The sequence below is a fragment of the Pogona vitticeps genome, chromosome 4 (genome assembly GCF_051106095.1).
Source record: "Pogona vitticeps strain Pit_001003342236 chromosome 4, PviZW2.1, whole genome shotgun sequence".
NCBI classification, from domain to species: Eukaryota; Metazoa; Chordata; class Lepidosauria; order Squamata; family Agamidae; genus Pogona; species Pogona vitticeps.
The window spans coordinates 157,703,967-157,811,957 of NC_135786.1; the positions used below are offsets into that span (position 1 = coordinate 157,703,967).

At 42.9% G+C, this 107,991-nt stretch overlaps 6 protein-coding genes and 2 long non-coding RNA genes across 10 annotated transcripts; 6 read left to right on the forward strand and 2 right to left on the reverse strand.

Moving 5' to 3' along the window:
- The first annotated feature begins 323 nt into the window (after positions 1 to 323).
- On the forward strand, positions 324 to 12,946 carry NQO2 (N-ribosyldihydronicotinamide:quinone dehydrogenase 2). Its single transcript, XM_020789791.3, has 7 exons — positions 324 to 419; positions 3,791 to 3,865; positions 5,435 to 5,599; positions 7,295 to 7,425; positions 8,382 to 8,495; positions 8,647 to 8,748; positions 12,622 to 12,946. The coding sequence occupies exons 2-7, from the start codon at positions 3,859 to 3,861 to the stop codon at positions 12,793 to 12,795; spliced, it is 693 nt and encodes a 230-aa protein (XP_020645450.3). The 5' UTR covers positions 324 to 419; positions 3,791 to 3,858; the 3' UTR covers positions 12,796 to 12,946.
- A 7,683-nt stretch (positions 12,947 to 20,629) lies between these two features.
- On the forward strand, positions 20,630 to 43,022 carry RIPK1 (receptor interacting serine/threonine kinase 1). 2 transcript variants are annotated; one of them, XM_020789834.3, is made up of 12 exons: positions 20,630 to 20,787; positions 23,957 to 24,156; positions 24,502 to 24,655; positions 26,353 to 26,490; positions 27,702 to 27,930; positions 28,278 to 28,427; positions 31,641 to 31,717; positions 31,841 to 31,931; positions 35,150 to 35,746; positions 38,261 to 38,329; positions 40,069 to 40,206; positions 40,936 to 43,022. In XM_020789834.3, the coding sequence occupies exons 2-12, from the start codon at positions 24,005 to 24,007 to the stop codon at positions 41,238 to 41,240; spliced, it is 2,100 nt and encodes a 699-aa protein (XP_020645493.3). In that variant the 5' UTR covers positions 20,630 to 20,787; positions 23,957 to 24,004; the 3' UTR covers positions 41,241 to 43,022. The 2 variants fall into 2 exon arrangements, with proteins under 2 accessions (XP_020645493.3, XP_072854668.2); XM_072998567.2 differs by lacking the exons at positions 20,630 to 20,787; positions 23,957 to 24,156; positions 24,502 to 24,655 and adding an exon at positions 25,670 to 25,782.
- Positions 43,023 to 46,559: 3,537 nt separating this feature from the next.
- On the forward strand, positions 46,560 to 65,940 carry BPHL (biphenyl hydrolase like). Its single transcript, XM_020789838.3, has 7 exons — positions 46,560 to 46,762; positions 49,843 to 49,946; positions 55,478 to 55,644; positions 57,472 to 57,625; positions 59,865 to 59,996; positions 63,781 to 63,904; positions 65,577 to 65,940. Exons 1-7 carry the CDS (start codon positions 46,656 to 46,658, stop codon positions 65,662 to 65,664), a joined length of 876 nt encoding a protein of 291 aa, XP_020645497.2. The 5' UTR covers positions 46,560 to 46,655; the 3' UTR covers positions 65,665 to 65,940.
- Positions 65,912 to 75,496, reverse strand: LOC110077097 (tubulin beta-1 chain). Its single transcript, XM_020789837.3, has 4 exons — positions 75,233 to 75,496; positions 74,048 to 74,156; positions 69,464 to 69,574; positions 65,912 to 68,311 (listed from the first exon to the last, which is right to left on the reverse strand). Exons 1-4 carry the CDS (start codon positions 75,287 to 75,289, stop codon positions 67,251 to 67,253), a joined length of 1,338 nt encoding a protein of 445 aa, XP_020645496.2. The 5' UTR covers positions 75,290 to 75,496; the 3' UTR covers positions 65,912 to 67,250.
- LOC144589201 (uncharacterized) lies at positions 74,594 to 80,579 on the forward strand. Of its 2 annotated transcripts, none has more exons than XR_013545168.1 (2): positions 74,594 to 74,669; positions 76,401 to 80,579. It is a non-coding gene; the product is annotated as an uncharacterized LOC144589201 (long non-coding RNA). The 2 variants fall into 2 exon arrangements; XR_013545167.1 differs by lacking the exon at positions 74,594 to 74,669 and adding an exon at positions 75,580 to 75,642.
- LOC110077085 (tubulin beta-2 chain) lies at positions 80,226 to 87,282 on the reverse strand. Its single transcript, XM_072998570.2, has 4 exons — positions 87,143 to 87,282; positions 85,042 to 85,155; positions 84,560 to 84,665; positions 80,226 to 81,507 (listed from the first exon to the last, which is right to left on the reverse strand). The coding sequence occupies exons 1-4, from the start codon at positions 87,197 to 87,199 to the stop codon at positions 80,447 to 80,449; spliced, it is 1,338 nt and encodes a 445-aa protein (XP_072854671.1). The 5' UTR covers positions 87,200 to 87,282; the 3' UTR covers positions 80,226 to 80,446.
- LOC144589200 (uncharacterized) lies at positions 84,533 to 85,810 on the forward strand. Its single transcript, XR_013545166.1, has 2 exons — positions 84,533 to 84,665; positions 85,042 to 85,810. It is a non-coding gene; the product is annotated as an uncharacterized LOC144589200 (long non-coding RNA).
- A 13,692-nt stretch (positions 87,283 to 100,974) lies between the features above and the next one.
- Positions 100,975 to 103,623, forward strand: PSMG4 (proteasome assembly chaperone 4). Its single transcript, XM_020789842.3, has 3 exons — positions 100,975 to 101,272; positions 102,659 to 102,734; positions 103,398 to 103,623. Exons 1-3 carry the CDS (start codon positions 101,054 to 101,056, stop codon positions 103,517 to 103,519), a joined length of 417 nt encoding a protein of 138 aa, XP_020645501.3. The 5' UTR covers positions 100,975 to 101,053; the 3' UTR covers positions 103,520 to 103,623.
- The last annotated feature ends 4,368 nt before the right edge of the window (positions 103,624 to 107,991 follow it).

Below are 107,991 nucleotides of genomic sequence, written 5' to 3' on the forward strand. Positions count from 1 at the left end.
GACTTTCAATGAGGGATCCACCTACATATTTCCCGGAGAAGAGAAGAAACACATCTGTTTGGAAACAGTCGAAATGAGGCTACCAGCTCGCCTTGGTTGCTCTACTGTACCTCTATTAAATAGAGTCTATTTTAATGGAAAGAGATCCTTTTCACTCGCAGATTTCCCCTCGACTACAGAGAAAACCCACGAGACGCGACCTGGAGCGCCTGCATCCATGACCGGTGCCTGGGGTGGCCGCGGGAGGGCTGGAAAGGGGGAAGGCCCGCCCTCGCGCTGCTATTGGTCCGATTTCCTCGAAGCTCCGTCGAGGGGGCGGAGTTATAAAAAGCCCAACTTTCCCTGTCCAGAGATCGACACCCGCGCCGGGTCCCTTCAGCTGCTCCCTCAGCAGGAGGTCTCTCTTGTCCATCGTTAAGGTAACAGAAGCTCTCGCGCCGCCGCCTTGAGAAAACCGGGGCTATGGTTGGGATTTTGCAAATTATCTTGATTTTCAGGCATTAAAAAAAAAACCAGAGCGAGAGCGCCGTGGAATACGGTAGCACAATCCTGTTTCACGGCCCGATCCGCACGTTTATCTCAGAAGCGGTCATCATCATCTTAGAAATGCAGAGCTGGAAGAGACCCTATGGATCATCGAGCCCAGCCCTTGTCAAGGAGGGACGGTGGGGAGTCGAACATACGGTCTCGTTCTCTGCAACCAGATGCCTCGAACCAATGAGCTATCCAGCAATTCCACGTCTCTGCCTTCAGCAGAAATAATGAGCAATAATTAAGCTTTAAAAAAAAGAAATAAATAAAAAATAACTGATAGTAGGTGGTGCTTATTAAGGGAACGGTGCTGTAAATCGATGCAGCTGGGAGTAGGTGTCAGTAGGGTTTATTTCTGAGTAAGTAAGCGACTGCAAACTACTGTAGTGGCTGCGATCCTATGCACGTTTCCTCAAAGTAATCTGCCCAATGGGGAACTCAGTGGTGCTTGTTTCTGAGTAGACCTCTGTACTGGATTGTGCTGGTTAGCAGGCCAGTCTTCACAAAACAGCTAATTCTGAGTCTGGTGAACTACCATGAAGTCACTGAAATAAAGGAGGCTGGAGACTGCAGGGTATAAAGAAGGGAAATGTCTGCCCCCCTTCTTTGTGAACTTTGAAAAGTTGCTGTCTGCTTGGCAGTTTTGAGCTGGCCCTGTCATCAGTCTCATCGGGGTGGCTGCATCATGAGAGAGCAGCCCAATTCAGTTATTGTTTACTGGTGGTAGTGGGGGGACTTTTGGAAATTAGACCAACACAACTGGTCTGGCTTTACCTGTCCTGCACCTTTATTTGGGGGAAGTACCATTTGCTGTTTTGCCTCTGATGTCAAATGTTTTAGGTGGGTTCTGAGCAAATGTAAAGCTCTACATGTCAATAATAGGTTGTTTTGCCTTAAGGCATTGTAATAACTGAAGATAAGATAATAAATAGGCTTGAATCAGGTTGTCCACAGAGCTTGTACTAGTAGCTGAATCTTCTCCTGGAAAAAAACAACTCATTTCACTCCCTTCCAACAGCAGGTTAAAGAAATTTTCCCATATGTTGGCTTCGGAAGAGCTATCAAATGTGTAGTAGAACTTGGAAGAATTTGGAAGTAACTAGTTAAATAAGTTGGTACTTTTTTTACAGACAGTATGTTATAATGGCAGCTTAACCAGGGATGACATCACTCCTTTTGTGATGTAATTACCTTTATAGATAGTTGCAGGAATATGTCAGTACTAAATGATGGAGCAGGAATATCATATTTTTCAAGGGCTTGTCTTGTGCTATTTGTCAAGGTCTTTTGTGAGTCTTGATATAAAGATGAGGTAGACTGGAGGAGAGTGTTTGGTACCATAGGTCAATAGTTTGTGCCTTCAGATTTTTATGAGATATTTAAAACAATTTTAGTTAATTTTAGTAACTTCAAAAGTAACTAGTTACTGCCGAGAAATATAAATTATAGTTAATGCAGCAGTTAACTCGTAGAAAGGCAACTATAACTAATTACTTTTAGAATTACATTTTCAAGGCAACTTTCTCAGAATTACATTAATGAATCATTAACTTGTTTGGCAACAGAGGTTAAAATTTTACCTCCTGCAAGTTCACTGGAGATCACTGTGATACTTCCTGCAAGGCACATATATAATTTTAACATGTAATTTGAAGCTTGGTATATAATTTTAGGGGATGATGAATTATATGCTTCTAAGCAATTATTGAGTGAAATCCTTGAAATAAACTCTTTGGGCTCAGGACTATTGCATAATAGTCCTCTACCCAATCTGAAAGTGCCCCTAATACTTGGTTGCCAGCAGAAAGATCACCTGTAGCAATCCTGTGCACAGGTTTTTTTGACAGATAAACTTTTAAAAAATGCCTCCGAAGGCCTGGAAAGAAAAAAACAGAAAAATTGGGGGAAAACAAGTTTTTTTTTGGGGGGGGGAGGGTTTCTGGAAAAAAAATAAAAATATGGAATATGTTCTTTTACAATCATAAATAATATACTGTATCTATGACATGGCATTTAAAGTATATAACATGAAGACTTTAATGAAAGACTTCTGAGATGTTATGCACTTTAGTTCTCTTCGAGATGTAAAATTTCCCAAACTTTCAGTTTTTTTTCTGGAAAAAAAGTATGTTTCCCTTTTTTTTTTCCAGGCAGAAAATGGAATTTTTCAGGAATTTTACATCTCTACTATAGAATGGTATGATAATGGACAGCACAGGAGACTACAGAATGTAACATACTGGGAAAAATCCCCTCTGATTCAGTGGGCCTGCTCTAGTTGTGACTTACTATAGGATTTCAGTCACTGTAGAGCAAAGGAATAAAAAAAATCTAGATTTTTATTTCCCTAAATAATGGGATTTTATATATATAGCCATCCAGCATATAAACTCCCAACCTCTGGCTCCACTGCCAGATATCTAAAACACCAAGCTATCCATCCAGCTATAGCTTGGTGTTTTAGATATCTGGCAGTGGAGCCAGAGGTTGGGAGTTTGATTCCCCACTGTGCCACCCTGAGAGTACAGCCAGCCTGTGTAGCCTTGTGCAAGTTACATAGTCCCAGTGTCAGACAGGATGCTTAACTCCCCCTATGAGTCCTACAGAAATTCCACAGAAATACTGACTTAAAAAAAAAAACTCTTATGCCTCCCTAGCACTCCTGTACCATCATTCAATCTCCTTTTAACAAAAGAGTGGTATTTATAATTTAATATTAAACATGAACTCATCAAGTGCAATATTTTATGGGGTGTTTGGGATCATTGGCGATATACACAAAGGAAATATGTATTGAATACAGGCATTAATAAATGTTTTGCTTCTGTTTTAAGTACGCCAGGTCAGTTGAGAGATCCTAAAGTAGGCATTTCCTTTTATTCTGATGCTGCAATCAGGAGCATCTGGAGCAACAGAACAGGGGCAAGGGATGTAGCATTTCAGCTTCCAGAAACCCCAGGCTTCATGACTGGTAGTGATTCCGGGAGCTGCTCCAGAGTCCCTGGAGGCCTGAAGATTCTCCATTGCTGAGAAAAGGATTTCTCTTTGACACTGGCAGAGCAAGGGAAAAGGTGGATAAGATTTTCAGATCACAATATGGAGCGTTTTACCTTTGTAAATTTACCACTTTATGTGCTCCCTATTATAGGTTGTTTTTCCATTTTTTATTACTTTTAATGTGTCCTGTTTCAGATTTTAAAAATTACTTGAAAAATATGGAAGATGAATGGGAATTGTTTCTTTATTCTTTCTCTCTCAGTAACAAGATCCTTTCTAAAGGGAGGTTGGCCTACTGTATTTGGTTTCTTTGAGAACTTAGCTGGGAAAATGGCAGGTAAGATGTACTTTTCTTCCCCTTGTTGCCAAGACTAACATTATTTCTCAGTTATCAAGGTTTAATCACTGAGGGTCTGGTTCAGATAGGCCCCCAATAAGATCATGGCCAGCTGCACACTGTGTGTAGGCATCCTTCAGTCTCGAGAGACTATGGTATCGTGCTCTGTATGGAGGTCTTGGAACAGTGTCTCGTGTGGCTGAGAAGGCCAATTTGAGAGTGACAATCTCTTCCACATTGAAGACAAATACAATCTGTCCCCTGTCCAGTTCCCTGGTTTTGCTTGTTTCGGGACTGCCTCTTTTTCTCGGCCTGCTGTACAAGTGTCTCTTCAAATTGGGAGAGGCCATGATGCACCGCCTGCCTCCAGGCTGAACGCTCAGACGTCAAGGTTTCCCATCTGTTGAGGTCCATTCCTAAGGCCTTCAGATCCTGTTTGCAGATGCCCTTGTAATGCAGCTGTGGTCTCCCTCGGGGGCGGCTTCCCTGCACTAATTCTCCATACAGGAGATCTTTTGGAATCCGACCATCAGCCATTCTCATGATGTGCCCAAGCCAACGCAGATGGCGCTGTTTCAATAATGTACACATGCTGAAAATTCCAGCTCGTTCTAGGACTACTCTGTTTGGAATTTTGTCGGAGACAACGCATATGGAACGTGTTCAGCTTCCTCTCCTGCTGTGCACAAAGGGTCCAGGACTCGCTGCAGTATAGGAGTGTGCTCAGGACACAGGCTCTATAGACCTGGATTTTGGTATATGCCGTCAACTTCTTATTAAGCCATACTCTCTTTGTGAGTCTAGAGAACATGGTAGCTGCTTTCCCAATGCGTTTATCCAGCTCGACATCTAGGGAGAGAGTGTCAGAGATTGTTGAGCCAAGGTACACAAATTCATGAACAACCTCCAATTCTTGCATGGAGATAGTAATAGAGGGAGGTGAGTCCACGCCCTGGCACATGACTTGTGTTTTCTTCAGGCTGATAGTTAGTCCAAAGTCTTAGCAGGCCTTGCTAAAACGATTTATGAACTGAGATGAGTACATTTATTGCTCTTGATAGAGGGCCAAAATTGTACAGTACATTAGTTAGAGCAGTGCACTGCAGCTGGGGAGACCTTGGGGGGAATGTCAAATCCCTGCTCACTGGGTGACCTTTAAAAAGCTGCTGTCTCTCAGCTTAGAGTTCTTGACTGAAGCTACAGGTTTGCAATAATCTGGAGGAGAGATATTCACAGGAGCGTGTTCAGTTGCAACATATGACACATTTGCAATGCTTTTTTTTCTCTGTTGCATTCCATTGTAGCTGGATGTGTATGCAACTGCTGCTGTGGGCATGTTGGGGGCTGCATGTAACATCACACGATGGCAACTTATGCCCCCTCCCCAGAACCACAGCCATCCAAAACTATGGAGTATCTGAATAATCCAGAGCAGAAACAAACAGACTGGGCTCCATTTTAAACTACAGTTCTGTGATACAATAGAAGTCCCCGTGGATTCAATCTAGTTTTTACTGAAAGTATAGGTGTGGCCCTTGTGAAGATGTTTTGTTTGTTTTTCAATTTCAGGGAAAAAAGTGCTAATTGTCTATGCACACCAAGAGCCTAAGTCTCTGAATGGATCTTTAAAAGCCATTGCAGTGGAAGAACTGAGTAAACAGGGTTGCAATGTTGTCGTTTCTGATCTATATGAAATGCAGTTTGAGCCAAGAACAACTAGGAAGGACATTGTTGGTAAGTATGGAGTATGTTGTTAAGAGCAGAGCATGGAAAGTTACTTTTAAAAAGCAAATTGTTTCTGTAACTCTTTATGGTGTAAAATTGTGATTCCTTTTTGTTACTCATTGCAATGTTAAAATTCATCTGTTTGTTCATTGCATGGCTTGATACTTTTAATTTTAAAGATAAGAGGGAACAGAGTGGCCTAAAAAGCTTTGAAAATTCGACTCTGTATGCTTTCAAAAATTCAATTAAAAGATAACTAGAAATATGCTTAGAAAGTGTTACTCGTTATACACAAGTATATATATTTCTTTTTTGCTATGGTAATTTAAAGGTGAACATATATTATTATAACACATTAACCCATTAGTAATGTCTTAAAAAGGAAGTAGTTTCTAGTCCAAACACAGTCTTGAAAACTGAGTTCTTTCATGCCCCATTCTTTCCTCTAAAGAACTTAAGGAGAGTGGCTGTTAAACCAGATTAGCACCAAAAGGTAAACCAGTACCACATTGATTGAAATTGTGAAAAGTAATAATGTTGAGAAAAAATTAAAAACAAAAAAGGTATTGAAGATAGTAGTAATAAATTTTGAAGCATATCTAAAGAAACACAACCTGCCAAATATCTCACAGAGCTGTCAGCTGAGATAACACTGTCCACAGCTTTATTTGGCTCCATCTGCACTGGAAAAACTGTAACCCCAGAGCTATGGCAAAAAAAGAGAGAGTGGGTCAGCTCAAAAAAAAAAGGAGCAAGATGGATCACTAAGTCAAAACACATGTGGATACGCAAATGGTGTTTGGTATTATAGAATTAAGCCCTATTAAAGAGGTAATCTGTTTGCTGGGAGACACTTAAGAGGAGATGGTGAGGACTTGATGCACCTTCTGAAGCCCCAGGCTTTTGTCCTCTATAAAGAAGTCTGAGACATACAAGACAAGAGGAAGAAGGCAGCATCCTCAATCTCTCCAGTAGCAGGTCCGTTTATACAAGAATAGACCTTATTCAGCTAACAGCATGAGTTACGAATAAGTACAGGCTAGATTAGCTAGACTTTCTTATGTTTCTAAGTGTGTACCTTCTTTGAAAAGATCCAGGATTGATTTTGTAACACGTTGTGATTTGATCCATTTTATCAAGACATTTTTGAGTAACATTTTATGTTTCTGAATTTTGTGTAATCATTGTACCTTTTTCCTGATTGTTTTTCTTTCTTAACAAGATACATAAAATCTTTTCCAGGATTTGGGTGGATTCTTGTGTATAGAGGAAATCTGGGTAGTTACAGCTGTTGTCTGAACCACTCTACAAAGCTATTGGGGGCTTGAAGTAAGAAGATGTGATTGTGGCAGTGAGAAATGAGTGCATGTGGCACAGATGTGTAGCGCTTCCCAAAAGGCACAACCACAGGGAAGGGTTGAGTGCCAGGAAATGGAGGGGAAATGGTCCAGGGGGGCTTGATAGGTGCCTTCCTTGAGTTTCCCCACCTCACAGTGGAAAGAGCTGGGAAGCAGAGACTGTAGGAGGAAAAGGACCAGGGCAACTACAGCTGGTATCATCACAGGAACACGAGCAAGCCAATGAACACATGGTATGACAAGACGGCTACCCCTATATAGATCTCTGTTTAGAAACTGGAAGTACTTGACAAGTTTCCCTGCAATGCTTCTTAAAGGAAGATTGTGTACCTTGTTTCTCCCATAGGTAATCTATACAATCCAGAAGAATTCAATTATGGAGTTGAGGCGTGGGAAGCCTGGAAAAATGGGCATCTATCTGAAGATTTGATTGAGGAGCAGAAGAAAGTGAAAGAAGCTGACTTGTTGATTTTCCAGGTCATTATTTTTTTCAAAAGGGCTCTTGTGAGAGCGTTTATCTTTTATTGTAGATCACAGATGGAGAATGTGTGACCCTCAATACTGTAAGACCACAACTAACTCCCATTATTCCTCACCATTCCCTATGCCCATTGAAGTTGAGAGGAAGTGGGAGCCTGACGCAACATTTGGAGGGCTGTACTTGAGTCTGTGCCATCATTTGATGGGACAATCTAGCAAGGAACTTTCCATCCTACCTGCACAATGGAAGTTGCCCTCAGCCAGCACTGGGACGCCTTTCCTGAGGCAAAAAATGGTTGGTCAGATTGGGCTGTATGAGTTTGACAAAAGAAGTATGTTTCTGTAAGATGGGAATAGAGCTGAGAAAAATGAACCTGAGAATATACAGATAAAAGGGCTTGACTGTTTCACAAGGTACTTATAAACATCTAACGCTGTCCAAGCACCACCTCCAACAGCTTTAGACGAGAATTCTATTCAAAAAATTGTAGCTATAACCGTTGTTGACCTCAGTCTAGGATATTTTATAAAGGGCAAGTGGAGCAGCAGCAGGAGGACACAGGAGGGGCATTTTACCTTGCTTTTTTCGACAGGAGAAAAGCAAACAAAAATCCCCCTTGTTGCCCCCTCCAGTCTCCTCCTCTTTGACAGTGGGCTGGCTGGTAGGGACCAAACAGGGTCACTTCAGCTCCATACGCCATTTGAGTGTGAAGATTGCACCAAATGGCATGCTGGACCTCCTGACGACCCTGTTTAGCCCACTCAATCCTGTCTCAAAATGGGTATGTAGACAAATCCTGGGCCAATCTCTGTACTACTCCTGAAAGCAGATTAGCAAGAAGGTACAATGGTTCCTGAGGCAAACCCTGCAAAGGTAGGTCCAGCTCTTAATGGTACGGAATCGCTCTTAATTCCTTAAAACCAACAGGCTTCTTCCTTTTCTTTTTCTTTAGTTTCCTTTATACTGGTTCAGCATGCCAGCAATCATGAAAGGCTGGATGGACAGAGTTTTTGTCCAAGGATTTGCTCACGATTTCCCAAAATGTTATGATTCTGGTTTGCTCAAGGTATGTGGACAGTAAAATCTTGTTATGTATAATTAATTATAAGAATACTCTTGCTAGCCTGTGAATAATCTTAGATTGCTGTATCAAAATCAAGGTTTTGTTTGAACTAGGATTATAAAATGATGTTTTTTTCTTCTTTGCTTTATTCCAGAACAAACTAGCCTTGCTTTCATTTACTACTGGAGGAGATAAAGGAATGTATTCAGATGGAGGAGTTAGTGGTGATATCCGTTATCTCTTGTGGCCCATGCAGGTAAACCTGAGTATCTGTGCACCATACCTGTCACAGGAGATCCTCTTGGCTTAAAGCTGAGGGCTTGGGCACTTGGTCACCAGGGTGAGAGTTTGATCACCAGGCCTCAGGCCAGGGAGCACTGGTAGTCCTGCCATTAACTTCCTCCTGCCTCCGCCTTCTGGCCCTGTTGGCCTCTTTCTCCAACCTCTGTTGCCACACCCATTTCTCAGTCATCTACGTGTATAGGTAAAGGTAAAGGTTCCCCTTGACATTTTTAGTCCAGTCATGTCTGACCCTAGGGGGCAGTGCTCATCCCGTTTTTGAAGCCATAGAGCCAGCGCTTGTCCGAAGACAAGTTTCCATCGTCACGTGGCCAGGGTGACTAGGGAACGCCGTTTTACCTTCCCACCGTGATAGTACCTATTTATCTACTGGCATTTACATGCTTTCGAACTGCTAGGTTGGTGAGGAGCTGGGACAAAGCGATGGGAGCTCACTCCGTTGCGTGGATTTGATCTTACAACTGCTGGTCTTCTGACCCTGCAACAGAGGCTTCTGCAGTTTAGCCCACAGCGCCACCACGTCCCTATCTACATGTATAAGGCAAGGCCAAAAGTTTATGGGGAGGAGTGGCTTGTGACAGACAACTTTTTTTTGGCAACTTCTCTCCATAATGCCTTGATCCCAAGAAGCCAGAGCTTTATGCATGTAGTCAGTGGAGCAGGAGGCATGCTAGGGAGGAATGGCTGAGAGAAAAGGTCACCAATGCCATCCGCCCCTTGTTTTTGTCGATGTTGGTGGTGTGAATGTGATATCATGGCACTGAAGAGGTGGGGGGGCAAATGAGGCTTCTCTTCCACCATTAGATGAGTCAGGGAGGGGCTTCTGCCAGCGCAGTTGGTTGCTAATCGTGGATTAGTGCTCTCCCAAAGCATTTTGTCACCCAAGTCAAAAGACTAGATTTTGTTCTGTCTGTTCCACATGCTGAAGGTGAGTGGACTGGCAGCTGAACCTTACTAGCAACAAGATAAAGTTCACCACACGTGAAGGCAGCAGGTTTGTTTAGAAGATACAGCCTGAAAAGTTGTGTCTAAACATATGTGCAGCAGCTATATTGAATTCTCCTGTATAGTGCAATATTAATGTGTTGTGCGATAGGGAATTGAATGTGAAGGACGTGAATGAGAGGGATGTGTTTTATGTGTAATGTGCTGTTTCTTATGTTATGGATGCTATGTTCTTGTGTGTTTTATCATGTGTACTGGAGATGGCATTTAATTTCATTGTACGGAAGTACAATGACATAAATTCATTCATATGTATGTATTTATTTGTCCTTTAAGAGAAGGGATAAGCCAGCAGGTTGTGCAGAATCAAGCAGGACACTGTCATTGCTGACCCCCAACACCTGCCAGCTGGGGTAGTTGTCCATGAAGAAGAATGTGGATGGCCATTATGTGGCAGAGGAAATAGCTTGCCTGTTCTGGTTGGAAAAATCTGAGAATGCATTTGTGGCAATTGGCCCTGTCACTCCTGCCACTCACACTCAAGAGCTTATTTGCATGAGCCTATGAGAGAGCTGGAGAGCCGGAGCTGATGGATGTATGAGGCTTGGCTGAAGGAGAAGCAGACAGATAGGGATCAGAGACGAATCAGATAGGAGTAATAGCAGTGAGATAGGGATGAGTTAGGAACTGGTTAGGGGAGATAAAAAGAACTGGCTAGAAAGAGATAGGTTGGTGGTGTGTTTATGAAGCTGTAAACAAAGAGCAACAAAGTAATGAGGGAACTGATAAGCTAAGATCAATGAACTTTGATTACCTGAAAGATTTCTAATATTGTTTGAAATACAGTACTGTTTCACTTCAATAAATATGCTTTGGTTGTTCACAAGACAAGTGTCCAATCATATGTTAATGGCATTGTGGATTCAGATAATCCACTGGTGGCAGCAAAAAGGAAATTTAATTATTTATTCATTCGATTTATACTCCGCCCCCCTAGACAGTGTCTACTCGGGGCGGCTTACAAAATCATAAAATAACATTAAATAACAATAAAAACATCATAATCATAATAAAAACACACTCAGAATCATAAAGCATTTAAACAATAATATAGTATGATCAAGATGGGAAATGAAGAACAGAAAGACAGAATTCAAGAGTTGACAGGCGGGAAGGCCTGCCTAAAGAGCCAAGTTTTTAAATGGCTCTTAAAAACACAGGAATGCACCTGTGGGCCTTTGTGAGGGAATAAACAAGGGACACGGGGTTTGCGACAACATTTATACCCTCCCTACAGTAGCAGAGATACCACTGGTTTGTGGTCCCCCCACGCCAGTCTCAACAACATATATAACTGCTGTTCATGGGGCTCAAGCAGATCACATGGTTGGGATTCATATGCAAAGTAGGCCATCCCCCCCCCCCCCTTATCATGTCAGGAACAGTTGCATAATAATTTCCTGGGAGTAGCCACTCTGGGTAAGGGTTTTGGAGCATGTGACTTCAGACCTTATTGTTAATGTGTCATCAGTTCTGGCTTCCAGTTTGTTTCTAGGGTGCAATTCAAAGTGCTGGTTAGAACTTTTGTATATGGTTTTGACAAGATAAACAAAGAATCCCTCACTTGTTGCATTTATATATGGAGGCTCTGCTCTTGGTCTTGTCACATTCTAAAATGCAGTTATTTGGGATGTGGAAACATTCTTCTCAGTTACGGCACCTAGACTGTGCTCAGTTTGTCCACCTCCCTGAGCTCCTGCCAAACTCTGAAGATTTCTGGGTTGTCCAACCTTCTCTTTGGTTAAGATTCTTTTCTCTTCCCATTGACTGATGGGATTTTAGGCTGCATCTCTTATCGTGGAGCAGAACCTATCTAGGATGTATGTTCCCCTGAACTCAGTGGATGCTTTTTCTAAGCAGGAATGAATGTGATTGCAGTCATCACATCAGGAAGAATGGCCTTGGAACCCACCACTTCATCCAAAGCTCTGTTTGTTCAAAGAGTGGCATAGTTCATAGATGTGGAAGGGGAAAGTGTTGGATTAAGATTCTGCATTTCTGAAGCCTTCCCTAACACATCCCCGGGGTACTCCTGACATTCCCTATTTTAGCCTCTGCTGCTTTCCCCTGCCCCACTGGATAAATTTCTAGAAATGGAGATTTCTTTCTCCTTCCATTGGTTGAGGAGCTATTCCTACACCATTCTACAACCCCAAGCTGGCTGCCTGGGTTGTATGGGATTGTTCTTTTTCTGTGCTCTGCTTGCAAAATATGTTTGCTGGCTTCGTTTTCATTAGATTTTTCATCCTGTGTTTACGGGAGCTGCACAAAGAGATCATTATTAGCCCTAAAAGCAAAGTATAATTACACACAGAGAAAGTATTCCTGAAGAGTATGACAACATACAGTGGACCCTTGACTTACAGACGGCTTGGCTTACAGACTTTTTGAATTACAGACTTCTCTGGCCGCAAAATTTAGGTTTGACTTGCAGACTGAGATTTGACTTACAGACCAGAAAAAAACCAAAATGGAACAAAAACGGCCTGTTACGGGATTAATCGGTTTTCAATGCACTGTAGGTCAATGGAGACTTGACTTACAGACTTTTTGACCTGAGAACCGCCTTCCAATACGGATGAAGTTCTCAAGTCAAGACCCCACTGTAATCCTTCATGGATTGGAAGTTGTAACTTTCATGCCTAAGACTTATCATGTGCATAACTATATGCATTTATGAGAAAACAGGACATGTCATTGGTCCTACAAAAAGCTTGCCACAACTTGCTTCATCTTTATGCTGGTTTTTAATACCAACAGTGATCTATTAGTCAACTATTTCTCTCCCTCCCTCCCTCTCTCTCTGTTTTTCTTTTGAGTCCAGCATGGAATGCTACACTTCTGTGGCTTCAGCATCCTCGCCCCTCAGATCTGCTTTGCACCAGAGTATGCAGCGCAAGAGGAAAGAAGACAGATGTTGACTTCCTGGCAGCAGAGGCTGAAGACAATCTGGGAAGAGGAACCCATCAACTGCACCCCCGAGTGGTACTATAAGTGATGGGCAAGAAGAAATGTCAGAGATTCAGATTCCCCTTCCTCTCCTCCTTTGGTGGGAGGCCTTTTGTTCACTGCCATTATTTCTCTTTCCCTCATCACTAAACACTTTCCCTTTGCTATGTGGAGATAATGAGTAAAAGGGTGTGGAATCAGATGCCTTCTCTGTCTAAGTGCCTGTTGCAAACCCATTTCCCTCACTTCAAGGCTAATCAGGCAGCAGAAAATTGATTACTTGGCAATACTGGAGAAAAATACAGTCTTGGTTTTGCAGCACACAGGACGGCATGGTGCCTCGGTGTCGTTGTCCAAATCGGCAGCTAAGGTGCCAGCTCAGGGACCAGAAGACATTTTAGTCGCTATGTCCTTATTTTGCCTCCACTTTTGGGCTTCATGGTTCCCTGTGAGTTACTGGCACAGAAACAGAGGCCACGCCTGTTGTGTTGTAGAAGCCAGAACTGCTAGTTTTCCTAATTCCTCGTAACTGATTATAGTTCAGCTCAACTTATGTTACTACACTGCATAAATACTTTGTGTGCTGTGGGTATACTGTGGTGCCATGACAGAAAATAGATCACCCTGATCTTCTGTATCAAGACACTTTGGAAAAGTGGGTGCCAGGGACCATGCCATATATTAGTCACTAACTAGTATTTATAGCACTGTCTAGTGGCTGGTTCTGGTAATGCATGTGAATTTTTTTTCTAGACTGTTTTTCTTTTACTATAGTGGTGCCTCACATTACGACATTAATTCATTCCAATGAAATAGCTGTAGAACGTAAACATCGTTATGCGAAAATAAAAACCCCATTGAAATGCATTGAAACCCCTTCAATGCATTCCAATGGGCTGGAAACTCACCGTCAAGCAAAGATCCTCCATACGGCGGCCATTTTCGGTGGCTGTCTTGAGAGGAATCCGTCCCAGAAAACAGCGGGGAGCCATTTTATTTACCCAGCGGTCATTTTGAAACCGCCAATCAGCTATTGGAAAAAGTCGTTTTGCGAAGAATCGGTTCCCGAAGCGGGGAACTGATCATCGCAAAGCGAAAAAAACCCATTCAGACCATCGTTTTGCGATCGCAATTGCGATCACAAAAAGATCATCGTAATGCAGTTTTGTCGTAATGCAGGGCAATCGTAAAGCGAGGCACCACTGTATTTTCAGACCATGAATAAGTGAATCAGTGCAGGTTGATCCTGTGGATAAGGAGGCCCTACTGCACATAGTTTTTTTCCCCCTTCAGTGACCTATACAGTGCTTCCTAAGTTCCAATATTAAACTTGGTTGCCAATGTAGAAAATCCAGAGCTAAAGCATCCCTGATAAGTGACCATCTAACCTCTGCTTAAAAATCTCCAGTCAAGGAATCTGGGGCAGTCAATTCCGTTGCTAAATGGATCTCACTGTAAGGATTTCTTCATAATGTTTTGCCAAAATCTCCTTTTCTATAAGTTGAATCTCCCACTTTTGGCCCTATCTCCTTGAGTTGTAAGAAACAAGCCTGCTCCATCTTCCATAGTACAGCCCTTCAAATATTTTAAGATAGCTATCATGTTGTCTCTCAGGCTAAACATACCAAGTTCCCTCAACCTTTCCTCATAGGGCTTGCTTTTCAAATCTTATATCATTCTGGTTGCCCTTCTGTGGACATGTCCCAGCTTCCCAATATCCTCCTTAAACTGTGGTCCCCAGAACTGGACACAACACTCTAGGTGAGGTCTGACCAAAGCAGAATAGAGTGGTACTATTGCTTCCCTTGATCTGGACATAACACTTATGTCGATACACTTTTTTGGCTGCTGTTGGATTATGTTCAGCTTGTGATCTACTAAGACTCCTAAATCCTTTCCACATGTACCATTTCTAAGCCAGCTTCCAACCAACTTATATTTATGCATCTGATTCTCCTGCCCAAGTGCACTGCTTTATATTTTTGCCCGTTGAAACTCATTTTGTTTGTACTGGCCAAGTTCTCCCTAATCCATTAAGGTTGCTTTGAAAACTGTGTCTCCTGATGGATGAGCTATCCCTCCAAGTTTGGTGTCATTTGCAAATTGAATGAGCCTCCACTCTAAACTCATCCGTGCCATTCATAAAAATAATGAACAACACTGGGACTCGGAGAGAATCCTGTGGCACCCTACTTATCACTCTCCTTGAGAATAATGAGAAGCCGTTAGTTAAAGGCAAATGCCTGCTTCAGAAATGGCAAATACAAATAGTCTGGTTTTCTTTTTCCTTTTTTCATTTCAGTACTTGAAATTGCAAGCTGTATAACATCTTGCGGCTGGTAATAAAATGGAACAGATTGTTATCTTTTTTGGCACATTCCAAATTAATATATTTCTTGCTTTAAGGGCCATAGCAGAACCTGCAACCTGACACGCTTATTAGCATATTCTACGCCATCATGTGCATTCTATATTAAGGGTGCCAGGACATGGTCTGGAGGCAGATGACACTGCAGCCTTTCCAAAGCAAAGCAGATTGGTGCCTGGATATTGAGAGTGCTTCCAAACAAACAAAATGGGCGGGGTAGAAGTCCAATAAAATAAAATAAATAAAATATTTCCATGCAATTTATTAAGAAAATACAGAGCTGGCAACTCATGTATTGGAATCAGCTGACCATATTCCATTGCCAGCAGCTGATAAGGCTGATTTCCTTCAAGCAGAGATTTCCCAGTGTTGTTTAGTTAAGTCATGTCCGACTCTTCATGACCCCATGGACCAGAGCATGCCAGGCCCTCCTGTCTTCCACTGCCTCCCGGAGTTTGGTCAAATTCATGTTGGTAGCTTTCCCAGTGTAGGGCTATGAAAATCAGCACCAAGGTATCCTCAGTGTTGATCTTTTTTTCAGGTAGGGGTGTTTTCCAGCCCTCCATGGATGAATCTGGGATCATCTGCATATCAAACACAACCTCTGTTGACAAACTACAGTACTGTTGTTCCCCATCCATTGGAACCACAGTGCCTGAACTTAACTGTTCTAAGGAGCTGTGGGTGTGGGCAGGAAGAGTGGCAGCTCTGCTGTAAATGAGGACCTTCTGTATTATGTGTTTATTAATTGGAAGAAGAGGTGTCAGTACTACTGTCCATTGATTTATAGTGCATCTGTGCAAAATAGACACTGCACTGGCAGAAATCCAGACTACCAAAGGGGAAGGGCATGGCTTAGTCTTATCGGGCAGCATCTTGTTGGCCATTGGCAGCAGCTGTTCAGATAGAGATTGCAGACCCCATGTCAACAAGGTTTCTGCTTGCATAAGGCAGTACTGAGGCTAAATTATCATTCTGCGTGTGCAGTGACCGAACAGGATTCTGCCCATTGATTACAAGAACGATGCATTTCTCCCCAAAGACACATAACATATTTGCTCATAAGATCTCAGCCATAACTGAGAGCACAGTTTGCTGTCCTCTGAACATGCCGGCCAAAGAGACTGGCGAAACGTTAGGAAGAACCACTTTCAGAACACGGCCAAGAAGCCCGAAAAACCCACAACAACCATAACTGAGATCATTTATTGCAACCTAACTTTGTGCTTTCAGCAAACTGAATGGGCGTTTCTCCAGTCTTTGCATGGAAGTGAGTTCTTTCTGCCACTTGCCATTTTTGTTATTTATCAGTATAAGGCAGGTTTTTATTCTAGGTTCCAGCTTTAGCTGGAATTGTAAACATGCTATGCAGGCCATGCATTGTATGCAGATATAAAAGAGCTGAAACATGTGAGATCCTTATTTTCTCTTGTTTGATTTGTGGTTATGTTTTTAAGGGTCCCCTCCCTGCTTTATATAATTCACTCCATGACTTCTATGTTCTAGCACACATATCCCAGCATGTTATTGCTTTTTAAAGAGAAGATCTGCCCCCTTTTGTCCTCCCAAGTAATTTGAACTTCAGTTTCCAGAATCCCAGTGAGGACAGACAATGTTTAGGCATTCTGGGAGTTGAAGTCCAAAATGTCTGGAGGGCCAACCACTGAGAACCTCCTAGCCAACAAGCCAAACCTACTTTTCTCAGTCTCTGGAGTAAGCTGCACAAAAATATCAATAAATTGTATAACACTTCTAATACTAATATTTTTTTTTAATAGCATGAACTTTACTGGGCACCTGAAACTCTTCCTCAGATGCATTAAGGGTGGCTTTGCATTAGAGATGGGAATGAATATAAAAACGGATCAGTTTTTCTGACGGATATAGCCGATATATCATATATTCATCAATCTGTATTTATAAAATTTTAAATCAGGACGAATATAGCTTGACGAATTTTTCCTCGGCTTTATTCGTCAATCTGTTCATATTCGCCTATATTTATTACCCCTTTTGGGGGCCTCTCTGAGCTTGCTGGTGCCAATTCGAAGTTCTGGCCAATCAGGACAGAAATCCTGGATTGGCATGTCCAGCAGCCAATCGCGCTGCTGAAAGGTGTATCTACTTTTACAGACGCTTCATATAAGCTTTTCCTGTCTGGCCATTCCGCATTTCTGTTCATGCTCTCTGGAGGGAGAACAGTTGCTGCTCGCTGGTTTGCTGGTGCTCTTGCGGTTTTGCTTTTGCAGCAGCAAAGCAAAGACTTATATTTTTCTTTTTCATCATGATTCATCATCAGCTTTACTGGGAATTTGGGGAGGGATTTCCTGTCTGCCTGGGCTGCATTAGTGCTCCAAAGTCCACTTGGGCTTCATTCCAGTTTCCTACTACCTCAGGTAGGCAGAACCTGGAACAAACTATGGGAGTTCTGCTCACCCTGTTGCATGGATTTGATCTTCCACTAGAGAAGCCCAGCAGCCTCGTGGATTAACCACCATTATATTAGTAGCACCCCAACCCGACCTGACCTGACCTGTCCAGGCATGGAAGCGTCAACCAGGATGGTCCCAGCGCTTCCCAAAGCCTGTCCAGGCATTGCCCCATTTGAAAGAGAAGAGAAAGTAAAAAAGGATCAGGTTTGAAGAATGTAAGACAGTATTTTCTGTGCCTTTCTTCTGTGATGTGCCTCAAGAAAAGACGGCTACTTTCCTCTACTAGGAGGCACTGGGGTGGGGGGGAGGGAAGGAGGGCCTTCCAAGGCCATCCAGCACAACCAATTGCCTCTCTTACCAAAACAAGCTGGCCAGAACTGAAGTGACAAAAACTGCTCCGCGGAAATTAAACAATGATAAAGCAACGTAATCTTAGGACTTACCACGAGATGTCACTCTTGTGAAAGGGATGGGAGGAGACATAGCAGCCCAGGCTCTCAGCCAGATGGACATCACAGGAGACAAAGGGGGAGACCAGCGTGCTTTACTGTCTTTGCAATCAGGAATGTCTGCAGGAATTTTTCTGAGGAGGGGACCTTAATTTAAATAATTTGGGAGATAATATGCACCACTGCAGTACAGTACAGCATTCCCCCCCCTCTCCATTTCCCCCTGGCAACAAAAGTGAGTACACCCCTAAGTGACAATGTCCAAATTGGGCCCAAGTAGCCATTTTCCCTCCCTGGTGTCATGATACACGTCAGTGGCACAAATCTCAAGTGTGAAAGGGGAGCAGGCGTTATTGCTCTCACTCTCTCAGACTGGTCATTAGAAGTTCCACATGACACCTCATGGTAATGAACTATCTGAGGATCTGAAAAAATGAAATGTTTCTCTACATAAAGATGGCCTAAGCTATAAGAAGATTGCCCAAACCCTGAAACTGAGCCGCAGCACGGTGGCCAAGTCCATACAGTGGTTTAACAGGACAGGTTCCACTCAGAACAGGCCTTGCCATGGTTGACCCAAGAAGCTGAGTGCCCGTGCTCAGCGTCATATCCAGAGGTTGGCTTTGGGAAACAGACATATGAGTACTACCAGCATTGCTGCAGAGGTTGAAGGGGTAGGTCAGCCTGTCAATGCTCAGACCATATGCTGCACACTGCATCAAATTGGTCTCCAGGGCTGTCATCCCAGAAGGTGTCACAAGCCTCATGTATCCTCTTCTAAAGATGACGCACAAGAAAACCCACATACGGTTTGCTGCAGACAAGCAGACAAAGGACATGGATTTCTGGAACCATGTCCTGTTGTCCGGTGAAACCAAGATAAACTTATTTGATTCAGATGGTGCGAAGTGTGTGTGGCGGCAACCAGGTGAGGAGTACAAAGACAAGTGTGTCGTGCCTACAGTCAAGCATGGTGGTGGGAGTGTCATGGTCTGGGGCTGCAAGAGTGGTGCTGGCACTGGGGAGCTACAGATCATTGAGGGAACCATTAATGCCAACATGTACTGTGATGTACTGAAGCAGAGCTTGATCCCCTCCCTTCAGAGACTTGGGCTGCAGGGCAGTATTCCAACATGACACCAAACACACCTCCAAAATGACCACTGCCTTGCCAAAGAAGCTGAGGGTAAAGGTGATGGACTGGCCAAGCCAGTCCGCAGCCCCAAAAAGGTCGGGGACCGCTGCTCTAAACTTTACAGTACCTTTCCATGTTGTTTTTGTATAGATATTTTTTTGAGAAATGTAGTACATAGTGTGAAGCTTTAAATAATTAAGTAGCTTCACAGTGAACTATAAAAAGACCAGCAGAGGCGGGACCAGAAGAAGGAAAGAAAAAAGAGGGGCTGTGTGCTAAAATGTGGCTTGCATAGTATGAAAAGTGAACTCCCGAAGCAACCTGTAGCCCCTGCGTGAACACTGATTGCGATTTCAAATGTAATAGAGGCTGTGAATCAAATTGCAGCTAAGTCTAGTCACACTTTAAGTTGCAATACACAAAAGATATTTCTGCCCCGGCCCCCTGCAAAAACTCTTTGAGTTTTGTCTTTCTGATGCATGGTCCCTAGCACTGAACACACCCCCTCCAACTCACTCCTTGCTTTGTCCACTCCTGACATTTCTAAGGTCCACCTCTTACGGATACTGTGTGGAAATGTCCATTTTTCTCAACTTGATGGCCTCCAGATATGTTGGCCTACAACCCTCAGGGGCTGGCTAGCTGGGAGTGATGGGAGCTGCGGGCTGTCACATCTGGTGCTACCAAGTCAGGGAGATCCTGCTTGAGATTGTCAAATCTGGAAAAAGAATGATAACCTGCCCCCCCCCCCGCAAATTTCAGAGACAAGCACTGCTTTGCCAGCAATAAAACAAAGAAGAGATTTCTTCAAGGATTCCTTATATCACCAGAAAGGCTGACAGATATGCCCTCCTTCCATCTTTACAGTGCAATTCTATGCCTCTCTACTCTTAGGCAAGCCCCTCTGTTTAGTGCTGCTTACTCTCAGGCAAGATAGTGCCTTCTAGTAGTATTCATGGACTGTTAGCTTTTAATTCTGCAGCACTTCTTGTTTTTCAGTGCTAAACAGACACACACACGGGGGCGGGGGGGGGGGAGACTAAGAAAATGTCAAAACTGGCCTAGAAAACGGAAGAGGTACTTTCTGTGCCGTTTTCCTGCAAAGCGAAAGCATATGCAAAAGAGCTGTCCGAAGAAGCAGATCGCAACCCAGGACGGTTCATAATGAACTTATTAGTCCTAAAGGTACCCCAATACCTTTGGAAAAATGTTTTGTTTTACTGGATGTGCAAAATGCTTCCTCAACAGCGGCGATCGCCCGATTTCCTTAGCTTTGCTCAGTTAATCTTGGGTAACTCCCACGCTGAAGCCTTCTTCTCTGAAAGGGCTCAAACAGACGGATGACACTCTACGTCAGCGTCCCCTTTTGCATGGGATTCTCCCACCCAGGCCCTAACCAGTTCGGATTTCCGCCGGATCGAAGCGCGATGGAAGGCCGGCCCTTTTTCTTTTGAGAAGAGGGAAGGCGGCGGGTGCGCTTTTGTCACCGCGGAGACTCCGCCCCGCCAAACTTCCGCCAAAGAGGAAGAAACTTAGGGATCGGGCGCGCTGCGTGCCCTGGCCCTTCTCGGGAGGAGGAGGAGGAGGAGGAGAGAAGCCGTGCTGGGGGATCCCTCCTTGCACGAAAGAAGCTATTCCAGGTGGCGGAGAAAAGCAGGTAAAATGGGGAGGGCGCCTCGTCCTTCCTCGTCTATCTTGCTGCATCTCTTACGAACCGAGATGGGAGGGCGCGCAAAGGATTCCCCGTCGCCTCTTTTTGCTTTCCCGCGACATCGTGGGAGAGAAAGCCTACCATCGGGCGATCTAGGACGGGTGGTTGCTGCCCCGTAGAGAGGCGGCGATCCCGACGAGAAAATCCTCGTCTTTCTGAACTGTCTACGGTCGACTTCCTCCTTCTGCTTATGGTCGGGACCGAGAAGCAGGAGAGGGAGGCGCCTGCGAAAGCGAAACTGAACGCTTGCGGTGTTCACTTCCAACCCCGACCAGGGGACCAGGAATAGGGCTGAGCCTGTCCCTTCCTCCAGCTGAAAAAGGGGGTGGGGGTGGACTTTAATATAAACACTTTTTCGTACTTGGCTGCATGTTAAGGGGAGCGCCTCCAGGGATGGGCAAAGGGTGGTCCTCCAGATGCTGTCGGGCTGCATCTCTCATCAGTCCTAGCCTAGCTGGAGACTCCCGGGATGTTCAGTCCAAAGACCTCTGGAGGGCTGCTTTTTGCCCAGCCCTGGGGCCCAATGCCCACCGGGGGCCTTCTTTGATCTGAACTTCTTGGAAACGTGGGATTGTGCCCCCTCTCTGTTCCGATCCAGAAGCCTTCAAGATTGACTTTCAGTCTTATTTCAGTACTGGTAGTGAGAGAGTTTCCTCCAATTCACCTGCAGCAACAGGCAAGAGGAGAGGGTGGAGGAAGGGTTGGGTTGCAGAATGACTGCTGTGGAGTGCAGAAGGAACAGCTGGGTGCTTCCACGTGAAATGATGCTCTATTTTGTCTAATGGCGGTGCCAGTGCCTTTAAAGCAGGATTGGACAATTGTGGCTCTCCAGATGTTTTTGAAGGACAGTTCCCATTAACACTTTCACCATTGGCTGTGCTGGTTCATGCTGGCTCTGTTCAGGGGTAGCCCAAAACATCTGGAGGGTCACAGTTGGCCATTCCTTGTTCAAAACAAAGATGGGGAATCTCTTCAGATGTTGCTGGGCTGCACTTCCCAGGAGCCCTGCTGTTGGCTGTACGGAATAGCACTGGTAGAAGTGACCAGAGCTGGCATAGTTAATTTCACTCCCAAGGATTTATCCAAACTGCTGGCAGGAAAACTAGAGGAAATGCCTCCCCTAGCCAAGTGCCACTTTGCAAGCTGGAAAAGGCTGAGAAGTGATGAATGAGGCATGGCTTGCTAATGGTCGCAAGACCAGATAGGCGGGATATAAATAGAATAGATAAATAAATAAATATTCTGTTATTTTGTGTTTTTAAAAAATGTGTTGCATTTTTTAATCTTACATGGGAATGGCAACAACAACAACAACAACAACAACAACAACAACAACAACAACAACAACAACAACAACAACAACAACAACAACAACAACAAAGAAATAGAAACATATCTATACCACTGAAAAACATATGCACTCAAATTTACATAACACTTCCAAAACTCAGTTGAGAAACATCATCACTAGTCTAACAGGCCAGATTTGAAAACAAAGTGGTTTTAGGACTAAATCCATTGGCCACGTAGTCACATATTTGTGTGTTATCTGAGAGGTGCCCTTCCCATAAATAGATGAAAGATGCTGCCAGAGGCCACTGAGTGAATGGAAGGACCCCTACTCAGGGGTGCTGGTTTAGCTTTGCATTCAGGAATCTACACACTTCCCTTTTCAAGCTCAGGCCAAGACCGTCCCCTCCTATGGATCTTTTAACAAGGAAAGATACTTTGTGTTTCTGCTTTTACTTTGCTTTGTTTTTTCAGTCTGATCTTTTCTTGATTGTTCTTTGTCTGTGTATTTGATCTTCTGCATCTACTCACTGAATTATGTATTGCTGAATGATATACACGTTTATGATAATAAAATATTGAATATGATTCCCATCTGCCTCATCCAGCAAGGTCAGTGGTAAGTTCTAGTGTGAAATACCTGCACCGTATTCCATATCATCTCTAGCATGGGCCTGGGAATTGGTGTAGTTTTTGAACTATGTCTGATGATTAGCACAGCTGTGGTTGCTGCTGGGGATCACAGCACAGGCGCCCCACCTTTTGCATGGGCTCTACGTTTCTTTCTCACTGCAAAGACAAGGAGCTTTGTAGAATTATAACTCCAGGAGTTTCTAGAAGGCACAGTTTGCCTATTAAATGCCACTTAGAACCTCATGTTATTTTGTTTTGCTTTGGTAGCATTTCCAGAAACTGAACCACAGATGCCCATGCCTGCATTTTTGGACACCCCTGGGGTGGGGCTTGTCATGATGACCTGTTCGTCCACATTTGTCGCTGCACTACTGCATTTGTTGTTATGTGCTCTCCAGTTGCTTCCAACATATGGTAACTCTATGATCTCCAGCAGTCTTGCTCAACTCTTGTAAAACACCAGCCTGTGGCTTCCTTGATGGAGTCAAATCCATCTTGTATTTCCCCCCCCCCCACACCTTCTTTCAGCTTTTCCCAGCCTTATTGCCTTTTCCAAGCTTTCATTTTCATCTTCTTCAGCATCAGTAGGTGGAGCATAGACTTAGATAAGACATACTAAATAACTCAAACACTGAGATGGTATCTAAAAGATATTATTTGGCTGCAGTCTTGTGCACATGTACTGGGAATGAGCCCTACTGATCACGTTGAATAAATATGCCTAGGATCATACTCTACACCAGGGGTCTCAAACATGCAGCCCGGGGCCATTTGCGGCCTGCCAGACAATAGTTTGTGGCCCCTGCCTTGCCTGCCCCCCGAAGGGCGCACACGTCCTCTGCTGTCAAGAGTCAAAAAAAGCCTAGCCTCGCTCACCAGCTGTCTCCCAGTTCTGCACCCTCCATCCAGAACTGCAGCCTGCCAGCCAGCCCATCTGGCTAAGGAAACTCCTGGGCAGCTTCCTCAGGCTCTTGCTCCGCTTGGCGGAAAATCTGATGCGGCCCAGCCTCACCCAGACTCTGCCTCCAGCGGCCCCCAGGTAAATTGAGTTTGAGACCCCTGCTCTACACGTTGCCTGTGAACTATCTTCAGAGCTTTCATGGAATTGTCATCTACTTTTCTGTTCATCTTTGGCCATTATAGCAGTGGAAAGGTGGACCATAATTCCCTGTTTTCTACATTGATGTTGCAGGTCCATTTCCTCTTCATGAATTGTTGAACTGCTTCATGAGCTGCAAACATGTCGCTGGTTGACATCCAGATGAAGTCAGAGGACCTTTTACAAAAAGAGCAGCTGGATGCTGGCGGATTTGGCATGGTTTCATTATGTTACCACAAGAACCACGGGCTTGTGGTTTTGAAAACAGTGTACACTGGGCCTCAGCGTACAGAGTAAGTTGGGGAGTTGAAACCTGTTTGCAGGGAGGCAAGGGTGGGCTAGAACTGCTCACCATCAAACATCTGGTTGTATCCAGCTGTACTGACTCTTCCTCAGCTTTCCCTGGGGAGCAGAGTAGGCTTTGTGGAGCATGGAGTACTGGCTGATGACAATGAAGAGTGGTGGTGGCACTCAGAAAGAACAGATGGGACAACTGCAGTTGCCTGTCAGGCCTAATGGTTCAGATGAATCAGTTAAACCCTGGAGTCAGTGACCAACATCTTACACACATGGTGTTTTTTCCATTCTTGGCAGTCAAGCCCAATGGTAATTGCACAGGATCTTTTTTTTTTCCCCAGCTGTAACACTTCCCTTCTAGAAGAAGGCAAGATTATGCAAAAGTTAAATCATGATCGCGTGGTCAGGCTACTGGGTGTCATTCTGGAAGATGGCAACTACTCCCTTGTGATGGAATATGTACGCAGAGGAAACCTGATGTCTGTCCTGAAAGCAGTGAGTAAAGGGGATGATGGAAAACTTGTAGAGAAATCAGTGAGTAACTGATAAAATGTAAAGAACTGGAGTGATGGTGGTCTGATATTTGCTTTTGCGGACATGCTTGTGTTGCAGTAAAAAATGTATGAGTGTATTTTTTTTTTCAAATAACGGATTATGATGCACTTGAAAATGCTAAGATGTGCTAATAGCAAACATTAGAGATACTGCAGCATACAAGCAGATAACATCTGGCCTTCCAGAAGCCCCATAATCCCCAACTATTGACCATGCAAGCAGCACTTTTGGGAGTTGATGCCCAAAACATGCAGAGGGTCAAAGGCTCTCCACACCTACACATGACATGCTTCCATGTGGGGAAATCATGCAATGCCCAGTTCTGTAGCTATTATAAATTGTTTAAACTGAGCATCTTTGCATGCATACATGCTTATTTCATCTACTTCCCGCATCCAGATTTGGAACACTGCAATGAGAGGGTGCATATGGAGGTGGAATTGTGCAAACAAAGCTATGTAGAAGTATGCTTATATATGTTTATATACATTTCAGTTTCTGTCTCAGAAATGAAAGGTCGTCCTTCCAAATGAATTGGGTTTCAATTGCCATAATCTTCTATCAGTGGCCCTGATGGCTTGGATTTCTCTGAGTTGGCACCAAATGCACCTGTTAGGACAGAGGCTCCCCTTTCCTTTTGTTTCTCCAAATGGCCAAGGGTCAGTATTGGGCAATTATATGATGCTGGAATCTTAGCAACTGCCTATGGATGCGCCCATCCCATCACAGAGTTTGGGAAAGTTACTTTTTTTCAAGGACATGTCCCAGGATCTTCCCAACTTTAAACTATCACAATAAACCTTCTTTTTCCCTCTCTGTTAATACTGTTCATAGACAAACAGATTAGAGTCCAAGTTTCAGAGTCCAAGTCTATTTCCAAACATCCTGAACGGCAATGCAATTTTACTCTCAGTGAGGATTCTTACTGGTTCCTGAAACAGCAAGAATGGATGCAAGAATCACTATGATTCTCCAGATTGCTCTGACAAACATGATTCCAGAGATTTAATGCAGTGCTGGGCAGAAGTTGGATCTTGATCTATCGGTAGATCTTTGCATGGCGTGTAGTAAGTCGGGAAGGATTATTCTCTTCCAGTTATTTAACCGTCAGTGGCAGTAACAAAATGATCCCCCTTCTCCATTAAACTGTATTTGCTGAACTGAAGAAACCTTGAGGGTAACCAGAAGAGAATTTGTGTATTGGAGGATTATGAGCTTTGTTCATTTCTGATACTAGAACAGAATTCTTTAATTCTGCATACGTACATATCTCTTGCACCTAGCTTTAGTTTGAAAGTCTCAGGGTTCTAGTAAAAGAAAAAGTAAATCCTGGAAGATGAAAGTTTTCCTATTGTTTCAACAGTCCAAAATGGGACTGACTAATTCACTAGCTTTTTATTATTGTCAAAAGGCAAAGGTTAGGCAGCAATGACCCCCCTCCCCGATTTTCTCGATGTGTGCATGTGTGCCGGCATAGTCCCATACATCTTTTTTATTGTAGGGGGCGGGAAACATCTGGAGGAACTCTTATTGCCTACCCAGTTAAAATGGAAGGCTCCTTCCACTGACCTGCTATGCGATTGTGCATTATACCAATTTATTTATAAATGTGTTCTGCTGTTTTTACTTTATTACAGACTGCAATTCCCTTGTCTGTGAAAGGACGCTTCATCCTAGAGATCATTGAAGGGATGCTTTATTTAAATGAACAGGGTTTAGTGCACAAAGACCTCAAACCAGAAAATATCCTTGTAGATGAAGATTTTCACATCAAGGTATCTTTACTAGCCCTGTCAAAAGTGAAACCTAAGAGTCATGCACAACGTTCCCTCTAATTTTTGTTCCCACTGTCCCCCATGAGCCTCACCTCATGTGTGTGCGGGGACAGGGTATAATCTGAAATGGGACATAAACAAATCAGCTGCCGGCTGCCAGTGCGCAGCCCTGATGGAGCTCTGCATGCGCAGCTTAGAGGGAACATTGGTCATGCATGTTTATTAAATCCCCACTTGTCTGTTTGGTTATACAGTGGGAAAGGGAAGGGACTATTTTTTGCTAACTTAAGTTTGCTGGGTAAGAGATCTCTCAGCCTAACCATCCTCACAGTGTGCAAGAGAGAGGTCCATCTTTGGAGGAAAGTCAGAATGTAAATATAATTGATGTCAGATCTCATCTTGATAGAATGCTTCTGGACACTGCTCTTTAAAGAAGGATATTGACACCCTGGAATGTGTTCAGAGGAGCGCAACCAAGACAGTAAATGGTTTGGAAACCAAGCCCTGTTGTGAATGGTGAAGATTGTGGGTTTTGTGTAGCCAGAAGCCAAAACATATATATATATATATATATATATATATATATATATATATATATATATATATATATATATATATATATATATATATATATATATATATATATATATATATATATATATATATATATATATATATATATATATATATATATATATATATATATATATATATATATATATATATATATATATATATATATATATATATATATATATATATATATATATATATATGTAAAACACCATCACATAGAAGATGGTACAAGCTTGTCCTCTGTGGCTCAAGGACATTGGCACCCAAACTAATATTTTCAATTACAAGAAAGGAAGTCTAAACATTAAAAAGAATTGCCTCAGAGAGCCCTTTTGACTGTGGAACAAACTGCCCCGAAGATGGTAGAAACCTCGTTCACTGGAGGTTTTTTAAACAGGTTAGATGGCCATCTGCCAGGAGTGTTTCAGCTGGGGTTCCCCTGTGCCCCCTTCTGACCCTTCAGTTCTGGGATTCTATGAAATAACTAACAAAAGTGTAACTCCTGGACTGCCTCAGTCATCCCTTTGAGGTCGGCCCATGATTGCATGAGGTATGTCCCCTTCTTGTTCTCATGGCTCTCCACTCAGCCTTATCACTGTTCCCACCAGAACTGCTCTCTCCAACCTGTTTTGTAGATAGCAGACCTTGGTGTTGCCTGCTTCAAAACCTGGAGGAAGCTGACTAAAGAGGAGACGAGCCGCCAGAGGAAAATCAAGTGCAACTCCAAAAGTAATGCTGGGACCCTTTTCTACATGGCCCCTGAGCACTTGCGGGATATTAACACTACACCGATTGAAAAATCAGATGTCTACAGCTTCGGCATCGTCTTGTGGTCCATTTTTGCTAACAAAGAACCTTATGAGAGTAAGTGTTCCCAGCCGAGGGCCTCCTCTCGGAATACAGGAAGCTGCCTTCTCTTGAGCTAGATCATTGGTCTGTGTAGCACAATGTTATAAACCGAAACTGGCCTCAGTGGCTTTCCAGGATTTGAGGCAGGATTGTTTCCCAGTTTGACCTAACAATCTGTAACATTCCCTGGTGGTCAGTCTAAATATTAACCAGACTTGATCCTGCTTAGCTTCTAAAATCCAGCAAAATGGAATGCATTGAGGGTGGTAATGTGTTTTTGCTGTATGTGGTTAAATACCTTTTAACCTAGTTCACTGCTTCTCTTTCCCCACCCCCTCTCTTGCACACACTTTCCTCCCCAGACGCTGTAAATGACATGCATGTGTGCTTCTGTATCATTAATGGAGACAGGCCACATAAAACAGAAATTGAAGAAAATTGCCCAGTTGAGATCATTACTTTAATGGAACAAGCCTGGAAACAAGAACCAAAGCAACGGCCATCTTTTGCAGGTACCTGGGATTAAAGAATCTGTCAGCTTTGCTTTCTCTCACATTTCAGTGTTTTCACTCTCAAGTTCTCGCCATCAAATAGATAAAAACCGTTGTAATTTTTCACAAGGTATTTTAATGACGAGCCAAACAATATTCTCACCCCATCTGTAGTGGCACAACATTCATTAGACACAACTGCTCTTAGTATGGAGAAGATTGTATTATCTCTGCCTGCCCTGGAACTGTTAAAGGTGAAGCGCCTGTTAAGGAAACCCCCCCATAAAGAACAAGCTATATATACAGAATTCCAAGCCACACATTGCAAACTAGCTACTCTAAAGCTTGAATGGATAAACTTCTCCATTTTTCTTCCTCCCCCATTCAGTTTTCTAAAATCTACAGTTCTTTCTGGTTAATTTAAGGATATATTTATAATTCTTTGCAGGTTTCTATAAAAAATAAGACCAAAGAAAATGTGCACACATCACTAGCAGGTACTCAAACATTAACTGCTGGAAACAAGTATTTTCAGAGGACATACAGTAAAAGCAAAGCAGAATGCTTGTGTAAAGAAAATGATATGACCTAAATCTTGCCGCTCAGCTACACCTCTATAAATTCAAGTTCCACAAGTGGTTGCAAAATTTGTGCCATGGCAGAAGTCATATCCAGCAAGCAGTTCTGCAGGCGCAGGTGCACAACTAGTTGCACAGCCATTTGTGCAAACAAGCACACAGTGTGGCCTGCCTGGGCATAACTCCCTGCAAGCTTGCACAGATGGCAATGGGCAATGGGATTTCAGCCAGTGGGTTGAGTTTTTGGCTAGATATGAGGCAACTGAGAAGTTTAAAATGTACTAAAAAGGAAATGTAGATTTTTTGAAAAAATAAACAACAGACATCAACCAGAAAAATCTAGGGAACAGCAATAAAGCTAGGCAAATACTTTCTGAAAGAATAAATGAAGTTCTACCACTCTTCTGAAAGATAGAAATGAAGATGCACTTTATGCACTTCCATAAGGAAAGAGTTCCAAAGGATATTGCCACTGCTGATAAGGCTGTAAAGAATAAGGTTGAAAGAACAATTTGCATTGTCCAAGGGGGGGGGCATACTGCTCCGCTTCCCAATCTACCATGGATTGCAACACTATAATTCCCATCAAAATGGGGTGGCAGCTACAGCGCTCTATGATGCCAGAGTGCCCTTCCATAACTTGGAGCCCTGCTGGCGAGAAAGGAAGGTTAAACAGACCATTGTTTATGCCTGTTGACAACAGCAAATTTTTAACAGTGCAGTAGAGGTGGCAACAGCAATTTCTGGAATGAAGAGGAGAGCTGCACAGACTGCCATTTTGAAAAAACGTGTGGGAAGACAATTTGTTACCCAATAGTAATAATAATCATGTGCTGTCAAGTAAGTTCTGGCTTACGGCAACTCTTTTCAGGGTTTTCTAGAAAAAAAGCACTCTGAAGTCATTCAGCATCCCCTTCTTCTGGGCGGGTACCCTGGGACTGTGCATCTTGCCCAAGGCTATACTGGCTCACTCTGTCAAACTCCCCACTGAGGGCTCTACAGCTAGATGCTTAACTCACTGAACTATACAGCCAGCACGTGTTGTCCACTCTGCTCTAAAAGTTGTTGCAGAGAGGAAGTTCTTGTAAAATTAATCTCGTACTACATTTTAAACAAAAAGGTGCATTTTCAGAACCTTCAAAATAGAGTGTATAAACAAGAAGGTGCATTTTCAGAACCTGCAATATGTGTATTTTCCGTGTATAAGACATACCCATGTGTAAGACACATCCCACTTTTCTAACCCAAAAATTAAGAAATCTTAACTTAGCTTTGAATATTGAGCCTCTGGGCTCAGAATGCTTGGACATTATGAGTCCCTGTTGAATCTGAGCACTGCCTACAGGCTCCACCTCCAACGAGATGTGTTCTAATTGGTTTGTTCTGCATTAGCTGACATCAGTTACATAAGGCTCATGATTGAAGGCAGTCTGTTTGCAGAGACAAGGCATGGGCCATTTTGTTCTTTCCTCATCTTACTTACGTGTATAAGACGAACCTCAATTTTTAGTCTAAAGATTTTAGACAAAAGTATAATCTTATACACGGAAAAATATGGTAAGTTTCTTAATCACTGCAATACACACAAATCAATGTTTGGGGTATGCAGCCTATATCCTCATCCACACCTCTTCTTAAATAAAGTTTGTATAACCTGTGATCATAACATCCAAAGGATCCCAACTAAACACTATCAACATTTCTGCTAGAAAGGCAAAAGAATAGAAATATATGTAACAAAATGTACCAAGTAATTATGTTTTTTCAAATCCACTAACTTTTCTCTCCAGTGTTCATAGACTAATTTATTTATTTATTTATTTATTTATTTATTTATTTATTTATTTATTTATTTTATTTTATTTTATTTTATTTTATTTTATTTTATTTTATTTTATTTTATTTTATTTTATTTTATTTTATTTTATTTATACCCCGCCTATCTGGACCAATGGACCACTCTAGGCGGCTTCCAATATAAAATTAAACAATAAAATACAACAGATACATGGCTAATACAAAACAACTAGAATAAACTAACAAATAGGAAAATAAGAAGAAGAAATAAAGTTTTGTGCTAGATGTATTTTAACATGTGCACCTACCATGTTTATCACAGTTACAGCAAGATATTTTGAGCAACACAAACTGAAATTATAAATTACACATAACTACATGTGCACATTTGACAGTGATAATATTATATAGGCTCAGAGGTGACTACTATTACATTTATTACTGACAGTACCAAAGTAGCTATAGATTTCAGTTTTGCCCAGCTCTAAAAGTGAATGCCCTACAAACTAAACATGATGATTTGCGTTTTTGTTGCTTTTAAATCTGTTTTAGTAAGTGATGCTTTTACCTAAAAAATTTTACTATAACATTTCTTCCTAAAAATTTGAATAATTTACTGTTTTTAGCTTTTATTATTGTGTTTCAAGGTTGTAAACCAACAGGTCCTTTTTTAGGAGAAAAATGGGCGATAAACAAACAAACAACTAAATAAATAAAGTACTGTAAGGAGACAGGAGTCTCTTATTCCTGTTCTTAAGCTTGTGTCAGTTCATCATTTGATAGGGTGAACATATCCCAAGCATACCTGATTCTTGTATAGAGCTTTTTCTTCACTAATTAACTAATTCTTCTGCCACAGAAATCAATTTGACATACAAGCCATTCTACCAAGAGAAACTTGAAAAATATGTTGAAGATGATGTAAGAAAGATAAAAGTAAGTTATCAAACATCTGAAGTTCAAAGAACTAAAATATGGCTAAAGAAATGCGGAGTGATGACATCAAAGCCGTGGGAAGTAAGCTCGTCATATGACCTCATCTTATTTCTTGCTTTTTAGGAAGTGTATCCTGCACCATCTGAACTTGTAAAAAGGATGGAATCTCTCCAAGTAGATGCTGTAGCAGAACCACCAAGTAGTGGCCGAACAGGTATTTATTTATAGAGTCTATAGTATTGAACCCTAGTGTATTTTTATATTAGAGAGGAATAGAGGAGGGATACCTTTGGTTCACCAGACATTTTTACTAGGAAGATTCTCAGCCAGTAACCCATTGGCTTTGCTGGGTGGAATTTAGGCGTTTAACTATACACCAGTATGGTCCATCAGGAAATTTGTTGTTGTTTAGTCGTTTAGTCATGTCCGACTCTTTGTGACCCCATGGACCAGAGTACGCCAGGCCCTCCTGTCTTCCACTGCCTCACAGAGTTTGGTCAAATTCATGTTGGTAGTTTCAGTGACATTGTCCAACCATCTTGTCCTCTGTCATCCCCTTCTCCTCTTGCCTTCACAATTTCTTAACATCAGGGTCTTTTCCAGGGAGTCTTCTCTTCTCATGAGATGGCCAAAGTACTGGAGCCTTATACCTGCCAACAAATAGAATGTTTCAGTGAACATAGGATGCTGGTTTTTATTATTGGGTCAGTCCTTGGGTCAATTTTGCCCAGTATTGTCAACTCTGGCTGGAAGAGGCTTTCCAATATTTTAGGCATGATTTTCTGGCTTTAGTTAGAGATAAGAACATAAGAAGAGCCCTGCTAGGTCAGGTCAAGGGCCATCTAGTCCAGATTCCTGTGTCTCACAAGGGCCCCACCAGATGATGCCTCTGGGAGCACACAAGACAACTAGAGACCTGTCTCCTGATACTCCTCCCCTGCATCTGGCATTTGGAGGTACCTTCCTTCTAAGCCTGGAGATTATACATCCCCATCATGGCTTGTAACCTGCGATGGACTTTTCCTCCAGGAATCTGTGTAATCCCCCTTTAAAGGCATCTAGGGCAGATGCCATCACCACATCCTGTGGCAAGGAGTTCCACAGACTAACAACACACTGGGTAAAGAAATCTTTTCTTTTGTCTGTTCTCACTCTCTCAACACTCAATTGGAGTGGATGTCCCCTGGTTCTGGTATTGCATGAGAGAGAAAAGAGCTTCCCTCTATCCACTTTATCTATCCCCTGCATAATTTTATACATCTCAATCATGTCCCCCCTCAGGAGCCTTTTCTCTAGACTAAAGAGCCCCAAATGCTGTAGCCTTTCCTCATGAGGGAAGCACCCCAGCCCAATCATCATTTTAGTCACTCTCTTCTGGACCTTTTCCAGTTCCACTATGTCTTTTTTGAGGTGTGGCAACCAGAACTGTATGCAGCCTTACCAGCGTTTTATAACGTTGGCTGTTTTATTTTCAATCCCCATTTTGATGATACCTAGCATGCAATTTGCCATCTTCACTGCCGCCGCACACTAGGTTAACACTTTCATCAAGCTGCCCACCAGCACACCAAGATCTCTTTCCGGGTCTGTCACGGACAGCTCAGGACCCATCAACTGATAAATGAAGTTTTGATTTTTTGCCCAATCTGCATTACTTTATAGTTTCTTATATTGAAACACATTTGCCATTCTCCCAGTTTGGAGAGATCTTTCTGGAGCTCTTCACCACCCAGAAAATGTTTGTGTCATCTGCAAACTTGGCCACCTCACTGCTTATCCCTGTCTCCAGGTCATTTATGAACAGCTTGAAAAGCACCGGTCCCAGGACAGATCTCTGGGGCACACCGCTTTTCACCTTTCTCCATTGAGAAAATTGCCAATTGACACCTCTTATCCCCTGACTGTGGAGTTTTCTCAGCAGCCTTTGGTGAGGGACTGCGTCAAATGCCTTCTGGAAATCCAGATAGACAATATCCGCTGGTTCACCCACCTCCACATGCCTGTTCACCTTTTCAAAGAATTCTAAAAGGTTTGTGAGGCAAGACTTACCCTTACAGAAGCCATGCCGGTTTTCCCTCAGCAAGGCTAGTTCTCTGTGTTTTAAGATTCTATCTTGGATGAGGCTTTCCACCAGCTTCCTTGGAACAGACATTAGGCTAACAGGCTTGTAACTTCCCGGGTCCCCCCTCCTTCCCTTTTTAAAGAATGGCGTGGCATGTGTTATCCTCCAGGCTTCTGGCAATGTGGCCATTTTAAGGGATAAGTTGTATATTTTAGTTAAGAGATCAGCAACTTAATTCCTCAGTTTCTTAATAACCCTTGGGTGGATGCCATCTGGGACCAGTGACTTATTGATCTTCAATTTATCCATTAGGTCTAAAACATCCTCTCTTTTAACCTGTATCTGATTTAATTCATTAGGAGGGGCTGTTCAGGCAGCAGAATCGGCCCATTGCCTTCTGTCGTGAAGGCAGATGTGAAGAAATCATTTAATTTCTCTGCAATCTCCAAATCCCCATTTGCCTGACCTCACCATCCAGAGGGCCAGCTGCTTCTCTGGCAGGTTTCCTGCTTCTAAGATATTTGAAGAAGCTTTTATTATTCCCCTTTATATTGCTGCCCATACATTCCTAAAAGTCTTTCTTTGCCTTCTGTATCATCTTCGTACGTTTCTTTTGCCAGAGTTTGTGTTCCTTTTTATTTTCCTCATTTCGGAAAGGTTTCCATTTATGGAAGGACTCCTCCTTGCCCTTTAAAGCCTCTCTAACTCCACTGGTTAACCATACTGGCATCCTCTTGGACTTAGTTCAGCCCTTATTTCTTTGAGGTACAGTGGTGTCCTGCATAGTGATGATAATCCGTTCCGGATAAATCGTCACTATCCGGAAACGTCACTATATGGGGCAAAAAACCCCATAGGAACACATTGAAATCCCTTCAATGCGTTCCTATGGGGGATAAACTCACCGCTAAGCGGAAATTCTCCATAGGGTTGCCATTTTCACCACCTCGGTAAGCGAGGAATCAGCGCGAAAACGCTGCGGGTGGCCAGTTTGTTGATGCAGCGGCCATTTTGGAACCGCCGATCAGCTGTTTTAAAACATCACAATGCGAAGATCGGTAAGCGAAACGCTTACCTATCATTGCAATGCAATGTTTTCTCTATTAAAACATCGCTATGCGGATTCGTCGTTAAACGGGGCACTCATTATGCGAGGCACCACTGTATACACTTCCCCTGGGCCTCTACTACCATTGTTTTAAACAGGTTCCAGATTCCTGCTGTTTGCTGGTGATCCATAATCCAAATACTAACCAGCCTGACCCCACTTACCTTACAAAATCAAATGAAGTCAAGTATATTTGGGATGATATGGTGGTTTGAAGAACTTCTGTGGAGCCATCACCCAAAAACACTAATCTGTTTTGCAGATCTTCCCGGTTCCCTACACAGCTCTCAGGAAACCAGTGCGGTGGATGAACACTTCTTTGAGGCTTGCCCACAGAACGAACCTGTAGAGAGCTGTGAACATGCCTTGGAGCCTTCGACAACCGTAGAGAGGAAACTGCAGGAGGAACTGAACTATCACGTGTTTGGCAGCCGGATGGACAGAGCAGAAAGCCACCGTGTGCCATACAGTGCTGCGGTGCAGGATACAGAGCGGAAGCGGAGGGTGTTTACCAAGGTGCCTGACCTTCCACCTTCTGAGAAGTTGTATGTCAGGCCCAGAAACTCTGGATCAGTTGTCAATCCTAGCAGTGGCAGTTCAGGCCCTTATGGTTATCCATGGAAACCTACACATGCTGCAGCAACTCCAGAAACAGTACATGTGTCATTTGATCCAAATGGATTTTATGGGGCAGGGCCTGCAAATCTTAAAACACAAAGTGCAGAAGATCTTTATAGCTCACATTCAGCCACTCCCTTCAACAGTAAGCAACCTGTGCCAGAATCTGGTGTGAATCATCACCCTGAGTCACCCAGTCCTTATCTCAACCCTTACCTCAAGAGCCTAAGTGTTGGACCTGGTAAGTGAGTTGCATGGGGTTCTCCACAAACCCTCTCTTCACAGTTTGGGGGTGGGGGGAGCATACAATCACCTACTACATCAGGGTAGAGCATGATTTGGACTTTGGGTTCTTGCTACAAAAAATCATACACATAGAATTAAATAATTCTGAACTCAGGAATATGTACAGTGGTGCCTCGCAAGATGAATTTAATTTGTTCGGCGGTTAATGTTGTCTTGCGAAAAATTCATCTTGCGAAATGCGGTTTCCTATAGGAATGCATTGAAATCTAATTAATGTGTTCCCATGGGCAAAAAAAGTCAGAACAAAGTCAAATTTGGTTTACAAAGGGTTTATTAAGTGCTCTTTAGAGCCATACATATTATGCAGATGATTTCAGAAAATTCAATCAATAAACTTTAACTTTTTAAACATCATAGAAAAACATTTAAAAATCAGCAAACATGAGGCAGGAACAAAAAACGGAAAACATTCGTCTTGCAAAGCATGGCCATAGGAACATTTGTCTTGTGAGTCATTAACCCCATTGCCAAAACCATTCATCTTGCGAGTTTTTTGTCCTGCAAAGCACCACTGTACTCAGTACTAGGAATATAAATAATACTTGCTATTAATTTTTAGGCTATCTCAATCGGACTAGGAAACCACAGCAAATAATGTTTATCTCCCATGAGATTTCCTTGCCTGCCTCTGAGAATGAGACAAAGGCCTATTCTCCTCACCACAGGTCTCTGTAATTTGCACAAAATGGGCAAAATCCTCTTGCTTAGCTACACAGGTGTAACCCAGTGTTATGGCTTCAGTAGCTACGAAAGTGCTATCCATGAAGCATTTCTGCCAGCACATTGTACAGCAGTGGGAATCATACGACTGACTGCACAACGAAATTGTGTGATTCGCTATTGCTTGGCATAATGCCAGTCACATTTATGCCAGTGTAACTTTCTACCAGACCCAAAGTCTACAGCAAGCACAGCTATCCTATGCTTGCTCTATCAGATTGCTGTATCTATATTGCAATCCTTCTGATGCTTCTAATCCTTAAGCAAAGCATCGGTCATCCTGGCTTTGGGCAGGTCACAAAATAGCGTGAACTGTGCCATTTGATGCAAAAACCAACCAAAAAAACCTTTGGTAATTTTTGCACAAAACATGATCCTTGTAAATGCAACAATGTTATTGAAAGTTCCAGGGAATATCTCACCACCCACCCTGCCCAAGAGGAGAATGTTTCCATTCTTTGCCCTTGCATGCAAGATGAGATAGGTGAGGAACTACATGCCTGGCTGGTGCTAGAACTGAGTGGATCTCACAGTCCTTTCATACAACTACCCACGAGTAGGTTTCTTTGTTTCAGCAGTATAATTTGGGGGAAGGGAGAGATGATTGTGTTGCTGATGCTATTAAATGGCTGGCAATCAAAAATCTTTGCTTGACTGTAGCAAATCATGGTCCAGAAATCTATTAGAACATGCGTGGGCAACAGCATTCCTCCAGTTGTCTTTGGCCTCCCACTCGCTTCAGCCCAAGCCAGCATTTCCAGTGGTGAGAGGTTATGGGAGCTGAAATTTGAAACATCTGGTAGGCCACAGTTGTCCATGCATGTACTACATAATGGTTCCCAACCTTGAGTCCTCAGATGTTCTCGTAGTAAATCTCCCAGAAGCCTTCACCACTAGCTGTTCTGGCCAGGATTTCTGGGAGTTGTAGTCCAAGAACATCTGGGAACCCAAAGTTGGGAAACATTGCTGTACTAGAAGATCTTGATCTAGTCTCTGCCTACCTGTGAGCTGCCTTGCAAATATGAATCAGCTGTTACCTCTTTCACAATTATGATTCAAAACTTGGTGCACAATCCACTGGAAGCATAGAATAGCAAGCTGATTTCTTGGGACGACCCCTGGGAGTAACACTCTTACTACTATCCTAATAACAGTACAGGAGAATGTGAAGCTCATTAGATCTAGTTGATCTAAAACGCCCATCACCTCAAGCCAATATAAGCAGTGTTGAGAGATGATGGGAACTGCAGTGCAACACTAGCGGTAGAGCCATATATTTTCCTTCTTTATCTTAAATACTGTGGCTAGTATCCTCCTGGTGAGTGCCACTTGCACAGTGGTCTGTTCCACAAGTGCTCTGACTTTTTCTAAGGTATGTAAGGAGGTATCCACTGCCTCCTTGCACAAGAATAAAACCCCACTCATTTCAGTCTCCAGTTTTTGCAACAGCACATTGGAAAATGTGCGGAATGCTACACCAGTAGGGCATTATCTATTGCCCTGTGGCAGCCTGCAAATGCACAACAGGGAGCTTAGATTGTTTCCCTAGGACACTTTCTTCCTCACTAGCCTGCTAGATGGACCAGAGTGCCAAGACCGTCACTCAGATCATCCCATCTTTGATTGGTGAATTGCCTTAAATGTTTGTGTAGTCATTACGTTTGAGGTTTCCTGAGCTGTGCCCGTGGCTTTGTCTAACCGTGATTTACAATTTACATACTTTTTAAAGGTGTCGCGGAATCAACCTCTTTTAGGAAGACGAACTTTGCCCGCAGTCCATCATACGGACATAGCACAGGTAAAATAAAATAACTAAAATGGGCAAGATGAACCTTCTCCTGACGGGTGGGTGGTTCCAGGGGTTGTAGTCTAACAAAGTGATGGTTCTGAGATCCAAAAATAGTCCTATGTGAAGCCCCAAAAAGGCTCACAGTGAAGACTTGAGCATACACAGGGGGCAAGGAATGCTGATTACTGTTTTAATCTGAGACCTAATCTTCAGTCAACTTCTTCCACATCGCTTCCCATTTTGTATTGCCAGTCATCTTTATCTGTGAAGATTCTCGGTCATCCAGGCGAGGTTATCTGAACATTGAGTCATGGCAACTGGACTTGTTTCTTATTAGGTTGAAACATTTCACTACTCATCCATGTAGCTTCTTCAGTCTGAGGAGAGTTGGTAGGAGACCTCCAATATCTCCTCCACGTTGGTTTCACTTCCCCCTGGTCGGAATAGGCTAGTTAGAGGGACAAAGGACCTGGAGTGAGGGATAATCCCACTTCTGCATCCCTTCTCCACCCATTGCCCCATGCACTTCAAACCCACAAACACACTAAGGCAGAGACTTGTCCACCCAAAAGACCAGACACCAAAACATAACAAGAGCAATATAGTATATGCAGTCCAATGCAAAGAGGAGTGTTCAGAGCTCTACATTGGAGAAACCAAATAGCAACTAAACAGGGAAATGGCCCAGCACAGGAGGGGCAAGGGCTCAGGACCACAATCAGCAGTGTTCCTTCATTTGAAGGACAAAGGACACTGATTTGATGACCAAAATGGACTCATTTTGGACCCAGAAGATAGGTGGTTTGTGAGAGGGCATCAGGGAGGCCATACATGTGCATACAAAAAATTCCTCACTCAGCAGGGGTGGAGACCTTAGATACAATCTGTCTCCTATTTATCATGCTGCCCTTTCATCCATGATCAGGGCCACATCCACCAGAAAGACCACTATTAACAACTGTTAACAACCATAACAATGGGTGGAGAAGAACTGCAGAAGTGGGATTTTCACTCACCCCCCCTTGTCCATCTAACAAACCCATTCAAACCAGGGGTAGGTGAAATCAATGGAGGATACCGGGGTTGAGTAGCAAAATGTTTCAACCTACAGTATGCCTCGCTTGACGACGTTAATTCGTTCCAGCGAAATTGCTGTAGAGCAAAAACGTCAAACAAAATTTAAAAACCCGTTGAAACGCATTGAAAACCCCTCAGTGCGTTCCAATGGGCTGAAAACTCACCGTCCAGCAAAGATCCTCCATAGGGGCGGCCATTTTCAGGTGCCTGTAAAGCGAAAAATGGCTCCTAAAAACAGCAGGGAGCCATTTCTTCTGCCAGCGGCCATTTTGAAATCCGACAATCAGCTGCTTGCTGATCGTCAATTGGTACCATGAGCACTGGATATACTTAAGAACAGCTTGTCACTGTGATGAGGTGCTTCCTCCCTGAAATTTTGGGATGAGATGTCCCCTGTCTTAGTCCATGAGCCACTCCAGCTATACTTAAGAGATAAAAATGTTTGTGTGAACCTGCCCTTGACACATCAATTCTAGTAGTACAAATCGCTCCTTTCTCAGCTGATATTAAAGTACTTACTAATGCAATATATGAATAATACACCTCCTATGATACTAATATTTCTATTTTAAATGTTAAACAATTTAATTAATATTTTAATTTACATTGCTCTGACTCATTTTGCCAGTACAATTTTATACCCATACTTTTAACAAATGTCTTTTATACAGGAGAACCTGCACTGTATACCATAATTAATAGCTGTGGAATTCAAATAGGCTCCTACAACCACTTGAAAATTAAAGATCAACCAGATATTGCTCCTGCAGATACTCAGAATAATTCTTCAGACTACCAAAAGCTATTCAGTAAGTAGATAATAGAAGTTTTTATTTGTTTCAGGAAGATATATATTAATACATGTGTGGGTTGTTTTTTTAATGTTCAGGACCATAGTGATTTAGGGCTGATTATAACAGAACATAATATTGTATCATCTGTCAAGATACAATAATACATGCAAGAAAGAACAAGAAGGAGCGAAGCCAGATTTCCAGCTGAAGTGCTGGGTGCAAAAGTTCCTACTAGCACTTTGGCTGACAAGCTGTTAACATAGGAAAACAGGAAGCTGCCTTAGATTAAGTCAGACAATTAGTACATCTTGCCAATTCTAATTAGCAGCTGCTCACCAAAGCTTTAGGTAGGCACTCTTTCCTGATCCTATATGGAGATGCCTTCTCTTCCCTGATCTTGCTGAGCTGTCTAAATCCAACCAGATTGGTGTATTCTGGCTGGCAGAGTGGTTTGTGTGATAACAGAAATCTGTGGTGTTATCTAGCCTATGGAGAAATGCAGGGCAAATCTAGCCCCCATTGCACCACAGCATGATTGCCCATATTTAACATGACAGACATAAAGGTGAATATGTACAGCTACATCCTGTAATGGCAGGAGCACAACAACATGGCAAAAGCAGCTTGCTGACACATGATTTTAACACACAGAGGGGTTGGTCTCAATTTCCTTCTTGTCTCCAAGAATAGAGGAAGCCTCTTATGTTAATAAACTCCTCCTGGTCCTCTTTTCCTCCACCACAGACAGCACTGCTCTGGTTTCTGAGATGCACCTGAATGTTGCCAGAGAAAACTTGGGGAAGGACTGGAAGCACTTTGCCCGTAAACTGGGTTTCCATGATGCAGAGTTGGATGAAATTGACCATGACTATGAACGGTATGGACTCAAAGAAAAAGTTTACCAAATGATTCAGAAGTGGCTGATGAGGGAAGGCAGCAAAGGGGCTACTGTGGGTAAGTTGGCCCTAGCCTTCCATGCTTGCCATAAGACAGATCTTCTTAACACCCTTGTGAAAATAAGCCAGGAGTCTGAAATGAGTAACAACTGAGAAATAAAATAGCAGAATTCTCTGTGTTTGGAAGAACATTTTCTACTGGGAACAAATGAACATTTTGCTTTACCGTATGTTGACAGTCATGATGAATGTTTGTATGCTACTGCCAGACCGTTCTCTCAATGCAACCAGGTATGGAATCGATTTTTATCTTTGTTTTGGCTAAGCCAATTAAAGTTTGTATTGCGGCCATACTGCATGCATGCATGCGTGTACAAGCACACATGTATGTGTATGGGAACATGTCAGATTTGTATTAATTTTGTATAATTTTAATAAAAATACATAAAAGGAAACAAGACTTTTCCTTAGGTTTATTGTAAGGAATAACTCATTTATCAGAAACAAAAAATGACTAATGAATGAGCTGTTTTTCTTTCAGATACATACAAAAAAATTGCCGCATTAGAAGAAGAATGCAAAAAGACCAAATAGGAAAACAATCCTGTTTGTTAGGGTTACCACTCTTAGAAATGTCAATGGAAAGCTCACTGAGGGAGGGGGAAGCATGTGGCAAAAGGGGATGGGTGTCATTTCCGGAAACCCTGGACACATCCAGACAGAAGTTGAAATATGACCAAGACGTGCCTAGAGAAAGCCCAGAAGATGCTCAACACAAACAAAAAGCTTACTGTGATGCAAAAGCAGGACACCATGCTTTCAAAAAGCTCCAAACAATGTGGAAAGGTCTGCATGTTATCCTAGGTAGGTAGATGGGTTGGGTTGTTAGAGGAGTTTTTAAACTTTAATTTAACTATTGTCATCAGCAGAGGAATATCTCATCTTTAATTGTTATCAATATGTTTGTATATTGATCATGTTATATACATTTAACTTTCTGTTGTCATTGTTTTGTAATTTGATATCCTGGCTGTTGTACACTGCCCAGAGAGTGCTTGCTCACTTATGGGGAAGGTATAAAGTGTAACACATACATACAAGTTTAGTCATAATGGATTGCATTATCTTGAATGGATTTTGATGTGTGTTAGAACCATGACAGCTTTATCTGTATGACAGTGAAACAGCAATGCATCTACCTAGCATGAGAAATATAAAACTACCAGGGTATCTCATTGTGAAGGAGGACTAAAAGAGGAGAGTGTGTCGTCTCCCCCAGGAAAAGAAAGCATGTAAACAGAATTAAAGGGAGGGATGAATGAGGTGAAAGGAAATGTGATGAAGGAAGAAAGGGTTAAAATGTAGATCTGTTTGGTGGAGGAAGGGATAGAAAAAGGGGAGGAGTTAATGTTTGATGTGTGGGAAGAAGGGATAAAAGAAGGGACAGGAGAGAGAGAGAGTGCAGTGTACCTAGATTCCTGAGGAGAGAAAGAATACAAGCGAACGTATAACCTCCTAGAGGACTTCCCTAATTTAAAAGTGGGAGGTTTACTGCCAGACCCGAAACTGAAGCAAAACAAGGTGACCATCATGGACACAATGGAATGGATGGTCGTGGCGTGGTATTCTCGAGAGGGGCTGGCCGCTCAAAGAAGGTGGTGCATCCGGATTCCACTTTCAACAAACCCCCACCCGAGGGGGACTGGGCTCACCACCCGTGTTGTGGCACAATCAGCGCAGTCAGGAGCACGCCCATGAGGAAGCCGACAGACAAGGAACGGTTTGGACCGGTTCCCCAGTATTAAAGGACAGCAATAACCAGAATATGTTTGCAGAACCTAATGGACAGTTGCCAGAATTAAGTTACTTTGACCCCATCGAAGTTGTTATTGATTCCTTAGAAACCAAATTTAATAAATCCGTTAATATTTTGAATGAACTGGCTGGTTACTTTCCCACGCAAATCCAAGAACTGTTAAATGTGTATAAAGAACCCAGTCACTCATTTATCTAGAATAGTGCTGCATCAATAGGAAAATATATTTTAAAAAAATTAGAACAATAGAATAGATAAAATAAAGGAGGGGGTTCTTCATAATCCCGTTCAATGTTCAACCCACAAATATGTCACAGGGTTGTCACTTCAGATAACACTGCCCACAGCTCTTATCTTGGTGTGGACTAACAATTCACACAGACTACAGAATGGGATAATTAAGAGATCTCCAAATCATGTTAAAAAAAAAAAACACTGTAGCCCTCCCACTGTGTCAAAAAGGAACAAGACAGCTCTAGAAAAGGTGGGATGAATCACTTTTAAGTCAGAACATACATGGACACCATGAACCAAGCAACACCAAAAGTGATCCAAATAGCAAGCTATTGTGCTAATGTGGACGTGCCCTCTCTTGAAAGGAAAGGAACAATGGGGGGAACTCATGCAAGTTCCCTACTGATAACAGACAGGATATGTATGAGACGTGCTATTTTATCCCTACTCACAGAAAATAATGAGTTAATGTTGCTATTGGAGCAGGATGGGCCTTCCCTGGAGCCAGATGCCAAATAATGATACATCAAAGTGGGTACAAACTTGCTAAACAAAAAAGGCCTTCTGCCCACATGCTCGGCCCTAGAACATATTGTAGGACCACAACTAAAGAGAACACAGAAATCTTGGCCTGTTCCTTCCTTGCCCCCACCAAAAACATTATTTAGGAGAAAATATAGTTTGCTGTTGATACGCCGTTTATTTTGTTTTTTATCTATATAAAATATTTTTATCCCATCTTTCTCCTTTAAAAAAGGGCCCAAAGTGACTTATATCATTAAAGCAGTGAAAATTATAAGCTGTTACAGTCTTCTTCAAATGTGTTTGTTTATATCCTGCCAAAATGTTCTAAAGGCAAATGAAACAACATAAAGCAAGTTCTATTTCAATTAAAAACATTTTTAAAAAACCTCTTCAACAAGAAAAAACATATTAAATTAATTATCTAGAGATAAACTAGCAAATCCCACTTTACCTTCTGCCTGCTCCTGGTATAGATCCCAGCAGTTCTCAAGTTACTACAGCTTATTGGGCAATGAAGCCAGTGGGCCTAGTGCTAAAATCAAGGACCAGATGCATACCTGACAGTGTGTGTTGGTGCCGGTACTCACCTTGAAAGTGAGTCACAGGTCCTGGAAGGAACAACAGAATTGCAGTGGAACAATATATAGAAAGGAGGCAGTGAAGGAGAAATCCTATAAGCTTAATAAAACCCCACAAGAATAGCTGGAGGAATTGGACAGCAGAGTCTGTGGAGAAGACTTATTATGGGCCTCCAAATATTGCACAGCTGTATAAGGACAGGCTGACTCTTTAAGCAAAGTAATTTTACAACAGCATCTGGCAGGGATGCTCAGGAGAACAATCCTGGCTCCTGTTGATGGATCTTCTGTCACGGTTTTGGCGACAGTAAAATACGCAGAGTTATTGAAGACACTTTACCAGTTCTTCTTGTGTTGCAAGACGGTTGTATTTACAAGTATTTACAGTTATTTACAGGCAGGCATCTGAACATCATGGCAGGAACACTTTATACAATCTGGCAGCATGCATGGCAGCAAGTGATAGTGGAGGAAGAGAAAGAAGCAAAGACACAGTCCACTTATATACATGTACATGGCACATTCAGTCCAATCAGAATACAGATGACTTCATCCTTTTGCACCTGGTCTTCTCCTGGTTTCAAGTCATTGCATCAGCTCCAGAGTGATTCAGCATTCTCACATCTGTGCACAATGGCAGCTCGTTAATGAAACACATATACAGGTTTAGGCCTATAAAATTTCTATATTCTGACATCTTCTCTGCTTTTGTTTCATTTTTCTCTCTTCTGCCCCATCTTCCTCCAGATGTGCAGAGCTGCAGGGGGTGAGAATGGGGTCAGACAAAGAAATTGCATTTGGACTGCTTGAAGCAAAGTCGGGTGCAACCTATTTTCCTGAAATCAGGTGACATACAGGAGATTGCGAACCAACCTGGCCCTTCTCTGTGCCCAGACCTTTTTGATCCAGTGTCAGGGCTACTCCTTTTAAGAGCTGGGCTGGAGTAATGCCTATATGCAGGAAGGGTTGCTTTAAGGGAGATCGCTGTCAGCAAAGCAACTCTTTCCAACACAATCAGAGCTGATCCTTTTTCGTCATCTGATCACACCTTACTCGCGTAGGCTAGGGAAACACCAAGACCTAGACTGGCAGCCCAGAGCAAAGGCCAAGCAGCTAGTGGTTTATCTCCCTTGGCCAAGAATAACTCGTGGTAACTATATTGCTGTTTTCTGGTGCAGCAGCAGCATTTCACCTTATAGTATCAAGTTCGTTCCACCACATTGGTTTGAAGTAGTCCTTCTTGCTGGGCACTTCTGGGAGTTAATAGTCAACAAAAGCAGCTGTCCCATCTCTACATTCATTAACTGAGCTGAGTGTAAATCAATGGTCCCAAAGTCAAATTTCACATCTGCTTTGAACTTCGCAGGTGGGTTTTAAATATAATTTCCTGACCTTTAATCGTTAACTTGAAAATTGGCCTATTTAAAGCTAAGGCTGCCATCCAATGTATATTTTTGGCAGATTAGCACAGATCCACTGGAAAGGCCCTCTTTTTGAGTACCCATCTTTTTCTGAAGACCTTTGAACCAGGGCAGGCTCATATGGATTCAATCTTTCAAACAGCCTGGACCTAAACCATATAGGGTTTTATAGGGCACTGGTTCTTAACCTTGGGTTACTCAGGAGTTTTGGACTGCAACTCCCAGACGCCTTCACCACCAGCTGTCCTGACTGGGGTTTCTGGGAGTTGCAGTTCAAAAGCATCAGAGTAACAAAGGTTAAGAACCACTGTTATAGGGCATAACCAGCACTCTGAATTGGGTCTAGTAAGCTTGTTGCACGCTACCCCTGTCTGTGATACTCCAAAGTATTTCAGCGTGGCTTAATCTTGAGCAGACAGCAGACAATCATAACCCACTGCCTTCACAAAAGACCACCCCTCCTAGAGATTAAATCTCTTATAAGAAATGCTTTCTTGACATGGACCAACACAGCCCTCTGCATTTCTGGACTCTTATTTGAAACCTGTTTCTCCAAAGGAAGTAGAACCGGCCTGATCATGAAACTGAGGGAGGGCGATACCACATATCAACAGTTTAGGGGTTTTCTGGACACAAGAACACATGGCTAGGTATTTATTTTGTTACATTATATTTGTGTTGCACAGAGCTCTAGAATGTTACGGGGGGGGCACAAGTCTCTGAATAATAAACAAACACATGTACATTTCTATTCTGTATTTCTGTCCGAGGTCTGATACTGCCAAGGTCGCTATTAGCAGTTCTGCCTTGGGCAGCAACATTTCTTGGGGGCGGCCCCGGGAAGGACGCCTTAGCCGTCGCCCGCCCCGTCTCCAACGCCGTGCCCATTGCCGCCCCCCCGCCGCCTCCTCCCGGGAACAGATAAAGCCGGCAAGGAGCGACGGGGCACGAAGACGAAGGCGGAGCCACGAGGAGGCCCCAGCACCGGAGGGACATGGCGGGACCTGGAGGCGGAGGGCTGCGGCCGCTGCGGCGCCTCGTCTCGCAGCTCTCCCACTCCGCGCCGTGGGTCGCGCCCCACAGACCGGCTGCTTTCTACAGGTGAAAATGCCTATTCGGAGGACAAGAGTGGGGAAGGGCCAGACAGGAAGGAAGGAAGGAAGGAAGGAAGGAAGGAAGGAAGGAAGGAAGGAAGGAAACGGCTGTAGCCCCAACAATTTGCAAAGAGAGGGGAAGCGTTGTGTGCTGTCACGCGTACTTGATTACACGGGATTGTTCAGAGACAATGCTCTGAACTGAATTGTTCAGAGACACGAGGGGAGGGAGGTGGCAAACTAAATGCGTGTTTTTAAGGAGGTTGTGCGCGCTGTCATCCTCGGGGTCCGAAGGCAGGACTGAATGTGATCAAGGCACAAAGTCCAGGACGTATTTATTTGTTACAGCGGCAGCACCCGACAGGGTTGACATAGGTTCTCCTTCAAAAGAAAATGGCACTTTGGACTGATAGGGCATAGTGTCAGAATACAGCTTTTGTTACATGAGCTGAGGTAAATTTCCCCCAACTGAGCAGCCCCCATTCATGTTGAACTAGCCTGCACATAGGAATTGCATGGCAAGATCAGCCCCGTCTTGTATCCTCTTCAAAGGGGCGGAGGAGAAAGAAGGTAGGTGGCTGGTCTGCAGGTTCGGGGTCTAGAAAAGACCTTTGTAAGTAATGGGTCCCCAAAGAAGGAGTGGGAAAGCTTCGGCTGCCCATATCTGTGGACAGCAACTACCAGAATCCCTCATCGCTGGGCATCCTGACTGGGGCTCCTGGGAGGTAAAGTCAAAAGTTCTTCACAAAAGCCTAAAGGCAGCAGAACTAGATGATGGAAGTGGGGACAAGAGCAGTAACAAAACCTGAACATTCACATCCTTTCCCTTCACCCTCACCCTGTAAAACCTTTCTGGTAGTTGGCTAGGAGAATACAATTCTTGGTGGACCATCAGTGAAATTCTGGGTAGGTGGCAACTGTAGCAGCTTAGTGTGACGCATTCGTCATAAAAATAAAATAGAAGTACTGTTCAGCAACAGGTTGTGTTCCTGTGCATGCTTGTTTGAAAGTCCCATTGAAATCAGTGTAGAGTGGTTTGTTTCCAGATAGATGTGCAAGAACTGGGTTGCAAAATTGTTCATCTTTCAGGTCTTTGTGTCCAAAACACTTTGTTGTTCTCACTAAAGTAGACGGAAATGGCTGCCTTCCAGATTGTTTTTGAATAATAGTTGTGTATACAGTTTGCAGCATCGAGGAGCAATGTTGACGAAATAACCAAAATCTTTTTTGTTTCGCATAGCAGGAGTTCTCAGACCTAATCAAAGCTTATCAAAATTGCATTTCAGGCAAATAGTTCAATCACCATCAAACACAAATAGCTTTTAGCACGCAGCACCCAAAGAGCCAGGATTTAGGAGACCTGCGTCTGAATCCCTGCACAACCATTGAAACTCACTGGTTGGTGGCACTGCTTAAAACCACTCCTTCAATGTCTCATGTGCCATGAAAACTCTGTTAAGGTTGCTGTAAATTAGGTGCAATATGATGGAATATAACATCCGTTTATTGCCCTAATTTTGTACTGTTCTTTCCCAAATAAGCCAACACAGACCTACGCAATTATTGTCTCAAAAGTGTTGGAAGAACTACATTTTCCCAGAAGGGATTCTGGGAGTTACAGTGGAAAAAATAACTTTCCAGTGCTGCATCCTCTCCACTCTTTAGATCAGCTGATCAAGGACCTTTGATGCTTCGGTTAGCAATTAGCTCACTAACTTGGGTTTTGTCCTGATTCAGAGAAAATAGCACATACCGATTAAAGAATGGCAAGGATGGGAAAGAAGATACTGAGAAAGAAAGCTCAGTAGACTGTGTAGCCTGCCTCTGCCTTGCCCAAATATCATGAAACCAAGTTTTTTTTAGCTGTGAACAAAGCAACACCGATCACAGAACAAAACAGGGGTCAAGAGATGCTCTGACCATAATTCTCTCTTTCTAACCCTGACTCCCCAGGGGTAAAACAGATTGACAGATTGAGCCCCAGCTCTGTAAAGAAGGTCTTCCTCTGGGAGGCTGGTCTGCACTTTCACACCTACCTTCCCTTTAGAGAAGCCAGGACTGCCCTGAACATGGGCCCTTCTTTAAATAAGGGCATTGGTTTGGATATTGACAGAATAAACAGAATGGCTCCTTCCTGTCACGAAAGGCTCTTGAACAGAGCAGAGGTGCCCTGTTGGGGAAGGGGATGGGAGGCCTTCTTCGACATTCCTCAGCATCACCTCTCCTGCTCCTCTAAAGAGTTTCTCCATCTTCTGTGGCAGCTTTTCAGGAGGCATGTAAAGTTACAGGGAAAAGAATCTCTGCTCAATCCCTTTCCTCTTGCTATCCCACAACAGGCTGACTTTAGACCTGAAAAGAATTGTACAGCATATTTAATGCAACATATTGAGCATGGGACCTGGCTTCTGCTGATGAAGGTCACAGGTCAAGAGGGCAAAACAAAACAACAAAAGCACACATGCAGTGCAAAACACTGGAAAGTGCCCTAGGGCTTGGAATTAATTTGTTCAAAATTAACTTACCATTTGTAATTTGTTATAAAATTTTAGTGGCGAGTTGTTAAACACTATTTCAGATGTTTTTATTATCGGTGAGATTAACAGTTTAATGTTAAATAATTTGTTATTTGTGGATAGTTGTTGGAGGGCTTTTGGGTAACTGTAGCACGTTTAAATAATGATAATTGCTTTTTTTAAATTTCAGAGTGACACGTAATTAGCATGTTACTACCATTGAACCTAACAAATTAGTCCTATAATATTGACTAAAATGATTAATGCTGATGAATGTATTTTTGGAACGACAACAGTGTTTTCTGTGACATCTTTTCCAAGCTCTGTATGTTAATTGCTGCAGCATTTTCTACTGCTATATTTTAAATTCAAGTATTAAATTGCCTCTTTAGGAGAAAGGTAACATGGGATTCTGGCCCATCACACCATTTCCTTTGTGTCCTCATGCATTTTTGTTGTTGTTTGCAGCTAGCATCTATAATTAATGGCTGCATATTTGATTAAGTGGTTTTGCTGGAATAAAGCTAAAATGCTGAATATTTTTTGGGGTTTGGGGGGCTGATATTTCTTCTAGCACTGCAATAACCTCAGCTAAAGTTGAAGTGAATGGCGTCCATCTACACTATCAGCAAACAGGAGAAGGAAACCATGTCATCCTGCTGCTTCCTGGCATGTTAGGTTTGGATCTTTTGTTTTATGTACAACGTATGATTGGTGTTCTTATGAATTAGAAGGTACACGAGATTAATCTCATGAAGTCCCCAGAAGTGCCTCACAGTTTGGCTACATTTTATAAGTATTGTGTAGAGCAATGGTTCCCAACCCTTGAGTAACCCCGGTGTTCTTGGATTGCAGTCCCCAAAAGCCTTCTCCACCAGCTGTGCTGGCCAGGGTTTCTGGGTAGTTGCAGTCCAAGAACATCTGGGTTACCCAAGATTGGGAACCACTGGTATAGAGATTAAAGAGCACAATCCTGACTAGCCAAGACAGGTGATGGCCATTGGGTTGGTGCTAGGCTAACAGAAGCTGTCCTCATTCTAAATGTCTTCTAGCATAGGGATGCTGGAAATTACTTAAGAGTACACTGCATACTGTCTGTGTCCCTGGATGGGAGGAGATTCAAGTCTGGCACAGCAGCTCCTCCTTCACTTCCTTTTGGCAAAAATCTATTGGCAAATTTTAACCAGAACAGCAGATCTGCTGACAGATCTCTCCGATTAGCCAACAGAAGAGAGTTCTGGTGGGCCAGTTTCTGCCAAGAGAATGTGCTATCTATTCTATACTCCCCTTTTGAGTTAAGCTTGCATTGTAATTCTATAGTCTATTTGCTTTAGAAGTAATAATAGATTGTTACATGTTTTATTTATCTACCTAGAGTGAAGATAAGGCACATAAAAGCAGAAGGCCATTTGACAGAAGCATTGTTTCTCATGGTGCAGACATGGTTTTCTTGTGTCTCCTCTAGTCAAACAGGTCTTAACACTATGCAAAATCCTGTCACACATGTTTACCATAAGTGAAAGGACGAAGATGCACATAGACTGGATGAACAGCCCTTAATTCCAACTCATATCCAACTGTCTAAAAACAAGATGTATCTGCCTCCAGTCTTATCTTTATAAGCTTGCATGCATGTACACCAAATTTACTCTGTCTTTGAAAAGGTTCATATATGTATAAAAATCTGTCTTAAGCCCATTTGTCTTCCAGAAATTTAGAGATTCAGCACAATGTAAAGAAATAACACAGGCACTAATCCAGGGAGAGGAGTAGGAATTGTATGGCCTCCACACCACATTTGGTCCACCAAAACCCCACTACTATCCCAAGGAGTCTCTCCCTAATTTTTATACTGAAATGAAGAATCACGCACCCTCCCCCAAACCATCTAGATAGTGGGCTCTTGATAACAGTGGCTGGTTTGCAGGGGAAACATTTTGTAGTCCCAAAGTAGCCTATTCTCAAAACTGGTGGTAAATTCTGGGTTTGAAAAAAAAGGGATGGCTTACAGCAAAAGTTTGGGTGAGGGTGAGAAATTGGGAGGGTACAGCCCCCGAATGCTCAGTATTTGTTTTATTTATTTGTTTGTTATATTTATATCCCGCCCATCTAGTCATTCAACTACTCTGGGTGGCGTACATCAGACAAAATAATCAATTAAAATAACATCAGTATCCAAGAATAAATAATCATTCAAGATGGAAAAAGACAAAGAAGATAGATCAAATAGTGCCACGAGGGAAGGTTTTTAATTGGCTTTTAAAAATGCCCAGCGAAGGGGCCATACGGATCTCTGAAGGTATGTTATTCCATAACCGAGGAACGACTGCCGAGAAGGCCTGGTTTCTTGTTTTTTCCTTCCAGGCCTCTCTCGGTGTTAGGCTCCTCAGTCGTACCTCCTAACTAGATTAAGTGATACGGGTAGATTTTGGTGGGAGAAGGTGTTCCGTCAGATAGTGAGGTCCTAAACCGTTTAGGGCTTTGTATGTGATCATTAAAACTTTGAAATCGACGCGGAAGTGCACGGGCAGCCAGTGCAATGCAGCCAGAGTGGGAGAGATATGATGGTGTTTCTCACCCCACTAAGAAGTCTGGCCGCCGCATTTTGTACCATTTGAAGCTTCTGCATCAGTCTCAAAGGTAGCCCCACGTAAAGCGCATTACAGTCGTCTAATCTCAAGATTACAAGTGCATGCGCTACAGTGGTGAGCACCCCAGCATCAAGATAGGGACGCAGCTGGGCAATCCGCCAAAGGTGGAAATAGGCAGAGCGGACCACTGACGCCACCTGGGTTTCCATGGTGAGTGCTGGGTCCAGATGTATCCCCAAGCTACGAACCTCACTCTTCGCAGTGAAAGTCACCCCCCAACTGAGAGGGAGTTTCCCAAACCGCTGGTGGTGGGGCAACCCACCCTCAGTATCTCCATCTTGTCCGGGTTCAGCCTCAATCCATTTTCCTGCATCCATTGCAGAACAGACTCCAAGCAATGCTGAAGGGACAGAACTGCATCCACTGTAGTTGGAGAGAAGGAGATGTAGAGCTGTGTGTCATCAGCATACTGATGGCACAATGCCCCACATCCCCTGATGACCCCTCCCAGTGGCCTCATGCTGTTAAACAGCATTGGGGAGATGATCGAGCCCTGTGGGACCCCACAATTCCACGGGGCTGAAACCCTCTCCCCAAGCTGTACTCTGTGAGGACGGTTCTCCAAGAAGGATTGGAGCCAAGCAAAAGTCAGGCCACCAATTCCCAACTCGGAGAGCCTCCTCAGGAGGATACCGTGGTCGAGAGTATCAAAGGCAGCTGAGATATCGAGGAGGACCAACAGGGACTTGCTCACTTTAAATGATGGCAACATTGTGTCAGGGCAGGCAACATAAACCTTTCACAAGACTAGCGAGTACTTTTGGTGTACAAATGCTGGTTCAATAGGACCTCAATTTATGTGTGGTCAGTATCTGTGGTTTCACTTATCCACGGCCTGAAAATATTAAAAATATTAAAAGAAAAAAATCCAGAAAAATACTATTTTCATATGTGTTACCAGAACCAGCCCACTAGAGGGTGCCAGAGACCATGCTATGAATACTTGTTAGTGAAGAATACATAGCATGGTGTGGCACTCTCTTGTGGCCAGTTCTGGTAATGCACATGGAAATATTTGTTCTTTTTTCTTTCTTTCTTTTTACCATGCTATCTATGTATGTTAAGCGTTTTCTATTATCCACAATTTTCAGTATCTGTGATGGAGTTTGGAACCAATCTCCAGCAGAAATGGGAATCCTACTGTATATAGATTATCATGGAATTGCAAAATTGGAAAGTATCTCAAAAGTCATCATATAACTTCCCACCTGTGAAAGGAATCCATAGCTAAAGTATCCCTTATGGGTGGACAGCCCAACTTGGTCTTAAAATCTTGAATAAAGCCCACCACCTCCCATGACAGTTAATTCCATTGTCAAACAGCTCTTACTGTCAGGAGGTTCTTCCAAACATGTTGTCAAAATGTCTTTTCTTGTAAACTGAACTCATTAGTTCAGGCCTTACCTTCAGGGTTGCAGAAAGCAAGCTTGATCCATTTTCCACATGACAGCCTTTCACATATTTGAAGGTGGCTATCCCAATAGCTCTCTCTTTTCTCCATGCTAAGTATACCAACTCTGTTCTTAACCTGGCTGGGTTTCCAGATCTTTTACCATCTTAGTCACTTTCTCTGGATATGTTACAGCTTTTCAGTATCCTTCTGAAACTGTGGTGCCCCCAGCTGAATACAGTATTTCACGTGAGGTCTGACCAAAGCATACATAGAAAGGGTACAATTATGTCCCTTGCTCTGGACACTGTACATTTTTTGATGCAGCTTATGTTGCACTAGCTTTATATATATACAGTGGTGCCTCGCATAACGTTTGCTTCGTTTAACGTTTTTTTCGCTTAACGTTTATTTTTTCAGAGTCAGATTGTGCTTCGTATAATGTTTTTCCCTATGGGTGATTTTCACATAGCGATTTTGGGACCATGCTTCGCTTAACATTTTTGGTTTTAGGTCCCCTGCTTCACTTAACGATTTTCATTTTTTCAATTACAAAAGTGTCTTAACATGTTGAAAAACGGTTTTAAATGCTTGGAATCGTTAGTGCACCTTCTAAAATGTGTGCATACTTAATTTGGCATTGATCTGACTTTTCGTTAATTTTTTGTGAATTTTTTTCTCCCCCATAGGAAACAATGGAGCTGTCAGATTTTGACAGCTGTCAAAAGTTGGGGGAAAAAATTCACCATAAATTAACGAAAAGTCAGATCAAAGCCAAATTAACTTTTGCATCCGTTTTAGAGGGTGCAGAAGCTAACCCAAGCATTCAAAACCATTTTTGACCCTTTTATGACACACTTAAATTTGCAAAAATTGACTTCGCAAAGCCATTGAAATGTATTGAGTCGGCTTCAATACATTCCAATGGAGGAAACATTGTATCGTTTAACAATGTTTCCTATGGGTTTTTTCGCTTAAGGACGCCAATCCGTGCCTATTGGAACGGATTAACCGGTTTCCAATGCATTCCTATGGGAAATGGTGTTTCGCATAAAGTGTTTTTCGCATAAGGTTTTTTTTTTTTTGGAACCAATTAAAAACGTTATGCGAGGCACCACTGTATATAACCCCACTTTCCCCTTTCACTTTGTTTTATTTCATTGGTCTGCATGCTCTTGCCCACCCCTTCACTAAATCTCTTAGATTTAAACACTGGCAGGATCAGGCATTTATTTGTTTGTTTTTTAAAAATTGGAGAATTTCCCACTGTCAACAGGCATTCAGTTCTAATGCTGTTATTCAAAGCAATCTTTAATCTTAACTAGGGAATGAATTAATAGGGTGTTGCTCAGGCAACAGAGTCTCATACCTATGCATCTGGGGAGTGAGCCCTAGTAAACAGCAATTAAACTCCTAGAATCCTCTTTATGTCTGGTGATTCCATTCCTGTTTAAAGTTTTTTGTATAAACTACATTTAAGGTATGTGTTCGTGACCAACAGTTGCATCTTTGGGAAGCACCTAACCACAAGCACTAAAGTAAAACTTATCCTTAGGAATTAGATGCATATATAAGCCTTTGCAGCTTTAATTACTAGTGATCTGTGGTTTGTTGTTAACTCACAGGCTCTGAATCCTGCTTTCCACTGGCCAAAAAGACCCTATGTATTTTATCTTATGAACTTTTAAAAAATGTGGGATCAACTATTACTTGTTTCTTCATCTCAACTGCCCAAAGGCCAGAAACCATCACAGTTGTCCTGATAGTGCCTAATTTGAACATCTGCCACCTCTTTTTACATATTGCCCCACAATTGTAATTAAAGGCAGACTTTGATCTCTGTCATTTCAGAGATTTTTTTTCCTTCTCTTCTCCCCTGCTTTGCCAACTATAGCTTGATGAAGAGTTCTGGAGAGCTCAGAACCTTGCTCATTGTTTTTCAACATTGCGCGTGATCTAAAAGAGAAAATATCATAACATTATCCCTGAAACAGATACATAGAAGATTGTTTCAGAGTAAGACCTCTTTCAGAAATGAAGGCATGTCACAAGGATGATTGTCTGATAATACATATATGGCAGAGTTTGTTTGCTTTTAAAACCCATGACATACTCTCTTTTCCCTATCAATGTAATGATTTGTTTTTACATTCCCCCCCCCCCCCAAGGGAGTGGCGAGACTGATTTTGGACCACAGTTGAAATCTCTGAACAAGCAGCTCTTCACACTTGTCGCCTGGGATCCCCGGGGATATGGAAAGTCTATTCCTCCTGCTCGAGATTTCCCTCTAGATTTTTTTGAAAGAGATGCCAAAGATGCCATTGACTTGATGCAGGTAAAACCATACCACCCAAAAGGGTTGGTGCTTTGAAACTGTTCTGAGAAATAGTTAGCTTTTATTCCTCCTAGGTTTTTTAAGCATTAGCTATGGGAATAGACAAGCAAGAAATACTTTTAACCACTGTGTTTGAGGCTTAGAAACTTGCTAGAATTGAGGAATAATACATGTTCAGTAGAAGAATATTTCTGCAGCACTTTCTGGTGTTTGCCTGAGCAGTCTACTCAATACATAGGTTGCTTAATGTATCCCAGTTTTGCAGGCCTTTGCCACTGCAAAATTTGCCCCTATGCTACTGAAATAAAGAGTAATTAATTCTTCTTTAAAACCATGTACACATTCCCCATTTCCCTTGTTTTAAAGGGCAGTTGCCACTCTTTTTGCTTCTGCTTCTGCTGAATTTTGGGGTTTGTTGAACCTGCCAGTATAGTTCTGGACAGGTTCAAAGGGGCAGTGGCCTGCCAGCTCTGGATGTTGTCTACTCCTGATTCAACCTAATCTCTGCAAATAATATCTTCACTGCTATTTTTGAAGACTTTTCAGAAATACCGTCGCCCAAGCGATGTGCTACTGCATCCTTAAACCTCAGAATACTGTGTATCTGTAAATGGATGGAGTGGAGAGAGAAGTGTAGGAATGACTTAAAAGGCCAAAGGACTTAGTGGTAGGGAATGCAAAACCTCCTGCCCATTCCCACTATCCTTTCAACCAGGCAGCCTCGCTGGAAAAACAGCTTGCAGAAGGAACAAATTTTGGAAGATAGCATGGAAAGAATCTTGAGTGTGGAGTGACCAGATGAAAAACAAGAAGACAGGATTCCTGTAAATGTAATAGTTTCTTGCAAGTGGACATTTCAGCACCTTTTAATGCAAAATACAACAGCTGAAAGTTCCTCTTTCACATAACTGTGAAAGGTAAAGGAGCCTTGTCCTACTCAGGTAGCCACCGTTGGACCTCCAGTGTTACAGGGTTGTATGTGCTGGCTGGATAGCTCAGTAGTTTAGGTATCTGGTTGCGGAGCCAGAGGTTGGGAATTTGATTCTCCACTGTGCCTCCTGCAAGTAGAGCCAGCCTATGTGGCCTTGGGCAAGCTGTACACTTCTTTTTAACAGTGCTAGGGCTAGAGGTGGCGGACGTCTGTGTAGTTCAATATCCATATAAAACTCTTATGCCCCCCCAAAACATAACTGTTAAGCATAAACAGTAAATTAATATACATACACACAGAACTGTTTCTCTATTGGGGTTCTCTTCCATAGCATTGACAATCCTTTCCATACATTACCATGTTTAATGAGGCTTCAAAGTCCTTCTCACCCTCTAATCCGGAGGCTGAATTAGAGATGTGTTTGGGAGCTAGGAGATCACTTCGAAGCCTTCAGTGTTGAATCCATGGGCTTTTGGGTGGCCAGGGATAATATATTTATTGAATATTTATTTATTTATTTATTTATTGGTATATTTATTGATTGATTTATTGGGAAAAAACCATGTAGAACCAAAACTGTGTTGCTCAAACCCATGAAATACAAGGCAGAAGTGTACAGTCCCAGGATGCCTTCAGAAGAAGGGAATGGTAAACCACTTCCGACTGTTCTCTACCCAGGAAACCCTGAAAAGGGTCACCGTAAGTCAGAATTGACTTGGTGGGATATGATTATTTTATTTGGGCTAAATTTCAGTGGGCTCAATATGGCTGCAGTTCAGTACCTCCTTGGTTTCAGAGGGGGGAACATGTTGCTTCTGAGCAGTCATCTGTCTCCAAAGCCATTCCACAACTGAAACCAATTGTTTCTCCTCTTCTTCTCCTCTTTACTGAACAAGACACTGAAATTTAAGAAGTTCTCTTTGCTGGGTTGGAGTGATGGTGGAATAACAGCACTCATTGCTGCTGCAAAATACCCAGATCTTATTCATAAAATGGTCGTTTGGGGAGCCAATGCTAATGTTACAGAGGAGGATGTGAAACTTTACAATGGTAAGTATCAGATGAATGAACCTCTTTGCTTTCTTATTTTCTTAACAGCCATAAATGTTTAGTCATACTTCTCAGAAGACACTGTGTGCAAAGAGTGCTTGACTCACTGTATACTAGAGTATACAATGAGTCAAGCACTATTTCCATACAGTGTTCTAAGAAGTATACTAGAGCATACAATGTTATGTTCTACTGTAGTAGTATAGTATACAACAATATACAACACTGACTCATAACTCACAGTACAAGATTCTTGAGGTATCCATCCACCCCTGAAACTTCCTGGAAGTGGCATCTCTAACAACCAGTAACTTCTAGATAACCTTTGAGATCCGGAGATGTATGAGTCAGATGTCTTCTTGAGCAGAGAAGAAAACTAGGATTGTTCAAAACGATAGGTGTGATTAGGCATCAATGCATGTGGTTCATTGGATAACTTGATTCAGAATCTTGTTGTTGTTTAGTCGTTAAGTCATGTCCAACTCTTCATGACCCCCGAATCTTAGTAGAATGTAAATACTAAAAAGAAACAATATTTATTCTTAAGTCCTAAATAAGAATTAAATAACAAAATAAATGAACAAATGCCACAGCATCAGTGCTTTGAATGTTATGTTAAATAACTAACATGTTCACATATTCGGTTTACAAAATTGATCCATTCTACATGACGTTATGTAATGCGAAAATTCGTAAACCAAAACGCCAATTGCACTATGAAAGGGGTGGCGCTATAGGCGCAATGCGCTCTGAGAAAACCTTTTTGTATTCCGGGGGAAAAAGGAAAACAATGTAAACTGAGGCATTATTTCTTATGGATTTTGGTTCATAAACCAAAAACTACGTAAACCAAGGCATTCACAAACCAAGGTACTGCTGTAATTGTTGATTTATGCTTGCATAAGTGAAATGCCATATATCATAGCAACAAATTACTGATAATGAGGCTATTGTTGCATTTCTGGGCCTGTACATGATTGCATAAACAGGTGCAGATGAAAGTATGTGTCCAGCACCTTGTCAGTTAGTGGCAACTTGTAGCAGTGACTTACACCATTTCACTGTACATCTCAGTAATCTGGTTATTGTTTTCCTAACATGTTATTTTTAAATTCATTCTGGAGTCTAAAAATGGTCCCAAATGCCCCAGTGAGTTGAAAAGTAACATTTTGAAGTAAAGAAGTAATTTAAAATAATCTGCAAAATATGCCTGTATTACTGTACAGTGGGGTCTCTACTTAAGAACTTAATCCGTATTGGAAGGTGGTTCTCAAGTTGAAAAGTTCTTATGTTGAATCTGCATTTCCCATAGGAATGCATTGAAAACCATTTAATCCGTATCTGCTCTTTTCTGTTCATAGAAACTACAGTGGAACCTCTACTTAAGAACTTAATCCATTTTGGAATGGTGTTCTTAAGTTGAAACATTCTTAAGTTGAAGCAAAATTTCCCATAGGAATGGACTGAAAACCAATTAATCCGTTCTGGCTGTTTTTTTGTTATGTAGAGGTGTGTTTGTACATTGAAGCATTAGTTCCCATAGGAACTAATGCAAAGCTGGTTAATACGTACTCTACCACTAGGGGGAGAATTTTTTTTAACCTAAGATGACCTAAGGTTAAAAAAAGAGCAGGGTTTTTTTTTTCCTGTTCTTATCTTGGATTTCTGTTCTCAAGTAGAAGCAAAATTTAGCAAATGGAGCTGTTCTTAAGTTGGATTGTTCTTAAGTAGAAACGTTCTTAAGTAGAGACCCCACTGTATATGCTCGAGTATAAGCCGCCCTGAATATAAGCCGAGGACTCATACTGGATGCTGCGCTTATCTACTGCTCTACTGCTGTGTTACAAGATGGAGGGAGACGGAGGATGGAGGAGGAAGGTGGGAGGAGGAAGGTGGGTACATAGAATATGCAAAAGGAGGAGGATGGGAGTGTCCTGGAAGCGGAAATGCAGTTTAATTGACCCAGGTCATCAGACTACCCACAGAGGTTGCAGGTGCCTGTAGATGAGCGGGGGAATCTAGAGAACACCTGCACTGCGGGGAGAACATGTAATTTTGACACTAACTCAAATAAAAGCCGAGGGGGTGCTTTTTCAGCAAAATAATTGTGCTAAAAAACTAGGCTTATACTCAAGTATATACAGTAATTAATTCTCAGTTGAACACCAGGGACAACCAGCCAGCCTTCTGATGCTATTGAAAGAGTTTTCAAAGTATGTGTTAAATTTGTTATATGCAGGTATCCGTGATATTTCAAAGTGGAGTGAAAAGACCAGAAAGCCAATGGAAGCGATGTATGGACTTGAATATTTGAGCAAAACCTGTTCAGCCTGGGTGGATGGAATCTCCCAGTTTATACACAGGCCAGATGGTAAGAAATGAAACCAACGGTGATAAGGTTCAGGCTGCCTTGAGATTTCTGTTGCATTACATTTCACAGTCATTGCCTGATCTGGTCCTCACAGCAGTATTGACATGTTTCCCATATCTATATGGTTCCTCCTTAGGGGTTTGCCAAATAATATATTTTATTTAATTAATACTGTATATGTATAGTTGTAGCTTTATCACCCCAGTAAATATTCATGTAATGTTCAGGTAAAGGTGTGGGGTTGGAAGAGAAGGGGAAAAAAGGGTGTTGACTTTCAGAGCAGCCTGTGTTAAAGCTGCCTTTTGGTGTAAAGCCATAGTACCAAAATTGTTGCTCTAATTCAGACCAAAGGTCCACATACTCAACAGGGCTGGTCCTGCTGTAAGGCAGAGTGAAACAATGGCCTCAGGTGTAACACCCCCCCAACCCTACCAGCTGTTCCTCTTGAGCTCCCAGACATTTCCCTCTGATGGAGTGACAGAGCTTTATGTGCCATGTCGCCTATTATACACTCCCTAAACTAGTTGTCTACCCTAAGGTACAAGGGAGTACATTATTCTTTAACCAGTGAAATGCAAACCTTTTTGTCTCTGTTTGCAGTGTAGAGGGGAGTCTGCCATCTTGCCCCTTATCATGGGCAGCCAAACATCTTGGGAAAACTATGGCTGGAGGTAAGGTCAATTACCTTGCCTCTAGCTATGGAAAAAATATGCCCCTGCACGCTCACAAATAAAACATAAAACATTTTCATTTTAGGCAATTTTTGGTACAGTAACTGGCTCCTGAAGGAGTTTTAATGGTGGAGCTCAATTTTCCCCCCATCTTTTAAAATGTGCTCCTGGATTGGGTTTGAACTTGTAAATGGTCAATGGTTCTTAATACTGTGGTTTAATTTATTTTTGCTTGTTGAAATGCTTATTTTTTTAAAATGCTCTGTTACGCCACCATAGGTTCCTTTGTCAGGAGGAAAGTGTAGCCAAAATAAAGCAAACATTGGTAGCCATCTCCTGTTCATCCCCCTTTGGCTCTGGTAGTGTTTTAAGTAGGCAGTTTAGGAAAGAAAAGAGTGAAGTGGCAGTATATATGTAAGGAAGACACCACTATACAGTGGTTTGTAAAAGTGCCAAAAGAAGTAGGGTTAGAAGGAAGATTTGGAAGAAAGAGAAGGAAGGACATCCAGATCCTCCTTCCTTCCTTACTCACCCCCAAAAGTAGCTGGCTGTTTGGAGTGCTGCAACGTTTAAAGCTGTCTTTCAACATTAAGGCTCTTGTCCTGTTGAACAGTTGCGCAGTTGGTGGGAGGATTGTAGCAGGTGGAGGTTTTCTTGCCCCCACAACCATCTGCACCTGCTGACATTCCATCTTCTGTGTAATCGTCAAAGGAACTGGAGCCCACAGATTGAAAAGGGAGAGCCATCTTTGCTATTAAATGTGCTCACAAGAACCAGAGTAGTATAGCTGATAGCATTTAATGGCCTTAAGGAAACTCAGGTTCATGTTTCCACCTCATCCTGAATCTTACTGGGTGGCCTCAGGCCAAAACCGCTCCGTCAACCTACCAAGTTTCACAGATTTATTTAAGATGCAACAGCGCAGTTGTCTTTCAGAACACCATGGGCTCATTGGACAGTGTCCTAGACTGTTATAAGCACCAAACGTTCTTAAGCAAAAACCCGCTACATCAGAACTGAACTGTCTGAAAGTTCTCTCGGAGCCGGTGAAAAATTTTGTGTTCTACTTTTCAAATTACTTTGGCTTTGGATCCATGACATTTGGAGACCAAACCCCATGAACCGCCTAGCATCATGTGCAGCTCGAACGTTTCTTTTTGTCTAATGCAGAAATAACTTCCTTGATCTTCTAATCAAAGCACAAGGTGGTATGTTTTCCTCCCCTCTTCTGCACAAATTTTACCTTTCATTCCATTCAACTATAATGTCACATTACATCTATGTCATATTTAGCTATGATTAATGCTCACCATGCCCTTGTATCCAGAGTTGGAGGTATATATTCCAAGCTCCATCATTCAGTTAATGATGGCTACAGCTACAATAAAAAGCATGGAAAGGAGAGGTGGCCAGGGAATATTTAGGAAATTGTAAATTTTGTTTAAATAAAATGCGGGGGGAAAATACATTGCTGTTTTCATAAAGTCTTTGAATCAAATATGTCTTCTGGGACTCAGTACAGTTGCAGTGACAATCCACCTTCAGATAAAGAACTGAAATTGGAAGAGGTCTAAACCTTGACCGTAGCCAAGTAACCTTTAGATGGCCCAAGTCTATACATCTCCTTAACTATTCCTTCTTTTTTTTAAAAAAAGCAAGCTTGTTCAAAATTCCAGAAAGGAAATGATGCACCATCTCACAGCATATGAGATGTTTTCTTCTTGTTCCACCTTGAATACAAATTAACATTTCTGACTTTCTGTTTTTGGACCAAGTCAATCATTGCCAGTTTTAGTTAAAAAGTAATAATTGTTCAAAATTAATTACAACCTTCTCAACCAAACAGGTCAGAAGCACCTTCCAAATAGTAACTGCTATTCAGTTTCTCAAGGACAGAGAGGTGAAATCACTGGAAGTGTTTTGGGGCTAAGAAATTTACACAGCAGTCAATCACTGGCAGGCTTTGGAAGTGGTTTTTGGACTCCATCACCCAGAATGCAGTGATTCTGGGAACTGTAGTCAAAAAAACCAAAAGCCTTTCGACTGTCCTAATTTTTTGATCACTCTCTATAGTTTCAGGTAGGCCTTGCTAGAATATTTTACAGGTCAGTGCAATATGATTTTTTTTTCTTGCAAAAATACCTTCCCCCCTCAAAAAAAAAAGCACCTTCCACACTAACCTATGCCTTCCAATGATCTGTTTTAAAACAAAATATATTCTGAATTATAGACATCTAGGAAGGCTTAACACATGGCAAAATTGTCCTCATGTGCACAGATGGCTCTGAGGGACCTCCTGAAACAAACTTATTTTTTGCAAACAAACAAATTAAAAACTATTTTGTAACACATGAGAGGGTCCAGGACTCCATGTTTGGATCTCTGGTTGCTAAATAGTTATTTTAGGGCTTTGTATTTCAAGTTTCCTTTTCCTGTACCTAAAAGCAGGAGAATATGTTATTATGAAGGGGAAACTGCAGACTAAATTGTGTAAAATGTATAAATTTGCATACTCTTTATTTCTTTACACCTCACTGCAGACGGACTTGACCGCACAGGACTGCTTTGCCTGGTTATAAAATCCAGGTTTCCTAAGAACGTTTTCTTGTTAGGGAACAAACAGCCACTTGCCGTTATTAACTCTGATCTAATTTAGAGTTGTGTCCCATCTGAACGTGAGGGGAGCCCTATTGATAGGCAACAAAAAGCAATTTTAAAAACTAAACACAAAGCCCAGCTAAAACAAAAAAAAATGTAATTGACTTTGAAATTCCTCGCAGTGGTAAAAAAAAAAAAAGAGAGCTCCAATATCAAGATAAAGAATTCAATACACACTGGAATGGAAGCAGTGGGCAGACTGGGAATGTCTGAAGTGTAAGAGCTCTGGCACTTGGGAAGTGGGAAGGTGCTCCCACTGTGCCCTTGTGTTTAGTTAACAACTCAGAACTGCTGCTGTAAGTGGCTGCTAACTTTTATGTTTATCTTTTAATCCACAGAATGCTAGTTTCCCTTCCCTTGTGGTGGGAGGTAGACTTCATTCAACGTTACAGCATGATTTTGTTTTTAAAGGACCTTTCTCTTTTTTTCTCTCTCACCCTCCACTCTTCCCATAGGTAGTATCTGCCAGTCTTCGTTACCACACATTAAGTGCCCTACATTAATAATACATGGTGCGAAAGATCCACTGGTGCCACGCTTTCACCCAGAATATATTCACAAGCATATTGCAAATTCACGGTGAGTCAGACGCTGGGGTGTTTCCCCCACACACATTTGAATAAACTGCTTTAGTTGGTGTAATAATAATTTACAGGAATGCCCCTCTTATGTTATCCCATGAGGTATATCAGTTTAATACTTCCATATGGAGTACGGTAGCATGGAAAACCTCTGGCTTCTATTTACCTTCCAGACACTTCTTGGACTGCACTCCTTCTCCAGCATTGATGATGGTGAAGGATGATGAGAGAGTTTCTGGAAGTGCTCTCTTGCCTATCCCTGTGGTAAACACATATTCACAATGTGTTCACAAGCAAACAGATCCACAATACAGTCTAGGAGGGGTTTGAGTTAATCAGTTCTTGCTTCTGAAACCAAGTAGCAGCCTTCCCAAAAAGAAGCACCATTTCGTCTTACAACGAAAACTGAGTGATACGTTTGGGGTCAAAAGCAGGGCATGACCGCCTAGCCATGTGTTTCCCAAGTGAGACAGAAGTTGTCAGGGATAAATAATTTTCAAACTGAACTTTATAAACATTTTTGGTGCCCCTGCAGTGATAACAGATCGAAGTAGTTACTGCTTTATTAAGCCACTTGGTTAACATTCCTTAAGGCAGGGGTCCCCAACCCCCTGTCTGTGGGCTTCCTTGAACTGGGCCGTGGACATGGATCACTGGCGCCCTGCCCGCACGCACAGTGGGCGTGTCACGCTCGCGCACATGAGCATGACATGCCCCTCCACACCCACCTGCAAGAGTGACACGCCCACCCATGAGCACAGGGGTGCCCCTACCCCCCAACCGGTCCACAGTCTGAAAAAGGTTGGGGACGGCTGCCTTAAGGAATGCTTCAAAGGGGGAAAATAGTACTACTGTATATTTTTAAAGTGCTGAGACCTCAACTGCAAAGCCATGTTTGGTGGGTATAGAAGTTCCATGCTGTTTTTAAACACAGACCTGAAGGATGGGAGCAATGGGAAGGGTAGGATGCACCTTGACTTAGAGGAGTTAGGGAGCTGCAGCTCAGGCAGTAGAACGACTTGGGCCAGCCCTGCTTAGTTACATTCAAAACATGATCACTTCCAATTAAACATGCATAGGAACAGACTACTGTATAAACCTGTTCACTGCAGAATCCACACCGCTTTGTGTGGAACCCTCTTAAATTTGGACTTTATCTGCTATATTACCTGCATTTTCCAAAATCCTTGCCCTTCAAAATCACTTGTTCAGTTTTTTGAAAATGAACATGTACTGCACTAGATTTGAATGTGCTTTTTAAGTTACACATTTCCATTACTATCCAGAAATCCTGCTCCTTTGTCATATATGCAGAAAGCAAACAATGTAACATCCAGTTGGGGAGTTAACAAGTGCCGGCTGGAATTCTTGAGAGCTTGCCAAGCCAGTAGTCCCAGCAGTGACTCATTGTCAGCTACGATGTTACAAGCCATTGAATGCTACACAGTTTGCCTTCTGCGTGAGTAACAAGCAACAGGATTTCAACTCATAAATGGTGACATAGAACCTGTGAAATACTTACTTTCACATGTATATTTCATTTATATTCTAAGAACCTGATTACATCAGAATGTTGGTTTTTGGTTTGCACTTGGGCAGCAAAAGTATGTAAGTAAGAAATCGTCGTGTTCCCTGCACACTAAAACTTAATTCAGTATTTGTCTTTGCAGGCTGCTTTTTTTTCCTGAAGGAAAGCATAATCTACATCTACGCTTTGCTGAAGAGTTTAATGAACTGGTGGAAAATTTCCTTTTGTAAAATTGTGTTACTTAATTGATACTCCCCTATTTCTTCACTGTTCCTGTTATGGCAGACCTTGTAAAAAGGGAATCAAAAGTTTTCACATCTTCCATTTATCGCTGCCAAAGTTGTAACACCAACACGTTTGCTATGTGAAATTGTCCTCATAGGGTTTTTTAAACTTTTTACTAAACAAGGTTTAACCTCTGCCACTGCCTAATTGTAACTCCTGACAACTTCAAGAAAATTGTTAAGACAGTAACACTAGTTTTAATAAATACTTTATTGCCAAGACTCATCTTGAAGAAAACAGAAGTGATTATTTAGAACACATACCATTGTACAGAATCTTTCACACTGACATTGCGGAAAAGCCATTGGATAATTTGATTTCCTTGATGAGTTTACACACTGCCCAAAATAATGCTGAGGTAACACACTGCCACAGAAACCATGCTTCTCCATGCCTGCTCTCTTAGCATTCTACTTGCTGCTGTGCCCACCCTACCACATACCTTTAATCTTTTTCATTCCTATAAATGTGGCGTAATTTTAGTTCCAGTTGCTCTTGAAGAAATGTCAGAAAACATGGCTTTGAAGATATTGTGACTTTCACATTTCTGATCAAAAGACCTTTCAGAAATACATCCTAACAAATTAACTAAAAGAGATGAAAGCCCCTATCTGTGCAGCCTAGTAGCAAGGGTCCTGCCCTCCAAGGGGAAAAAAAATCACAATAAAGAACCCAGCCCAATTTCTGGAAATTCAATATATTATTAAAACGTTGTACAAATAGCACACAAGCTAAATTGCAGACATAAACACTTCTGCTGCAAGGCCACAAGGAAGACAAAGGGAAGGTAGCCAAAAATAGATTTGTGGAGTTCTCTGAAGCAGATGTGGGAAGGGGAGTATGGCCCTCCAGAGGTTGGATTCAATTTCCATCAGCCCTGGCCAAGATGAAGGTATGATGGGGGCTGCAAGGCAATGATACTTGAAGGGCGAGGCATCCCTTCCTCACCCCAAGTTTATTGTTCTCTTACACTTACAAGTGTTTTATGAGATCAGGAAGGGAAAAGTGTCTTATATTTGCTCCTTAATTAGCTGACCAAATTAATATTTCTACCTTCTAGTAAAATCATGATAGTTCAGCTACTATTATGAATCAGCTGATAACTCATTTTATCACCTTATTTTAGACACACAATTTTTAAAAATATTTCCAATAGAATCTTCAACACTAGCAGCAATATTACTTGGTAATTAACTTGAGTATCAAACAAGACTGCAGCAACTCAAGTCAACTGAACAATATATATATATTTAATTTTATAAAATCACTTCCTTTTAGGCTACCAGCATACTATCACATATACTAACATACCTTCATATCATTTAGTGTTAGTTACTTAGGCCTTCTTCAAAATGACATGAACTTGCCAAATAATTTATAAAGATTTTAGTTACATACAGTAGAAATCATACAAACTGCCGACAGAGGCAACAGTAAAAAGCACTAAGTATAATTGAAAAAGCATGCATGAGTACAGCTGAACAGACCTCACCCCAGACCCCGGCCTCACTGTCTTCCACCAGCTCCAAGCCTAAGCCTCATCCTCCTCGCCTTCCTCTTCAAACTCCCCTTGCTCATCCGCAGTGGCGTCCTGATACTGCTGGTATTCGGAGACCAGGTCATTCATGTTGCTCTCTGCTTCCGTGAACTCCATCTCATCCATGCCCTCGCCGGTGTACCAGTGCAAGAAGGCTTTGCGTCGGAACATGGCTGTGAACTGCTCGGAGATTCTCTTGAACAGCTCCTGGATGGCCGTGCTGTTGCCGATGAAGGTGGCAGACATTTTGAGGCCTCTCGGGGGAATGTCGCAGACGGCCGTCTTCACGTTATTGGGGATCCATTCCACAAAGTAGCTGCTGTTCTTATTCTGGACGTTCAGCATCTGCTCATCCACTTCCTTCATAGACATCCTCCCCCGGAAGATGGCCGCCACCGTCAGATAGCGCCCGTGGCGGGGGTCGCAGGCTGCCATCATGTTTTTGGAATCAAACATCTGCTGGGTGAGCTCTGGCACCGTCAGGGCCCGGTACTGCTGGCTGCCGCGGCTGGTGAGGGGAGCGAAGCCGGGCATGAAGAAATGCAGGCGGGGGAAGGGCACCATGTTAACGGCCAGCTTGCGAAGGTCGGCATTCAGTTGTCCAGGGAACCGGAGGCAGGTGGTCACTCCGCTCATGGTGGCCGAGACCAAGTGGTTGAGGTCCCCGTAGGTCGGGGTTGTGAGTTTCAGGGTACGGAAGCAGATGTCATAGAGCGCTTCATTGTCAATACAGTAGGTTTCATCGGTGTTCTCCACCAGCTGGTGAACAGAGAGGGTGGCGTTGTAGGGCTCCACCACGGTGTCTGACACCTTGGGGGAAGGCATGACGCTGAAGGTGTTCATGATCCTGTCGGGATACTCCTCTCTAATCTTGCTGATAAGGAGCGTGCCCATCCCGGATCCTGTGCCGCCACCCAGGGAATGGGTGAGCTGGAAACCCTGCAAACAGTCACAGCTCTCCGACTCCTTCCTGACCACATCCAGCACAGAGTCCACCAGCTCAGCTCCCTCTGTGTAATGCCCCTTGGCCCAGTTGTTCCCAGCACCACTCTGGCCTAGAGGAAGCAAGAGAAGGGGTCAGTTATAGAGAAGCTTCCCCTTTACATGCCAATGGTAAAGAAATAACGTTCAACATTTAGACTAAAGAAGCCATGTAGAACCAACCTTCCATAGTACTTCCTAAACAGATTGATAATAGTCAAGTTACTTATCTTCCTCAGGAATTGTACAGTGGTGCCTCGCTTTACAATTGCCCTGCATTACTACGAATCTGCATTACAACGATCTTTTTGCGATCGCAAAACAATCGTCTAAATGGGGGAATTTTGCTTTGCGATGATCAGTTCCCTCTTCGGGAACCGATTCTTCGCAAAATGACAGTTTTCCAACAGCTGATCAGCGGTTTCAAAATGGCCTCCGGGTAAATAAAATGGCTCCCGCTGTGTTTTGGGATGGATTCCTCACTTTACATGCAGTGAAAATGGCCGCCGTATGGAGGATCTTCGCTAGATGGTGAGTTTTAAGTCCACTGGAACGCGTTGAAAGGTTTTCAATGCGTTTCAATGGGCTTTTTATTTTCGCTTTACGATGTTTTCAATTAACAGCGATTTTCCTGGAACGGATTATTGCCGTTATGTGAGGCACCACTGTATTGTTAAGACTGAAATCTAGCCTGCAGTCCGTGGGGGAAAGTGCCCTGGAACAAATGTAACAATCTTTCATGCCCTTCACCCTTAAGAGTCAAGCTCTGAGAGGTCTTTTGTGTTAGGTCACCAAGGACAGGGACATGTGGCTTTCTAGTTATTGTTTACTGCCATTCTCATCAGCCCTTACCAGAATAGGCAGTGGTTGGGGATGATGGGAAGTGCAGTCCTATCCCAACAATGCTCTTACATGCTAGACCTACCTATAGCCACACCACAGCTCTGCCCCCGTCCTGGTGCTGCTAATCTTTTCTTGCCCTGTTTTCTGTGGAAGGTTAAAAGTTATAGCCGGAGGGAAGCAGAACTGCCTCTGTGTGATTATTCAAACGTTCTTTATGTTTAAAAACTGGATGATTCTGGCTTTTTGTACTTCATGAGAAGAAGCCAGGTGCATGGAACATTTTGAATGAGTTAAGTATGAGTTGTTCGACAGCAGCTGTTTTAAGATACAATTTAACTTGAGGCAAGGACAAAGGCTGCAGTAATGGAAACAGTTTTGCATACCAAAGACGAAGTTGTCAGGTCTAAAGATCTGCCCAAAAGGTCCGGACCTCACAGAGTCCATTGTTCCAGGCTCCAAATCGACAAGGATTGCACGGGGCACGTACTTGTTTCCTATTGGAAAAACAGAAGCCAGCTTATAGACATAATAGTGACATTATTAAATTCTTGCCAGTATTAGTGCTCTTGGCGACCTCAGCATTATTCAAAGAGGGGAAATTAAGTAACACTTGATGGAGCAGAGAGTTATAATAGCTCTAATGTACAAACAGCACATCTGTAGACAGATCTTGACTATGACCAACATTCTCCAAACTATTAGTCAGCAAATTTTAATCATATCCTGGAATACTAGCTTCATAATCCTGGAGCTAGTCAAGAAATAGCCACAACGATGTCTTCCCACAAGCACAGAAGGAAGCACCGCTTCCTTCCTTCCGATTCTACAAGTAGAGAGAGAAAGACCTGCTTTTTCCAAGTTCCCTTGCAAGTCTTCATGAGATGTGGAGAAATTCCAACAACAGCTGTTAAACAAGATGGCCATGGGACAGAAAACAGCTGCTTGCCCTGCAACCGCCTGGCCCAAAGTGCTGGTTGGGCTGAGATGATTTGGAAACACATTTGGTTCAGCAGAATCCAAACTGTTTCCTGAGAGTTAAAGTACAGTATAGAGTTAAAAATAAAATGCTTCCCTGAGAAAATGGCTACATACAGAACATGGACATGCCAGAAGGAAGGTTGGCCTAAAAGCAGAGTGTGATTTTCTTATGTGCAAGGAACGTCTTTGCAAATGAAGTATTTAGTACAGTACATGTAAATCCCGCCCGCCCCCAATAACCATTTGCAATTTGAGACAGCTAGACCTCATTTCAGGGTACCTCTAGGGAGGCATTCACAAAATGACCTGCACAATTTGAGTGGGTGATTTGCAAGCCAGTGAGGGAAGCAACTCCATCTGCAATATCTCCACAATGATGTAATGGCAGTTATCTCACCTTACTCAAACTGGTGCCCCTCGGAAAGTTTGGGACTACAACTCCCACCGACCACAGCCAGCGTTGCCAATGATCAAGGATGGCAGCCATGACCCCAAAATCAATATTAATCAGACTGGGAAGGACAAAGTTACTTTCGATTAAGCCAGACTGTCCATTTAGACCAGCACTCCGTCTGGCTATAGCTCTCAAGGCACACATCTTCCCCATTGTCTGTTCTCTGTTCTTTATGACTGCTGAACTAAGACTTTACTCTTTAGCATTTGGCAAGTGTAGAACAGTCCCAAAATAGCGTGTCTATGTTAGAAAGGGGTGGTGGTGGCGGCAGTGCTGTGGACTTGTTTTATTTACTTCCAGTTAACAGAAAACCTAAATCTTGAACCAAGATGAAACAACATTTACATTTCCAAATCAGATAAACAGGTTTTTTAATTTTATTTTAATGAGTCAGAAATGACAGACCAACATTCTGTTTGCTTTTCCAGATCAATTTGTTTATTAAAGGTGGTCCCAATTAAATGAACACTTTTCTTTATTTTAAGCCTATAATAATCATTTCTATACAGGATAGTTATTCCCCTAAATCTCACATCCTCTGTAGTGTTGGTCCATTAAACCATGCGGTGTCAGTTACTGATGCAATGAGGAAGGAACTAAATTAAGCATTTCATTCTAAAAAGCTATTTAAAAATCCAAATTTGGCTGAAAAAAAAACCAAAAGCATTCTCCCATTGGCGAGGTTAAGGAATGGAATTGGCTGTTCTGCACAGATGTTCTTGTGGCCATCCATCCATCTCTAAAAACTGTACCAACTGAATTTTTTTCAGCAACAATGAAACATGCCCCTTCAAAGGAAACTTTCCGCTTTCTTTGAATGGCTTTCAGTTTGCTATCAAATTCAGTGGCAATCCACAAATAGTTATTAATAAGGAGCAAAAATGCTGGCTTTACATTATTCCCACCCTCAGTGGTTGCTGTTGAATTTTGGCAGTGAGGAGTGCTAGTGGCATAGACTAGTGGGATGAAATTGGCCTCCAGAATCTATTGAAGTTGTCCACTCCTATGGGAGGTAACCACGACATTTGAAGTGTTCAACCCTATGTGTAAATACTACCGGCTGAATCATTGCACTGATTCATTAAAGTGATAGCAAGAGGGTGTGTTAAATTCATTAAATCTACCTTGTTCACATGTATGCTGGCACCCTTTGCTGGCAGTGAAGACTGTAGGAGCTGAGGTAAAGTGGAGTGTTAGTATTAGAACTGGTTTCATAACTCGGGCTCACCACTGACCTACCCATCAAGTGCTTTCTGTGTCATGCCATTCTAGAGGGAAAATATTTTCATTTTGTTTGTTTTTCCCATTAAAAAAAAGAATGACCATGTGGAGAAGCAAGTAATAGTTGGCAAGTGCCCTGTCTTGGAGCCCTAGAAAGAGCTGGCAAAGGCTATCAGGCCTGGTCAAATGTCACTCATACAGACACACATTTTCTTCCTCTTTCCCTCCAAAGGAAGGAGAAAGGTGGGTCACTTCAACAGTGTAATGCATCACAGGTCAATTATGCTGTTCTCCACATAGATCTCATTTCCTAGTGATCATGCTGAGAATAAGAGGAGTCTGAGAGTGACCTCTTTTATTTTGCTCGCTTTTACCTCAACATTGTTATTTGAACAAGAGGAAGACATTAAATAATCATCTATTTACCTAACAAATAAGGACAGAAGAAGCACCTGGGCATATTTTGCCTGAACAGGTGTAGAGGTGGGCTGCTCCTATCCCTTCCAGTTTTTATATTGTTTATTGTAAGCTGCCTTAGGTCTTTTTGAGGAGACCAGCAGGGTACAAACAGTTTAAATAAACAATTGTTTTCTTTACCAAATACTGTACTAAAGAAAACTCCACCTACTAAGTTTCTGCCTGCCATTCATAGAGTCGGAAGAGACCACTGAGGCCTTCCAGTCCAACCCCCCGCCATGCCATCAAACTACTCCCAACAGATGGATATCCAGCCTCTTGCTTAAAAGCCTCCAAAGAAGGAGACTCCACCACCCTTTGTGGCAGCCTATTCCACTGCCGGACAGCTCTGACTGTCAGGAAGTTCTTCCTAATGTTCAGATGGAATCTCTTTTCTTATAGTTTGAAATCATTGCTCTGTGTCCTAGTCTACAGAGCCCAGGAAAAAAACCTGTCCTCTCTTCAACATGACATCCTTTCAAATATTTAAACATGGCTATCATGTTCCCTCTCAACTTTTTTTTGTAAAGCTAAATATTCCCATCTCCCTAAGCCACTCCTTGTAGGACATTGCTTCCAGACCTTTAACCATTTTAGTCGTCCTCCTCTGGACACATTCCAGATTGTCAACATCCTTCCTGAATTGAGGTGCCCAGAACTGGACACAATACTCCAGGTGAGGTCTGACCAAAGCAGAATAGAGTGGTACTATCACTTCCCTTGATCTAGACACTATACTTCTATTGATACAACCAAGGATCACATTGGCTTTCTTGGCAGCTGCATCACACTGCTGACTCATGTTCAGCTTGTGGTCTACCAAGACTCCTAGATCCCTTTCACAGGTACTGTTGTCTAGCCCGGTGTCTTCCATCCTATATCTGTGCAGTTCATTTTTTCTGCCTAGCTGTAGGACCTTACATTTCTCCCTGTTGAAATTCATTTTGTTAGTTTTGGCCCAGGACTCTAATCTGTCACTGTCATTTTGAATTTCAATCCTGTCCTCTGGGGAATTAGCGACCCCTGCCAATTCGGTATCATTCATTTACTAAGACACTTGGCTCCAGGTTTGGGGGAATATACAGAAATGAATAAAACAGAGTTGCTTGAAGAAAAAAGTGTATGTGAATATGGGATACCAATACTTCATAAATTATTTTGGAAAATATTAGCTGTATTTCAAGTTTGCCAATTTGTCAGTAAAAAGGGAAGAGATCTAAAGACGACTAAAATGTGTTCCAATGCAAGACATGGGAGTATTATCTTAAAACAGAGTAGATGTCTTGTGGATTCTACATACTGAGAAGTAGATAAATCTTTTCATTAAAGGCACACAATTAATCCAGTCATTATTATGTTAATAGTGCAATCAATCAACTAAGGCTGCAATCCTATCGTTCCTGGGGTGGCTTTCCAAATGGAACAAGATTTTTCAGATTACCTTCTCCTGAAGGTAAGTGAAATGGCCCCACCTCAGAGAACTGATCCTGCCCTTCAGACCCCACCCCCCAGCCACTGCAGTTCCTTTCCAACCATGGAGCAAGGTCCATAGTGCCCCTGTTCCTCTGACACACTCCCAGAAGCAGCGAATATGTGCCAGACCTGAAGCTGGGTTGCAATGGGAGGTAAACTCTAAAAGGGAAAGGTAAAAACCTGCAGGGGAGGAGGGGTGTATTTAACCCTCCCATCCTGCTGGGATGAGCACCATAGGATTTGACACAAGGTAGTCCTTCTGCTTTTGGATTTCCTCACACCAGGGTTACTTTTACTCTGCTTTGTTTTTGTAACAGGATGACATGTGAAATTTAAAGGAAGCCAGGGAGCACTCCTCCTGAAAAACAACTGACGTAGTTTTTACCAGCAGCTTCATTGTAGTAGACGTTGATTCTCTCCAGCTGCAGCTCACTGTCTCCGTGGTAGCTGCCGGTAGGATCAATGCCGTGCTCATCGCTGATGACCTCCCAGAACTGGAACGGGAATTTTTGAGAGCTGTTAGCAATTGCCTTCCAAAATGCCAGGCAGGATGATGCACCCAACACTTGGCCCTTAGCCAAGGATTCAGCGGCAAGGCCTTCTCCAACCTGGTGCCCTCCAGATGGCGGATGCCAGCATAGACGGGGAATGGTGGGTGTGGCAAAAGAACATGGCAAGGGATTGGGAGAGACAGTCACAGCACAAGATATACATTATGACAGCAGGTCTGGTGTAAAGGACAGAGCACTGGATCTGGATTGAAATCCTAGCTGGTCCATAGAAACTCAGGAGGGGTGGGGGCTGGCAACAGCAAAGCCACTCCTTAAACCTCATGTATTTGCATTGCTATAGGCCAGAATTGGCAGGGCACATGCCAGCGACAAATACTAAACCATCAGGCATCTTGCCCTGACAAATAAATACCTACAGATAAATCACCATTGCAGCCAGGATAGTGACCCAAAGACATCTGGAACCCGGTTCGTTGCAATGGCAAGAGAATTAAGGTTATTGTTGTTAGTTCATTTAAGGCGACCTTGTGCTCTGCTGGGTTCTTCTGTCCCGTCCCCCCACATGCACACGCGGCCCTTTGCTCTCAACGCAACTGACAGCCTCTGCAAACGGGCGAGGCACCGCAAACCCGCCACGATAACCAGATGGCTTTACTAGCGGAGAAGGGAAGAGACTGAACGCTGGAAGTGGGGGCGGGAAGAGGGAGTCGGAGGGTTCGCTCCTTTAAGGATCCACGGAATTTCCAACGTGGAGAAAGGGAAGCGCGGTTGTGTTGCAAAGGTGCGGCGCCCAAGAGGAAGGGGGGGGGTTAAACCGCAGGAGCATCCGAGGTTTTGAAAAAGGGCCAAATCAGAACAGGTTTCTTTTTTACTCCTGTGGATTCTGAGATGACAGGCCCCCCCCCCGCCACCACAGCCATCAGTGGGTCGCTTTGGAAGGGCCACCGCCCACTCCTCCTTCCTTCCATCTCCGCCGCGACGAGGCTGCGGGCTTCCCGCAACAATAGGGCCCCCTCCCCTCCCGTCGTTTTCCTTGCCATCCGCTTTTTTTCTGGTACCTTGGCTCCGATCTGGTTCCCGCACTGGCCGGCTTGGATGTGGACGATCTCACGCATAGCTGCGGCTACGACTTCCCGCTGGGCTCCCTCCTACTCACTGACTCGCCGTCGGCAAAGCAATCGACTACTACTCCTTTCTCACCAGCAACTGGGAACAGGCGCGCCTCTCCCTCCGGGATGTTCTTTTTAAGAGCGAGGAGCACTAGGCTCCGCCTCCTTTTTCCCATTCACACAAACGAGGACGCCCGGCCGGAGCAGGGGCGGGGCTTAAGGGGCGCCGCGAGCTCATCGTCTCCGGCCCGAGAAGGCGGGGGGGGGGGGGAGAAAAACAGAAACGGGTCCTCTTGCTTTTCTTCCCGCGCTGACGAAAAAGTGGGCGTGGGATATGAGTGATTCCATCCATGAGGAAGGTCATTAATTAGGGACAGGCCTTGGTTACAGCCTAGGGTTCAATTTTTAAAAAGCAGAAGTAGTCATGTTGTGGTGCTAAGGACTCGTAAAATTCATATTGTGGAAACATCTTTCATTAGGCCAACCACAGAAAGGACAGCTTTGGGACTTCTTACAGCTTTTCATCAGGCAAGATGTTGCAACAACAACAACAATAACATAGGATGGAGGAGGAAGGAGAGAGTTGATCTTGAAACCATGGGGTCTAGAATTTTTCAGTATTGAATGTGGGCCCTCACATTGGCTCTTCACATTCCAGAGGGGACTCCTTTTGGATTCCCAAGCAACAGAGACCATTTTGATGCCCCAGAGGCCGCCCCCACCCTTACAACCCATAATGGAAAGCAGGAATAATAGCCAGCCAAGTGAGATAGCCCTAGTATCATTTTTCAGGATGCTGGTAATATAAGCCCTACCCAAAAAAAGCCCCAGTTAAGTAAAACCCCACCCTCCATTATTCTGCAGCAACCAGAATAAGATGACGTGACTATTTGAATAAATGCAGATGGTTGTACATGAAAAAAAAAAAAAAACATCCCCTGAAAAAAAGCCCTAATGTGTTTATGGAGGAAAAATTAATATAAGACCCTGTCTTATTTTTGGGGAAACACGGTAGCAGCAGGTGCAGGAACTCTTGTCAACTCTGCAATCAAAAAACCTGATTTCAATATGCCTTAGGTCTTGTCTTCCTAAATGTTCTTCCCTTTCTTCCCCACAGCTGTGTCTCCACACTTGCCTCCATGGCTCATATTGTGGAATGTGGAATTCTTGGGAACTGCCTGAACTCCCTTCAAGGTTAAAAGAACACTGGTGCTGAGTACAGGCCTTGGGCAATCCATAAACTCTTATGGATTACACTTTCAAATTCGCAATATTATTCTGCAGTTGGCACTCCTGCCTCTTCACACAGATCTAATTCAAAAAGGAAAAATAAAAAAAAGAGTAGAAAAAGGAATAAACAATGGGAGTATTATATCAGCCCATTTTACCAATGGATATGATGGCTAGAAGATCCTGGAAAGAAAGGAACATCTCCATGTTCTGAACACAACGATGCTCTTGCCTCCATTCCTCCCCTATTCCTGTCTTGATTCCATGATCCAGGTTGCTGTACTGTGCATGTGTTCTGTGAAATGCTAATTATTAGGAAGGAGAAACAGAGGTGGCAGCAGGTGCTTGTTTTGCCAGTGGCGTTCCTGCTCCCGCATACTGGCCTCCTGGTGCAGCAGAAAGCCATTATTTTTCATTGCTTTGTTTACTGGTTTTTGCTCTGTCCATCTTGTTTACTTTTATTAATTTAAAATATTTTCCCCACCATCTTCCTAACAAAGGACCCAAGGCAATTTACAGTTCCTCTTCATTTGGGCCTATACTTCCTTTTCGGCTTTACTTTTTATTTTATTTTCCTTTTCCCCTTAGTTTTTAATTTCCTTCTCTGGTTTTCTTTTCTTATTGACCTCCTCTTTTCTTGTCCTTGTTCTTTCCCCCCATTTTTTCTGGTTTTCCTTCTTTCCGCATGCCCTTCCATTGTCCTTCACATGCCCAATAGTTACATTTTCTTGGTTCCAAAGCAGCCCTAGCAGTACATGCTCATTAGTTAATGGGAGTGCATCAACCCAGAAGACAGGCAGGAGCAGGATTTGCAGATCAATCCATGTAGATCCATTCATTCCCACTGAATTCAGTAGGATTTGTCACCATCCCAGCATGCATCAGAATATTTAATAAAGGATGATTGCTGAACACAGGGACTAGACTAAACCTGTGAATAATCTAGTCAAAATATTTGGCTTATCTAACACATGTAACCAGCTGCAGTGGCTACCTGTGTATTTCTGACCCACATTCAAAGTATTGATTTTGATCCTGTGCTCATTCAGTTTTGTTTTGTGCTGTCAAGTCAGACCCAACTTACAGCAACCCAGTTTGGGCTAGAAAGATACGTAAGATATTTAAGGAGTGTTTTTTACCAGTTCCAACCCCTCTCTTTTCCATGGCTGAGTGGGGATGCAAATTCAGGTGCCCTGGTTCCTAATCCATCACTCTATTTTCTACACCACACGGGGTCCAAATTTGGACTAGACCATCTTTGTCCTATACCAGGAGCAAGGTTAGCCACAGCCTGTCTATAGTAAACGCTGGTGAAAGTTATAGATTAAAACATCTGGACAGTCAAGTTCCCTGTTGCTACCCTGTATGAATTTACCGCCATGCATATGTCTTCAGTAGAAGGCCAGTTTCCTCAGAGAGGTCCCGTTCACAGATATTGGCCTTGACAGGCCCCTTTTATTCTTGCATGATAAACTTTAGGGATCAGAGTCTGGTGAATTCTATGAGTCAAGGAAATGCTGGCTATCACTTTCAAACATGAATAAATTGAAATGAAGGACTTTCAGAGCTCTTGCAGAAAATAGCTTTCTTTACCAAAATGGGGGAAAACCCTCTAATTTGTTAAAACATAAGAGGGGGCATCCCCATCTGAAAAGGTCTTTCAAATCTTTGCCTTCATATATTTCCTTATTTGACATTCAGTGAGATATACCTCCTGTATTTTAATTGAATGCAAAATGATATTATGCTGTTGTCTCCGCACACAATCAGACAGAAGCTACTGAAATCATACGGGGTCACAGGAAAATACCTACTCATTAATGGCTAGTATCTTTCAGGCCAACCCACTTGCTCTATAGGTTGCAGGCTTCAAATCTGACATAGCACATCAGACCCACAAATGTGACACATTTTTTATCCTTGGTTAGAACTTGTGACACAAATATTCTGTTTTCTAAAGAAATATATTATTCGATTCCCTTCCAATACAGAACATGTTAATTGCCAGGATCCTTTTGGTAAATGCACAATTTGCTGTGGCTAAGTGATTAAGTGCTAGTACATGTGTGTTGTGCGCCAAGCTGTACAACCAATATGTTTCAGCCCCTCACAAATTAGTTGCGGTTAGCTGCAGCAAGATATGCAGACCTTACACAACTACCACTAGGATGCCAGCCATTACTGGAGATTTCGGCTAGATATTGAATCTAGATGCATAGAATCCCCAGCCTTTCCCCTAGCACAGCATAGGTATATGATAAAATCTTGCACCTTCTCCTCCAACCCTTTTTCCTAGCTGACTATACAACAGGAAGACTGTATGATAGCAAATAATTTGCTGTGCCGAAGACCTGGATGTTAAGCTCCCTTGCTTAAAATGGATAGTGTGTGTATATCACGCCAGCAAAATACACCCCTCGGCAACTGCAGGATTTCAAAATGTACGCAGCAGTTTGATAACAAGCCTTGGGCTTACCACTGCCAAGTACAATCCTCTACTTTCCCATGATAAAGTCTAGAGAAAGCAGGCCAGGTCTTGTCTTGCGATTACACTTTTCATCCCCCTAAAACTATTGGTTTTAGGCTGAGGACGTGGCTGTCTAATTTGAAGGCAAGTTTACACTGATTAACTCATTAAAAGATGTGTGTGTGTGTGTATATGTGTGTGTATAACAGCAGGTTTGATCTGTGCTTTTCACTGGCAGTCTTTTATTGTCCTATAGCTTCCCCTAAAAGATAAAGATCCACCACTTCCTGTTTTCTCTCACACATATAGCATCTTTTCTAACCTTCAAGCTGTTAACATCTTCCTTGAGAGTGGGCTCTGCTCCCCCAAGCTATGTGTTCTGCCTCTGAACACATCTGATACATAGTATGGATAGGCTTTCCAGTCAAATATATATTTTAAGTAAACTTAGTAACCTTTTTTATTTTAAGCTCAGACTTCTGCCTTTTTGATCAGTCCAGTGAACAGGATAGAATAACAAGATGAACTGAAAGGCTCACAGAGAGCACCACTGTTGTCTAATCTGCTAACTGTTGTTTAATCTGCTAATAAAAGAGATAGCCTAAGAGAGCTCTCCCAAAATATGCAACAGCAGCCACAACTTTTTCTATACCCAAATTGCTATTTGAGAGGATGCTGGGAGCACAGTTCACCCTTAGAGTGGGCACAATGTGGCCCTTCTTATGTTGTTAGGCAATGAATATCATCAACCCTAACAGACTTAACTTGTCATGAGGAATGCCGGGAGCATCTCAGGAGTAGCATGTTGCCAAACTCTGCTTTATCAGCACATATATAAACAAATTCTATGCCCTATTTAAAACATGCTTTTCAAAAGACACACTTCTTAGCTAGATGGATAGCTTGAGATGATTAACAGCAATAAGAATGCAGAACCACAGCATTTTGTTGCAAATATATTAAGGTGCTACCACCATAAGGGGAATTTAACATTCATTTCAGAAAATATATTGTGGCAAAAATAGACAATTAATTGCTACTTAAACAAAAACATTTTTGATAATTATTCTTGTTTATTTGTGAAAGGTATATAACACAGACTTTTTTTTGGAAGGAAAATGTTTACGCACATTTTATTGGCTGACTTAAGGGGGATTGCATTTCACATGTCAAAGTCACCTACAGTAAATCAACTAAAATACTTTTGGGCCATATTCTGAGAGAGAGAAACGACTCCGGACACAATTGTGAAACACAAATGCCTTTTATGTTTGAGACCAGACATTTAAACAGAAGACTTTTTCAGAAGTTGTTTGCAACTACTGTTACATAAAGAGTGAAGTTACAAAACTGCTGACAGAGGCAACAGTGAAAAGCACCAAGTATAATTGAAAAAGCATGCATGAGTACAGCTGAACAGACCTCACCCCAGACCCCGGCCTCACTGTCTTCCACCAGCTCCAAGCCTAAGCCTCATCCTCCTCGCCTTCCTCTTCAAACTCCCCTTGCTCATCCGCAGTGGCGTCCTGATACTGCTGGTATTCGGAGACCAGGTCATTCATGTTGCTCTCTGCTTCCGTGAACTCCATCTCATCCATGCCCTCGCCGGTGTACCAGTGCAAGAAGGCTTTGCGTCGGAACATGGCTGTGAACTGCTCGGAGATTCTCTTGAACAGCTCCTGGATGGCCGTGCTGTTGCCGATGAAGGTGGCAGACATTTTGAGGCCTCTCGGGGGAATGTCGCAGACGGCCGTCTTCACGTTATTGGGGATCCATTCCACAAAGTAGCTGCTGTTCTTATTCTGGACGTTCAGCATCTGCTCATCCACTTCCTTCATAGACATCCTCCCCCGGAAGATGGCCGCCACCGTCAGATAGCGCCCGTGGCGGGGGTCGCAGGCTGCCATCATGTTTTTGGAATCAAACATCTGCTGGGTGAGCTCTGGCACCGTCAGGGCCCGGTACTGCTGGCTGCCGCGGCTGGTGAGAGGAGCGAAGCCGGGCATGAAGAAATGCAGGCGGGGGAAGGGCACCATGTTAACGGCCAGCTTGCGAAGGTCGGCATTCAGTTGTCCAGGGAACCGGAGGCAGGTGGTCACTCCGCTCATGGTGGCCGAGACCAAGTGGTTGAGGTCCCCGTAGGTCGGGGTTGTGAGTTTCAGGGTACGGAAGCAGATGTCATAGAGCGCTTCATTGTCAATACAGTAGGTTTCATCGGTGTTCTCCACCAGCTGGTGAACCGAGAGGGTGGCGTTGTAGGGCTCCACCACTGTGTCTGACACCTTGGGGGAAGGCATGACGCTGAAGGTGTTCATGATCCTGTCGGGATACTCCTCTCTAATCTTGCTGATAAGGAGCGTGCCCATCCCGGATCCTGTGCCGCCACCCAGGGAATGGGTGAGCTGGAAACCCTGCAAACAGTCACAGCTCTCCGACTCCTTCCTGACCACATCCAGCACAGAGTCCACCAGCTCAGCTCCCTCTGTGTAATGCCCCTTGGCCCAGTTGTTCCCAGCACCACTCTGGCCTAATGGAAGCAGAAGAAGAAGGTTGAATCATGAATAATTGTAGTAGCCAACATAATGAAGCCTACTCCAAGTGGTAGACTAGTGTAGTGAAAATGCTAATAGCCTGTTATCCAGTATGTTCTCTGTGGAAATTTATATGCCAGGTTGACTTTGTCTTGAGGGCCTTTTAATGGAAACCATTTTGCAGTAGTTTCTTGGAAATGAAAATGGTACTAACTGCTATGTTCTCCAAATATTTATTTGAATATCAAGGCAGTACTGCATATAAATATAGCACTATTTATGATACCTGTGAGACTGTGTTCAGATTGTGCATGTGTGCGGGAATTATAATTAATCTAGCGCTGAGATAACTATGAGGAACCTGTCCTACAACCTACAGATCAAATGCCATTTCCAAGAGACTGTGCATGTTATCAAGGAATCAGCCCATGCCTGTTGTAAAGAAGAAAAGCTTAGATTCCCTCTTAAAAGTTTTATCTGCAACCAATCAGTGCCCAAAAATATGACTGAAAAGTCTTTGTCTGACAGCTGAAGAACAGTTGGGAGGCAACTAACCTCACCTCCTGTGGAAGGGAATTCCAGAGTCTAAAAGCAGCTCTCCTTTGCCTAAGGATGTGTCGAACATTCAGGCAAATGCTAGAATTCCCATTGAGACCTTGTAGTTCAACATGAAAAGGTCAGAATAGAGTGCTGGATGGCAGGCACTGTGATACAGGAAACAGAAGGCGATATCTAAGAGGAGTTACAAAAGGTGGGACAGATTCAGTGAGAAGAGTGCAGCAGTGTCTGTGATGACTGATTGTGACTGAGTATCTGAATTAAATTAATAATATAAATGTACAACCTGAGTTAAAACAAAACCCACACTCAAGTCTCCTATCTGTGGTTCCCAGGCTTGGCAACCAAAATGTTCTTGGACTACAACTCTCAGATGTCTTGACATCTGTTTTCCATGATTTCAAGAAAATAATGAACAGTGGTTCTGAGAGTTTTTCAGGCAGTTCCTTCAGTATTCTTTGATGCAGTTCATCTGGCCCTAGAGATTTGAACTCGTTCAAGGTGGTAAGGTATTCCTTGACAATTTGTTCCTCAATCTCCAGCTGCAATCCTATCCCCCCCACTTGCACTTCCAATTTGTTTGGAAGTTCATATTCTGTCTTATGGGAAAAGACTGAGCTAAAATAGAAATTAAGCGCCTCTGCCTTTTCTTTGTCATCTATTATCATTTTTCCATCTTCATTGAGTAGCTGTAATGCTATTTCTTTTCTTTGTCTTTTGCTTCACACATACTTGAAGAATTATTTTTAATGCTTTTAGTGTCTCTAGCTAACCTCAGTTCATTCTCAGCTTCTGCTCTCCTAATGCCATCCCTGCATTTCCTTATTACTTGTCTGTACTCTTCCTTGGTGACCTGGCCTTTTTTCCACCTCCTATACATGTCCTTTTTGTTTGATTGTTTTCAGCTCCTCCCTGAGCTTTTTATGAAGCCACACTGGCCCTTTTTGCTGCCTCCCACTTTTTGTTTTTTGGGTTGGAATTGTTTGCAGTTATGCTTTCAGAATTTATTTTTTAAGAAACTTCCACCCTTCTTGGATTCCTTTTCTTATTAGGATCTCCTGCCATGGGACCTTACTCATCCGTGTTCTGAGATTATGAAAACTGGCTTTTTGAAAAACCAGCATTTGTGTGTGGCTACACTCTGTTTTGGTTTCCTTTGGAATCAAGAATTCTAGTAGAACATGATGACTCTCACCCAGAGTTGCCCTAACTGCCACTTCCTCCATCAAGTCGTTTCTATTGGTTAGAATCAAGTCAAGGATAGCTAGTCCTCTAGTTTTTTTCTCCATCATTTGTAGTAGAAAATTATCATCCACACAAGCCAGGAATTTCTTGGAAGGACCATACTTTGCAGAATTTGCCTCCCAACAGATATCTGGATAACTGAAATCTCCCATCACTACTACATTGTGTTTCTTTGGCATCCTTGCAATTTGTTTTTCAAACGTTTCATTGGCTTCCTCTCCTTGATTGGGTGGCCAGTAGTAGACTTCAACTAACATGTTCCTTTGGCTTTTTGCTCCAACTAGATTGATCCAGATGCTCTCTAAGGGACAGCCAATCTCCTCCTCCTGTATTTCTGTGCAGGAATGCATATTTTTTATATATATTGCAACTCCACCTCCCTTTCTATTCTCTGTTCTTTTGAACAATTTATATCCTTTAATTGCTGTATTCCAATCATGGGAGTCATCCCACCAAGTTTCAGTTATTCCTATTAAGTCATATTTGCCTTCCTGAACTAAAATGTCCAGTTCTTGTTTGTTTCCCATACTCCTGGTATTTGTATATAGACACCGGAGATTTTGTGGTTTGTGGCCTGATTGTCTTTGTACATTATAATGAATATTACTATTATTGACCCTCATCTGAACAGTTTGGTCTGTTCCTCATATTGTGAGTACGGCTTCATCTATCTTTAACTCTGTGCTTGTGTCTCTCTCCCTCTTCCAGTTCAGCTTAAAGCCCTCCCAAATAGACATATGTGTTCAATCTTGGCTTGAAAACTTATATCCAAAGTGCATTGTGTTAATCAGAAAGCACTGGCTTTTAAAATATCAATAGGTAAAACAAACCTCTCTTTTTCCACTACCTTGAAACAGAAGCCGTGTCAGTTGAGTTAATCAGTTGATTCAAGTAACCATACCTATTATTTAAAGTAATTTCATGATCCTAATTAAAACTACATTGCATGTCAAAATGAGTAATTTTAACTTTTATGCACTAAGACACCGATGACATTGGTGGACTAATGTCCCTCAAAATTAGTCACCAAGCTGTTTAGCCTACAGGATTTGACCAACTTTGCAAGAATATGACTTCAGGTTTTTGTTCATTACAGCAAATGTTATACCAACTCTATCCCAGTGGGTGTTTCCCTGTGAAGCTCTCCTCCGTTGCCCAGCTACCACTGATCAGTTCATTAAGCATTTCAGCCTTGCTTAGACAACCCATTTCAGGGTACCCCTGTGGCCATCCTGAAACACGTACCAAAGACGAAGTTGTCAGGTCTAAAGATCTGCCCAAAAGGTCCAGACCTGACCGAGTCCATCGTTCCAGGCTCCAAATCGACAAGGATTGCACGAGGAACATACTTGTTACCTGCAGGAGAGAGAGAGACAGAAAAGCTGGCATCACAGACCTGCTGTCAGCAGATTTTGCTCAGCACAAAGCAGCTCCCTACACTCTTGGCAACCTCATTACTATTCACTGGAGAGACACAGCAACTCTCCAGACAGATAAAAGGGGGGAGGTGCAGATTTAAAGGGAACAGCATGGTGAAAACAAGGGCCTGAATTTTAAGCAGGCATTAAAAAAGCTTTGCCAAGGGTTTAAAGCAGCCTTTAAAGGGTCTGCCTTGTCAGGGTTTGTCACGTTATGCTCTCAGTACAAAGAGTGTAATTTCTCTAAATGTAAGATTTTGCAGAACATAGATTATCTGCTTTTTGTTGTTGTTATAGTGGTGCTTGTAGGTTACCAGTTGCTTCATTGTAGTAGACGTTGATTCTCTCCAGTTGCAGGTCACTGTCTCCATGGTAGCTGCCGGTGGGGTCAATGCCGTGCTCATCGCTGATGACTTCCCAGAACTGGAACGGGAATTTTGAGGGCTATTAGCAACTGCCTTCCAAATACCAAACAGGCTGAGCCATCACATGCCACTGCCATCATGCCTCGCCTTAATTCTCCTGTCAGGGCCATACTGGCTTCCCAACAAAAAGTGTCTGTTTGAAGTAGACAGACCCACCCACCTACTCCTCTCCAGCTCTATTGAAGCAGGCAGCAATTCAAGGCACAATACAGCACAGTTCAGACAGAAGTATGCAGCCATCCAGAAATGGCTATTCCTTAAAATCCCAATTTACAGTAATAAATCAATTTTTCCCCCAGTACTTGCATAGAAAGGAAAATGGGGGGGATACCTATGAGAAATGCTCATGATTCCCCCATCTTTTTTTTTGATAAATTTCCAGTAGAGCAGCCATGTTTGTCTGTTGCAGCAAAACCAACAAAGAGTCTTGTGGCACCTTAAAAACTAATTAAGCTTTATTTAGTTTATGCTGTTGTCAACATCAGCCCCCATTATTTGCGACCATTTCAGATTCTGTGCACCTGCTGACTTGGGCTGTACCCCTTGTAAGCTCATGGTAAAGAAACCTTGGTAGCCTGTAAGGTGCCACTAAATTCTTTGTTCTCTTTCCGTAATGTCGGGCTCAGATAAGGGATGAATCTGCACCCCCATGTTTTATACCTTAAGATATCAGACTCAATTCCCCCGCTTCCTTTTATCCAGTTTTAATTATGACAATTAAAACGATCATAGAGTCCTTTGTGCAGGCTTGCAGGGCGGAGATTTTTAAAAAAGGAGGGCACAGTGGTTTCTCACACAACACAATGTCTCTCCCCTTAATATCCCAAATTAAGGGAAAAGGAAGAGCTATTGCCTCCTGATTCCCTATCTGCAGGTGCAACATTGGACTAGAATTTCTCTCTCACTCCCACAGCTATAAAATGAATTCTGAGAAATCCACCTTTGTTCCCATCTAACCAAGGGCAGAATCAACTTGACAGCACACAATTATTATTACCCAAGGGCAGATTACCTTGAGAGTACCAAGAAAACACCCATATTGGTGCAATGTTTCCCAGGCAAGCTTTCCACTCTTTTTAGATAGGGGTGTGGGGAGACTGATTTGCTTTCCCCCCCCCAATCAAGAAAAATGGCTCTGTCATGTGTCTGGCTTTCTAAAGCACAGGTCCATTTGAAAGCCCAGATTTGCCTGCAGTGTAACACAGTTGCCCCTTTGGATCGCACCACCCCAGGTAGATGACCAGATTACTTGTAGGGGCAAAACAGCGCTGGGCATTTTTAAGCAAGTGTAACATTTCTGCTTCTCTGTTCCGTGCCACACACCTGCCTAGGACTGCGACCATCAACGCGACTTTAGAGAGATTCACCTGTAAAGGTCTCCGAAAGGAAAGCCGTCTCCTGCACCTTGATGTGAAAGGTAAAAAGCCCGTGGAGGAGACTCGTAGTACCCAGTTAGCCGGAAGGCTATTAACGCCCTGGGTTTACTAGTAGGCACTAGTGATGGGTGTGTGAATGAGGGTGTGGCCGAGTTACCCTTATTTTGTCGAAAGAAAAAAAAACTCCGATTATGCCTCTTTGCACAAGGATCCCGATGCCCAAAAAAGAACATGATTCACAATATATAGCAGCGACGATACAAAAGGCAACGTTGACCCCCTTCTGCACGCCTTTCAAGGTCCCATTTCTGCCACATTTGTTCCTATATATTCATAGGAAAAGATCTCCAACACAATACTGTACATGCTCTTTATGAACCGAAGAGACGTTTAAAAATAAAATTTTAAAAAGCCCCTAGAGATCGAAAAAAACACTGGGCAGCTGCGTAGCTTTCCCGCATTCGTTCTTTCCCTAAGGGTATTAAAAAAAAAAAAACACCGACCCAACAGACAAAAGAGGCCACTTCAGTGACACACCCACACCGTGGCACTTCCAACAACAGAGGGACCCCCCCCCTCCGCGCGCCTTTGCCCCACTCCACCAGATACCTTCGCTCCGATCTGGTTCCCGCATTGGCCCGCCTGGATGTGTACGATCTCACGCATGGCGAGGGCTTCACTTCGGGCTCACACCCACTCACTAGCCGGTTCTGCCTCCTGGCTGACGCCCCGTCCCCGCGAGCACCGCTATCTGGCAATAGAGAGCGCTCCCACCCGGGCTTTTGCTTTTATACGGGCAGGGTTCGGGCCCCGCCCTTTTTGCAGCCGAAACCCCGCCCCTTCCATCCCCCTCCAGCCTCCGCGCTTCGGGTGATGTAATGCGGACGGAGAAGTGGGCTGGGTCTCAGGGCCATTCCTTTCCCCCCCTCCCACCCCCAAATGCACCCACGCACTAAAAAGAGCACCGACCAGCAGAAGAGCTGCTTGAATTTGGGGGGGGGGGTATGCGGGCGGGGCGGAGCAAAGCAAACCCTTCCAGGGAGGGCCAGCCTGGAGTTAGACGGCGACCGGGGCGAGAAGAGGGTGGGTTGCCATCTCTCTCCCCCCCCCCCTCGGGCCCTGTTCTTTGCTTTTTAAGAACAGCCTCATTTTGAGAAGTGAATCGGGTCCTGATGGTTGTTGTGGGTTTCTCGGGCTCTTTGGCCGTGTTCTGAAAGGTGGTTCTTCCTGACGTTTTGGCCAGGAAAGCTTGGCTTGCTGATAAGGAAGGGCGCCGGGAAAGTAATAATAAAATCATCATCACAACAAAGACAAATAGCCGTCGTCGTTGTCATCGTCGTCTGTGAAGAGCAGAGAACCGTGACAAAAGAGCAGCACTGACAACAGAGCACTTTTTTTCCTATGGGGGGGAACCTTAACAAAAAAGGACTAGACTCCCCGCCCCCCATGGAAACCTTCTGTTCCGAGGTTTCTATTTCTGATCCATTCCTGGATCCCCTTTCGCCTCTCCTTCCTTGTCCGCCAGTCCTAGGCGGTTTTTTGTTTTTTTTCTGCCTTCGTCAAGGACACCCTGCGAGCAAGAGGCGAGGGAGGGAGGGAGAACGTACGCGTATATGTATGTGTGTGTGTGTGTGAGAGAGAGAGAGAGAGAGAAAACTATCTCCCTTTTCCTCCTGGCTTGCTCCGCTACGAATCTGGCCTTGACCCCAAGGCTCGCTGCCTGGGAATTTAGCACTTGCGTCTTGGGCCTTGTTTCTTTCTTTTCCAGCCGGGAGAAGAAAGTCTTTGTTCTCGGCTCCCACCGGGAAGAAAATGTGGAGCTAGTCGGTGGAACTAGAAGGGGTGGGGAGGGACGGGGGCGACGCTGCTGCTGCTGCTGCTGCTGCATTGGGCTTCCGCATCCCTCGACAGTGGCAGAAACCGCGCCCTTGGTCGTCCTCTCTCTCTCCCCCCTCCCGCAATCCTTTTGTTTCTTCCGAGGAGCACCCGCCCCTTTTTGCAGCCGCAAAGGTGGCCGTGCGTCGGGGAGGGGCCCCTGCCGCAGTTGAGCCGCTTCTTGCCTCGCCACGTGCGCCCCGCCCCGCCGAGAAAGGAGTCACTCGGGGCTCGAACCCGGGGGTGGGTAGGTGGGGGTGTCCTGCCAGATGAGATCCCCTCCGTTTCTTCAATCCGAGCTATTGCCTTTTGGCTTCCCGGAAGTAAGTGCCCCCCCCCCCCATGATGGCAGCCAGGAGTTGGTAGCTTGGGGGAATGCCCGTTACCCATCCCCGTGGTTCTGCCTGATCGGGCCTCTTGGGGGGGGTCAAATCTGGGCAAGGAAAAATGGGTAATTCGAACACCCTCCTTGGCTGGATGAGCGATGACTTGCGTGCAAATCCGTTGCGGGTGGACAGAAAGACAGCAAACCGCATAGGATCGCATTTGTAAGAAAGCCAGAAGCCCCCTTTTCATATCCTGAATTGCGAGCCTTCAAATAATCGGGGATCAACCCTCGCGTCCCCCCCAACACGCCCCTTCCCCCCCCCGCTTTAAACCCATAAACCTCAAAATGACAACCAAGCCAAACTTTATTATCATGTTGGGGTACCGAAGGGGGAGAAGGTGGATTCACGCCAGAAAACTCATTAAAGGAATAAATGAAAAAGCTGCTATCTCCTGCCTCAAAAAAACAAACAAAACAACAACAAAAAAGATTTTTTTGGGATCCGAGAGGTTTACATTCCGTTGACCAAAAACACAGAAGGCGTTGTGCATAATCGCCCCCTCCTCTCTCTCTCTCTCTCTCTCGGCGTTCATGGGCAGTGAGCCCTAATGCTGACTGCTCTTCTCCCCTCTTCCACCCCTTTGCTTCGGTTTCTCTTTCCTCTCTCCGTCCGTGCTCCTGCTCTCGTCTGATGTGTTCTGGATACGGATGAGGTCAAACCGCTTACCGTATTCTAGGGGGAAACGGGCTACATTTCCTGCAGCGCAGCCAGCAGCTGCTTTAGAGAAATAGAATCGCTCTCTGTGTGCATGTGTGTGTGTGCGTGACTCAGGGCTGCCGGCTGGCTTCTGCCAGATCGGGCTGCCGGGTCGTCATGAGGAGGGGAAATCCTGCCCCTCCGAACTCTCCTGCTCCCACCCGCGGGAACAGACGCAGATCAGGCTTGGGAGGATGGTGCGGGTGATGGCAACAGTGTGATGATCTGTGTGGTACATTTGTCTAGAGAAGGGCGGGGGGGTGGCCAAGCTAATTCAGATACAACTCTGAATTTTATCTGGTGGATTCCAGACCGGTGTTTCTCAGCGAACAGAAGCTGATCTGAAACTTGTTATTCTTCCCCTTTCCCTGCTCCTCTGTGGTGTTCAAACACTTGTGCTATGGGTTTCATAACTCTTAAATGCTGATCTCGGGCGTGTTCATCTGGAAGGAAGAAAACCCACTGAATGTAACCGTACATAAAGATAAATTACTTTGCAGCGATTACTAGAGACCATGGATCTTGGCTTTCAAATAAATCTCGGCTGGTGTGCGTGCGTTTAAATCTCACTGAATGCAGTGGGACTGGCTTAGAAATAAAATCGGGTGGTTCGTTATCTGAAATGTAATGCCTCAACCCCCTCCCCCACTCCTTAAGAGCTCAACCACTATTTACTTTTATATATATATGCTTTGATGGTTCCCTCATCCCCATTTTATCTTTGCAGTCTTCACAGTTTTATTTCTTATGCTTAAAATAATTCCCTGAGCTAATTGGGGTGAGAATTGAGGAATGGCTCAAGGTCACTCAAAGAACTTTATGGCTAAGTCTGGATCTTATCTGGTTTTATACACCAAAATGGTTTGTACAAGATTGGTGTTTTATATTTTGAGGTCTTGATTATCAAGATTTCCATATGTTACTCAATATGGTTCTTTTTAAAGCAGCAAATCTCTGCTTTGCTGCTTTAAAATTCCAACAGTATAATTTTCTGGAAATGTTCTTTATTCCATCCATAGTCACTGAATAATTGCCTCTCTGGTGCCTCATTTCTTATACAGCTCAATACTGCTATGTATTGATTGTTCCGCTCAGATGGGATACTCTTTCTTAACTCCCGCCCACCTGCACGCATACATTTCTCTTTGAAGATAATATCTGTCTACTGGAAATTTAGTCTAACAGCTTGACTCACTGTGTAATGCTATGCATATCCACTAAAAAAAAGTCCAAATGAGTCCAGTGATTCTGTTCCCAGGTAAATAAGAACAGGATTGTAGACTAAATGTTGAAGTCTTAGTGAGGGCCAACTAATATCTCCTTCCAACTGTTACAGTTTTCCACTGTTACCTTGTAATTATATGTCCAAGGAGTTGTATCTATTTGAAATGTATAAAAGGAATAAACTTGGTAGGATGTCTCATTGAGAACAATGTCTCTGAAGTTTTTACGTGCCTCTGCAATCACATACACACTTAGAGGAAGGGGGAATGATTTGTTTGAAATGTGGTGCTGGAGGAGAGCTTTGCAGATACCGTGGACCACTAGAAAGATGAATAAGTGGGTTCTAGACCAAATCAAGCCTTAACTATCTCTGGAGGCAAAAAAATGATGAAACCAAGGCTGTTGTAGTTTGGGCGCATCATGAGAAGGCAGGATTTTCTGGAAAAGACAAAAATGGTGGGAAAAGTGGAAGGCAGCAGGAAAAGAGGAAGAGCAAATATGAGATGGATTGACTTCCTAAAAGAACCACAAACTTGAGCTGAGCAAGGACATTGGGGACAGGACATTTTGGAGACAGACAAATAGCTTATTCGTAAAGTTACCAGAAGTTGGAGGCACTTTGAACATACGTAACAATTACAGTGGGGTCTCTACTTAAGAATGTCCCTACTTAAGAACAGCTCCATTTGCTAAATTTTGCTTCTACTTGAGAACAGAAATCCAAGATAAGAACAGGAAAAAAAAAAACCTTTCCTGCTCTTTTTTTAACCTTAGGTCATCTTAGGTTAAAAAAAAATTCTCCCCCTAGTGGTAGAGTACGTATTAACTTCAATGTACGAACGCACCTCTACATAACAAAAAAACAGCCAGAACGGATTAATTGGTTTTCAGTCCAGTCCTATGGGAAATTTTGCTTCAAGTTAAGAACGTTTCAACTTAAGAACACCATTCCAAAATGGATTAAGTTCTTAAGTAGAGGTTCCACTGTAGTTTCTATGGACGGAAAAGAGTGGATACGGATTAAATGGTTTTCAATGCATTCCTATGGGAAATGCAGATTCAACATAAGAACTTTTCAACTTGAGAACCACCTTCCAATACGGATTAAGTTCTTAAGTAGAGACCCCACTGTACAACACATTTACCTGGCTGCTTGGAATAAAACCCACTGAAGTCATTGGAATTTCTTTCCGAGTTGACAAGTCTAGGATAAGAACAGCTGCTAACTGTATCTTCCTTACCATGGCTCTCAGTTTTGTCCCTGGATAGGGACAACTGTATAAACATGTGTGAGAAGAATGAGAAAGATATACCAGTGTAATCGGTTGAGTACTATTTTCAGATTTCAGATTTCCTTTTAGATTTCCTTATAGAATAATGCTGTGGCACGTCTTGAGCTGCATGGAGTTCACTTCCAGATATATATGTAGAATACGTGATGTCAATAAATAATTGAAAAGATTGTTTGAATATTTAAAAACTTAATAACTACAATCAGAAAATTGACCTTTTTTCACACACAACTCAGGAATGACTAAGAATTATGATCACATGTATTTCTATCAAATCTAAACAAAATGAAAAAAAATGTTTCATATGAAAACAGAAGTGATTTATTTTCCTGAATCTGCAGAATGATAGTCAAAAGATCCAGATACATGCTGTATTAGTGTTTTTTTCCTTTTAATTTAAAATGACTGTTACTACTACTTTTTTTAAAAAAAATCTTTTCTCACACAATTTCTGCATTTCCTCCTTCTTACAGTTTCTTGGCCCAGTGAAGGGAAACAATACATTCTTAGAGGGAACAAATTAAACCCAACTTTCCACATATATTAAGAGCCCATTGTGTTTAATAGCAATTCCCTATTGTTCTCAATGAGACATCCTACCAGGTTTGTTCCTTTCATACTGTACTTTTCAAATAGATACAACTCCTTGGATATATAATTTCATGGTCCCTGGTTTAAGCTGGGGAGGTTGCTACAACTCTTGGTTTTTATTTATGTATAATTCTTCATTTATTTCAGCTTTCTTTTTCTAGGAGGCCTGATCCTTCCAGAGCGACAGCCTACCTCCTTCATTGAAACTCAGGCCACAGCCCTGACTGGCTCATTCTGGCTGCACATTCAATCAAACGCTGCCTTCTGCAGTTTCCTAGGCAACCAGTCTAGCCTTGGAAACAAGGCTGCATTTTAAAAAGGATCATCCTTACACCCTGTAACATTTTCAGTTAAATGCAACATTGCTTAAAAACTGAGAATATGGAAAACAGCTGCTATGTTAAAATGATGAAATTATCTTTCCTATATTTCTTGTGTTAGTTAGGGGAGCTGTCTTGAGAGCTTTTCTTCAAGATAATACCCTATTTAAATTCACTTTGCTCTTGTTCTTTTTGCATTGGTGTAGACAGCACCAAAATGGAGAATTTAAAGGACTTGATCCATCAGTTTCTGCATCGGTCCAAACTCACCCCAAGCTTCCCTGTCAGCATGTCATAAAAGGCTGCATCTGCCTTGAGTAATGAAGTTTTAGAAGAGGTAGCCATGTTAGTCTGTGCAAGGACTACAGGGGGAAAAAAGAAAAGGAAAAAAAAGAAAAGGACAAATGAAAAGGCTCAGTCCCACCACCTTCACAGGCAAGCTTGTGAGGAGGGCCTTCTCTGTTGCAGCTCCCAGACTCTGGAACTCCCTCCCACCGGAGGCCAGGCTGGCCCCATCTTTGCTGTCCTTCTGCAAGCAGGCAATGACCTGTCTCTTCAGGCAAGTTTTCCATCAGTCACTTGCTGTTTAAGAGTGGTTTGGTTTGTATTTTTTGCTTTTAAATCTGTTTTAGTAATGTTTTAAGCTAATATGTATTTAATATAATGTTTATTTAATTATTTTTAAATATTTGTATAACATACTGTTTTTAGCTTTTGAATATTGTCTTTTTTAATGATAGAAGTCACCTTGGGTCCTTTTTAGGAGAAAGGGGATAACAATATTTTAAATGAAAGAAAGAAACTAATTTAAACAGCAGCCATCAACCCACCAGGTTAATTTAGAGCCAATGGCCAAAGTCCTGTTGCATAACTACAGTATATGTGTACAACTCAAGGTTGTGCCCATGATAGTTGTGCTAACACTAAGGAGGAAGCACTTACAGTTGCATAACTTTACATTACCTTATGTAATGTAACCTTATTATAAAAAATTTAAAATGGGCAGATTCTCCAAATAGGAATAAGAGGAGTTCTCCATCTAGTGGACAAGCAAGTCATTGTGTCTAAAGTCTAATATTTATGCTCTGAGATGCAACTGATTTACCATATATTATTGATTCTTTTTAAAAAAAGTAAGTTCTCAAAAGTAGTGGCAATGATCAGGAACTTTAATGCATCTAATTTGTGTTTGCATGTGGTTTTCTTGTTATTGTGTGCCATCAAGTCACTTCCAACTTACTGTGACTTTACCACGGATTTCAAGGTATGTGAGATGTTCTAAAAGTATTTTAGCAGTGCCAGCTTCCAGTGGGTTTCCGTGACTGAGTGAGGATGTGAACCAAGATCTCTTGAGTCATCATCCAAGACTTTATCTACTCTACTACATTGGCTCTTACACTTGAGTTTCTTACAAACATTTGGCAATATTTTATTTTATTTAAAATATTTTTATCCCACCTTTCTTCTTAAAAGGAACCCAAGGTAGCTTGCATCATTAAAAAGACAATATTTAAAAGCTAAGAACAGTAAATATACAAAGATTTAAAAAGAATTAAACAAAAATTAATGTAATGTAATTAAATTTTTTGATAAAATGGTAATAAAATCAGTACTAAAACGCATTTAAAAGAATGGAGCACAACAATCCAGTAAAAAACCCTTTCAGACCGCCAGTTTGGCAACATTAATCATAATAGGTTACTTACTTCTACTCACTATACTGACACTACAAGTAGACTACTACACACCACTTTTATTCATTTTATTTATTTATTTATTTATTTATTTATTTATTTATTTATTTATTTATTTATTTATTTATTTATTTACTTACTTACTTACTTACTTACTTACTTACTTACTTACTTACTTACTTACTTACTTATTTATTTATTTGATTTATACCCCGCCCATCTGGCCTAAAATACCACTCTAGGTGGCTTCCAGTGAATATAAACAATAAAATAATACAAAGAATTACATAAATCATATTATAACATACACAATACAAAAATAGAATAAAAATAAAGGGAGAACAAAGAGAAAAATGAAGTGTTGGCTGGAGGGAAGGCCTGAATGTATAGCCATGTTTTTAGTTGACTTTTAAAAGTGCCCAGAGTGGGGGCTGCGCGAATCTCAGGAGGGAGATTATTCCAGAGGTGAGGAGCCACCGCCGAGAAGGCCCGGTTTTGTGTCTTTTCCTTCTGGGCCTCTCTCAGCGTCAGGCTCCTCAGCCTCACCTCCTGGCTCGCACAGGTGATCCGGGTAGACCTTGGTGGGAGAAGGCGTTCCGCCAAATATCGAGGTCCTAAACCGTTTAGGGCCTTATAAGTGAGCATTAGAACTTTAAAGTCGATGCAGAAATGAATGGGCAGCCAATGCAGCATGACCAGCATGGGAGAAATATGCTGGTACTTTCTCACTCCACTGAGGAATCTGGCCGCTGCATTCCGCACCACTTGAAGTTTCCGCATCAGCCTCAAAGGCAGCCCCACGTACAGCGCGTTACAGTGGTCTAATCTTGAGATCACGAGCGCATGCACCAAGGTAGTGAACGTTCCCGTGTCAAGGTAGGGCTGCAGCCGGGCAATCCGCCATAGGTGGAAAAAGCTAGACAGTAAAACAACAGGTCTAGCCCTTGTGGCTTGATCAAAGGCGGGGTGAGGAACATTTGGCCATCTTTAATTGTCAACTCTGTATTGCCCAGTATTGTCAACTCCAGCTGGCAGCAGTTCCTTCGGGTTTCAGGCAGGATTCTTTTGTGATCCTGTCTATAGAGATCTGACATTAATTGAGGGTCTTCCTCCGAAGTACTAATCAGGCTCTACTGCATAGCTTCTGAAGTCAGATGAGATTGGGTATGTTCAGAATGGTATAGTGGGTTTTCCATGAGCCCTACTCAGCATAGCCAATAGTTGGAGATTATGGAAGTCCAAAACATCTGAAGGGCCAAAGGTTCTCCATGCCTGGAGAAGGGTTTTGAGAAACAGAAATCGGGAGACAAAACCTTTCATGGCAGGTTTAAATTATTGCATTATTTCTAGATGCACCTTCCAAATGGATGGTTCTTGGTTTTAAAAGAGGGGATGTACTTTAAAATAAGTAGGTCTGGACCTAGGCACATCATCCTGCCACTGATGATATACATCTGTTTCATCAAATGCAGGTGAGGCAGCGCCTGTCCTGAACCAGCGCTTGGGCACATTCATGGGCTGGATGAAGGCCAATAAACTGAGCCTCAACCCAGGCATGATCAAGGTCCTGTTGGTAGGTGGCTTATCTGACCTTACTAAGCAGTGCTGAACCTTCTCTAGATGGCTTTAGCTCTTTGCTCAAAGGACAAGTTCTTTCAAGAACAAGTTCTGTAACTTGAAGCCCAAGTGGGGCATCTTTTGTCAGCTTTGTGCAATGTCTTAGCAGCAGAGAATGTCTTTTATCAGCTTTTGCTGATATTCCAGCCTCCACCCTACTTAGAGAGAATAGCTGAAGTGCTGTAATCCACGCACTGATTACTGCAGTGCATTACGTGTGGAGCTGCCTTTGAAGATGATCTGGAAACTTCAGTTAAACTCAGTCGATAAGCATAAATAAATGATGCTGGCTTCCCAGCACACAACTTCAACACAGGTTGAGTACAATGTAATTGTAATTATCTCTGCTTAAAGAAAGTATCATTGAGTTCAATGGGGCTTGCTGAGGTGAGTGGAGACTGTAGCTCTAGATTCCCAAGGTTCACATAGCCAGTTTTGAACAACTGCTAGAGATACAGTCCAACCATATTTGCCTGTTGCAGAAAAAATAGCAGATGGACTGATTGTCACCTTGAAGACTGATATATTTTATTTGCCATAAATAACATATTTATGGCCACTGCTTTTTCTCAGCTGAAACTATAAGCAGTTATGCACAAGTTAATAGCAGGACCAGCTACTTTGAACAAATTTGGACACAGATAGCAGTTTCACCCTTTGAATTAAATCTAATGGTTGGCTGTGGTCACACCAGGGAAATGTTTCCCACTTCTAATGATACTTTCCGTACCTCTGTTGTAATGCATCACAGTTACATGGTATATATACCTGGACGAGGGTGCCACTGTGTTTTAACGTTACCAATTAATTTTCTTCAGTTTGAATTGGTATGTCTATCTGTGCTGTGGTACTGATTTATTTTCTTTCTTGTTTTAGGGGGCACCACGTGCTTTACAACCCTCCTCTTGACCCAACAGCAACTCCCTCCATGGCGGAGGGAGCTGTGGCCAGTCTTTCCAAATATGAGGGTGCACTGGGGAGGGTGGGGGAGGCTGGGAAAAGGGGAGCAGAGGTGGAAAAGGAAGGAATGTTTGCTTTGCACACTCTTCCAGGAGGGCGACTCAGTAGTCTTACCTTTCTAACTTTGAGGATGGGGGGATGAGGTGAGGAGGCAAGAAGAGCTCGTGCACAAGATGCCAAGGGCGGAGGAAGCATTGCACTGGTAGCCTCTTTGCTGAGCAATACAACTGGTTTGGAAGCTGGAAGTGGGAGGACCCCCAGGGGAAGTGAAAAGCATGCTGTGACGGCGGTGGCAAAGGAGGAGGAGACCCTTCTAAGTGCTCTTCCAGGTGGACACTTCCCCTTCCAGGTCAGCCTCCCATGTTGGCAGTTTGAGGGGAACCCTGTAGGAGCGAATGCGAGGCTCATGCCCTTCAGTGAGAGGGAGGGAGGGGAGGAGGAGGAGAGACACTTCATTTGTGTCCTTCCCTCTTCTTCCATTTCCATGAGGAGTGGATCAGGAAGCTCCATTTGCTCAGCTTTGTTTTTAACAGCTGAGTGCACCAGCCGCTACAGGGCCCCGTTCCTGGCCTCTCCTCCAGCCGACCTGTTTCATCTTTCAACATGACTTTTTCTTGAGAGTCCCCCCTCCCTCTCCTGGCTGCTGGTCTCTGCACCCCATCGATTGCCGCATCCCATCTGCGAAAAGAACGAGAGGCTATCAGGGGGAGGTGGGACAGCGTGTGATCATACTGTAGTTCACAGACGTCGTCTCCTGATTCCCCCTCACCACAGCACCCAGAAACCCAAGCCCTTTGCCAAGGAAATAAACTGATAGGAGCTTGTACGCATGCTGTGCCACTAAGGAATATTGAAACACCACTGAAACAAAAATAACACAACCCTCCCATACAGTGGGAAATAAACTGCAGTTACAACATTGGCTGATAAAATGTTTCAATCATGTCTGTGCAACATGTGATCACAAACTTAAGCAGCAATCTAACTAGGCAATAAGTAAAAACATTTGCTTTGTGTGATCATGCCCTTAGTCCTACTTAATTTGGATCTTAATCAATGGGGTTTAAGTGAGGTGTGATTAGACAGAAGGAAAATCTGCATTGACCTTCTGGGGACTGGCACCGGCTGCAAAGAAGTACCAAGACCTCCCCCCCGGAAAGCGTTTGGAGACAAGGGGTGCTTGGTTAAGCAGACCTGACACCTCTGTAAGCTCCTCTTTGCTTCTCTCCCCACCAGCATCCCTGCACACACCTGCACTGCTTTCCTACATCAGTATCCACACTGCCTGAACCAATGTGGATGCATCTGCTTGCAAAAAAGTAGAAGCCCCAAGCAGCAGAGCAAGAAAAAGTATGGATGGGAGAAGAGGTCCAGCCTGATTCACATTGACCTCTAGGTCATGTAGTCAGTGGAAAATAATAGAAAATTGATCCTCTCAATACTGGAGCAATTCCTGTATTATTTGTCAATGCAATCACCTGCTTAGATGTGACTAACAACTTTCCATATATTTCAAGGGCTCTGCCCTTTATAGGACTAAAGTAGGATTTTGCCAGGATTTCACCCGGTTTAACTAGAAATCTATTGTTCACCTACATCTTTCAGATGGAAATGACTCAAAGACATGCAAGCTTTTGAGTATTCCAGAACTCACTAGGCTATAGCGAAAAAAGAGAAACACCCCCAAATGAGGTCACTTTGTAGCACTGAGTTTTGGAACTAAACTCAGTGCCAATAAATCTTGTGCGGAGACTCACTGGGGAAAGCATGCTGTTGAGAAGTGCAAGATCAAAAACTCCAACCAATAAACTGCAATAGGAGACGATGGGAAAGCTGGTAATTCCAAATGATCGCTCTATTGCATATACTATTATTTATTATGATTCTATTTATTACATTTTTACTCTTTGTGCTCGTAACAGCACCCAGAGCAGCTTAAATATTGTTTCGTCAAGTATGTCAAGACCTCAAGCTCTGGTGTCAATAGTAAAGCCACCAGAGATAAATGTAGTTGTAGAAGAAGGAGCCCTATTTGTGCAAGCATTACAGGAAAAAACAATATAAAAAGAAAATTAAAAAAGACAAAGCCGTGGTGGCAGCTTAAAGACTTATATTTTAATGCAAGCTTTTGTGGATAAAATCCAGTTCCTCAGACATAAGAGAGAGATAAAATGGCAAATATTTATATATGACATCAAAATACAGAGATCGTGGTTGGTATGTCAATAAGTATTTAAGAGTGGGGTGATGGCCTGTTTTGATGAGACTCCTGCAGCATCTTTGTAACCCAATCCCTTCTGCCAATAGGTCATGGACCACCTATTTTTCTATTTCTCCTCCCATTTCTTTGTATCATGGACCATCCATTTCTCCTCCGATTCCCTAGTGTATCCAATGTTATAAAAGTCCTAGTATTCCTGTGCAACACACAGTTATTTCTGCCTACACTTGGAGGCATGACGTCCGACACATTTTTTTATGTACTGTAGCTAAATAAAACAGCAACCATTTGAACTCTCTCTCAAGTCAAAATTTATTAGCAATTAATTTTGACTTGGAAAGTCTAGGGGTTAGCCCGGACTCAACATAAACTTTAGACTTTCGTATTTTCTTCAGAGTGCCAATACGGAAGTTGTCCACAATAGAGCAAAATTCATATCTAAGGCGATGGGCATAAGATCTCACTACATTGATCAAGTAGGGGCTCCCTGCATGGGTGACTCACTCAATTAAAATATGTACATGCTTTGTTATACTGTATTTTACTATTGAAATGTATTTTATCTCTTTTTATCTGTTTACTCTGGATGTTGTGTGATTTGTATGCTTTTTAATATGGTCGAAATCACTAATCAAATAAATAAATACTAGCAGGCTCCTGCGGTATGATTAGGAACAAAGGCTCTTTATTGCTCAAAATGTATCAATTAGCTATTCATGGATGGATGCCTATTAGCTCCAAATACTTTTATTTATTTATTTATTTATTTATTTATTTATTTATTTATTTATTCATTCATTCATTCATTCATTTAACTTATAGGCCGCCCACACTACCCGAATGTCTCTGGGCTGGGTGGCTTACAACATTTAAAATAAATTAAAAAAGCAAAATAAAAGGGCAAAATAATTAAAATTAAAATCTGTTAGTGATCATTGTTCAGCTAACGATCACAAATGGTACTTTTTGCGTCATAGTTCCTCCAACCTTCCCCCACTCCCCTCACGCCCCAGAATAAAAGCATACGTTTATCCAATAATAGGTGTAACTTGGATTCAGAAGAAATTCCTAATTCAATCGAGGAAACAGCTCCACGCATCTTTTGTAAGAGCTGTAGTTCACGCAAGTTTATGTCCTGGGCGCCCGCGTGGGGAGCAGGCGGGGAGGAAGGGACACCCCTCGCCTAACCCAAATTTATTACTGTATTTTAAAATCTATTAGCGGTGTTTTAGCGGTGCGCCGGATGTGTGCCAGCTGGGCCTTCCCCCGCCAGAAAAGAGGCCCGTGGACGACACGCTTGTCTTATGCCGAATACCTGTGCATTGCACTTTTTGTCGGTGCTTTTGCAACGCCGGTCGCCCACCCCGTTGGAAACTGGCAAAAAAAAAAAAAAAGGAAGCCGGAAGAAGGTCAAAAGAGGCATTTTTAAAGAAATCTCTCGGCGGGCGCGATTTGGGAGGAGCCTGTCCCCCGCCTCGCGCCAACTGAAAGTGAAAAAAATAAAAATAAAAAAGGACCCGCCGGGGGGGCGGTAACGGGGGCGTCCAGCGGCCCTGCTTGTCGCTGCGCTCGGCGATCCATTGCTCCTGCCTACTCGCGGCAGCCCCTCCCCTTGGCCCGGCGGTCAGATCCTGCCAAGTCATGGAGGAGCCGCCGCCGGAGGAGCCGGGAGAGGATGCCGCCGCCGCCGCCGCGCGGGTCGGGGCTCCGTCCGAGAGGATCTCGCTGCACCATTTCTGCGCCAGCCTCCGCGAGCAGCGGGTGCATTTCCACGCCATGCGCCTGCGGGACTCCCTCTTCCTTTGGGTCGGGGCGGGCCCCGAGCTCAGCAACCTGGCCGTAGCCATGTGCACCCCCCGCGTGAGTGCCAGCAGCGACGACGCGGCGGCCTCGGAGGCCTTGCCCCCCGGGCGCCCGGGGAGGAGCACGGGGAGAGAAGGGGCGGCGCGGTAGTGGTGATGGTGGTGGGGCTGGTTGCCTTTCCCCGGTTCCTGCGCAGGTGGGTCCCTACGTTGAGGACCCATCTGCGCAGGAGAGAGGCTGGCGTGGGTGTGAGAGATAAAAAAAAGTTCAGCACGGTGTGCAGATCTATGTTGCTAGACTGCAACTCTCAAGAGTCCGGCCGGCAGCTGTACTACCTGAAGGATTCTGGGAGTTGTAGTCCAGAAGCCAATCTGCATCTCATCATCATAGGTATCCTTCAGTCTCGAGAGACTATAGCAATGTGCTCTGTATGGAGGACTTGGGAGAGTGTCCTCTTCAGAGCACGAAGCCTGGGTAAGATAATATGGAGGATAGGCTGTTACCCAAACAGCAAATCCCCCCTCTCCAGGTCGCTGCTCATCGGGGAGAAAAACCCTCTGATTTTAATGTGGGGAGTAGGGATGTAGTTATTTCTATGGCTCAGGCCAATAACAATTGGGGTGGTGCTTTTTAATGAGATGTCTTTTAAATGTTTGATCTCCTCTCCATATGTTGGACTGTCTGAGGTCTCCATTAGCTGTAGCTGGCAGGTAGGACAGGATTACAGGAGAGTTGCAGTTGGACAACAACATCTGTCCTGGGCTTAAAGGAAGGGCAGTTTAAGACAATCTCTGCCCTGGGAAGCCCCACTTTTTCAGCGCCTTATTTTTAGGTCTGTCATCATGTTGTCATCATTATTTGACAACTCTTTACTATGGATGGTGATAGCATTCTTGTGTGAGCTTCCCTCCATGATTCTCGAGGGGAGGGACTAAGGAATTTATTTTTCTTCTTGCTCAGGAATTCAATTTAAATTGATTCAGGGTAGCTTTGTTGACTGGATTTATTCATTGGTTGGATTTTACAATGTGAGGAAATGCACAATGTAAACCCTTGAGTCTGAAGTCTTTGTGTAGTCTTTGACCCTGACCAGATATGATTGCATCATAGGGCTTGGCTGTAGACTGCAGTGGACAGGGTGGAGAGTCAACTTTGTGGTGTGCTCTAAGTTGTAGTACATAGGCATTTCAGTATCGTGTGATGCTTACATGCCTGTAATGTGGCCACACAGTTTTGAGGCAACACCTGCTCCTCAGAGATTGAAAGTAACTTCTGAATTGCTTAGGCTGCTGGAGCAAAAGCACTGAGCAAGATTTTGTTGTCCAGTGTCCTGTTGTAACATTGCTTCCTCTTTGGGGAGCAAGGTATGCATATATAATAACATAATTATATCCCAGGAGACAGGGGCAGAAAGTACTAACTGAACCTTTGCTTTGTTTCCAGGACTCCATTCCAGCATCTACCTTACTGTTTGGTGATGCCTCTGATAGTACCTCCAGTTCTTTAGCCCAAAGATTAGGTATGTGCACATACATCTTTTAAATGTTATGTGTGGGGACACAGCCCTTCAGATGCTGAACTGCAACTCCCACCATGCCTCACCGTTGGCTGGCTCTGATGGGAATCGGCATCTATCAAGATCTGGAAGGCTGCCTTTTGCCCACCCCTGCTTTTAGTACATCCAGATGGAAAGAACTCTGGAAAAAGAGATTTTCTTTAAAACTTTTTATTTCAATCCTGAAGACTGAAAAAAAAAATCCATGTCTAGAGCATTATACAGATAAAATAACTGTGTGTCATCAAATCAATTCCAACATATAATGACCCCTTCCAGGATTTTCTAAGTATTTAGAAGTGTTACCAGTGCCTTCCACTGGGGTCTCCTGGGACAGTGCAGCTTGCTCAAAGCTACACAGGCTGGCTCTATCCTTGGGAGGCACCAAGGGGAATCCAGCTCCCAACCTCTGGCTCTGTAGCCAGAGACCTAACTCACTGAATTTCCCCAGATGCTGACAGAGTAGGTGCCTGCCCTTCCCCTGCTGGCTGACTCTCAGACTAATTTCTGCTCACTGTGATAGCTTTTTGGGCCCAGTACTGGTTTTTCTGTTAGTGCTACAGGTTGCCTGTTTAACTGCCTTTTTTCTGCCCTAGAATATTGATGGTCCTCTGTTTTATCTTCCAGCCAGCAAGACTAAGAAACAGATTTTTGTCAGTTATAACATTCAAAATACAGACAATAGCTTCATTCTGCTTGTTGAAAATCGCATCAAGGAAGAAATGGCAGCTTTTCCAGACAAATTTTAGCTTGGTATCATTGTAATGTAATTGCCTTTTTGTTTCTATATGATTCTTTTTGTACATACATGTGTATATAGATATATATTTCGCATTAAAAGGCCAAGATCTTACTGTTTTTTTCCTTTAATTTTTGGACATTATTTGGATAGCAGCATTCATTTTAGTATAATTCATGTGTGTGAAATGGGCATAAGAGGTGTTTCAGAGTGGCTCAACGTTCTTGGACATTATGTCATTGTTTTTTTCTTTTTTTAATGGATTATCTTCTAATTAAAAAGACAGAATGGAAAAATAAGTTGCGAGTGAAAGAATACAATCTCTCCATCCCCTCCCCCATTTTGTGAATGAGGCAGGGCAATTTCACAATAAAAAGTCTTAACCACAAAGCAGGCCATGTCAAGTGGAGAGGGTATTTTTAGAACAAAAAAGGAGCATTGTTTGGTTAAGATTGCCACCTGCAGGATCTCCTGAACATTGTACATATGGCTATTACCGCATTTTTCCATGTACAGTGGTGCCCCGCATAGCGAGGATAATCCGTTCTGAAAAAATCGTCGCTATCCAGATTCGTCGGTATGCAGGACTAAAAACCCCATAAAAAGGTAAAGGTTCCCCTTGACAATTTTTTTTTGTCCAGTCGTGTTCGACTCTAGGGGGCGGTGCTCATCCCCGTTTCCAAGCCATAGAGCCAGCGTTTGTCCGAAGACAATCTTCCGTGGTCACATGGCCAGTGCGACTTAGACACAGAACGCGGTTACCTTCCCACCGAGGTGGTCCCTATTTATCTACTTGCATTTGCATGCTTTCGAACCGCTAGGTTGGCGGGAGCAGGGACAAGCAACGGGCGCTCACTCCATCACGTGGATTCGATCTTATGACTGTTTGGTCTTCTGACCCTGCAACACAGGCTTCTGCGGTTTAGCCCGCAGCGCCACCACGTCCCTTGCTTTCAGAGCCTTACCCTGGACTAATTTTGCTCATGATCACCTATATTCCATGAAAACCCCATAGGAACGCATTAAAACACATTTAATGTGTTCCTATGGGGGAAAACTCACTGCTATGCGGAAATCCTCCATACGGCCGCCATTTTTGCCGCCCGGTATGTGAGGAAACCACGCAAAAACGCTGCGGGTGGCCATTTTTTCTTCCAGCGGCCATTTTGGAACCGCCAATCAGCTGTTTTTAAAACATCGCAATGCGAAGATCGGTAAGCGAAACGCTTACCGATCATTGCAATGCGATTTTTGGCCATTAGGAACATCGCAATGTGGATTCGTCGTTAAATGGTGCGCTCGTTAAGTGAGGCACCACTGTATAAGATACTTTTTCCTAAAATCATTACACTAAACATTGAGGGGTATCTTAGACACAGAAGGAAGCTGAAGAGAGAACAAAATGGCCCGTGCCTTGCCTCTGTAAACAGGCTTCCTTCAATCATGAGGCTTAGCTTCCTACAGCCAGGAGACTTGGCTTCCTCCAGTCATGAGCCTTATGGAACTGATGTCAGCTGATGCTGAGGCTCAGATTCAACAGGGACTCCTAATGTCCGAGCATTATGAGCCCAGAGGTTGAATACTCAAAGCTAAGTTTTCTTTTGGGTTAGAAAAGTTGGGGGGGCATCTTATAAATGGGGGCACCTTATAAATGGAAAAATATGGTAAGTTAAACACACAGGTACATGCCTGAGGAAGTGGTCCTTATCCATGAAAGCCAGCATATGGTATGATTTATTTTTTTGTTTTAGTGGTCTGTAAAAGTATGAGCTATTCTTGCATTTGCATGGTTATTTTTTTCCCTTCATATCATCTACACTGATCTCATTTTCTCATATGCAGTTGCTTGATGCTGCATGTCCCATAACCCTGACGGTAGCTCATACTGTCTGGGGCAGTCCTCCAAAGCATGTCAAGGCTTTAAATAAATTACTGCAACTGTTAAACTGCAGACACCATCCATGTAGATGTTCTGCTATGTCAGCAGAATTGTTCGAAAGAAGATAACACAGCATTCAAGTTGCTTAAATTTTTTTTTTACAGATTGATGGATAAGTGGTGCAGGAAGCCTTTTCAGGACTGAAGAGCAAAGGAGAATGTTTTTAAAAAGTACTGAGTATCACAGCAGCCATCAACAACTTTCAGAGTTCCAGGAGCTTTATAAGCTCGTTCTTGGAACAGCAGTATGTGGTGCTACTCCAGAGTCCCTTCATCTCCGAAATATTTTGCCTTTATTATTTTTTAAAATGTCTCCCATGGTCATAGAGAGCAATTTCACAATTCTGGGGGCTCCTGAGCTGTTCTAAGTGAGCTCCAGTTTTTTTGGGGAAAAAAACACACATCAGCAAAGCAAGGCACCAGAACATGGTGAAAGTGCCCATCGGAGAGCGCAAGGGGGCTCTTTTAGCCCATTTAAAAATAAGATAAAAAAAATTAAGGATGCTGGGTTTCTGAGGGTGGGAGCAATATGTAGCCTGTGCCTGTACTTCTGCCATCCTGTCACTCAGGCTTGTAAAGGGTTTGAGGCACCTTGTTTTTGCCATATTGATAATCTTTCAGAGTTCCTGCTATGGATGGGGCCAGATCAACTTCCACGGAGGTGTGGAGTGATTCTTACAGGCAGAAATGGCTTAATGTATTCGCGAAGGCTTTCACGGCCGGGATCTAGTGGTTGTTCTGGGTTTTTTCGGGCTCTTTGGCCGTGTTCTGAAGGTTGTTCTTCCTAACATTTCGCCAGTCTCTGTGGCCGGCATCTTCACTAGAGCACAGAGTGCTGTCCTGGCAAAATGTTAGGAAGAACAACCTTCAGAACACGGCCAAAGAGCCCGAAAAACCCACAACAACCATTAGAAATGGCTTACCTTGCATTTTCCTGTTTCAGGGATCTAAATTGATATTGTTTTTATATTTTGTATCTGAATTCCTTTCTCGTTCTGAAGTACTTACTTAAAATCATTATTATTATTATTCAAAAACACCAGGTACAGTAAAAAAATATAAAAACATGACAGGTATTATAAAACAGATACAAGTTTTAACCAAAAACCTAAGTATCTGTTAAATATCAGTGCAGTATGTATGCTGTTCCTAATATTGCCATTTTTTTGTAGCTCTAATGGTGTGATTTCTGAGATCTGCAACTGCTTATAGTACTGTGTGAAATTTCTTGATATTGTTCCCAAAGCCCCAGTGACTGCGGGGACCACTGAAGTGTGTTTTTTCTAGAGAGACCTCTATTGCCAGGTCTCTGTACTTTGTTAGTTTTTCCACTTCTTTATTTTCAACTCTTGCATCCCCTGGAATTGCAATGTCAATGATCCAGACATCTCTTTGTTCTATTACTACTACAGTGGTGCCTCGACTTACGAACTTAATCTGTATTAGAATGGTGTTCGTAAGTCGAAATGTTCATAAGTCGAATACGCATTTCCCATAGGAATGCACTGAAAACTGATTAATCCGTTCCAGCTGTTTTTTGTTCTTATGTAGAAGCACGGTTTGTAAGTCGAAGCATTTGTTCCCATAGGAGCGAAAGCAAAAGTGTTTAATTAATCCTCTACCACTAGGGGGAGAATTTTTTTAAACCTAAGATGATCTAAGGTTTAAAAAAGGGCAGGAAGGAGAGAGGGAGGAACGAACAGCTTTTAAGCAAAACACCTTTAAAACCAAGCAGCTTGAAACCAAACCAAGCATCTTTTAAACCAATTTTTGCATTTTAAAATTACAGTACCAGGCAGTACCGGGCAGTCCAAAGTGCATTTCCCGCCTTTTCCCCAGTTTTTTTGTTTGTAAGTTGAAGCTCCATTTGCAAGTCAAAGTAAAATTATGTGTATGGAGTTGTTCATATGTAGGGACGTTTGTAAGTTGAGGCTCCACCATATGTCTGGTGTGTTATGTTCAAGGTCTGTCTGTCTGTCTATCTATCTAACTGTTGTAAAAGCATGCTTAATTCTGACCATTTTTACTATGGAGACATAGTACTGAGCCTCCCTCCATAAACATCTGTTCACAATCTTCTTTTAACCAGTAGTATTTCTGTCCTGCCTCTCTTTTAACTGTATGCTGCAGCTGCATCTGGAAGCACGTGGGCTTGGCCATAGGTCTGAAGGAGCTTTCAAAGCTAAGCAGAGCAGGATACGTAGCCCTAGTAAATGGGCCACCAGTGGGAAGAAAGACAAGCAAGGAAGTGGGGTGCTAACAGGGCAACATCTTTTTATTCCTGTACATTTACATACAAAGTTGTTTCAGTAGGTACAACGGATGTAACATCATGCAGACATTTAGCTTTTAAGACTTAAGTTGTTCAGTAGTTGATTTTTAAGCTTGTGCTATGAAGAAGCACCAAACTATTTGTGATCAAAAAAACCCCATACAGTAACAACAATTAGTCAATAAAACTTCATCAGAAATTGGGGTGGGGGGGAGGGAAATCTCACCCACTACAGACATTGCACACTACTCAATTCCCCAAAAATGTTTGCA

What these genes read in the sequence shown, in the direction of transcription:
- LOC110077097 (XM_020789837.3), bottom strand. Translation starts at nt 75,289, where the DNA reads ATGCGTGAGATCGTCCACATCCAAGCCGGCCAGTGCGGGAACCAGATC. An exon ending in CTACTACAATGAAGCTGCTG is followed by an intron (nt 69,575 to 74,047) that starts GTAAAAACTACG and finishes TTTTTCCAATAG; the next exon opens with GAAACAAGTACGTGCCCCGT. An exon ending in ACCTGACAACTTCGTCTTTG is followed by an intron (nt 68,312 to 69,463) that starts GTATGCAAAACT and finishes TGCTTCCTCTAG; the next exon opens with GCCAGAGTGGTGCTGGGAAC.
- LOC110077085 (XM_072998570.2), bottom strand. Translation starts at nt 87,199, where the DNA reads ATGCGTGAGATCGTACACATCCAGGCGGGCCAATGCGGGAACCAGATC. An exon ending in GGAACCAGATCGGAGCGAAG is followed by an intron (nt 85,156 to 87,142) that starts GTATCTGGTGGA and finishes TTCCCGTTCCAG; the next exon opens with TTCTGGGAAGTCATCAGCGA. An exon ending in ACCTGACAACTTCGTCTTTG is followed by an intron (nt 81,508 to 84,559) that starts GTACGTGTTTCA and finishes TGCTTCCATTAG; the next exon opens with GCCAGAGTGGTGCTGGGAAC.
- NQO2 (XM_020789791.3), top strand. An exon ending in AACTAGGAAGGACATTGTTG is followed by an intron (nt 5,600 to 7,294) that starts GTAAGTATGGAG and finishes TTTCTCCCATAG; the next exon opens with GTAATCTATACAATCCAGAA. An exon ending in ATCTCTTGTGGCCCATGCAG is followed by an intron (nt 8,749 to 12,621) that starts GTAAACCTGAGT and finishes TTTTGAGTCCAG; the next exon opens with CATGGAATGCTACACTTCTG.
- PSMG4 (XM_020789842.3), top strand. Translation starts at nt 101,054, where the DNA reads ATGGAGGAGCCGCCGCCGGAGGAGCCGGGAGAGGATGCCGCCGCCGCC. An exon ending in TAGCCATGTGCACCCCCCGC is followed by an intron (nt 101,273 to 102,658) that starts GTGAGTGCCAGC and finishes CTTTGTTTCCAG; the next exon opens with GACTCCATTCCAGCATCTAC. An exon ending in TTCTTTAGCCCAAAGATTAG is followed by an intron (nt 102,735 to 103,397) that starts GTATGTGCACAT and finishes TTTATCTTCCAG; the next exon opens with CCAGCAAGACTAAGAAACAG.
- BPHL (XM_020789838.3), top strand. Translation starts at nt 46,656, where the DNA reads ATGGCGGGACCTGGAGGCGGAGGGCTGCGGCCGCTGCGGCGCCTCGTC. An exon ending in AGACCGGCTGCTTTCTACAG is followed by an intron (nt 46,763 to 49,842) that starts GTGAAAATGCCT and finishes TATTTCTTCTAG; the next exon opens with CACTGCAATAACCTCAGCTA. An exon ending in ATGCCATTGACTTGATGCAG is followed by an intron (nt 55,645 to 57,471) that starts GTAAAACCATAC and finishes TTACTGAACAAG; the next exon opens with ACACTGAAATTTAAGAAGTT.
- RIPK1 (XM_020789834.3), top strand. Translation starts at nt 24,005, where the DNA reads ATGTCGCTGGTTGACATCCAGATGAAGTCAGAGGACCTTTTACAAAAA. An exon ending in TGATGTCTGTCCTGAAAGCA is followed by an intron (nt 24,656 to 26,352) that starts GTGAGTAAAGGG and finishes ACTTTATTACAG; the next exon opens with ACTGCAATTCCCTTGTCTGT. An exon ending in TAACAAAGAACCTTATGAGA is followed by an intron (nt 27,931 to 28,277) that starts GTAAGTGTTCCC and finishes TTTCCTCCCCAG; the next exon opens with ACGCTGTAAATGACATGCAT.